Genomic DNA, 144,179 nt, shown 5'->3' on the forward strand with positions numbered 1-144,179 from the left:
CCTCATTTCTAAGGAGTCTATTATAGTTCCCAAGAAGGGAACCCTCGTTGACGGAGATAGAGAACTCTTTTCCACGTTCACTTTCCATCCGTGAGATCTGAGAAAGGCCAGGACAATGTCCGTGTGAGCCTTTACTTGAGGAAGGGACGACGCTCGAATCAGAATGTCGTCCAAGTAAGGTACTACAGCAATGCCCCTTGGTCTTAGCACCGCCAGAAGGGACCCTAGTACCTATGAGAAAATCCTAGGAGCAGTGGCTAATCCGAAAGAAAACGCCACGAACTGGAAATGCTTGTCCAGGAATGCAAACCTTAGGAACCGATGATGTTCCTTGTGGATAGGAATATGTAGATACGCATCCTTGAAATCCACCTTGGTCATGAATTGACCTTCCTAGATGGAAGGAAGAAGTGTTCGAATGGTTTCCATCTTGAACGATGGAACCTTGAGAAACTTGTTCAAGATCTTGAGATCTAAGATTGGTCTGAACGTTCCCTCTTTTTTGGGAACTATGAACAGATTGGAGTAGAACCCCATCCCTTGTTCTCCTAATGGAACAGGATGAATCACTCCCATTTTTAGCAGGTCTTCTACCCAATGTAAGAATGCCTGTCTTCTTATGTGGTCTGAAGACAACTGAGACCTGTGGAACCTCCCCCTTGGAGGAAGCCCCTTGAACTCCAGAGAATAACCTTGGGAGACTATTTCTAGCGCCCAAGGATCCAGAACATCTCTTGCCCCAGCCTGAGCGAAGAGAGAGAGTCTGCCCCCCACCAGATCCGGTCCCGGATCGGGGGCCCGCATTTCATGCTGTCTTGGTAGCAGTGGCAGGTTTCCTGGCCTGCTTTCCTTTGTTCCAGCCTTGCATAGGTCTCCAGGCTGGATTGGCTTGAGAAGTATTACCTTCCTGCTTAGAGGACGTAGCCCTTGGGGCTGATCCGTTTCTGCGAAAGGGACGAAACTTCGGTTTATTTTTGGTCTTGAAAAGACCTATCCTGAGGAAGGGCGTGGCCCTTGCCCCCAGTGATATCAGAGATAATCTCTTTCAAGTCAGGGCCAAAGAGTGTTTTTCCCCTTGAAAGGAATGTCAAGCAATTTGTTCTTGGAAGACGCATCCGCTGCCCAAGATTTTAACCAAAGCGCTCTGCGCCACAATAGCAAACCCAGAATTTTTTCGCCGCTAACCTAGCCAATTGCAAGGTGGCGTCTAGGGTGAAAGAATTAGCCAATTTAAGAGCACGAATTCTGTCCATAATCTCCTCATAAGAAGAAGAATTACTAATAATCGCCTTTCCTAGCTCATCAAACTAGAAACACGCGGCTGCAGTGACATGGACAATGCATGCAATTGGTTGTAGAAGGGAACCTTGCTGAACAAACATCTTTAGCAGACCTTCTAATTTTTTATCCATAGAATCTTGGAAAGCACAACTATCTTCTATGGGTATAGTGGCGCGCTTGTGTAGAGTAGAAACCGCCCCCTCGACCTTGGGGACTGTCTGCCATCAGTCCTTTCTGGGGTCGACTATAGGAAAACAATTTTATAAATATGGGGGGAGGTACTAAAGGTATACCGGGCCTGTCCCATTCTTTACTAACAATGTACGCCACCCGCTTGGATATAGGAAAAGCTTCGGGGGGCCCTGGAGCCTCTAAGAACTTTTCCATTTTACATAGTGGTTCTGGAATGACCAGATAATCACAATCATCCAAATTGGGTAACACCTCCTTAAGCAGAGCGCGGAGATGTTCCAACTTAAACTTAAAAGTAATCACATCAGGTTCAGCTTGTTGAGAAATGTTTCCTGAATCTGAAATTTCTCCCTCAGACAAAACCTCCCTGGCCCCCTCAGACTGGTGTAGGGGCCCTTCGGAAACCATATCATCAGCGTTCTCATGCTCTACAGAATTTTCTAAAACAGAGCAGTCGCGCTTTCGCTGATAAGTGGGCATATTGGCTAAAATGTTTTTGATAGAATTATCCATTACAGCCGTTAAATGTTGCATAGTAAGGAGTATTGGCGCACTAGATGTACTAGGGGCCTCCTGTATGGGCAAGACTGGTGTAGACGAAGGAGGGGATGATGCAGTACCATGCTTACTCCCCTCACTTGAGGAATCATCTTGGGCATCATTTTTACTAAATTTTTTTTTTATGACATAAAATACATATAGTTAAATGAGAAGGAACCTTGGTTTCCCCACAGTCAGAACACAATCTATCTGGTAGTTCAGACATGTTAAACAGGCATAAACTTGATAACAAAGCACAAAAAACGTTTTAAAATAAAACCGTTACTGTCACTTTAAATTTTAAACTAAACACACTTTATTACTGCAATTGCGAAAAAGTATGAAGGAATTGTTCAAAATTCACCAAAATTTCACCACAGTGTCTTAAAGCCTTAAAAGTATTGCACACCAAATTTGGAAGCTTTAACCCTTAAAATAACGGAACCGGAGCCGTTTTTATATTTAACCCCTTTACAGTCCCTGGAATCTGCTTTGCTGAGACCCAACCAAGCCCAAAGGGGAATACGATACCAAATGATGCCTTCAGAAAGACTTTTCTATGTAACAGAGCTCCACACACATGCAGCTGCATGCCATGCTGTCCTCAAAAACAAGTGCGCCATACCGGCGCGAAAATGAGGCTCTGACTATGATTAGGGAAAGCCCCTAAAGAATAAGGTGTCAAAAACAGTGCCTGCCGATATAATCATATCAAAATACCCAGAATAAATGATTCCTCAAGGCTAAATATGTGTTAATAATGAATCGATTTAGCCCAGAAAAAGTCTACAGTCTTAATAAGCCCTTGTGAAGCCCTTATTTACTATCTTAATAAACATGGCTTACCGGATCCCATAGGGAAAATGACAGCTTCCAGCATTACATCGTCTTGTTAGAATGTGTCATACCTCAAGCAGTAAGAGACTGCACACTGTTCCCCCAACTGAAGTTAATTGCTCTCAACAGTCCTGTGTGGAACAGCCATGGATTTTAGTTACGGTGCTAAAATCATTTTCCTCATACAAACAGAAATCTTCATCTCTTTTCTGTTTCTGAGTAAATAGTACATACCAGCACTATTTTAAAATAACAAACTCTTGATTGAATAATAAAAACTACAGTTAAACACTAAAAAACTCTAAGCCATCTCCGTGGAGATGTTGCCTGTACAACGGCAAAGAGAATGACTGGGGTAGGCGGAGCCTAGGAGGGATCATGTGACCAGCTTTGCTGGGCTCTTTGCCATTTCCTGTTGGGGAAGAGAATATCCCACAAGTAAGGATGACGCCGTGGACCGGACACACCTATGTTGGAGAAATGTGTGTGTATCTCTTTAATTGGAAAAGTTATAGCTTTTCCAAGTCAAGTTGTTTAAAAAAATCTGCCTAATAGGGAATAAAAGCTAAATAAATCTTGATCTAAGTGTTGATTGTAAATGCCATGACGATACTATTATGTTATATTTATGGACAATATGTAATAAATATACATAACATTATGACTGTTCCTATAAATATGCTGCAAGTAAATGTTTACGAATGTTTTTTCCTTATATTGTGCTACCGGTATACCCCGTGAGGAGGGGTATGGAGATAGAAAGAGGAGGAGCGAATCTGAGCTACTTTAAAAGGTCGGTCTCCCACACCAATCTAGCATCTGACGAAGCCCCAGTGCCAGCCCAGGAAGGGGGAGGGGCGAAATGCATAATGTTTGGTGACCTGTAAACCGGTAAATTGGATCCAGGCTTCAAAGGCTATTCTTCGGACCATCCCAACTTTCAAATTGCGGTATATGGTGAGCAGTGTTCCGTGCATTTATGGGAGCAATTTTCTGTTGCTGAAAACCTGGAATGGAACAGTTTTGACAACCAATTGGCAACTGTGAAGGTACTTTATAAAGGGATAAGTTTTTCGAGCACCGGATTTATAGCTACAAATCTGTGGAAAAAGTTGGCCTTTGATTCTTTGGCTTGTGGAGGGTGTTGATACACTAAGTGCTTCACTTCCCATCTTGGCAACTAAGTCCCAGTTCAAGGAACTTTGCAACACTATAAGCTACAATAGTGTCACATGCTCCAACAATAATCTGTTTGGCTTGTTATACTGTTGTGTACTAATTACTTAGAGTTTAGGTATAGAGCGTGTTTTATACACTTATGTGCTCTGGTACTTGCTAAACTCTGTGTTTTCTTCCTTGTAAAAGTTATATTCTTTTCCAGGACTGGATTTGTATTTACATATGTTTTGCAGCTTTTTTAATTTAAGTGTCTGATTTATCAAGGGGTTAAATGCAGCCTTGCCATTCTTTGTCATTACTATTATGACTCCTTGCACCTTTTTTAGGTTCTATTTTACAAATGTTCACTGGCTACCAGAGTGCACACACCTTCTGTCTGTTTTGTGATCTAGATTTATCTTTAAGAAAACCACAGCTGCGTAAGAGAACACAGAATCTTAATGCTTCAAAACTTAATTTAGGGGGGAGATTATAAGACTGGACAAACTACATTCAGTCCCATTATAACAGTCCCCTACAACAGATATGTCTATATTTTTCCAAGATCTAGGGTTTAACTCTCAGAGTGCTCGCAATAAACCTCTAATCCCATGTATTGGGGATGGGGAAGGAGCCACCCTCTAAGAAAGTTTAAATCTATGTCACAAGCAATCTCTAATTATTTTATTGGCAAGAAACAAAGAAGAAATAAAATGCTTCGAAACCCACACTAAATCCTCAAGTAAAACATTGTAGGGAAGTGAAGCTTGCTCTATTTCATGCCATCTAGACCTCTCACTGGAAGGATCCCACCCTGAATATGGTACAACATGCCTCATAGTAAAGTTTAATATTTGGCAAACCTAGCCCACCCCTATCAAGTAGTGTTATGTAATATAGTTCTGGAGAAGTGAGGGTGTTTACCAGCCCATATATAGTGGTACAGTAGGGGCAAGTAGTTGTCTAAAAAAGCTATTGGGAGTTTCAGTGGTAAACAGCGGAACAAGTAGGTAATTTTCTAAAGTAACATTATTTTAAAAGCAAAAAATCAATTTCACCAAAAATCTGGGGAGAGAGACAACATTTAAGCACTGTTAAAGGGACATTGTACACCAATATTCATATTACTCCATGTAATAGACACTACTATAAAGAAGAATATGCACAGATACTGATTCTAACGTACAGTATAAAACCTTTTAAAAACGTACTTAGAAGCTCCCAGTTTAGCACTGTTGTTGAGGTTAGGCTGAAAAAGCAAGAACAGTAGACAATCCCCCCTCAAGCGCATATGAAAAGAAAGATTACGCAATCTGTAACTTCATTCTACATCTGATTCTTTAGGGCTTGGTTAGGAGTCTGAAAAGCAGCACAATGTTACTACAAAATAAGCAAAACTATACATTGTTGCAAAAACACTAACAGATGGGCTATGTCAATGGATAATCTACAAAACATTTATGCAAAGAAAATTTAGTGTACAATGTTCATTTAACAATGTTCCATGGTTATTCTTAATTGTCCAAGAAAAATTATGTGATAGCCTCACAATAAGATGCTTGAGTCCACTACTACACCATTTAAATGGACATAGGGCCCATAGGTCTTGAATCTGTCTTTCAGAGAAATTTAGAAAGTAAACCTCAGTTTATTCAACATTTAATTTGTAGTATGATAAGGAACCAAAAAAACTAAATAGATCAAACAAGGCTGGAAGGGATTCTCAGGCTCCATAAGACACCTGTGAAAAGACTTAATTTCTCGTATTGTGTAAAGGAAGGCCCTTTATTAGAGTTTTTTCTGATAGCAACAGCCAATGGCTCAATAGAGAGAGCAAATAATAGAGGGAAAAGTTGGCACCCCTGACGGGTTCCATTGCTAATTGAAAAAAGGTTGAGAGCAAAACCCTACTCTTTTGACCCGGGCAGATGGGCACGAGTACAAGGCTCTAATGGCTCTACAGAAAACTTCTGGTAAGTTGAAGGCTCACAGGACAGTCATCATATAATGCCAACTCACCCTGTCAAATGCTTTCTCAGCATCATAAGATAGGGTAAGTATGGATAGGCCTAAATTAGCTTACTCTGAAAAGATATTTAAGAAATGTCTGGTACTGTCAGTGCTTTGTGTACGGACAACAAAACCAACCTGATCATTGTGGATCACAGTGGGTAGAAGCAGTCACAGTCTAAGGGCTAAAATCTTAGCAAACAACCTAACATCAGCGTTAATAAGCAAGATAGGGTGGTAGTTCTAATAAAACTGAGGGTCTTTACCTTCTTTTGGTATTGTTAGAATAGTGGCTTCTAGGTATTTCTTGGGGAAGTGAGTCTGTATCAAAGACTCTGAAGAATACTGCGATAACATATGGTTGAAAACCAATATTGTGTAGGAATTTATAGTAATTAATAAAAGCATTAAAGGGACATGAAACCCACATTTTTTTCTTTTGTGTTTTAGAAAGAAAATTTCAAAGATAGATGGCGCTAGTCTTGGTATTGTGCTATGGATATGTAGATATCTTCTAATTTTCTAGTGGCAAAAGGAAACAGACTTGTTGTGTGTGTACACACCAATGAATAAGGGTGCAATATACTCACTCCATAAGATGTATGATGTCTGCTCATCTAAAGATGACCTCACAGTTAGCTTGAAACCAAGGATGGACTCCAAAACTATCAATCCAGATTGCTAAAAGCAAGGAAGAGCTCCAATCAGGTGTGTGTAAGATTACTTAAAATTACAAATAGCAACTTACTCTATCAAATCTGGAATTCCGGCAATGTCACAGCAAAGAAGCAATTCATTACTCCCAAGGTGGTAAAAAAGTATTTTTAATTTTTTTTTTTATAATTTTTAATCAAAACAGATAATATGTCCAGATACATGTCTAGGTTAATAATAGTAATAATACAATTCTCAAACAAATAATAGAGCTAAGACATTGAGATACAAGTACTACCATTGCAAATACTATATCTAAACCGCAGCGGTGCCATGGAGAAACGTGTGAGAACTTTTATTATACAGAGTAGTATGTTCAGAGGGAATAGAGTAGCTCTTGAGACGGGCAATGACACTATGTCTGAGATTGTGGTCAGAGATTATACTGTAATTGGGATTAACCAGAAAGGAAAGTGGTGTACGACAAAAATGGATGTCTGGAACACATCAAAAGAAAACCTCATTTTTTGACTATTTGTTTTGGGGGGGAAAAGGGAATTCAGCGGGCAAGAGCCACTCGAAGATGAAAAGGGGGAGGGGAGGGGGGCGAAGCCAATTAGGGTGGCTGTCTGGCAGAGCTTTGTGCCTCTAGGCTTTGTAAGCAAGAAAAATAAGGGTAGCTCCCTGAGAAGGATATGCACAAGGGGAGAAATTTATATATATGGAGAGCAGAGGGCTGCTACATGAACCCCTCTCCTGGGGAGATGCCAGCTGTAGGCGATGCGGGTAAAAGGAGTAGGGATATGACTCGCAGGTAATAAATGCCAGCGGGAAAGGGAGGAGAGGGGTCAAATGGGAGTCATAGATGGAAATAACATGACAATTGGAAAGTAATACCAACTGTCTCTGTGAGACCTTGGATAGGATGATACTAACTAACTCATGTGACACATACTACCTATAACCATGATATAGTTGAGGTTTCTGAGATGAGTAAGGGAGATTGGTTATGAGAATATGGAGGGAAAAATGTATACTATTACCCCTGTTCTCAGGCTGTACTGCATATGAGGAGCTTGGGTTCTAAGGAGCCAATCTAGAACCAGGGGCGGGTAAGAGTCTCAACCAGTTATGGTATTTAGTCTCCTGGCATATATTAACAAGGTCTAGGTAACCAAAATTAAGTATATAGGACCAGACTCATAGATCATGCTCTGATGAGAATAATAATGCAATCTGCTAATAGCGCTAGAACTACCTAGATTACTAGTAACACAGCATCTCACATCACTATCATTGTAAATAATGTTTAAGTAGGACAGGCCAGTCAGTAATATAGTGGTCATAAGACATTCTGAGGAAATATTTGTTCATATCTGTATCTTTATATAGTAACACAGTTATATGGCCACAAGCCTATACTATGAGGAGTGTAAAAACGGCAAAGGGACAGAAACTAGGCACAGAAACAGGGATTCTCCTGTGTACCTAAAGTGTCTCTCAGTTCTATAAGAGGATTGGATTAAACTATTGTAAATATGTAACTTTGCAGTACACCTACACTTAGATGAGGGGCTTTGAAACTATGTGACTATTCACTAGGCTGAAAGGAGTTTAGCTGGAGACATCAGACTATAAAAACTAATGCTAAATAACTAGTGTTACAAGAGATATATTAGGCTGGCTAAGGAGATTAGGTCACTTACGTCAGATTCTAAATTAGCGAGAAGACTAATATGTTTGCTATGTAGCTGGGAGGGTACATATCATGCTAGGGCGAAGCAGGCTTTGAATACAAACCATGTTTATAAAACAACCCTTAATGGATAGAAGAATATTAAACAGTAAGAACACACAGGCATAAGCCTCATATAACACAATTGTTGCCTATACCTAAGACTATTAACATAAGAAATGCTACTGGACAACATAAGATGTGCAGCTTCAATTAATGAGTGGACAAGACTTAACGAGCGCTGAAAACTAACATAAAAGAGCACTCAAAAATAATTAACATGGGTACTCAGCAGGACAATACAATAAACAGTAAGTACTGCTGAATGCTGAAACGTAATAGGACCGTCAGGCTATGCACATATCTACAGCACTCAGAGGCATACGCTCGGTCTGTGGCATCAACTGTTAAATTTTCATATACTACCGAGACTCTGTTATATTAAGCGACAAGTCTCTGCTACTGCTGCGGAGAGTTAGTGATTAGCCTAAGGGCATCTATATACAAATTAGCCGATACCTGTCTTGCTATTAATCAGGGGTCTTGAGTATATTTCTGACGCGGAAGATTCTAGTCCCCCAACTATCAACCTTCTCTCTGAGACAGTTTTGAGGCTGTATTTTGTGTAAAGAGACATACATAGTACCAATAATATGGTCAGGACATGTTCACGCATTACAAACCTTCTGGATGCTCAGTAGCAGTTGTTAGCTAAGAACCTTGCAAATGTATATTTAAATTTCCTAAATGAGTAAGACCTAGAGTAGTATCACTATTTTCCTCCCTGTGTACTATGGACAAGAGCAGCACTTTATAGGGAGAGTACATATGTGAGAGAGGAGTCTGAGGAAACAGATGAGTACATCATGCAGGCACAACCCCGGTGGGGCTCATGCAATCTAACAAACAAAGTAATAATGCTTATATAATATCAAATATTCTTTAAGGAGAAGAAATAAAAAGAAATATATGCGAAAAAACATAAGAAATTTCCCTGTAATAAGCCACATGTGCCCTCTAGGATAAAGTTCTATCGTGTACCTTATAGCAGGCTCGTGAGAGCATATTGTCTGACATTTTAGTTAATTAATATACATTAATAGCAGGGAGTACAGGCTGTAGTGAGGTGATTAATAGGTATAATAGAAATAAAAATAATATCATGGCCAAGTATCGGCAAAAGATCTCACATAGACCTCTGTTGTCAGTAGTGAAGTACAGGAACATCATTCATATACTTTATGCAACAATCTAAAGTAACGATTAACCAATTTCTGCATTAAATGCAAGAGTGTCCACACTGATGAGTCTAAGGATCCATCTACTAATAAGTTTCATCGGCTCATATCCTCATAATAAACTATAATTCACTAACAAGATTAACCAATGCCGATTTTAACTATATACTGATTACATCAGGAACTTAAGGCAACAAGAACAACTATAGAAATAAAAGAGATTTGGCTGCGAGTCTTTAGCATGAGCTGGGCAAGCTTGTCTGAGCAGCTAGCTATAAAACAGTGGTGACAGTTCTTCAAAAAGAGGTTCTCAAAGCCTTTAACCTACTGTGATATGTGTGATAATTTTGTCTCACCAAACTTTAGAGAAAAATAAAATAAAGGAAATGTAGCTCTATTCTTGTAAACAGCAGGTATATATAACTTAATATACTAGCATGCACAAGGTGAGCATTTACTTTTAGTAATTGAAATGAAAAGTATGGATTATACCTCTATGAATAATAATAGTAATTCTTATGTGAGAAACTTATTAAGCTTCTAATATATAAACAATGATTCGTTTATACAAAAAGAAAAAATGAGAAAAATTCCTTTATATTCAGGATATGAAATGAGTTGATAAAGTTCAATTCTTAGTAAAGTAATGTTCAAGTAACTTTCCTTAAGTTTCACGCACTCACACAAACACTCTAAAATATATATACAATGTTCCAATACACACACAATATTGACCAGCAAGGAGGAGGTTAATTCAGTGAGATACAGCTCAGGCAAGTAATGATACTTAGCGTTATGTTTGTAAACCTTAAACTTTGTATATAATACGATACCAATACCAGCGTGGTGATAAGACCAGATTTCCCCAGAAATGATGGTGTAGCGTGGAGAGCGGTATTAACAGCAGAGAAAATACTAAACCGGAGAATATTAGAGAGCGGCGTCCGGTAGCAGCTTGTGTGAGTGCGGCTTCAGCTGAGAGTGAATGAGTTCCGGAAGCGTAGGAATATGATTTGAAGTAACGGTCCAAAAGGAATCAGGAAAGAAGTGCAGCAAACTTTGAGATACAAACAGCCTTCAAAAATATAAAATGCTTTAGACCTGAAAGGGAAAAATAAACTGCTTGAAATGAGCAGTAGCACAGGATGAGAGAATCCACTTCAATTTTCAGGCACTGAGTAATGGAGAAGCACTTCCTTAAATAGGAGGAAGTGCTGATAGTCAGAAAGTCTTAAAGGGATATCACATCCCCCCCTTCTCAGGGAATCACCCCCGGGGATTCCAGACCAGGTTTAAGGGGGTAACGATGATGGAATGACTTCACCAGACGAGGGGCATGAACTTCCGAATGAAGATGCCAGGAATCATCCTCTGGACCATAACCCTTCCATCTGATGAGATATTCCAATCTTTGACGTTGAATTCTAGAATCCAATATTGATTCAACTTCAAATTCCTCTGGAAGATCCACTGAGATAGGAGGTGGAAGATCAACTGTAGTGCGTGTCATTGAATCAAAAGGTTTTAGTAATGAAATATGGAAGGTGGGATGAAACTTGTAGTCCTTGGGTAACGTGAGCTTGACCACATTGGGATTTATTACCTGCTCCACAGGGTAAGGTCCCAGAAATTGGTTAGCCAATTTCTTGCTAGGGACCTGAAGTTTGAGGTTTTTAGTAGAGAGTAATACTAGGTCACCTATTTTATATTCAGGTCCAATTGAATGTTTCCGATCATAGTATTTCTTTTGGTATTCCTTAGCTTCGGCTAGATGTTTTTTCAATACTCTCAATCGATCTTGAAGCTTGGAAGAAAAATCTAAAGCTGAAGGGGAATTCACTGTTTTGTGGGACAAGGTTATAGTATTAGGATGGTACCCATAAGTTGCGAAGAAGGGGGATGTTTTGGTTGAGGAACAGAATGAATTATTATGAGTAAATTCAGCCATAGGAAGGTAAATTAACCAGTCATCTTGTAAATGTGAAATATAACAACGTAAAAAGTGTTCAATAGTCTGGTTGAGTCTTTCTGTCAACCCATTTGTCTGAGGATGAAAAGCAGTAGTGTAGCGATGATCAATTTTCAGTAATTTACACAAAGATCTCCAGAAGGAAGAGATGAATTGGGTACCCCTATCAGTAATAATATTAGAGGGTAAACCGTGTAGTCTTACAACCTGATCAAGAAATACTTTAGCTGTAGTCATGGCAGTAGGTAATCCCTTAAGTGGAATAAAATGAGCCAGTCTTGTTAAATGGTCGACTACTACCATGATAGTGTTATATTGTTGTGATGCAGGTAACTCCACTATAAAATCCATGGCAATAGTACTCCATGGTTTATCTGGAATGGGCAGAGGTCTAAGTAACCCTATGGGTTTTTTATGTTCAATTTTGTTTCTAGCACAATTCTCACACCTAGAGACATAATCATAAATGTATTTATTCATCCCTGGCCACCAAAACTTACGACGGGTAAGTTCAATGGTTTTCTGTATCCCTGGGTGACCAGATATGGTGTCATCATGAGTATGTGTGAGAATGGAAGATCTTATTTTCTCAGGTATGTATAACTTTTCTTCATGATAAAAAAGACCTGTAGTAGGATCTTTGGAACAATTTTGTAATGGTATTGAATCATGTTTTAGAGCGCTGTAAATCTCTTCTTCTAAGGGTGTTAAAGTACCTATTATCTTTTCTGGAGGAATAGTGAAGTTAGGCTGTTCATGTGGTAGTAACTCATGAATACGTGAAAGTGCATCTGCCTTTGTGTTTTGACTCCCAGGTTTATAAGTTATTAGAAAGTTAAAGCGATCTAAAAAGAGTGACCACCTAGCTTGTCTTGCTGTTAAAGTCTTATTCTTTTTTAAGTATTCTAAATTTTTATGATCAGTATAAATAAGGAATGGAATTACTGATCCTTCTAGTAGGTGTCTCCATTGTTCTAGAGAACACTTAATAGCAAGGAGTTCTTTGTCTCCAACACTATAGTTAGCTTCAGCACAAGTCAATGTTCTTGAATAGAACGCAATGGGATGAACTTCACCTGTCTCCTTATTTTGTTGGGAAAGAACAGCCCCTATGCCTGTATTAGATGCATCAACTTCCAACAGGAACTGTTGATCAAATTTAGGCAGTGTTAGTATTGGAGCTGTTGTGAACATTTCCTTAAGATTATCAAAAGTCTTCTGGGCTTGTTCAGACCACTTAAAGCGCTGTTTTATACTAGTTAATTGTGTTAATGGTTTTATCACTGAGGAGAAGTTTTTTATAAATTTACGGTAATAATTTGCGAAACCAATAAATCGTTGTAATGCTTTTACTGTAGTGGGTTTAGGCCAGTCTTTAATTGCGGCTACTTTTTCAGGATCCATTTCTATTTTGTTTGGGGTAATTATATAACCCCAAAATTTTATTTTTGAGACATGAAAAACACATTTTTCTAGCTTTGCATATAACTTATGCTCCTTGAGTCGAGTAAGAACCCACCTAACATGTTTTTCATGTTCTATGGGAGATTTCGAATAAATCAGAATATCACCTAGATATATGATGACACAGATATCCATTAGATCATGAAAAATCTCGTTGATAAAATGTTGGAAGGTTGCGGGAGCATTGCTTAACCCAAAAGGCATTACGTTATACTGGAAAAGACCATAGCGGGTTCTGAACGCGGTTTTCCATTCGTGCCCTTCCTTTATGCGAATAAGATTAAATTCCCTATGTGGTGGGAGGTTTTCTGCCTCTTTGAGGTCAAATACCTCTGCCAGGTCCTGATAAATTTGTGGTAGCTCATGTTCTATAGTAGAGATTACCTGATAGGGAAAACAAGTCTTTGTGCAATAATCAGAGTCAAATTTTACTTGTGGTGATGACCAGTCAATATGAGGATTATGTATTTGTAACCAGTTAAAACCTAAAATAATAATATGCATGTAGATAGGTATGAGGTCAAAAGTAATATATTCAGAATGTCCTTGGTCAGTTATGAGTAAAGGGATTGTTTGATGAGTAATGGGGCCCTGTTGTATAATAGAACCATCAATAAGTTTAACTGAAACAGGATGTGTCTTGACAACAGTTGGAATTTTATTGAGCTTAACATATGCTATGTCTATATAGTTTCCTGACGCCCCAGAATCAATCAAAGCGTTAGAGCGCACGTTTTTCTGATCCCACTGTAAAGAAAAGGTGAGAGTGAGATGGGGGTTTTGATAAATGTGGAAAATATTGTGTTGAAAACTACCCTTACCCTTTTTCTGTCTCAGTAGAGATGGACAATTTGTGACGGAGTGGTCTTTTTGTCCACAATAAAGACAGAGATTTTCTAATCTACGTCTAATTTTTTCCTCTGGGGTTAGAGGACCCCTTATAGTTCCAATTTCCATAGGAACCTGTTTTGAAACAGCTTTTTCCATGGTTGTAAAACAAGGATATGAACGTCTGGGCACAACTTCATAGGATGCTTTTTCAGCCTTTCTTTCACGTAACCTTCGGTCCAAGGTGGTGCTTAATTTCATCAACCCATTCAGTGTGTCAGGCATCTCTAATCGTGACAATTCATCTTTAAGGGATTCAGAGAGACCCAATCTGAATTGATTCTTTAAACTGATCTCGTTCCATTGAGAGTCATCTATCCATATTTGAAATTCAGTAATATACTCCTCAATGTTTCTTTTCCCCTGTTTCATAGATCTTAATTTATTTTCAGCTGTTATTTGAGTGTGGGAATCCTCATACAAGGCAGTCATAGCTAGAAAAAATTCTTCAAGTGAATCCAATATTGAATGTTCACTTTCGAAGAATCTATTGGCCCAGGAGCGTGGCTCCCCCTGTAGGAAGGAAATAGTGGTACAGACCTTTATCCTTTCACTATGATATGTTTTAGGTCTAAGTGAGAAAAGAAGTTTACATGCACTTTTAAAATCCCTGAATTCGCTGCGTTTGCCAGAAAATGGTTGTGGGTATTGTATGTGAGGTTCAGAAATTCCTACTTCTTTCCCTGACATACAATCTTTTATTAAGGTTTTGAGAGCTTTATTTTCAGTTTGTACCTCTGTTAATGCTCTAGCAAGATATTCTAATTTCTGATGAATATTAGAAAATTCATTTTTAATTTCATTAGGATCCATTTTCTTAAAAAAAAAAAAAACTTTCTTTTTATGGCCTGAAAATTCTGTGATATGTGTGATAATTTTGTCTCACCAAACTTTAGAGAAAAATAAAATAAAGGAAATGTAGCTCTATTCTTGTAAACAGCAGGTATATATAACTTAATATACTAGCATGCACAAGGTGAGCATTTACTTTTAGTAATTGAAATGAAAAGTATGGATTATACCTCTATGAATAATAATAGTAATTCTTATGTGAGAAACTTATTAAGCTTCTAATATATAAACAATGATTCGTTTATACAAAAAGAAAAAATGAGAAAAATTCCTTTATATTCAGGATATGAAATGAGTTGATAAAGTTCAATTCTTAGTAAAGTAATGTTCAAGTAACTTTCCTTAAGTTTCACGCACTCACACAAACACTCTAAAATATATATACAATGTTCCAATACACACACAATATTGACCAGCAAGGAGGAGGTTAATTCAGTGAGATACAGCTCAGGCAAGTAATGATACTTAGCGTTATGTTTGTAAACCTTAAACTTTGTATATAATACGATACCAATACCAGCGTGGTGATAAGACCAGATTTCCCCAGAAATGATGGTGTAGCGTGGAGAGCGGTATTAACAGCAGAGAAAATACTAAACCGGAGAATATTAGAGAGCGGCGTCCGGTAGCAGCTTGTGTGAGTGCGGCTTCAGCTGAGAGTGAATGAGTTCCGGAAGCGTAGGAATATGATTTGAAGTAACGGTCCAAAAGGAATCAGGAAAGAAGTGCAGCAAACTTTGAGATACAAACAGCCTTCAAAAATATAAAATGCTTTAGACCTGAAAGGGAAAAATAAACTGCTTGAAATGAGCAGTAGCACAGGATGAGAGAATCCACTTCAATTTTCAGGCACTGAGTAATGGAGAAGCACTTCCTTAAATAGGAGGAAGTGCTGATAGTCAGAAAGTCTTAAAGGGATATCACATCTACTCCGCTCCTGAGGCGGATAAAAGTCTTATGCTTACATCGTTCTGTGGGCCGGTATGGAGTGGATTTGGAGGATATCCCCATACTGTGACCTGTGCGTTTAGATTTTGTAGTAGCTACTGGAGTTCTCATGCAGTACCTGACTTCACCTAATGCCATGGGAGCAATAAGAGCGTGTGCTATTCCAGGCCTCCTCCCAACCATTCGTATCGGGTGGGTACTCTGTGTCACTTTCCCCTCCTGGAGTCCCGTGACATGTGGCTCCAGATACTCGGTGGCTGCCTCTCCGTGATCAGCACTCTCGAAAATGCAGTGCTCATCTGCGGCTGTGGAGTGTAGTATAGCGGATAGGAGCTGGGGTTCCGTATTCTGGGGTTCCCTCTCTGGCCTTATTATGGAGTTCCCGGTTGCAGCTGGAACTTCCCATCTATAGGTTGTGATGTGTTTAGGTTGCTCCACCGCCGTTAGAGTTGATTGGGCTTCAGATATGCTAGGGCATAATGTGGGCTCCTGCTTGAGAGGTAGTAGAGAGGAGGGATGAGTTAAAGGCAGCTCTAGGTTCAGTTGCGGCGCCATGCTATGGGTTAATGGCGCAACCTGTTCCCTTAGTAAGTCAGTCAGGTCCTTAAATCTGCGGGACATCAGGTTGTCAAAAGCCTCAAGCTGGGCCAATATAACAGCTTGGAACTCCTCCATGTCCCACCAGGTGCCCCTGCTGCTGATCTAATGTCTGGTAGAATGTGAAATACGAATAGGACACCTTGTGGGAGAAAAATGGCCGCTCCCCAGTATCTGCTGCAATACCTTTCACGGGTGTAGTAGATAGCGATCCTCTGTAATTGGGTTACTAGACACTTGTAGGATCTTCCTATAGCCTGTTCCTCAGTTTAGAAGTAAATTAGGCTGCACTGAGCGGTCAAATGTAAATAAATTTTCTGAATCGGTCCGGAGCTATGGTAAAGTGCGACCGCTCAGATGCAGAGCTGGCTCCGCCCCCCGTAAAAAAAAAAAATGTATGCAAACGTCTTTTTCAAGAGCAAATTTAAAACAAGTAAAAACAGTTGAAAAAATTTGTATGCTATGACACTGATTGCCGGCTTAAATACAGATGGTACAGGTTCCAATTTCCTGTGGAAAAACAGGAAATTGGATTCACATAAAATATTTAGAACAACTTAAAAAACACATAAAGAGATCATATCTTTGTTTGGCTATAGTAGCTTCATAGTATAAAAAATGAAATATAATAATTTTAACTATGTCGATTTTGATTTTCTAATTTAAATTGAATTTAATAGTGAATTGACAAACACAGATATTTAGACCAATCATGGACATTCAAATTACATGGTATTGTATTACAACCAATGAGAGAATCTAGGAGATTTGAGTTTCAAACGAGTAGTATTTTGTGTGTAGTTCCATTTCAGGTCCGCCGGAATCACATGATGTTCAGTGTCCTATGGTTGCAGAGTATTAGAAATGCCATATGTGCTATTGCCTCCTTACTTTCTTTAGGCCAATGGCGTTAGTTTCATGTAAATAGTACACCGTTAATCTACAAAGTAAATAACAAGTGAACAGTAAATGTCCTTAAACAAGGTTTATAAGTGAATTACATCTATATGAGAAAAAACAATAAAAATTATATAGTGTGTGTTTAGGAACCTGATTAATCTTTGTTTACTTTTGTCTACAATCAACTAACATAAATGTTAACAAAACATAATGGCCATAGCGACCCTTTTCATAACATTAAGTGCTGAAAACGTGATATTTGGACATCATTTGAATGCATTTATAAGATACGAAATGATGAAATAAAAGATAAAAAAGAGAATATTTAGATGTACCGTAACATTTAAAGAGACAGTGTCTCAAATATTTATATAGAAAAGTTTGAGTGTTACTCCCATTTTGAAATATTAAATTGTGATCTTATAATTGTAGGATATAAAGTGATAAAATATATATAACAAAGCAGTGGGGAAAAAAGCAATATTTTAATATACCTTGAACATTTAAAGAGACAGTGTCTCAAATATTAATAGAGAGAAAGTCCTATTTTAAAGTACTAATTTGGGATCTTATAGTTATAAAGAGCTAAAAAGCACTAATTTTGATTTTAATTTTAAGTAATTTTCAAACAAAAGCTGCTATTCTAATATCCTTATTCAAACCCCAGTGATTATAAGTTGGAGTAACATGGGACTCCCACTTATAATGGGAGTAACACTCAAACTTTTCTATATTAATATTTGAGACAGTCTCTTTAAATCTTACGGTACATCTAAATATTCTTTTTTTATCTTTTGTTATTTCATCATTTCATATCTTACAAATGTATTCAAATGATGTCCAAATATCACGTTTTCACGTTTTATGAAAAGGGTCTCTATGGCCATTATATTTTGTTAACATTTAAGTAAGTTGATTGAAGACAAAAGTTATGTAAACAAAGATTAATCAGGTTCCTAAACACACACTATATAATTTTTATTGTTTTTTCTCATATAGATGTAATTCACTTATAAACCTTGTTTAAGGACATTTACTGTTCACTTGTTATTTACTTTGTAGATTAACGGTGTACTATTTACATGAGACTGACTCCATTGGTCTAAAGAAAGTAAGGAGTCAATAGCAATAGCACATATGGCACGTCTAATACTCTGCAACAATAGGACACTGAACATCATGTGATTCCGGCAGACCTGAAATGGAACTACACACAAAATACTACTCGTTTGAGAACTCAAATCTCCTAGGCCTAGATTTAGAGTTCGGCGGTAGCCGTCAAAACCAGCGTTAGAGGCTCCTAACGCTGGTTTTGGCCGCCCGCTGGTATTTGGAGTCAGTGATTAAAGGGTCTAACGCTCACTTTACAGCCGCGACTTTTCCATACCGCAGATCCCCCTACGCCATTTGCGTAGCCTATCTTTTCAATGGGATCTTTCTAACGCTGGTATTTAGAGTCGTTTCTGCAGTGAGCGTTAGAGCTCTAACGACAAGATTCCAGCCGCCTGAAAATAGCAGGAGTTAAGAGCTTTCTGGCTAACGCCGGTTTATAAAGCTCTTAACTACTGTACCCTAAAGTACACTAACACCCATAAACTACCTATGTACCCCTAAACCGAGGTCCCCCCACATCGCCGCCACTCGATTAAAAATTTTAACCCCTAATCTTCCGACCGCCACCTACGTTATACTTATGTACCCCTAATCTGCTGCCCCTAACCCCGCCGACCCCTATATTATATTTATTAACCCCTAATCTGCCCCCCTCAACGTCGCCGACACCTGCCTACACTTATTAACCCCTAATCTGCCGAGCGGACCTGAGCGCTACTATAATAAAGTTATTAACCCCTAACCCGCCTCACTAACCCTATCATAAATAGTATTAACCCCTAATCTGCCCTCCCTAACATCGCCGACACCTAACTTCAATTATTAACCCCTAATCTTCCGATCGGAGCTCACCGCTATTCTAATAAATGTATTAACCCCTAAAGCTAAGTCTAACCCTAACACTAACACCCCCCTAACTTAAATATAATTTTAATCTAACGAAATAAATTAACTCTTATTAAATAAATTAATCCTATTTAAAGCTAAATACTTACCTGTAAAATAAATCCTAATATAGCTACAATATAAATTATAATTATATTATAGCTATTTTAGGATTAATATTTATTTTACAGGCAACTTGGTATTTATTTTAACTAGGTACAATAGCTATTAAATAGTTAAGAACTATTTAATAGTTACCTAGTTAAAATAATAACAAATTTACCTGTAAAATAAATCCTAACCTAAGATATAATTAAAACTAACACTACCCTATCAATAAAATAATTAAATAAACTACCTACAATTACCTACAATTAACCTAACACTACACTATCAATAAATTAAATAAACACAATTGCTACAAATAAATACAATTAAATAAACTAGCTAAAGTACAAAAAATAAAAAAGAACTAAGTTACAGAAAATAAAAAAATATTTACAAACATAAGAAAAATATTACAACAATTTTAAACTAATTACACCTACTCTAAGCCCCCTAATAAAATAACAAAGCCCCCCAAAATAATAAATTCCCTACCCTATTCTAAATTAAAAAAGTTACAAGCTCTTTTACCTTACCAGCCCTGAACAGGGCCCTTTGCGGGGCATGCCCCAAGAAGTTCAGCTCTTTTGCCTGTTAAAAAAAACATACAATACCCCCCCCCAACATTACAACCCACCACCCACATACCCCTAATCTAACCCAAACCCCCCTTAAATAAACCTAACACTAATCCCCTGAAGATCTTCCTACCTTGTCTTCACCATCCAGGTATCACCGATCCGTCCTGGCTCCAAGATCTTCATCCAACCCAAGCGGGGGTTGGCGATCCATAATCCGGTGCTGAAGAGGTCCAGAAGAGGGTCCAAAGTCTTCCTCCTATCCGGCAAGAAGAGGACATCCGGACCGGCAAACATCTTCTCCAAGCCGCATCTTCTATCTTCTTCCATCCGGTGCGGAGCGGGTCCATCTTGAAGCAGGCGACGCGGATCCATCCTCTTCTTTCGATGTCTCCCGACTAATGACGGTTCCTTTAAGGGACGTCATCCAAGATGGCGTCCCTCGAATTCCGATTGGCTGATAGGATTCTATCAGCCAATCGGAATTAAGGTAGGAATTTTCTGATTGGCTGATGGAATCAGCCAATCAGAATCTAGTTCAATCCGATTGGCCGATCCAATCAGCCAATCAGATTGAGCTCGCATTCTATTGGCTGATCGGAACAGCCAATAGAATGCGAGCTCAATCTGATTGGCTGATTGGATCAGCCAATCGGATTGAACTTGATTCTGATTGGCTGATTCCATCAGCCAATCAGAAAATTCCTACCTTAATTCCGATTGGCTGATAGAATCCTATCAGCCAATCGGAATTCGAGGGACGCCATCTTGGATGACGTCCCTTAAAGGAACCGTCATTCGTCGGGAGACATCGGAAGAAGAGGATGGATCCACGTCGCCTGCTTCAAGATGGACCCGCTCCGCACCGGATGGAAGAAGATCGAAGATGCGGCTTGGAGAAGATGTTTGCCGGTCCGGATGTCCTCTTCTTGCCGGATAGGAGGAAGACTTTGGACCCTCTTCTGGACTTCTTCAGTGGATGTCTAGCCCCCGCTTGGGTTGGATGAAGATATCGGAGCCAGGACGGATCGGTGAACCTGGTATGGTGAAGACAAGGTAGGAAGATCTTCAGGGGCTTAGTGTTAGGTTTATTTAAGGGTGGTTTGGGTTAGATTAGGGGTATGTGGGTGGTGGGTTGTAATGTTGGGGGGGGGGGTATTGTATGTTTTCTTTTACAGGCAAAAGAGCTGAACTTCTTGGGGCATGCCCCGCAAAGGGCCCTGTTCAGGGCTGGTAAGGTAAAAGAGCTTGTAACTTTTTTAATTTAGAATAGGGTAGGGAATTATTTATTTTGGGGGGCTTTGTTATTTTATTAGGGGGCTTAGAGTAGGTGTAATTAGTTTAAAATTGTTGTAATATTTTTCTTATGTTTGTAAATATTTTTTTATTTTCTGTAACTTAGTTCTTTTTTATTTTTTGTACTTTAGCTAGTTTATTTAATTGTATTTATTTGTAGCAATTGTATTTAATTTATTTATTGATAGTGTAGTGTTAGGTTAATTGTAGGTAATTGTAGGTAGTTTATTTAATTATTTTATTGATAGGGTAGTGTTAGGTTTAATTATATCTTAGGTTAGGATTTATTTTACAGGTAATTTTGTATTTATTTTAACTAGGTAACTATTAAATAGGTATTAACTATTTAATAGCTATTGTACCTGGTTAAAATAAATACCAAGTTGCCTGTAAAATAAATATTAATCCTAAAATAGCTAAAATATAATTATAATTTATATTGTAGCTATATTAGGGTTTATTTTACAGGTAAGTTTTTAGCTTTAAATAGGATTAATTTATTTAATAAGAGTTAATTTATTTTGTTATATGTAAATTATATTTAAGTTAGGGGGGTGTTAGTGTTAGGGTTAGACTTAGCTTTAGGGGTTAATACATTTATTAGAATAGCGGTGAGCTCCGATCGGAAGATTAGGGGTTAATAATTGAAGGTAGGTGTCGGCGATGTTAGGGAGGGCAGATTAGGGGTTAATACTATTTATGATAGGGTTAGTGAGACGGATTAGGGGTTAATAACTTTATTATAGTAGCGCTCAGGTCCGCTCGGCAGATTAGGGGTTAATAAGTGTAGGCAGGTGTCGGCGACGTTGTGGGGGGCAGATTAGGGGTTAATAAATATAACATAGGGGTCGGCGATGTTAGGGCAGCAGATTAGGGGTACATAGGGATAACGTAGGTTGCGGCGGTTTACGGAGCGGCAGATTAGGGGTTAAAAGTGTAATGCAGGGGTCAGCGATAGCGGGGGCAGCAGATTAGGGGTTAATAAGTGTAAGGTTAGGGGTGTTTAGACTCGGGGTACATGTTAGGGTGTTAGGTGCAGACGTAGGAAGTGTTTCCCCATAGGAAACAATGGGGCTGCGTTAGGAGCTGAACGCTGCTTTTTTGCAGGTGTTAGGTTTTTTTTCAGCTCAAACAGCCCCATTGTTTCCTATGGGGGAATCGTGCACGAGCACGTTTTTGAGGCTGGCCGCGTCCGTAAGCAACTCTGGTATCGAGAGTTGCATTTGCGGTAAAAATGCCCTACGCTCCTTTTTTGGAGCCTAACGCAGCATTTGTTTTAACTCTCGATACCAGAGTTAAATTTATGGTGCGGCCAGAAAAAAGCCCGCGGAGCGTTAACAGCCCTTTTACCGCCGAACTCTAAATCTAGGCCCTAGATTCTCTCATTGGTTGTAATACAATACCATGTAATCTGAATGTCCGTGATTGATCTAAATATCTGTGTTTGGCAATTCACTATTAAATTAAATTTAAATTACAAAATCAAAATCGACATAGTTAAAATTATTATATTTCATTTTTTATACTATGAAACTACTATAGCCAAACAAAGATATGATCTCTTTATGTGTTTTTTAAGTTTTTCTTAATATTTTATGTGAATCCAATTTCCTGTTTTCCCACGGGAAATTGGAACCTGTACCATCTGTATTTAAACCGGCAATCAGTGTCATAGCATACAAATTTTTTCAACTGTTTTTACTTTGTTTTAAATTTGCTCTTGAAAAAAGACGTTTGCATACGTTGAAACGCGTTGAGCTATTAAAAATACTTTTTTACCACCTTGGGAGTAATGAATTGCTTCTTTGCTGTAATTCCAGATTTGATGGAGTAAGTTGCTATTTGTAATTTTAAGTAATCTTACACACACACCTGATTGGAGCTCTTCCTTGCTTTTAGCAATCTGGATTGATATTATTGGATGTGTGGAAAGGTGATAACTAAGCGCCAACTATATAATGCAACAGACCTCCAGCTCTAATAAATTGGCACCTAGTTGCCAAGGGTGGATTCAATTTTAAGATTGGATATCAGAGCGCCAAACAACGTAGGCAGGGTCTATGGGCAGATAGTCAAATACCAAAAGTTAACAATAGGTTGAAATAATATGATTTAATACATAAGATAAAAAAGTTGGTACATTTAAAATTATACAACAATTAGTCATGGATCCATGTTACACTTTAAAATATATATTGAAACACTAGGAACAATTTAAAAATGCTTGTAGAACAATTAATAGCAACAAAAAAAAATAATCTAACAAATAATGTCTATCGCATAAACTTAAATTCTAATATGTGAATGCTAGGAGCGCTTATGCACACTCTATTTATAAAAACAATGGGTTACAATGCACAGGTGGATAGATTCCAGGTTGCTTGAAACCAGTGGGTGTGAAATGTAAGTGGCTCCGAATTGGGGTTTTGCCTATGTGTTTATCCAAAATTGTGTAAATCCTAACATGTGGACAAAAAATGTTACAGGAATGTCTAGAACCTGAATTCAAAATATAAGACCTGAGGTTGTGCCTATGTGTTTATCCAAAAAGGGTGTAAATCCTAACAAGTGAAAAAATGTGAGAAAAATATTGCAGGGGTGTGTGAACCTTATTTTCAAAATAAACAATGAATTCAAAATAAAACGATATACAAGTGAATTTTGGACAAATCAACTAATGCAAACATAAAGCAATAATAGAACCAAAAAAAAAAAAAAAAACAACAGCACAACTTTAACGTGTGTTCAAATGTGTTTCTGCTTGCAAACTGTGATGTGAACAAATATCTATTATAAACACTGAATAGTGGCAAAACTTTGTGATTGGATTGAAATTGAACACAGGCTCTAAATTGATACCCTAAAATACAAATCTAAAGGGCTCAAAGTTGCTGAGCTAGATATAAGGGACTTGCTCAAAGAGCCCTGAGATGTTAATTAAAAGAGACCATCAGGCCCATTTATCAAGCTCCGTACAGAGCTTGAAGGGCCGTGTTTCTGGCGAGTCTTCAGACTCACCAGAAACACAACTTATGAAGCAGCGGTCTAAAGACCGCTGCTCCATAACCCTGTCCGCCTGCTCTGAGCAGGCGGACAGGAATCGCCGGAAATCAACCCGATCGAATACGATCGGGTTGATTGACAGCTCCCTGCTGGCGGCCGATTGGCCGCGAGTCAGCAGGGGGCGGCGTTGCACCAGCAGCTCTTGTGAGCTGCTGGTGCAATGTTAAATGCGGAGAGCGTATTGCTCTCCGCATTTAGCGAGGTCTTGCGGACCTGATCCGCAGTGTCGGATCAGGTCCGCAAGCCCTTTGATAAATGGGCCCCCATATAACAACATTGGGTTAAAAAAACAGATGATATAACATAAAATGCTTAAAAGTCCAAATAAATATTCAAATTGGATAATAAGAATCTTGCTATAGTCTATCTCAATATGGATCCCAACTGCTGATTATGTAGAAATCTTCTTGGGCGGTAGTTAACAAATAATTCCAACTTGCAATGTTGTCCCTTACCTGCCAAAAAAGGAAAGGCAAACAATAGTGCAGATGGCTTCTTAATGTGATCACAATTAAAATACTCCTTACCAGTCAACCGGTTTCGGTCTCCACTGACCTTTCTCAAGACTCTTGTCAGTGGAGACCGAAACCGGTTGACTGGTAAGGAGTATTTTAATTGTGATCACATTAAGAAGCCATCTGCACTATTGTTTGCCTTTCCTGCAGGTAAGGGACAACATTGCAAGTTGGAATTATTTGTTAACTACCGCCCAAGAAGATTTCTACATAATCAGCAGTTGGGATCCATATTGAGATAGACTATAGCAAGATTCTTATTATCCAATTTGAATATTTATTTTGACTTTTAAGCATTTTATGTTATATCATCTGTTTTTTAACCCAATGTTGTTATATGGTCTCTTTTAATTAACATCTCAGGGCTCTTTGAGCAAGTCCCTTATATCTAGCTCAGCAACTTTGAGCCCTTTAGATTTGTATTTTAGGGTATCAATTTAGAGCCTGTGTTCAATTTCAATCCAATCACAAAGTTTTGCCACTATTCAGTGTTTATAATAGATATTTGTTCACATCACAGTTTGCAAGCAGAAACACATTTGAACACACGTTAAAGTTGTGCTGTTGTTTTTTTTTGTTTCTATTTATGCTTTATGTTTGCATTAGTTGATTTGTCCAAAATTCACTTGTATATCATTTTATTTTGAATTCATTGTTTATTTTGAAAATAAGGTTCACACACCCCTGCAATATTTTTCTCACATTTTTTCACTTGTTAGGATTTACACCCTTTTTGGATAAACACATAGGCACAACCTCAGGTCTTATATTTTGAATTCAGGTTCTAGACATTCCTGTAACATTTTTTGTCCACATGTTAGGATTTACACAATTTTGGATAAACACATAGGCAAAACCCCAATTCGGAGCCACTTACATTTCACACCCACTGGTTTCAAGCAACCTGGAATCTATCCACCTGTGCATTGTAACCCATTGTTTTTATAAATAGAGTGTGCATAAGCGCTCCTAGCATACCACCACATATTAGAATTTAAGTTTATGCGATAGACATTATTTGTTAGATTTTTTTTGTTGTTGCTATTAATTGTTCTACAAGCATTTTTAAATTGTTCCTAGTGTTTCAATATATATTTTATTTTGAAATATTTTTTATTAAAGGTTTCCACAACAATACAAATAGTAAGTCAGCAATAATTGAATCAATAGACAGATCATATCTTAGCATGAGAAGCTGACCGACATTACACAACAACTTTATATGATGGTTACCTCTTAATTTTCAAGTTTAAGTAGTCATAGACAAACTAATAAAGATAGGAGGAGGACAAGAGAGTCCACAGATAAAAAGAGAAAAAAAGAAAAAGAAAGAAAAGAGAGAGAGAGGGGAGAGTTCTGAGGGGTACTCGCCAGGCCATTTCAATCTTATAACCACTTCTTAGTTCTCCTGGTTTCTAACGCTTCGTCTATTCTGCATTCTAACTGTATCTTCCCATACAATCCATTCCTCCCAGATCCTCAAAAATTTGTTTCTATTATCTAGCAGTGAGGACGCGATGTTTGCCATTTGATAGTAAAATCTAATTTTATTAAGAATAACATTATAATGAGGAATATGGGTTTTCCAATACTTTGCTATAATTGTTCTGGTAGCTGTGCATATGATACCCACCAGTTTTAAGGAGTGTTTTGATAACCCTAGAATGGGGAAGTGTAGTAGGGCCTGTGCCATAGTCAGTGTAATTTGTTTGTTAAATATTTTACTTAACAGCTTAGAAGTAGATTTCCATACTAACGCGCTCTTTGGGCATTCCCACCAAATGTGGACATAGGTGCCCTCTACTTGACAACCTCGGTAGCATAGATTCGTAGTATTAGAAATTGTGGTTGTATCATGATATTTAATTCTACTTGGGTGCAAATACCATCTGTATAATACCTTTATATAATTTTCTTTCAAGTTTGCACTAATGGAACAAGCTAAGCCATTTCTGATTATCTGAGCCCATTCCTTAATATCCATACATTGGCTAGTTTCTGTCTCCCATTTTTTAATAAAATTCAATTTAACTAGTGGTTTCCTTGAGCATAAGAGTCTATATAAATCTGAAATTGCACCTTTAACTCTCGTTTCGTGACTACATATTTTTTCAAATAGTGTGGTGGGGTGTAAGTTTCCAGGTCTATATACTGCTTCTACTCTAGACTTAAGCTGAAGGTAATGAAACCAAGATTGTGGTGTGGAGGAAATGAGATCGGTATATTGTGTAAATGAGAGAACTTCTGCACCTCGTAGCGCATCCGCTATCCTGTATAGGCCTTTATTGGCCCAAATATCAAGTGTTTGACTTCTGTATTTATTTGGGTATGCTGCTAAGGATGTCAAGAGTGAGTTTTCAGAGACCAGATGAAATTTTGTTTGGTTGCTATCCCATATACCTAAGGTGTGTGACAGCGATACATATTTCATCCAGAAGCTAGGTCTATCTTTTTTGTGTGTCCAGAACATCTGACTAATTGGATAAAGATTCAGCATTTCACTTTCCAATTGGACCCATGCTAAATTGGTTTTAGGGTTAAGTAGTTGTGTTGTTTGCGCCAGTCTGGCTGAGTTATAATAAGCCTGGAAGTCAGGTACTCCTAACCCTCCTTCCTCTTTATGTCTCATGAGAGTATGTCTATTTATTCAGGCTTTTTTATTAGACCATATAAAATTCAACACTTGTTTCTGAAATTCTGTAATGTCTCTTAAGTGGACATTAATGGGGAGTGATCTAAACAAGTATAAGAGCCTTGGGAGGATTACTATTTTGCTGACCACTATTTTGTCATAGCATGAGATCTTATAAGAGCTCCAGGTTTTCATTTCTTTTAGTAGGGACTTATAGAGGGGAGTGTAATTAAGTTTATACAGGTCTCTTAGGTTATATGGGATGAAGACTCCAAGATATTTGATAGCTTGAGTGGCCCACTTGAAATTAAAATTTATTTCCAACAGCTTTTTCGTATGTTTTGGGAGATGAACCTCAATTGCCTCGCATTTGTCATTATTTATCTTATAACCCGATAAGGTGCCAAATTGTGTTAGATCGTATAGGATCGGCAGTGACAATAGGGGTTTGCTAATTGTTAGGGTTATGTCGTCAGCAAATAAGGACAACTTATGGACAGATCCTCCCACCCTTATACCGGCATTTTCTTCGTTATTTCTAATACTAGCAGCCAGGGGTTCTACACACAAATAGCAGGGGCGATAACTAGTTTATTATTAAGAGTTAAATTGAAATCCCCACCCAAAATGATTTTGTATTTTTTCCAGGAGGTCAGTAGTTTACTAATTTTAGCTAAAAAACCTTCAATATATATTTTAAAGTGTAACATGGATCCATGACTAATTGTTGTATAATTTTAAATGTACCAACTTTTTTATCTTATGTATTAAATCATATTATTTCAACCTATTGTTACCTTTGGTATTTGACTATCTGCCCATAGACCCTGCCTACGTTGTTTGGCGCTCTGATATCCAATCTTAAAATTGATATTATTGGAGTCCATCCTTGATTTCAAGCTAACTGTGAGGCCATCTTTAGATGAGCAGACATCATACATCTTATGGAGTGAGTATATTGCACCCTTACAGGGAGTGCAGAATTATTAGGCAAGTTGTATTTTTGAGGATTAATTTTATTATTGAACAACAACCATGTTCTCAATGAACCCAAAAAACTCATTAATATCAAAGCTGAATAGTTTTGGGAGTAGTTTTTAGTTTGTTTTTAGTTATAGCTATTTTAGGGGGATATCTGTGTGTGCAGGTGACTATTACTGTGCATAATTATTAGGCAACTTAACAAAAAACAAATATATACCCATTTCAATTATTTATTTTTACCAGTGAAACCAATATAACATCTCAACATTCACAAATATACATTTCTGACATTCAAAAACAAAAAAACAAATCAGTGACCAATATAGCCACCTTTCTTTGCAAGGACACTCAAAAGCCTGCCATCCATGGATTCTGTCAGTGTTTTGATCTGTTCACCATCAACATTGCGTGCAGCAGCAACCACAGCCTCCCAGACACTGTTCAGAGAGGTGTACTGTTTTCCCTCCTTGTAAATCTCACATTTGATGATGGACCACAGGTTCTCAATGGGGTTCAGATCAGGTGAACAAGGAGGCCATGTCATTAGATTTTCTTCTTTTATACCCTTTCTTGCCAGCCACGCTGTGGAGTACTTGGACGCGTGTGATGGAGCATTGTCCTGCATGAAAATCATGTTTTTCTTGAAGGATGCAGACTTCTTCTTGTACCACTGCTTGAAGAAGGTGTCTTCCAGAAACTGGCAGTAGGACTGGGAGTTGAGCTTGACTCCATCCTCAACCCGAAAAGGCCCCACAAGCTCATCTTTGATGATACCAGCCCAAACCAGTACTCCACCTCCACCTTGCTGGCGTCTGAGTCGGACTGGAGCTCTCTGCCCTTTACCAATCCAGCCACGGGCCCATCCATCTGGCCCATCAAGACTCACTCTCATTTCATCAGTCCATAAAACCTTAGAAAAATCAGTCTTGAGATATTTCTTGGCCCAGTCTTGACGTTTCAGCTTGTGTGTCTTGTTCAGTGGTGGTCGTCTTTCAGCCTTTCTTACCTTGGCCATGTCTCTGAGTATTGCACACCTTGTGCTTTTGGGCACTCCAGTGATGTTGCAGCTCTGAAATATGGCCAAACTGGTGGCAAGTGGCATCTTGGCAGCTGCACGCTTGACTTTTCTCAGTTCATGGGCAGTTATTTTGCGCCTTGGTTTTTCCACACGCTTCTTGCGACCCTGTTGACTATTTTAAATGAAACGCTTGATTGTTCGATGATCACGCTTCAGAAGCTTTGCAATTTTAAGAGTGCTGCGTCCCTCTGCAAGATATCTCACTATTTTTGACTTTTCTGAGCCTGTCAAGTCCTTCTTTTGACCCATTTTGCCAAAGGAAAGGAAGTTGCCTAATAATTATGCACACCTGATATAGGGTGTTGATGTCATTAGACCACACCCCTTCTCATTACAGAGATGCACATCACCTAATATGCTTAATTGGTAGTAGGCTTTCGAGCCTATACAGCTTGGAGTAAGACAACATGCATAAAGAGGATTATATGGTCAAAATACTCATTTGCCTAATAATTCTGCACTCCCTGTATTCTTTGGTGTGTACATACACAACAAGTCTGTTTCCTTTTGCCACCAGAAAATTAGAAGATATCTACATATCCATAGCACAATACCAAGACCAGCGCCATCTATCTTTGAAATTTTGTATCTATAACAGTCCCTGGGGAGAGACTGAAAGAAGGCAGAGGTTTTAAACTAAGGAGAGTATCAGTTCTTAGTTCATTTCTGTATCAGATTATTGTTTTCTACCAACTTACAATTTCTGTATACTTTGTATTTGTTCTCCGTGTTTTAGAAAGAGCATGCAATTTTAAACAACTTTCCAATTTACTTTGATTATCTAATTTGCTTCATTCTCTTAATATCTTTTGTTGAAAAGCATATCTAGATAGGCTCAGTAGCTGCGGATTGGTGGCTGCACATAGATGCCACGTGTGATTAGCTCACCCATGTGCATTGCTATGTCTTAAACAAAGAATAACATAATTTATGTAAGAACTTACCTGATAAATTCATTTCTTTCATATTAGCAAGAGTACATGAGCTAGTGACGTATGGGATATACATTCCTACCAGGAGGGGCAAAGTTTCCCAAACCTTAAAATGCCTATAAATACACCCCTCACCACACCCACAATTCAGTTTAACGAATAGCCAAGAAGTGGGGTGATAAGAAAAAAGTGCGAAAGCATATAAAATAAGGAATTGGAATAATTGTGCTTTATACAAAAAAATCAAAACCACCACAAAAAAGGGCGGGCCTCATGGACTCTTACTAATATGAAAGAAATGAATTTATCAGGTAAGTTCTTACATAAATTATGTTTTCTTTCATGTAATTAGCAAGAGTCCATGAGCTAGTGACGTATGGGATAATGATTACCCAAGATGTGGATCTTTCCACACAAGAGTCACTAGAGAGGGAGGGATAAAATAAAGACAGCCAATTCCTGCTGAAAATAATCCACACCCAGAATAAAATTTAATGAAAAAACATAAGCAGAAGATTCAAACTGAAACCACTGCCTGAAGTACGTTTCTACCAAAAACTGCTTCAGAAGAAGAAAACACATCAAAATGGTAGAATTTAGTAAAAGTATGCAAAGAGGACCAAGTTGCTGTTTTGCAAATCTGATCAACCGAAGCTTCATTCTTAAACGCCCAGGAAGTAGAAACTGACCTAGTAGAATGAGCTGTAATCCTTTGAGGCGGATTGTTACCCGACTCAACATAGGCATGATGAAATAAAGATTTCAACCAAGATGCCAAAGAAATGGCAGAAGCTTTCTGGTCTTTTCTAGAACCGGAAAAGATGACAAATAGACTAGAAGTCTTTCGGAAAGACTTAGTAGCTTCAACATAATATTACAAAGCTCTAACAGCATCCAAAGAATGCAATGATTTCTCCTTAGAATTCATAGGATTAGGACATAATGAAGGAACCACAATTTCTCTACTAATGTTGTTAGAATTCACAACCTTAGGTAAAAAATTCAAAAGAAGTTCGCAGCACCGCCTTATCCTGATGCAAAATCAGAAAAGGAGACTCACAAAAAATAGTAGATAATTCAGAGACTCTTCTGGCAGAAGAGATGGCCAAAAGAAATAAAACTTTCCAAGAAAGTTATATAACGACCAAAGAATGCATGGGTTCAAAAGGAGGAGCTTGAAGAGCCCCCAGAACCAAATTCAAACTCCAAGGAGGAGAAATTGACTTAATGACAAGTTTTATACGAACCAAAGGTTGTACAAAACAATGAATATCAGGAAGATTAGCAATCCTTCTGTGAAAAAGAACAGAAAGAGCAGAGATTTGTCTTACAAGAAACTTGCGGACAAACCTTTATGTAAACCATCCTGAAGAAATATAAGTCTTCCAGACTCTATAATATATCTCTCTAGATACAGATTTACGAACCTGTCACATAGTATCAATCACAGAGTCAGAGAAACCTCTTTGACCAACAATCAAGCGTTCAAACTCCACACCTTAAAACTAAGGTTTTGAGATCCTGATGGAAAAAAGAACCTTGAGACAGAAAGACTGGTCTTAACGGAAGAGTCCACAGCCGGCAAGAGGCCATCCGGACAAGATCCGCATACCAAAACCTGTGAGGCCATGCTGGAGCTACCAGCAGGACAAACGAGCATTCCTTAGAACATTGGAGAATACCCTTGGAAGAAGAACTAGAGGCGGAAAGATATAGGCAGGATGACACTTGTAAGGAAGAGATAATGCATCCACTGCCTCCGCCCGAGGATCCCGGGATCCGGACAGATACCAGGGAAGTTTCTTGTTTAGATGAGAAGCCATCAGATCTATTTCTGGAAGTTCCCACATTTGAACAATCTGAGGAAATACCTCTGGGTGAAGACCATTCGCCCAGGTGCAACGTTTGGCGACTGAGATAATCCGCTTTCCAATTGTCCATACCTGGGATATGAACCGCAGAGATTAGACAGGAGCTGGATTCCGCCCAAACCAAAATTCGAGATACTTCTTTCATACCCAGAAGACTGTGAGTCCCTCCTTGATGATTGATGTATGCCACAGTTGTGACATTGTTTATCTGAAAACAAATGAACAACTCTCTCTTCAGAAGAGGCCAAAACTGAAGAGCTCTGAAAATTGCACGGAGTTCCAAAATATTGATCGGAAATCTCACCTCCTGAGATTCCCAAACCCCTTGTGCCGTCAGATACCCCCACACAGCTCCCCAACCTGTAAGACTTGTATCTGTTGAGATTATAGTCCAGGTCGGAAGAACAAGAAGCCCCCTGAACTAAACGATGGTGATCTGTCCACCAAGTCAGAGAGTGTCGTATAATCGGTTTAAAGATATTAATTGAGATATCTTTGAGTAATCCCTGCACCATTGGTTCAGCATACAGAGCTGAAGAGGTCGCATGTGAAAATGAGCAAAGGAGATCGCATCTGATGCGGCAGTCCTAAGACCTAAAATTTCCATGCATAAGGCTACCAAAGGGAATGATTGTGACTGAAGGTTTTGACAAGCTGATATCAATGTTAAACTTCTCTTGTCTGACAAGGACAGAGTCATAGACACTGAATCTATCTAGAAACCTAAAAAGGTTACCCTTGTCTGAGGAATCAATGAACTGATTGGTAAATTGATCCTCCAACCATGAACTTGAAGAAACAACACAAGTCGATTCGTATGAGATTCCTTGAAAATGAGAAGACTGAGCAAGTACCCAGATATCGTCCAATAAGGAAATACCAAAACCCTGTTCTCTGATTACAGAAAGAAGGGCACCGAGAACCAAAAAAATTCTTGGAACTGAGGCTAGGCCAAACGGTAGAGCCACAAAACTGGTAATGCTTGTCTAAAAAGAGAATCTCAGACACTAAAAGTGATCTGGATGAATCGGAATATGCAGATACACATCCTGTAAATCTATTGTAGACAAATAATGCCCTTGCTAAACAGAAGGCAGGATAGTCCTACAGTAACCATCTTGAATGTTGGTATCTTTACATAACGATTCAATATTGATAGATCCGGAACTGGTCTGAAGGAATTGACCTTCTTTGGTACAATGAAGAGATAAAATAAAACCCCAGCCCCTGTTCCAGAACTGGAACTGGCATAATTACTCCAGCCAACTCTAGATGTGAAACACATTTCAGAAATGCTGAGCCTTTGCTGTGTTAACTGGGACACGGGAAAGAAAAAAATCTCTTAGCAGGAGGCCTTAACTGAAGCCAATTCTGTACCTTTCTGAAACAATGTTCTGAAACCAGAGATTGAGAACGGAATTGATCCAAATAACTTTGAAGAAAACGTAATCTGCCCCATACCAGCTGAGCTGGAATAAGGTCCGCACCTTCATGGGTACTTAGGAGCTGGCTATAGGTTTTCTATAAGGCTTGGATATACTCCAAACTGGAAATAGTTTCCAAACTGATACCTTTCCTGAGGATGAAGGATCAGGCTTTTGTTCCTTATCATGAGGAAAGGAACGAAAATGATTATTAGACCTAAATTTACCTTAGATTTTTTATCCTTTGGTAAAAAAGTTCCCTTCCTTCCAGAAACAGTTGAGATAATAATTTATTACCCTGGAAAGAAAGGGAAAGCAAAGTTGACTTAGAAGACATATCAGCATTCCAAGTTTAATCCATAAAGCTTTTCTAGCTAAAATAGCTAGAGACATATACCTGACATCAACTCTAATGATATCAAAAGATGGTATCACCAATAAAATTATTAGCATGTTATAGAATAATAATAATGCTATAAAATTATGATCGGTTACTTGTTGCGCTAAAGCTTCTAACCAAAAAGTTGAGGCTGCAGCAACATCCGCTAGAAATATAGCAGGTCTAAGAAGATTACCTGAACATAAGTAAGCTTTTCTTAGAAAGGATTCAATTTTCCTATCTAAAGGATCCTTAAATGAAGTACTATTTGCCGTAGGAATAGTAGCACATTTAGCAGGAGTAGAGACAGCCCCATAACCTTAGGGATTTTGTCCCAAAAAACTCTAATCTGTCAGATGGCACAGGATATAATTGCTTAAACGTTTAGAAGGAGTAAAAGAATTACCCAAATTATTCCATTCCCTGGAAATTACTTCAGAAATAGCATCAGGGAGATTAAACACTTCTGGAATAACTACAGGAGATTTAAAAACCTTATTCAAACGTTTAGATTTAGTATCAAGAGGACCAGAATCCTCTATTTCTAATGCAATTAATACTTCTTTAAATAAAGAACGAATAAATTCCATCTTGAACAAATACAAAGATTTAGCAGCACCAACCTCTGAGACAGAAACCTCTGAACCAGAAGAACCATTATCAGTATCAGAATGATGATGTTCATTTAAAAATTCATCTGAAAAAAGAGAAGTTTTAAAAGACTTTTATGTAAACTAGAAGGAGAAATAACAGACATAGCCTTCTTAATGGATTTAAAAAATAAAATCTCTTATGTTTATCAGGAACACTCTGAAAATTAGATGTTGACGGAACAGCAACAGGTAATGTAACAGTACTAAAGGAAATTTTATCTGCATTAATAAGTTTGTCATGACATGCAATACAAACAACAGCTGGAGAAACAGATACCAAAAAATATAGCAGATACACTTAGCTTGGTAGCTCCAGCACTAGACAGCGATTTTCCTGTAGTATCTTCTGACTCAGATGCAACGTGAGACATCTTGCAATATGTAAGAGAAAAAACAACATATAAAGCAAAATTGATCAAATTCCTTAAATGACAGTTTCAGGAATGGGAAAAAATGCCAAAGAACAAGCTTCTAGCAACCAGAAGCAAAGAAAAAATAAGACTTAAATAATGTGGAGACAAAAGCGACGCCCTTATTTTTTAGCGCCAAATAAGACGCCCACATTATTTGGCGCCTAAATGCTTTTGGCGCCAAAAATGACGCCACATCCGGAACGCCGACATTTTTGGCGCAAAATAACGTCAAAAAATGACGCAACTTCCGGCGACACGTATGACGCCGGAAACGGAAAAGAATTTTTTGCGCCAAAAAAGTCAGCGCCAAGAATGACGCAATAAAATGAAGCATTTTCAGCCCCCGCGAGCCTAACAGCCCACAGGGAAAAAAGAATCAAATTTTGAAGGTAAGAAAAAATGATTAATTCAAATGCATTATCCCAAATATGAAACTGACTGTCTGAAAAATAAGGAAAGTTGAACATTCTGAGTCAAGGCAAATAAATGTTTGAATACATATATTTAGAACTTTATAAACAAAGTGCCCAACCATAGCTTAGAGTGTCACAGAAAATAAGATTTACTTACCCCAGGACACTCATCTACATGTTTGTAGAAAGCCAAACCAGTACTGAAACGAGAATCAGCAGAGGTAATGGTATATATAAGAGTATATCGTCGATCTGAAAAGGGAGGTAAGAGATGAATCTCTACGACCGATAACAGAGAACCTATGAAATAGACCCCGTAGAAGGAGATCACTGCATTCAAATAGGCAATACTCTCCTCACATCCCTCTGACATTCACTGCACGCTGAGAGGAAAACCGGGCTCCAACTTGCTGCGGAGCGCATATCAACGTAGAATCTAGCACAAACTTACTTCACCACCTCCATCGGAGGCAAAGTTTGTAAAACTGAATTGTGGGTGTGGTGAGGGGTGTATTTATAGGCATTTTAAGGTTTGGGAAACTTTGCCCCTCCTGATAGGAATGTATATCCCATACGTCACTAGCTCATGGACTCTTGCTAATTACATGAAAGAAATAGCAAATTAAATAATAGAAGTAAATTGGAATGCTGTTTAAAATTGTATTCTCTATCTGAAAAATAAAAGAAAATTTTGGGGTTTAATGTCCCTTTAACTATGTTGATAGGTGAGCATACAAATTTGTCTGCAACTTTTTTGGATTCGATTTTGCTTAGTTCTAGTCTCAATTTAGTAGTCAGAAATCTAACTGCTCTATTACCCTTGTAATAGAAAAGCTGCTTCAATCTCACCAGATTATCTTTTACTCTCTGGGTATCCTTGTCAGTAATTTCAGCCCTCAACTGAACTACACAGGTTGCAATTTCTGCTTTAACCCCTTAATGACCGAGGACGTGCAGGGTACGTCCTCTAAAAAAAGACAGTTAACGCCTGAGGACATACCCTGCACGTCCTCGGTCTGGAAAGCAGCTGGAAGTGATCCTGCTCGCTTTCAGCCACTTTCCGGTTATTGCAGTGATGCCTCGATATGGAGGCATCCTGCAATAACCCTGCATGGCCATCCGATGCAGAGAGAGCCACTCTGTGGCCCTCTCTGCACCGGACATTGATGGTCAGTATCGTTGGTGGGTGGGAGCCGGCGGGTGGGCGGCCATCAATGGGCCGTGTGATGGGGAGGGGGGGCGGCGGGCGGGAACCGCTACACTACAGAAAAAAAAAAGATAATATAAGTGGGAGAAAGTCAGAAAGGGGCTATTTAAAAATAATCTAAGGGATCTTGGAGGGGTGGGGGGTTGGTCTTGGGGGGTGGAGCTACACTACAGAAAAGGGAATTTTTTTTTCAAAAAACACAATTTTTTTTTGAACTGGGTACTGGCAGACAGCTGCCAGTACCCAAGATGGCGCCCATTAAAAGGTAGAGGGGGAGGTTTAGAGAGCTGTTTGGTGGGGGATCAGTGAGGCTGGGGGCTAAGGGGGATCCTACACAGCAGCATATGTAAATATGCTTAAAAAAACAAATATACCTTTTATTTTAGTACTGGCAGACTTTCTACCAGTACTTAAGATGGCGGGGACAATTGTGGGGTGGGGGAGGGCAGAGAGCTGATTGGGAGGGATCAGGGGTTCTGATGTTTCAGGTGGGAGGCTGATCTCTACACTAAAGCTAAAATTAACCCTGCAAGCTCCCTAATTAACCCCTGCACTGCTGGGCATAATACATGTGTGGTGCGCAGCGGCATTTAGCAGCCTTCTAATTACCAAAAAGCAACGCCAAAGCCATATATGTCTGCTATTTCTGAACAAAGGGGATCCCAGAGAAGAATTTGCAACCATTTCTGCCATAATTGCACAAGCAGTTTGTAAATGTTTTCAGTGAGAAACCTAAAACTGTGAAAATTTTACGTTTTTTTTTTTTATTTCATCGCATTTGGCGGTGAAATAGTGGCATGAAATATACCTAGATCAATACTTTGGGTTGTTTACTATACTACACTAAAGCTAAAATTACCCCAAAAAGCTCCTTACATGCTCCCTAATTAACCCCTTCACTGCTGGGCATAATACACGTGGTGCGCAGTGGCATTTAGCGGCCTTTTAATTACCAAAAAGCAATGCCAAAGCCATATATGTCTGATATTTCTGAACAAAGCGGATCCTAGAGAAGAATTTACAACCATTTATGCCATAATTGCACAAGCTGTTTGTAAATAATTTCATTGAGATACTGAAAGTTTGTGGAAAAAATTTGTGAAAAAGTGAACGATTTTTTGTATTTGATCGCATTTGGCGGTGAAATGGTGGCATGAAATATACCAAAATGGGCCTAGATCAATACTTTGGGATATCTTCTAAAAAAAATAATATATATATATATAATTCAGATATATTTATATGAGTAAATATATGATACACACAGCAGAGCTACACGAGATGCTATGTTGAAAGTAGGGGATTGCAACACTCAGAAAAACTTCTCTTAAAGGGACACTGTACCCAAAAATTTTCTTTTGTGATTCAGATTGAGCATTAAATTTTAAGCAACTTTCTAATGTACTCCTATTATCACATTTTCTTCATTCTCTTGGTATCTTTATTTGAAATGCAAGAATGTAAGTTTAGATGCCGGCCCATTTTTGGTGAACAACCTGGGTTGTCCTTGCTGATTGGTGGATAAATTCATCCACCAATAAAAAAGTGCTGTCCAGAGTACTGAAACCAAAAAAAGCTTAGATGCCTTCTTTTTCAAATAATGATAGCAAGAGAACGAAGAAAAAATGATAATAGGAGTAAATTAGAAAGTTGCTTAAAATTGCATGCTCTTTCTGAATTACAAAAGAAAAATTTTGGCTACAGTGTCCCTTTAATCTAGTACGTAGAGGAAAAGCTGAAACATTGTATCCAAACAGAGGCTCACACACAGATGGTCCAATTAATAAGTAACTAATTTATTTATGCAGGTAATCCTGAACCTAAATATGCCACTGCAGTGGAAGACCTAAAATAATCACATGACTCATGATAATAGGGTACAATATAACAACATTCTCAATGTTGCATAAATAACCAAAATATGAAAGAAACATGGGAAATTAAAGTGAAACAAAACGTCCCAAAGTAACAAAAGTTCCACAGATCTTATCTGTAATGATGTAGATATTTTCTTTCATGCAATTGCAACATACGAGCTCATGTATAAACTGTACCGTTATTAGTGAAACAGCTGACAGGTTCGAGGTGAGAGCGTCCTCCTATGTCAGCTAACGTAAACCATGAGTACTTGATAGTAATAACAGGCTTATTCCAAAGACGGCAATGAAGGAAAAGGGAAAACACATACAACCTCTTCCAGGTGAGGATAGATGTCAGGCAGCAAAGACCGGGTATCTTTAGGCACAAACATGAAGCGTAGAGTAAAGTGAGCCGGGACTTTGCATCCGGCTTTCATCTCACCCAATTTTCTCGTCTGGTTCCTTAACACCGCAACTGTGCAAGTTGAACTTAGAGATTCACTCCTGGGTAGACCAACTTTCATTCGCCTCTGCCACACTTCCTTCCGGAAACTTGAGTGTTATCAATCAACACCATACCAGGTACTTCTTACTGCTGCTTGGTTTTCAAATGACTGTGGGTTGTATGTGTTTTCCCTTTTCCTTCATTGCCGTCTTTGGAATAAGCCTGTTATTACTATCAAGTACTCATGGTTTACGTTAGCTGACATAGGAGGACGCTCTCACCTCTAACCTGTCAGCTGTTTCACTAATAACTGTACCGTTTATACATGAGCTCGTATGTTGCAATTGCATGAAAGAAAATATCTACATCATTACAGATAAGATCTGTGGAACTTTTGTTACTTTGGGACGTTTTGTTTCACTTTAATTTCCCATGTTTCTTTCATATTTTGGTTATTGATTTATGCAACATTGAGAATGTTGTTATATTGTACCCTATTATCATGAGTCATGTGATTATTTTAGGTCTTCCACTGCAGTGGCATATTTAGGTTCAGGATTACCTGCATAAATAAATTAGTTACTTATTAATTGGACCATCTGTGTGTGAGCCTCTGTTTGGATACAATGTTTCAGCTTTTCCTCTACGTACTAGATTAAGAGAAGTTTTTCTGAGTGCTGCAATCCCCTACTTTCAACATAGCATCTCGTATAGCTCTGCTGTGTGTATCATATATTTACTCATATAAATATATCTGAATTATTATAAATATTTTGGGGGTCTGCACCAGGACCTGGTCTAGCTAGCGCTATCCAGGTTTTTTCTATTGTTTCAGGCAGTTTACCTGTAAGTGATAATCAAGGCGCCTGACTACTATATTTCTCTCCCTAATTTTTGATTAACTCATATATATATATATATATATATATACATATATAGGTAGCCCTCAGTTTACGCCGGGGTTAGGTTCCAGAAGGAATGGTTGTAAATCGAAACCGTTGTAAATTGAAACCCAGTTTATAATGTAAGTCAATGGGAAGTAAGGGAGATAGGTTCCAGGCCCCTCTCAAAATAGTCATAAGTAACACTTAATACAATATTTTTAAAGCTTTGAAATGAAGACTTTACATGCTAGACAGCATTATAAACCTAATAAAATAATCACACAACACAAAATATATAATTAAACTAAGTTAAATGAACAAAAACATTTGCTAAACAGCATTATAAACCTAATAAAATAATCAGACAACACAGACTTCACTTGCATTTTTCTGCAAACAGTTCTTTCTGTGCATTCCAATCTGGAATGAGTTATAGACAGGAAGATCTTGTTCCTTTGAAATCTGCTCGATAGCTCAGGTCTGGTTAAACTGATTAATTTCAGCTTGCTTGGTTTTGCTCAACACAAGCGGACAGCTCCACCTACTGGCTATTTTAATAAATACACTGCTTCTCAATGCTTTTTAATAGCAGTCACATGACTGGAAAAAAAGGTTGTTATTCTGAAACGGTGTAAATTGAACCGTTGTAAAACTAGGGCCACTTGTGTGTGTGTATATATATATATATATATATATATATATATATATACACACACACATGTCAAGGGATATTCAGGGATTCCTAAAAGATATCAGTGTCCCAATGTAACTAGCGCTAATTTTGAAAAAAAGTGGTTTGGAAATAGCAAAGTGCTACTTGTATTTATGGCCCTATAACTTGCAAAAAACAAGTAAACATTGGGTATTTCTAAACTCAGGACAAAATTTAAAAACTATTTAGCATGGGTGTTTTTTGGTGGTTGTAGATGTGTAACAGATTTTGGGGGTCAAAGTTAGAAAATTAGTTTTTTTCCCCATTTTCTCCTCATATTTTATAAACATTTTTTATAGTAAATTATAAGATGATGAAAATAATGCTATCTTTATAAAGTCCATTTAATGGCGAGAAAAACGGTATGTAATATGTGTGGGTAAATGGGTAAGATATGGGTAAAGTAAATAAGCACCTCCTAGGTTTAGCTTTCAACTAAGAATACCAAAAGAACAAAGCAAAATTGGTAATAAAAGAAAAATGGAAAGTTGTTTAAAATTACATGCCCTATTTAAATCATAAAAGTTTATTTTTGACTTGACTGTCCCTTTAAGGTTAGTCTCATTTTCCTTCTCAATGGTTCTAAGTTCCTCCAAATAATTGAGCTAGGGTGGCCCCTCCCTCTCGTTTGAGCTGCGCAGCTCTCTTAAATAGCGTCCCCCAATATAAGCCTTCATTGAGGCCCATAAGATCTTATTGCCTACTTGGCATGTATAATTAAGTAAGAAATATTTCTGGATATCTTGAGAGGTTTTTAGTGTCCATGGGTTTGCGATAAAATAATCTTGTAGTCGCCAGGATGGAGACCTCTTGGCTTGGGCAGATAAATTAAGGCCAAAAGCAACTATTGTCATGGTTCTGACCAGGGACAAACATTTATAGTGGCTGCAACTGCTCTATCTAGAGTCAATGAGTCACAGAAAATGTTATCAATGTGGGAAGAATTATGAGCTGCAGACTAGAAAGAATAATCTCGGTTATTGGGGTGAAGGCACCGCCAGATATCAAATAGGCTAAATTGTATTATAGCGTTCTGAAAAAATTTAGACATCTTAATAGAGATGGAGTGAGGCACCCAATTTCTAGATAGTTGTTTGTCAATAGTGGAATCCCAAGTAATATTAAGATCACCTCCTACCAACAACGGGCTGATTTTCATTCAGAGCATACACATTCACTAAGGTGCAAAGAACATTATTCAGGTTACAAACAATAATGAGGTACCTACCTTCAGGATCTCTTTCAACTAAGTGGTCATAGGAGACTTTTCGTCTGATAAGTATGGCCACTCTGGCTTGAGAAGGTTTTTGTAAGTCCCAGTAGGTCTTTTTCAAGAGTTGGGAGGATCTATGAGGCAGTGGTTGCCACTCTGGAGTATTGACTCGTAAAACAGGTGATGTAGTAGAAGATTCACTTTGCCAATCAGTATCTCTAGGTAACAAGTTCAATTGCTAGAGAAGTATTTTTGCTTGTTGAGGAGTAGAGGCAGTATGTTGGCCACCCTTGGTGATGAACAATTTAATGGGCCCTATCAATCAGAGTCAGCATCAGTTGCATCTTCCAATATCTCTTTGAAAAGCACCTTCAAAAATGAATACAGATCTTGTGGGAGAACTGTTTCACCAATACCTCTAATTCTAAGGTTATTCTTTCTAGACCTTTCCTCTAAGTCAGCAAGTTTTGCTTCCAGTGATGCAATATGAGCTGCTAGGTTTTCAGAATACGAAACTAAGCTGGAATGATATACTATTAAATCTTCTTGATTTCTCTCTAAAGCGTTGGTTCTTTCTCCTATGGACACTATGTCTCTTTAAAGCTTTGCACATGACTTATCAAATTTATTTGAAAGGGACTCATGATTGCCTGTCAATAGGGTAAATTGTAGCTATTAACTGTGAGGAAGATTCTTTAGAAGCTGCAATATTTATCCCAGAAGAGGGGAACACAGCTCCTAGTAAACCATCAGCTGAAGTATTAGAATCAGACACATCTGGATGCATTGTTGGAGTGAAATGTAAATGATCCATAACTGTTTTCTTCTGGAAATTAGGAATCTGCTGTTTGTTTTTTCTATGTGCCATTATGATAAATCACTACAAGGAGAAGTTGGACACAAAAACTAACGTAGCAGGAACAAGTCTGGAACAATGACTAAGACCCAGGCGTCACTAATAACTGAAGACATTGCACTGTGAATATAAATGTAGAGGCAACCAGGGGAAGGTGGCTGCAAACCTAAGCAGGCATGGGAGGTGCACAAATTGCTTAAGCATTTTCATAAATGCCTTGGAATGCACTGTAGGTCTTCTAAACCCCCCTCAAGGGACATACCGATAAAGGGCAACAGAAAATAGGGGACAATTGGCAGAGCTCACTAGGACACAGTATATAGGGAGGGGGGCAGTAGAGAGTCAGACAGTCCTGCAGCAATCTGTGAGTAGAGGAATAAATCTCTGTCAGCAATAAATAAAATAATTACCCACAGGCAGAAAGTGTGGATATTGTAGCTAAAATGTCAAATATCAATTAAGGGTTGGAGGGGTAGGATATCTCTGAAATTAATGCCAGCTTACTGCAGATAGATAAGTGGTCATACAATAGGGTTCTGTAGCTGTGAGAAGTGAAAGCTAGTTGGATCAGTGAAGTCCCTTGGAAGGAAACTATGACAAAATGGTGTTGAAGTGAGGCATGTCCGTCCGTACACCACGGTAGCTGACTCCTCCCCAATAAATATAACATTTTCTTCTATGTGAAGAACAATGGAATATAAAATACTCATAACTACCTTCGGGCTAGCATAGTTGGTCTAACCCGGGGTTGGGTTTAACGGGCTAGCAACGTATTAGGTTTTTTTCAGTTTGTGCGCTCTATTGAAGTCTACAGGGAGAAGTTAATGTGGTTACAATATCCGAAATCCTAAAGTTACAGCGCATCGGTTTTTGTGAACATTTTACTTTCAACTTGTAATATGCACAAAAGTGTGCTTCTGGCAGTGTTTGAGCGTGAGCAAAAGTGCTAAATAGAGTGCCACTTGTAATCTGGCCCTTATTAAGATGACCACAGTAGCAACAGTTGTCACCTGGCTATTTTAAATGTAATTTACTAAAATCCTAACAAAAAGATACTTGCATTACAATATCATGCTAAAAAAATTACATCTGCATGTCAGCAAATTTTTGATAATTTGGCCATGAATCAGTGATACATTTTACTAGAAACATTTGTGTTAAAACACATGTATGGCAAGGATTACCTATACAAAATGAAATGCACTCTTGTTCTTCAATTTTGGCTAGAATTAACATTTAAGAGTTCCTGTTTGTTTTGGGTATCATGTCCCTTTAATGAGAACCAAGATGTCCCAATAAACATCTATTTTAAACTTCAAATTATAAAAAAAAAAACAACACAAAAAACCCCCACACATTTAATTATGGAGCGCTGCTTTGGAAGAGGAGCGGTTTAGAGAGGTTTACTAACATAAGAGTGAGGTGCAGAGATGCTCGACCATATTACCAAGGTACTTCCTATGGTAACTATGTTCATATGAAAATATGTTGATTGGGACATCTTGGTTCTCATTAAAAGGACAGTCAACACCAGAATGTGTGTTTAAAAAGATAATGCCTTTATTACCCATTCCCCAGTTTTGCATAACCAACACAGTTATAATAATACACTTTTTACCTCTGTAATTACCTTGTATCTAAGCTTCTGCTGACTGCCCCCTTATTTGTTCTTTTGACAGACTTTCATTTTATCTAATCAGTGCTCACTCCACGTGAGCTCAATGTTATCTATAAGAAACACATGAACTAATGCCCTCTAGTGGTCAAAATGCATTCAAATTAGAGGCAGTCTTCAAGGTCTAAGAAATTAGCATATGAACCTCCTAGCTTTAGCTTTCAACTAAGAATACCAAGAGAACAAAGCAAAATTGGTGATAAAAGTAAAGTGGGAAATTTTTAAAATGATATGCTATATTTAAATCACAAAAGGTTGTTTGTTTTTTTTACTTAACTGTCCCATGATACCCAAAGTATTTTTTTATGAGTCACAGAACTTGAAATTTTAAACAACTTTCAAATTAATTTATAAAATTTTCTTCTTTCTTTTGGCATCCTTAGTTGAAAACCATATCTAGGTAGAGTCTGGGCCAGCAATGTACTACTGGGAGCTAGTGCCGATTGGTGGCTGCACATAAATGCCTCTTTATTGTTCCAAATTATGTGCTCAACTAGCTCCCATTAGTGCATTGCTGTTCCTTCAACAAAGGATACCAAGAAAATTAACAAATTTGATAACTGAAATAAATTGGAAAGATGCTTAAAAGCACATGCTCTATCTGAATCATGAAAAATAGTAAAAAATAATTTTGCCTTGTCTCCTTTACAATTTAAACGTCAATAAATAAGAGCTGAGAACAGTAAGTTATTAATTATGTGTCCACAAGACGAGTTACACATGAATCACTGGAAACAACTAGAACTTTACTTGTAGAATACATTTGGCATTTAACAAATTTAAATATAATTATGATTAATTCTACCCTCGCTCTGCAGATAGCAATTGCAGTCACACTCTATCCCACATTCCATAGCAAGCAATAGCTTAGTATAAACTTTTGACGCCATTACCCACACTGTTACATCCCACGTACACATAGACTATTAGAGTTAGCTACTTCCTTAATTCCCGCCCTTCCACTGCTCCGGATGTGACGTCTATGTACTTCTGCGCTAGTGCGCTTCCGCTTTCCCTTTTCAGAGATGGCGGTACCGGCTTCGAACCCCAACAATCCTATCGTGTTCTTCGATATCAATATCGGGGGACAGGTAATATGCAATAAATACCACCGCTCGGGTTTACTAGCTGCCATATGTAATTTTTTGTTATTGTCAATAATGTTTAAAGCACATAGGGCTTTTAATGTGGGTGCCAGTGCACAGAGAGATGATGCACATGGCAGTTCACTGATCAGTGCATGTGAGCTTACTTCATACTGAAAGTAATTACCATGTTCAAACTATGTCATATTTTGCTCAAAATAATTCAATTTTGTATGTAAATGCTGCTACTCTAGAGCCCAAACCTCTTTCTAGTCACATTAATTTTAATGAGAAATTATTTACACATGGTGCCGTGTCATAAATATTACTCTTTGACTACTGTAACACCCTGCTGGTTGGTTTACGTTGCAGTATTGTAACCTATCTCCACTTTGTCCTGTACTAAATGCTGCTGCCAGGCTTATATACCTCGCCATCTGTCCTACTGTCCCTCCTCTGCTGCTTCTCTATGCCAGTACATACATTGGCTTTCATTATCCATCTGGATCAAATTCAGAATTCTAATTAAGCCTCACTTGCATAACCTCCCTATATACTTCATAAGCTGACTCCTCCAGTTTCTGACCTACCATTCTTTGTCCCATAATTACCAACACCCACTCCTGTCTTCACAGTGTGCTCCCCAGGACCTATCTAGCTTCTTCATAACTGCTCCCTGTCTGTCACCCAGCAGTAAGCCCACCAGCTGGCCCAGATGCTTTCAGGGATGAGCCTATGTTCCACTCCACTGATAGTGCACTGTGATGTAACTGGGCATTGCTGCTTGTGACCTCCTTTGTAACAGGTATAGGTCTGAAATAAAGTGCCACAACTCCGGATACAACACCAAAGTGACCAGTGCACAGATCCAGTTACTTAAAGGGACAGTAAAGTCAAACATAAACTTTCATGATTTAAATAGAGCATACAATTTTAAACAGCTTTTCAGATTACTTTTATTTTCAAATTTGTTTAGTTCACTTGGCGTCTTTTGTTGAAGAGTAGGAATAGGAACAGCAATGCAATCATTGGTTGAGCCAATGACTCTCTTTCTCCCCACCAATCACCAGCTAGCTCCCAGCAGTGCATTCCTGCTCCTAATTCTATAGTCTTCAACATCATGAATTATGAAAGTTAAACGTTTTGACGTAACTGTACCTTTAATAATAAAACTGTTGACTTTATTATAAACAATGAAAACATCAAGGTGGTGATATACTCGGGTTCCATGAGCTACATAGTCTATTGAATAGTCTCTTAAAACTGAATGCTCTGTTATAAAATGTATTTAATTGTGTTGGTATCCTTTTCATACAAATGCTTAGGAGCACCAATACACGACTAGGAGCTATCTGGTGTTTATCTAGGTCCCAGTAGTGCATTGCTGATCTGGACCTCTTTTTAACTGTTTTGCTTATTAGATCATTTTCTTTTTGCACTTTTGTGCCCCTTTAAATTGATTTTGAATTTAACAGGAAGTACATGTTTGTGCACAACCATGACTTAATTTACAATCACTCAGTGGCTAAAAATTAGGCATGTGCAGTCGGCCTTTTTCTTAGCCTCCGAATGCGGAAGAAGGTGGCCACTCGCAGAATTCGTCTCTTTTTAGGGACGGATTTCTTCTGGTGAAGGTGCAATACACTAAGATAATGGATTTGCACAGACTTTAGTGTGTTGCACTTTTACAAGAAAATTCCAAAAAGAGCTGAATGCTCTAGCATTTAGCAGCTAACAAAACTGCCAGAGGCACGTGGCTACTGAAAAACTCCAAAAACAGTAACCCAGCCCACAAACAATGTCATTTCTTTAATAGTACATTTACATTTGATTTTCCAACATCTACAGTTCATTTGCTGCATTTTTTTGATTCACATATGTGTCCCCATTTAAGTTCTACAGCATTAGTCAATACAGCAGCATTATTACTTCCATTCACTTGGATAAAAGGATATGAAACCCACATTTTTTCTTTCGTGAGTCAGATAGAGCATGCGATTTTAAACAACTTTCTAATTTGCTTCTATTATCAATTTTTCTTTGTCCTCTAAGGTATCTTTTGTTGAAAAGCAGGGACGTATGCTTAGGAGCCGGCACATTTCTGGAGCACTATACGGCAGCAGTTTTGCAAGAATGTTATCCATTTGCAAGAACACTAAATGGCAGCACTATTTTTCTGCCATTTAGTGCTCTAGGTGCCTACCTAGGTATCTCTTCGACACATAATACCATGGGAACAAAGCAAATTACATAATATAAGTAAATTGGAAACTCTTTAAAAATGTTATGTTCTGAATCACAAAAGAAAATTTTGCGGTTTCATATCCCTTTAAAGGGACACTGAACCCAATTTTTTTTCTTTCATGATTCAGATAGAGTATGCAAATTTAAGCAACTTTTTAATTTACTCCTATTATCAATTTTTCTTAGTTCTTTTTTTCTTTATTTGAAAAAGAAGGCATCTAAGCTATTTGGTTCAGAACCATGGAAAGCACTTGTTTATTGTGTGGGTGAATATATCCACCAATCAGCAAGAATAACACAGTGTGTTCACCAAAAATGGGCCGGCATCTAAACTTACATTCTTGTATTTCAAATAAAGATACGAAGAGAATGAAGAAAATTTGATAATAGGAGTAAATTAGAAAGTTGCTTAAAATTGCATGCTCTATCTGAATCGCAAAAGAAAAAAATTGGGTTCAGTGTCCCTTTAAGTAGCATCACATTTATTGAAGGTACAAATCCCCCAAACCTCGAATTCTAAAATCCTGAAGAATTCTGAAATCCTCTTGTTTTCATTAAAGGGACAGTTAACACCAGAATTTTTGTTGCTTTAAAAGATAGATAATCCCTTAATTACCAATTCCCCAGTTTTGCATAACCAACAGTTATAATTATACACGTTTTACCTCTGTAATTAGCTTGTATCTAAGCCTCAGCAGACTGCCCCCTTATTTCAGTTCTTTTGACAGACTTGCATTTTAGCCAATAAGAGCTGTCTCCATGGTAAATTCACGTGCATGAGCTCAATGTTATCTATATGAAACACATGAACTAATGCCCTCTAGTGTTGAAAAACTATCAAAATGCATTTAGATTAGAGGCAGCCTTCAAGGTCTAAGAAATTAGCATATGAACCTCCTAGGTTTAGCTTTAAACTAAGAATACCAAGAGAACAAAGCAAAATTGGTGATAAAAGTAAGTTGAAAAGTTGTTTAAAATTACATGCCCTATTTAAATCATAAAAGTTTATTTTTTGACTTGACTGTCCCTTTAATATATATATTATTTTTTTTAAATACATTTATAAAAATTTCTCCTTGCGAGTAAGTCACAATCTGCCTGCATCTTTAGTTTGGTTTTGTGTTTTCAAAAATGCAAATAATAGTCTATATTTATTAAAAACAACTATTACCTTACCTTTTAGATTACATTGTTATACTGTCTTTCTGATAGTACTATGTATACAAAAGTATTAACCATTTTATAAAACTAGCTTTAGGTTGCATTTAAGAGCTGTATTATGACATTCAAATATTCTGAAATCCAAACCCTTTCTGGTCCCAAGCAGTTTGGATAAAGGGTTTTCTACCTGTATTTATTTTCTGTAATCCTGCTTGTCTGCTCTTCTTGGAGTAATGGGTTTGTCTTGATGTGTGATCTTTTAAGTCTACCCGTTCTCTTGGATTTCAGAAAAGAACATTGCTTGAAAACAAAATTAAAGGGATAGGAAAGTCAAAATTAAACGTTCATGATTCCGATAGAGCAGGTCATTTTAAAACACTTTTAAATTCACTTCTATCTTCAAATGTGCTTTGTTCTCTTGGTATCCCTTGTTGAAAAAGAATACGCACATAGCCTCCACTAAGGCGAGCTAGCTGCTGATTGGTGTATCCATAGCTGCTGATTGGTGTCTGCACACATTTGTCTCTTGTGATTGGCTGACTAGATGTGTTCCACTAGCTGCCAGTAGTGCAATGCTGTTCCTTCAGCAAAGGATAACAGGAGAATAAAGCAAATTTGATAATGGAAGTAAATTGGAAAGTTGTTTTAAACTGTTCTATCTAAATCATGAAAGAAAAGGGGGTTTCCTGTCCCTTTAATATGTACATGTATATATCCTGTGCTATGCTTTGAGCACTGTTTTCAGTTTTTGACCGCACATTTTCTGACATATTGTTTGCTTTCAACAATTTCATAGGAGGTTGGTCGGATGAAAATAGAATTGTTTGCAGATGTTGTCCCAAAAACGGCTGAAAACGTCAGGTAATTCAAGCATCCCTGGTGTTTAAAATCAAGAAGTCTTGCTTTTGCAGTGAAAGCTCACGGCTTGGGTGTACATTGATTATTCTTTTTTTCTCCAAAGACAAATTGACCTGAAATAGGAAAACAAAAATGAGATTGTTAAATCAGACACCTTACACATTTTAAAGTGACGTAAAACTAAAAAAAATTCTTTCATGATTCAGATAGAGCATACAATTTTAAGTAACTTTTTTAATTTACGTCCTTTATCAATTTGTTTTTGTTTTCTTGTTGTCCTATGTTGAAAATGGGTCTAAGTTCAGGAGTGTTCACGTGTCCGTAGTACTATATGGCAGCAGTTTTTTTAGCAAGAGCACTAAAGGGCAGCACTATTTCCTGTCATGTAGTGCTCAAGAGCTGTGCACGCTTCCTATGTAAATAGCAGTTCAACAAAGAATAACTAGAAAACTAAGCAAGTTTGATAATAGAAGTAAATTGGAAACCCTTTTAAATTTGTATTCTCTATCTGAATCTTGAAACAAACATTTTAGGTTTCATGTCCCTTTAATGCCCTTACACAGACTGTCAACTCATTTCTTTGGTGTTTAGTCGCTATTATTTAGAGGAAAATTGATCCAACTGCATTTTCAGCTTTTGAGGCTTTGTGGGGAAGGCTCACATTAACCAGCCAGCAACCATAAATTTAAGAAGCAAAAACTGATTTTTTTTTGCCACCTCGGAAGTGGCAAGATCAATCGTCCTGACGCTTATTCGGAATGATTTCATGCAGTTGGTTGTGAAACAGCAGGGGGCAGCATTGCCCGAGAGCTCTTTGTTAAATTTTGCTACACAATGCTGCGTAGCAAGTGGCGATTGCAGGCCGGTTCTCTACTTGAGGCCGCCTGCAATCTTGATAAAGTTTCCTTTTAATATATTAATATTTTATAAAGCTTTATGTCAAGTACTCGGTGTTGCCACTCAACCTTATCAGTAATTTTAAAATGATGACCTGTGTAGGTAGTGTAGATTATATATAGAATACAGGTTTAGGTAAACTGGTATTTCTAGTGTTTATGAAGAAACACATGGTGATCTTTTATTAATAAACATAGCTTTAGGTTTTCTTAATATATGTTAGTTACATAGTTAAAGGGACAGTAAAGTCATAATTAGACGTTTGTGATTTAGACATTGCAAGCAATTTTAAGCAACTTTCCAATTTACTTCTATTATTTAATTTGCTTCCTTCTCTTGTTATCCTTTTGCTGAAAGGTTTATTTATGGTAAGCTCAGGAGCAGCAAAGGATCTAGGTTCTAGCTGCTGATTGGTGGCTGCATATATATACCAATTGTAGTTAGCTCACCCATGTGTTCATTTAGAAACCAGTAGTGCAGTGCTGCTCCCTTAAAGGGACAGTCTACACAAGAATTGTTATTGTTTTAAAAGAATATATAATAATTTTATTACCCATTCCCAATTTTACACAACCAACACAGTTATATTAATCCTTTTTTTTTTTACCTCTGTGATTACCTTGTATCTAAGCATCTTCTGACAGCCCCCTGATCACATTACTTTTTATTTATTATCTATTGACTTGCAGTTTGTACTGTGTTGTGCTAACTCTTAAATGACTCCTTGGGCGTGAACACAATGTTATCTATATGGCCCACATAAACTAGCAATCTCCTGTTGTGAAAATAAAATAAAAAAGCATGTGATAAAAGGTGGCCTTCAAGGGCTTAGAAATTGGCATATGAGCCTACCTAGGTTTAGCTTTCAACCAAGAATACCAAGAGAACAAAGCACATTTGATGTTAAAAGTAAATTGGAAAGTTGTTTAAAATTACATGCCCTATCTGAATAATGAAAGTTTACTTTTGACTAGACTGTCCCTTTAACAAATGATACCAAGAGAATGAAGCAAATTTATTAATAGAAGGAAACTTGAAAGTACGTTCTACCTAAATCATGAATGAACATTTTGGGGTTTTATGTCCCTTTAAGTTAATTAGGATTGCTGGTGTTTTTTTCCCAGCAATGACAGTAACTTCATGTGTACCAGTTTCAACAGTACGACTTCCTTGTCTGAACAGCTTATTGCCCGGCAGCTGGCAATTACATTTCAATGCTTTGCTCCCTGTGATACTAGGGAGTGCTGTGGCCAGTGCCGGTGTCATGTTGATAACTGCGACCCAACGGAATGTGCGACCATGATGTCGCCACATTCCTAAACGCACAAGTGACTGGTTGACCACCAATCGCCTGCTACAGACGCCTCCTTCCAAGACTGCTGCTTTATTGGGACTTGCTCGCACTGTCAATAAGCGACCTACGGATTGTTTTACAAACATCTGTATGAGATATTGTGGAATACGCTTATTGAAACAATGACGCTGCAGTCCTATTCAATTTGATTAGAAATGTATGGTACCTAGATTAAATAGATACATTATGTATTATTTCATAGCATCTTGAAGCGAATGCTGAAATTAAGGTAATTATTATTAATAGGACTGCAGCGTCATTGTTTCGATAAACATAGTCCACAATATATCATACATATCTTTGTAAAACAATCTGTAGCTCGCTTAGTGAGAGTGAGAGTCAGTCCCAATAAACCAGCAGCCTGGGAAGGAGGTGTCTCTAGCAGGTGATTGGTAGTCAACTAGTCATGTGTGAGCTCAGGAACGTGGTGACGTCACGATCGCACATTCCGTCGGGTCGCAGATTTTGACACTACACCGGCTCAAGATATTGTGCTGCTTAGGTGCAAGAATGCAATGACGACCCCCCAAGTAGCTACATTACTGATTAGCAAATCAACCCACTAGCCTGTTTGCTCACCTTACTAAGCCTGCCTACCTGCATGCAACCAATGCTTATGCACAATAAGTGTGAAGGAATTTAGGGAAGAGATGCACTTGTCCCACCATGAATTTTGCCCCTGATTGTCTTTGTGCATGATGAGGTTGTGCTGCTTGGAGCCTGTGACTTCCCCCACAGAAAGAGAGGACAGGGCTAGTCTGGATTTGACAGTGACTGAATCAGTCACTGAAGTGCTTCCCCTTGTCAAGTGCTGCCTGGGTCCATTGGACCCACTTGGTACCATGGTTAATTCGGCTGTGACTTATTGCCTTCATCTCTGATAGCCAAGGGGTTAAAGTAGGGTTGCCACCCAGCTGGTATTTTACCGACAAGGCTGGTATTTTTAAGGTTCAGGGCAATTCACAGAGATTACATATTAACTTAAAGGAACTGTTGTGTTGAAACTTGCATGTGAGCTGGAAACACATTATAAAAAAATAATCATTTAAAATATGTCTCAGCAACTTTAGTTTCTGATCTATGCTGTATAATCATTTATTCAAAAATATGCTAAAGAACATGGCTGGTATTAAAGTTATTGTCATATAAACCGTACATTTGCAACAATTTAAGGGTTCTGAATTCCACAAAATGTAATCCCACTCTCCTTTGTGGCAAGGAAAAAACAAAAATATTCTTTTATTTATATATATACATTTTGAGTTTGTGTTTTTTGTTGTTGGTTTTTTTAAAATAGGGGCTAAACCTCCAAATTGTTATAAGCCAAAACATTCAATATATAATATAAGGGCACAGACTCATGTTGGGACATAGACAGTTATGAATCCATTATATAATACACTTTATTTTAACATTTGAAAATTAAATAATTTATTTGTTTTACTAATTGAACTGTTCATTGTGTCTTCTTTTTTCAGGCAATTCTGCACAGGTGAATTCAGGTTTGTATTTCTAAAGATATTAAAAGCATACAAACACCTGCATTTTTCCCTATATTTTTATATTTAAAAAAAAGTGATATCTGATTATGCCTTTTAACAACTTACTAATGTTTTAATATGTATATAATAAAGCAACTGCTCTTAAATCAGATACCCCATATAGTTTGTTTTTCTTTTATGACTTTTATAATATTGTTTTAGTCGCACTTTGTAATATTTTCTATCTATACTCATTAGTTCAAAGTTGTTTTATTTTTATATCCTATAATTGGAGCTTTTCAGGTGCCATAGACATGGGTGTGGTCATGTCAATTTCGTGAGCCAAGGTTTATCTGGAGCAATTATAAATCTTAATTCTGCTGTACCAGAAAAGGACACTCCCCGGGGGAATTTAAAATCCAATCATATTATTTATGAATTGTGACCTTTTTCCATTGGTTTTGTAAACAAATACTTGTTTACGGGGATATGCAAATGTTTTTTTAGACAATTGATCTACCTAGTGCACATTATCATGTTAATTGGAAACACCTTCTAGTGTTAGGATAGGATTACAAAATGTTATCAAGCTTTGGAACCTGCCAAACCAGTGAGCAGCCAGCCAAACACCATTTATGATACAGGAAGGGTGTGTGTGTATGTGTATGTGTAGAGATATATGGAGAACAACCAAACACAGGCCAAAGGTAAAAGCCTTTGTATGTATGAAAATTGTAAGGATGGTAGGAACATGTTTAACCCTGTGGCTGCCAGAAATAAGTATAGGATATTGTGTTGCATTTGATCACTTTCTAATAGACAAAGGGTGAAAGACCAGTGTTTGGGAATATTTTACTGCATGGTAGTGTCCATTACCCAGATACTGAGGGCCAGAGTGAAGGTGCAGTATTGCAGTTTTTAATTTCCCAGAGATGCATAGAATTATCAGTGTTCACCACAAAAAAAGTTGCCATTCTGGTGGCATCATGAAGGAGCCGGGTGGTCAGCCTATGATACTTTGCAAGATTATAACAAATTCTGTTATTTATAAATGTTACTTAAAGGGACATTGTGCACTCGCTTTTTTTTTGCATCATGTAACAATGTATAGTTTTGCTTAGTTTTTAAGAACATTGTGCTGATTTTCAGACTCCTAACCAAGCCCCACAGTGTCAGATGTATACACGTGTTTACATACTTCTACTGATGTCAATTGTCTTTTCATATGCAACGAAGGGGGGAGGTGGGAAGTGTCTGCTCTTTTTGTTTACCCAGCCCATCTCAGTGGGTGTTCCAGACTACCTAATCAACTATGCTAAACTGGGAGCTTCTAAGTAAGTTTTTAAAAGGTTTTATACTGGATTTTTATATCCGTATCTATGCATATTCTTCTTTATTTTAGTGTCTATTACATGCAGTTACTGTATATGAAAATTAGTGTATACTTTACCTTTTAGCTATCCAAAGAACAAATGAATTGCTTAATTTAACATTAATTGGTTTAATTTTAATCTGTGCAACAAACATTAAAAAAAATACTTGTTAATGTTAGATTAATATTGGTTTAACGTGTAGCTGATTGGTCAGTAAAAAATATAACTGGGTGTGGTGTTCATTAAATAGGTTCTGGATAAACACTGATTATACAAAGCTTTGTCCTTACATGTCTTCCAGTTGAGTTTTTCTATCAATAACAATTGTATATGAACCACTTTCTTAGTTGTGACAAAAATAGTGGTATTGAGTCCATTGAAAAGAATATGTATGTACAGCACTCTTGGTTCTAAAGTATATCATATTTTTTAATAAATTATGTTCAGCTTGATTATAGAGTGTTATTTGTGTGACTTAAAACATAACATTTTTTAACACTTACTTAAAAATGAAAATGACAACATTAAAACGACCTCTCTTGCATCATATTATAATATAAGTTTCCTTTTATATACCCAGATAAATTCCCCAGAAATGGTGAATCTGGAATAAAGAGGATGATGGTGTATTATCATTAGTATTGCCTTCTTAATAGACTCCTACTGTAGGCTTCCACAGGGATTTGTTATTCTATTTTATATCAAGTAGGAGTGTCCAAATAATCTTATTATATATTATGATAAGCTTGCTCCTAAATGTGGTAGTACTATACCCCTTATTGAGTTAGATCAATTCAGCCTATGGGCTAAATAATACTATGGCTCAGGGCTGATTACCATTGATAGAATGGAAAACCCCTTTAAATATTTATGCCTGGTTTGTATTGCATAGCATAAAAGGAATCTGGCTTCAAAAATTGGGAAAATTAAAGTGATTTTACTGAATTAAAGGCCATTATTAAATAATACTCTTAAAAACAGGGGCACTTTAATTCATTAAAGTTCACAATGATGCTTATTTTTTTAAATACAGGTGGCCCTCGTTTTACAATGGTTCAATTTACACCGTTTCAGAATAACAACCTTTTTTCCAGTCATGTGACTGCTATTGAAAAGCATTGAGAAGCAGTGCATTTATTAAAATAGCCAGTAGGTGGAGATGTCCGCTTGTGTTGCAGCAAAGCCAAGCAAGCTGAAATTAATCAATTTAACCAAACCTGAGCTATCGAGCAGATTTCAAAGGAACAAGATCTTCCTGTCTATAAATTAGTCCAGATTGGAATGCATAGAAAGAACTGTTTGCAGAAAAATGCAAGTGAAGTCTGTGTTGTGTGATTATTTTATTAGGTTTATAATGCTGTTTAGCAAATGTTTTTGTTCATTTAACTTCGTTTAATTGTATATTCTGTGTTGTGTGATTATTTTATTAGGTTTATAATGCTGTTTAGCATTTAAAGTCTTCATTTCAAAACTTTAAAAATAATGTATTAGGTGTTACTTATGACAATTTTGAGAGAGGTCTGGAACCTATCTCCCTCACTTCCCATTGACTTACATTATAAACAAGGTTTTAATTTACAACGGTTTCGATTTACAACCATTCCTTCTGGAACCTAACCCCGGCGTAAACTGAGGGCTACCTGTACTTATCTTTGCATTAAGGTAATCATAACGCTGATCCTCCTCCTCACATCTGCTGCTTCATTAGCATATTGATGACAAAACCGACTTCCTCCAATCGTTGCGTTGCCCCACAAAGTGGACGCCAAAGGGGGCACACAACGATTGGAAGAAGCCGGATTTGTCATTGATCTGCAAAAGAAAGCAGCAGATGCGGGCGGAGGATCTGCTTTATGTTTACCATAAGGCAAAGGTAATTATTTAAAGTTTACAAAAAATGTTTATTTTTTTTTAAAGTATTAAAGTGCCCCTGTTTTTAAGAGTAGTTTTTAATACTGGCCTTTAATTCAGTAAAGTTTACAATCACTTTAATTTCTCTGAACCACAAGTTAAAGGGACAGTCAAGTCCAAAAAAAATCTTTAATGATTTAAATAGGGCATGTAATTTTAAACAACTTCCCAATTTACTTTTATCACCGATTTTGCTTTGTTCTCTTGGTATTCTTAGTTGAAAGCTAAACCATATGCTAATTTCTTAGACCTTGAAGACCGCCTCTAATCTGAATGCATTTTGACCACTAGAGGGCATTAGTTCATGTGTTTTGTATAGATAATATTGAGCTCATGCCCCTGAAGTAGGAGTGAGCACTGATTGGCTAAAATGCAAGTCTGTCAAAAGAACTGAAACAAGGGGGCAGTCAGCAGAAGCTTAGATACAAGGTAATTACAGAGGTAAAAAGTGTATTTCTATAACAGTGTTGGGTATGCAAAACTGGGAAATGGGTAATAAAGGGATTATCTTTCTTTTTAAACAACAATTCTGGTGTTGACTGTCCCTTTAACAGTGATTGTATTATACACTTGCAAATGTTGAATACCTCTTGTGTAACTTTTGGCTGACAGTCTAGTGATACAAATGTTACACACTGCCTACAAATTATAACTGCAACTGTTACTAATACTCATTTGGCTTTGTGCCCAGAAATGAACTGATACAAATATAGCAAACTGCTTCAAAGCTCGGGAGCCTTGCTCAAATAAAATTATGTAGATCTATTATTAACAAAAAGTATTCATGCAGCTGCTTAAAGTGAATGTAAAGTTTCATCAAGTAGTGCCCGTTTTATAAAAAATACTATTAAAAACAGGGGCACTTTCATTGATGAAACTTTACATTGCACCATATTTGTAGAAATACTTACCGCTTGGTCTTGAAAGCCAGATCACTGATGATGTCGCTTCCCCCGCCTGTCGCAAGCCTCTTCCTACGTCAGAAATGACGATTCCGGCCTTCCTCCAATCACGGCGTTGTTTTAAGCAATGCTTCCCCTGGGGGAAGCCGTGATTGGAGGATGCCGGAATCGTCATTGCTTACGTAGGAAGAGGCTTGCGGCGGGCTTGCGAAGCGCTGGAGCGGCTTTCAAGAAGAGGTAAGCATTTCCTCAAATATGTTGCAATGTAAAGTTTCATCAATGAAAGTGCCCCTGTTTTTAATAGTATTTTTAAAAACCGGGCACTACTTGATGAAACTTTTCATTCACTTTAAAGTGATTATTAACCTTTAATCAATTACTGCCCAGTATATAAAATCAATCTTTAAAACAGGGGCACTTTAGTTAATTTACATTTTGAAAGATGCTTCATTTTTAAAATATTTGCTGCTGAGTTATGGTAAACATCACGCCAGATGGGGCACGCAATGATTGGAGGAGGCCGGATTTGTCATCAATCTTCTAAATACAGTATGAGATGTGGGCGGAGGAACAGCGCAATGTTTACCATCACTTTCAAAATGTTAATGAATTAAAGTGCCCCTGTTTTTTAAAGATGCATTTTATATACTGGGCAGTAATTGATTAAAGTTTACAATCACTTTAATTATGCAAAGTTAATTGAAATTATATTGTATCACCTGCTGATAAGTAATAGTATTTGGCTTTGTTCTCATAAATATTTAGCTTTTAAATGTAAAGCTTCATTATGATCCAATTACTTAGGCATAAATATTCCCTCACCGTCTGGTATAAACTGTATGTTTTTAGAGGCTGTCTTAGTAATACGTAAATATCTGATGCCTGAGAGAAATTTAAAATTAAGAGCCCCCATCAGCTCCCCTTAAGTCCCTAAACATGTATTGCCACGTCATGGCTTTCTCAACTTTCATAGTTGTGATTGTGTAAGGTTTGGGTGGTAGACAGATCAGATTCCTATTAAAGGGACAGTTTACTCAAAGACTTTCTCCCCTGTAATTTATTTCCAATGATCCACTTTACCTGCTGGAGTGTATTAAATTGTTTACAAGTATTTTCTTTACCCTTATATTTGCATTTGAAATAGCTGATTTAGCCTGCAGTTTCCTCACCTATTCAGAAAGTTTCTGGCCTTAGGTCCAAGCTATAGATAAACTGAGTAAACGCAGCCAGCAGAAGAAATTACACTCCCATTGGGGTATAGAAGAGATAAGGTAATAAAATGTTAATTTTCCATTCTCTCCAAGTATTGGTCTTTGGTTTACGGACAGATATAAGATAAAGAAGCATGTATATGTTCACAATGTAATAAAGTAATGAGATCTGATTATACCTACAAACTCAACCCATTTTATTAGGTTGTGGCTTTAAAACACAAAATCGGCTAATTCATAGTCACAAATAAGCCTTAAAAAGCAAATTCTCATACATGGTATACTCTGCAGTTGGTTGTTATTAAAGGGACAGTTCGCACACAAAAATTCTCCTATTTAAATTGTTCCCAATGATCTATTTTACCTGCTGGAGTATATTAAATAGTTTACAAGTAGTTCCTTTACCCCTATTTTGGCCTTTGAAATAGCTGATTTAGGTTAACATATACGGAAAGTTTTGATACTGGAGTCTCAGCTATTGAATAGCCTAAGTAAACACAGCCAGCAGAAGAAATGACACTCCCAGTGGGGTGCAGGATAGTTAAAGGGATATGAAACCCAACATTTTTCTTTCATGATTCCGATAGAGAATACAATTTTTAAAGACTTTCCAATTGACTTCTATTATTTAATTTGCTTCCTTCGCTTCTCTTCTCAAGCTCAGGAGCAGCAAAGAACCGGGGTTCTACCATATACTGTATATACTGATTGTCATTGGCTTACCCATGTGTTCAGTTAGAAATTAGTAGTGGATTGCTGATCATTCAACAAATGATACCAAGAGAATGAAACAAATTGGATAATAAAAGTTAATTAGAAAGTTGTTTAAAATTGTATTCTCTATCTGAATCACAAAATATTTTTTTTTGCTTTCATGTCCCTTTAAGTAATAACATGATAATTTTCCATTGTTCTCTCTATGTATTGAGCTTTAGTTTTCCAGACAAATATAAGATAAGGAAGCAAGAGTGTGTACACAAAGTGATAACATAATGAGATCTGATATTACCTGAAGCTCAACCCATTGTAATAGGCTGTGGTTTCAAAGCACACAACCAGCTACTTCATATACACAAATAAACCGAACAATGCAATTTCTCATAAATTTTATACTCTGTAGCTGGTATAACAATTCATTGAAAATACGTTAATATGAAAACAATTTTACAGTGTACTGTCCCTTTAAGTAATCCATTGTTGCATTTCTTATCCTATTTTGTCTGGTGAAGCCTGTTAGGGACATATATGTAGCAAGAATAGGCTTTTGAAGGAAAAATCCTTTCTTAATTCCAAGTGTTTCTATCCTGCACTTAAAAGCTCTTTTTTGGAAGGGAAATTTGCAGAACACACAGATGCATAGACCCTGGACAGTTGTGTACAGTCATTTGAAATTTAAAAAATAACTTTCTAAGGAAATCTCATGTTTTTGAGGATAGTGTTCATAACTGGTTAAAAAGGACAATTAGTCCAGATTATTTTAATTTTATTACTTGACAATTATATTCTTTTTATTTCTTTGTCACATACATACCATATATTTTGATATCGCCATATGAAATGTAAGATTTTGTGTACTGACATTTTTCACAATAAGTAAATTATATTCTTATATAGATTATTTTATAGAATGTGTGTGATTTACTCTACATTTTGTAGTAATTGTATCTGAAAGGAGACATTGGTGTGTTTTGAATTGCAGGAAGGACGGTGTTCCTATTGGCTACAAAGGAAGCACATTCCATAGGTGAGTACAGTTCACTAATGGAAATTAGACTTTATTTTGTATTTTTTCCAAAAACTATAATTTATGTGACAGAAAAAATGATCATAAAGCAATAAAAAATAAAATGTTTGAAATATTAATCCAGCTTTTCAGAAGATTTTTTTAATTAGAAATACTCATTATAAATTCATCCACCCACTCAAGGAAGATTTATTATTATTATTAATAAAAAAAAACGGTTGGATTAATTTCATAACTAGGGTCAGCTGTTTGGGGTTTTTAGTGGTTAATGGTGTTGTAATATATTTATTAATAACCTCATAGAGCAGTAGAAATTACGTTACCATTTAAATTACTGGAAGAGCGTGCACAATAAATAAAGTTGTTTCACTGTGCACAATTACACATTTTATGTAGATTTACATTTTGAGTTTTATATCCCTTTGTGGAATGTAGTTGCTGAAGAGTCACATTAGTGATTAGATGTTGATTTGTTCATACAGGGAGATTGCATCACTCTTAAAAGCATAAACCTGTAGTAGTGGAAATCAGCACTTTTGATGCTGTACAGAGTTCTCCCATACCATTTGCTATATATATATATATATATATATATATATATATATATATATATATATATATATATATATATATATATATATATATATATATATATATATATATATATATATATATATTGTGTGTGTATGTATATATCTTTGTGGGAGTTATAATGGTGTGAATACGTTGGTAAAAATATCCAGTGTGTTGTGTTTTATCTAATAATATTATACTGGTACAAATCCCTAAATCTGGAATTCCAAAACTTTTTTATTAGGTTTTTAAAAAAAAAAGAAAATTATCAAAAATTACTGTTTTTCCCCGCATGTAAGTTACAGTCTTCTCTGACTGTGTCTTTGGTTTTTGTGTTCTGAAATGCTATTAGTAGTCTATATTTATTTAAAACAACAATTATCTTTCTGATTACAGTACTTTACTATCTTTCTGAGGGAACTGTGCATACAAAAGTATTATAAATGAAATGAAACTACATTTAGGTTGCATGTATAAGCTGTATAATGTAAATATTGCCTAAATGCCATACAATATTGTTGTTTACACTTGGTCCCATCCCCTCTCCAAACTGTACCATTTTATAGATGCAAATATTCTAAAAGCCAAACTAGTTTGTAGTTTGAATAAAGGGTTTTCTACCTGTAGTACATTTCATGACTGGGTGAAAAGGTGACTCTTGTTTCTGATCTCATGTTAAAAACCATAAAGTTTAACTATTTGTAATGTTATGGTTTTTAACTGCCAGCGATCCAGTGGTGCTTAAAAGGACACTGAACCCATTTTTTTTCTTTTGTGATTCAGATAGTAAATGCAATTTTAAGCAACTTTCTAATTTACTCCTATTATCAAATTTTCTTAATTCTCTTGGTATCTTTATTTGAAAAGCAAGACTAAGTTTAGATGCCGACCCATTTTTTTGTGAACAACCTGGGTTGTTCTTGCTGATTGGTGGATTCATTTAACCGACCAATAAACAAGTGCTGTCCAGTGTCTGAACCAAAAATAGCTTAGATGCCTTCTTTTTCAAATAAAGATAGCAAGAGAACGAAGAAAATTTGATAATAGGAGTAAATTAAAAAAGTTGCTTGAAAATTGCATGCTCTATCTGAATCACAAAAGGAAAAAAATTGGGTTCAGTGTCCCTTTAAAGTGATGGTAAAGTTATCCTGTTTACGGCGGAGTCTTGCCGTGCCAGTACATGGCCGCACATTGACAGAGATCCGAGCTGAGCAACCAACCCTGCCTAGTTAAAAAAAATCTAATTTAGCCAGATAAATGGCACCAGATACACCAGAAGTGCCCTTGAACAGAACGGAGTACATCGCAACTCTGTGAGAGGCAAACAGAAGTTAATTCTGTTGTGGGAGCAGAGAGTTGAAAGACAGAGATCCGCCATCTTTACTTAGTAACTGCGCAGTTCCCTATAAATCGCCACAGACCAAGTCTAAGCACAAAATGCGAGTAAAGTTACAAGAACCTAGCAATGTGAAAAGACCATCGCATACATCAAGAAACTACAAACAGCACAACATAAAGGCCCTATAACTACATGTGTATGGTATTAAAATAACTTCTGCATACTTTACATGGAAGCGTAAAGTGCAACCTTTATTGTAATTTGTGAAGAGAGGTGACCACCTTTAAGTGATTGATATATGCACAATATTTAACAGTCGTATTTGTGGTAAGGCTTATGATACAGAGGATATATGCATGGGAAAATGGCGATACCGTTAATAGAGGAAAATCATTGATAAAAATTTAGTAGATCTCTACTATTTGTGATCCGGTGTACTGAAATAATAATATTATACGTGGGCTTATATTAAAGCACAGTGCAACTCTTGGCAGGGCCCTACCCATTTGATCCCTATAATTGTTTTGTTGTACTCCCCCTTTGTTTATAGCGCTGCGGAATCTGTTGGCGCTCTACAAATAACCGATAATAAGCACAAGGCAGGTCAAATTGAATGCTTTTACCACTACAGATATTTCCAGACATCTGCCTGATATATTATTTAACATATTATGGCTTTTCAGAAATCCACAAAGTCGGATAAGGCATCCAAGCAACAGGCTACTCAACCAGCCTCTGTCAGTTCATTTTTTCACATCGCTGAGTCCCAGTCACAAGAACCTAACAATATGATAAACACAAATCATAGTACAACAGAACCTGCAAGCATACCCATATCTTCTCCAGACCATATGGCACAAATAAAAGCGGACATTGCTAACTTGCCCTCAAAGGCAGACTTTGACTCCCTAAAGACACTCATTAAAACAGAATTAACGTCATTGAGAAGGGGCATAACAGAAATGGGTAATAGATTGGAGGATATAGAGGAAAATCAGGATGCGTTGAATTCTGTAAATGATTCGATCATCACACAGGCAAATGTACATGAATCACAAATCTCAACTCTCCAAGATAGATGACTTGGACAATAGAAATAGACGCAATAACCAAAGAATAAGGGGCAGGAGATAGGAAAGTCAAAATTAAACTTGCATGATTCAGATAGAGCATGTCATTTTAAGACGCTTTTAAAATCACTTCTATTTTCAAATGTGCTTCGTTCTCTTAGTATCCCTTGTTAAAAAGGAATACTCACATATCATACACTAGTGGGAGCTGCTGCTAATTGGTGCCTGCACACATTTGTCTCTTGTGATTGGCTAACTAGATGTGTTCAGTAGTGCAATGCTGTTCCTTCAGCAATGGATAACAAGAGAATGAAGCAAATTTGATAATAGAAGTAAATTGGAAAGCTGTTTAAAATTGTATGTTCTATCCAAATCATAAATTAAAGTTGTGGGGTTTACTATCCCTTTAAGAAAAAAAAAAAGGAGATATAATTTTTCTCCAAGAGATACATTTTGTTAAAGGTAGGGAACCTAGGACATTTAAATTCAAATTTGGAGAGGCATTTTATGCTTCCAACACAAGCAAGACAAATGGGGTAGGAATTGTGTTTAGCAGAAATGCCCCTTTTAAAGTAATTAAAGGGACACTGAACCCAAAATTTTTCTTTCGTGATTCAGATAAAGCATGCAATTTTAAGCAACTTTCTAATTTACTCCTGTTATCAATTTTTCGTCTTTCACTTGCTATCTTTATTTGAAAAAGAAGGCATCTAAGCTTCTTTTTTGGTTCAGGACTCTGGACAGCACTTTTTTATTGGTGGATAAATTTATCCACCAATCAGCAAGAATAACCCAGGTTATAATATTCACCAAAAATGGGCTGGCATCTAAACTTACATTCTTGCATTTCAAATAAAGATACCAAGAGAATGAAGAAAATTTGATAATAGGAGTAAATTAGAAAGTTGCTTAAAATTGCATGCTCTATCTGAATCACGAAAGAAAAAATTTGGGTTCAGTGTCCCTTTAAACAAATTAAAAATAAACAGGGAAGGTATCTCTCATTAGTCGGTCTGCTGTATAATAAATGTATAACATTGGTCAATGTATATGCACCTAACACAACGCAAAATGTTTTCTTTAAACACATATCCAATTTAATTCTGGATGTAGCTAAAGGTCCCCTGATTATAGGCAGGGATTTCAATTGCACTTTAAATCCACAGATAGATCATTCTAATGGGACATAATCTGTTCCACACAAAATGATACTTAAGATTATAAAGTGCTTGAGAGATCTAGCCCTGCACGACGTATGGAGGGTCTTCCATATGGAGTTAAAAAACTACACTTTCTATTTATATCCCCAACTCTAGGTACTCCAGGATTGACTATATTATGGCAGATGTCACCTGCTTAGCTCTCATCGAGAAATCTGAAATACAAACCACATCTTGGACAGATCATTCAATGGTCAGTTGCTTTATACACTGGGATTCTAAATCCCAACCTTATTTTAATTGGAGATTAGACAAAACCCTTTTAAATGATCCCATATATGAAAAAGGTTATCAGAGACCTTACAAAATTATTTCGAGTTTAACTCTAATTCTGAAGTGGATATTAGAATGGTATGGGAAGCCCACAAGTCAGTGATGAGAGACGAGCTAATTAGTGTAAAAGCTCATCAACTTAAGCAACAAAGGATCTATTATGAATCTGTGCTACAACAGATAGATCCCCTAGACTCTGAACACAAAAAAGACCCCTCAAATTCCACAATATTAACAATTTTTCAAGATTTTAAACTGAAGCTGAATGATATTATAGATAAAAATTGCAAACTAAATGCTTTTAAATTAAGACAGAAACATTATGAAGGAAACATTTAATGCAGCAGGCTATTAGCTAGAAAACTTAAACGCAACCGAACCAGGTCCTATATCCTACACATACAAAATACAGAACACAAAACATTATTCACAACAGAAAAAATAGCGGAAGAATTCCGCCAATATTATGCGAAACTATATAATTTGGACGAAACTCCAATAGAGAATATAACTAACTAAATTCTTAGATGAGATCACACTCCCAACACTTAATGATAGTGATAGAGAATGTTTAAATGAACCATTTAATCTAGAAGAAGTCCAAAAAGTCATTAAAGAACTACCTACAGACAAATCGCCTGGTCCCGATGGTTATACATCAGAATATTATAAAAAAATATTGCGATACGCTTGCCCCACTTCTTCAAATTCTGTTTAACTCCATCACTGAATCTAAGCCATTTCTGCCGGAGTCTTTAAAAGCACACATTGTGGTGTTACCAAAGCCAGGCAAATCAACAGTTAAAGTGGAAAACTACAGACCTATTTCACTGTTAAACAGTGATATAAAAATGTATGCCAAACTTTTGACCACTAGACAATCTTTTCTTATTAAAAATTATAAACGAAGACCAAGTGGGGTTCATAGTCAGTAGGGAAGCGAGGGATAATACAACAAGAGTGATTCACCTAATAGAATTTGTCAATACACATAATATCTCAGCAGTTATAATTTCCACGGTCGCGAAAAAAGCGTTTAAACCACGTCTGATTTCTGCGCACAGTATTGGAAATATTTGGTATGGGAAAAGAGTTTATTGCCAATATATTTACACTGTATCAATCCCCTTCAGCACAAATAAGAGTTAATGGATCCCTCTCCCACTCATTTTCCATCTCTAATGGTACGAGGCAGGGATGCCCTTTGTCCCCTTTATTATTTGCCTGTGCGATAGAGGCCTTAGCAAGTAGGATACGTATTGACCCACTTATTACAGGTATCCATATAGAAAAATCAGAATACAAAATAATTTTATATGCAGAAATTTCATTCTGCAGCTTACTTCTTAATAAACCAAGCCAAATCAGCAATTCTTAATATCACTACACCTCAAAATGATTTACATCTCCTTAAACAAACAAACCCATTTAAATAGCAAGATAAGGCACTAAGCTATTTAGGGATAAATCTAACCCCAAAAACGCAAGACCTGTTTCAAGCCAATTATAGTTACCTCCAACGACAAATAACTGACCTCTCATCATGAAGATCCTTAAACACCTTGTAGTTAGGTAAAATCCATATTTTTAAAATCAACATATTACCTCACCTTCTTTATATGTTGCAAACGCTCCCTATACCCTTACCATCTAACTATATACAATCCTTGCAGAACAAAATATTTGAGTTTATATGGGATAAAAAACACGCTAGGATAAATAAAGCTATTATGTGCACCCCAATTTCTTCTGGGGGTCTGGGTGTTCCAGACCTTCTAAAATATAGACAAGCTATTTTTATGCAAAGAATAATGGATTGGTTCACTAACCTTGAAACTAAAGCTTGGGTTGGAATAGAACATGAAATTACTGGTACTACTCAATTGGGGTCTTGGTGTTGGATCCCGACTCGCAGGACAGTAAGAGATACTACCGACAATTTACTTATACATTAAAAATTCCAAGTGTGGGATATCATAACATATCCTCCAGATACTCGCCTCTAACACCACTTATTGACAACAGAGAATTTACTCCAGGTATGTCTCAGTTAAAACAACAAATAAAACGCACACATAGAACCCTTATGATTTACCATCTCGGATGTGAAGAACGCCTGTACACAGTCACAAATCTTATAGATAAAGGTTATGGTTTTTTCTCTAATTGGATCTTATATCACCAATGTATATCATACATATTGAAACACTCTGATAGAAGAAATCTTCTCAGACCCCTCACAAACTTTGAGAAAATGTTTATATCTCCAAAAAATATGAAAAATTGCCTCTCTCTGAATTATGTAATGCTCCAACAACCAACCCCAGGATATCTCCTGTATTACATTGACAGATGGAAAAGTGAATCAAAAGTTGATATAACTTATATAGATGCTCAAAAAATATTCTATAATATTGCAAAATCTTTCATCTCTGCTAATCTAATAGAGCTCAATATAAAAAATATTACAGCGGTTGTACGTAACACCAGTAAGACTTCACAAACTTTACAGCAATAAAAATGATAGTTGTTGGAGATGTCCAAGGTACAATGTCACATATATGGTGGTCCTCTCCAAAGATCATCCCTATATGGGAGCAGGTGGTCATGGAATCATCAGAAGTATTAGAAATCCCATTACCATTGGATCCCTGCTTATGGTTATTCCACAAGACACCTACAAAATTCACAACAGCACAAAAGAAGATGTTTAATATATTAGCCAATAGCATAAAGTCCTTGTTGGCATTGAGGTGGAAAACGCCTGAAATTCGAAGTGAGGCCCAGTGGTTACATAAATGTCATGAAAACTTAAAACTAGAAGAATACTACTTCTTAAAGCATAGATGCCAACCACTTTATAACCAGGTAAAAATATTATAGGATGGAAATGGATATATTTCAAGGAAATACACAAAAGAGTGAACATATCTTATGGCATAAAGAGTCGTTATTGAAGTCAATTTACTTTTTGATTATTTATCCAAATTAGTGACCAACTAACATATTCATATAGAATTATTGTATTTGTTAATTTAAGCTCATAAAGGTAAACTATACCCTGCCAACAGAATAAAGAGTTTTCTATTTTTTTTTTTAGACATAGAGATAATTATTAATGAGACTGTTCTCAATTAGTAACTATGGATTACAATCAGACTATACAGCTTCTATTATCTGAAAAATGGACTTCAAGAACAAAAGACAAGAAAAGTTGCTTTAAATTTACAAATATTTTATTTGTATAACAAAAAAACTGTTCTGTTGTTCATGTATGACATATTATACTCGTATTCAGTTTTTATATATATATATATATATGTGTATATATATATATATATATATATATATATATATATATATATATACAGATATCTAAAAAGACAAGCGCACAAAAACACCTCTCATAGTGCAAATCAGTTTAATTAAAACAAAACAAATACATATAAATAAACCTTCCCCTAGGGTATTCCTTACTCACAAAACGAGACCTCAATCATATGAGGTAAGGAAGGGCAGATGGATATAAAAGTGTCCCCACTTGCTCCACAATAGATAGCACCAAAAGTTCCTGTACACGATGCTGCTCCGGTTTATTCCAAAGAAATCCGTCAGCCAATCTTGCAAATCTTTAGTTCCTGGCTGGTGTATACAGATCCAACACTGCTGCAGTAATATGGCAACGCTAAGAGGGTCTGTAATTCCACGGTACACAAACTCAGTGTGTAGGTCGCAATTGATGTAAGGTGGGCGTGGCCTTATGCGTTTCACGCCCACCTCTTAGCGTTGTCATAGTACTGTAGCAGTGTTGGATCTGTATACACCAGCCAGGAACTAAAGATTTGCAAAATTGGCTGACAGATTTCTTTGGACTAAACCGGAGCAGCATCGTGTACAGGAACTTTTGGTGCTATCGATTGTGGAGCAAGTGGGGACACTTTTATATCCATCTGCCCTTCCTTACCTCATATGATTGAGGTCTCGTTTTGTGAGTAGGGAATACCCTAGGGGAAGGTTTATTTATATGTATTTGTTTTGTTTTAATTAAACTGATTTGCACTATGAGAGGTGTTTTTGTGCACTTGTCTTTTTAGATACCTGCAGCTGTACCTTATCACTCAACCTGAACCTTGAGTTTACTTTTGACGAACAGCACTAAACACCTCTTCCTGATACTACTACATCTTACCAGCAGAAGGATAAGACTTTCTTTTTATATATGTTTACATATACTTATTGTTACTAAGAAAAACTTTTTCATTGCCATATATTGTATATACACTTTTTGTTGTTAAAATTGATCTAACTGATTTATTTTATTAACTTGAGCATTTTTTAATTTTATTGTGAGTGTGCGCACCCTTTCTGTATTAGTGGAAAAATTTAGGTGTACCCACTTTTATAGTTTTGTTTAACATATATATATGTGTCAATGAAAAACTGGTCAATAAAATATAAAAAAAAAAAAAAAGTTATCTTGTTTACAAAGTATATATTATTAATGCTTGATATGACAAGTTAAACCGGTAGTTTTTTTTAAAATTATTATTCATTATTAGATTTTATATAAATTAATGTATAATTTGACTTATCTCCGACTGTTCCTCTGCCCCTTCATATTTTCTTGTACAATGGGTCTGTGATTCAGAGAGTAGTCCCACCCGCTCTCTACGTAGTGAGGAATATGCGTTCATGATTCGGATTAGGCAACACATGCGCTATAACACTATCTTATCCGAGGCGCATATATATTTCATATACCATAACCTTACTTTGTTACTTTTTATACTTATCCATGCACACTTGTGGTGCATATTCTTTAAAGTGCAAAACGAAACTGGTGTAATACATTAGAGTATATTATTATTGACCTGTTGCTTACATATAACTGTGTTAAACCCCTGAGATTAAACACATAGTTAAAGTCATCTCCAGAGCAGTAATGCACAAATGGGAGCTAGCTGAACACATCTGGTGAGCCAATGACAAGAAACGAATGTGTAGCCACCAATCAACTATCTTCCAGTAGTACATTGTTGCTGCTAAGGATTAGTATATATGCTTTTAAACCAAGGATACAAAGAGAACAAAATAAATTTAATAATAGATGTAAATTTAATTGAATAGGGTTACACTATACCCACTTCTTTTACTACACCATTCATGATTTTGTTTTTTCTGTTTCAGGGTGATAAAGGATTTCATGATACAAGGAGGAGACTTTGTTAATGTAAGTTTCTGTATGCGTAGTGTTTCTTTTTTCCATACAGTATATACATCATAAGCAACATGCCTAACTCATACATGAGGAATTAGCGTTTTCATTAGGCGCACCAGTCACATGACCGATGATCACTGGCCGGGTTCTGCAATACTCACTTCTCTGCTTTAGTTAGAGTCAGTAATGCAAACATTATGTGCTGTAGCCATTCAGAGCACGTCAGTTTTACATTATCAATCACTGTGGAAGACGCTTACAAGGCTTGGCCTCACCTCTAGACAAGCAGCCAGGAAATAGGTAACTCACTATGAAGCTTTAAAAGGATATCTCATTCTCTCTTTTTATTACTGTTCTCGGGAGCAGGCTGCTAGACATAGCTTCGCCTGCTTGCACAATAAAGATCGCTTGCCATTCTCTCTGCTCCATCCTTTGTAAATGACCCTATGGATTGGTTGCTAGATTTTTTTGTCTCAGTTGTTTTTTGCATTTTTTTAAAAGCATTTAAAGGGGCATGAAACACAAATGTTTTCTTTCATTATTCAGACAGAGCGTAACAATATTAAACATTCCAGTCTACTTCTTAAATTTGTTTAAATCTCTTGTTTGTTTGTTTTTTGAAGTAACATTAATGCAATACTTGGGAGCTAGCAGAACATATCAGGTGAGCCAATGACAAGAGGCATATATGTGCAGCCACCAATCGCCAGATAGCTCCCAGTAGTGCATTGCTGCTCCTGAGCCTACCTAGGCATGCTTTTCAAGGAAGGATGCCAAGAGAACAAAGTACATTAGATAGAACATGTGGTTTTAAACAGCTTAACAATTTACTGCTATCGGAATAATGAAAGTTTAATTTTGACTTTACTGTCCCTTTAAATATTCCTCCACTCGCATAATAAGGTGGTTATGCTAGGCCATTGCTGAAGTAGAAGAAAAATCAGCACAGCCAAAGAAATACTGATCTTAGTATTGTAACAAGTTGTTGTGTAAACTTGAGAAAATGTAAGCAGTAAGGAACCGTATTATAGACTAACCCAGCACAATTTAACCACATATATGAGGGGCAGTAGACTTGGGGGTTTGAACCTCTAGCATTTGGTTGTTTCCAGCGTATGGTGTCAGCTGGTATTGATGGCGTTTTCATCTTCCTTTTATCTACATTCTATTCCTTGGATTTCTTGCAACATAAAAGTGAAACCAAAGTCTATCTCAGAGTCTGTACAGCCTGTTACCATCCACACTTAGAGAGATATCAGTTATGTGAAACCTACTTCATAGTTAGGTGCACCTTGTTCTATAGTAGAAAATATAAAGCAGGCTCTATGGTCTTTTATTATATGCGTGAGCCGTGCTTGTTGTGTTACTGCTAATGTTATGTTATAGGACATAAAACCCACATTTTGTCTTTCATGATTCAGATAGAGAATACTGTTAAAGTTTCCAACTATTCCCAAATTCACTGCATTCTCATGGTATTATTTTGTTGAAAATATACCTAGGTGAGCAGCAGGAACACCTCTGAAGATCTATATGGCAGCAGTTGTGCAATAATTCTCCAGATACGTGCACACTCCTGAGCCTACTTACCTGCTTTTTATTATTATACACTTTATTAGTATACACTCTATTAGAATCATGAAATAAAAAAATAGGGTTTAATTTCCTGTAGCTCCAACCAAGTTTCCTAGTTTTCTATTGTCAGAAAAAGGTTGTTGAGTTTACTGATGGCAATATAGTCATATTTTTATGTGAAGTGGGTAAAGTTGAAGTAGTATACCTAAATTGTATCTAGTTCCTGAAGTTTCGCAAATGAATTAAAGCATATGTTTATCCATTTAGATACAGGAGTAGACAAATATTGTGCACCAGGTTGCTGTGGCCACACTAGTTTTTTATTCATACACTGCAATTTCTGGGGCTACTGGAAATCTCCAGCCATGGGCGACCAGAAATTGCAGCCTGGCACCCAGTAAATGGCTACTAAGGTCGGCATTTGTTGCTAACTCCTTTCAGCAACTATCTTGGTGGACAGAGGCCCTTCTTGTTGCCAAAATGATACTGTAGTATTCTGCACACTGTCTCCTTCTCTCTCGGTCTGGCATCTGGCTGTATTCATGAAATGCATTTTTTGCGTTTTAACGTCCCTTTAAGAATGCGACTGGAACGGAAGAGTTTCCATGTTGGTGTAGTTCAGCAAATACTGGTCACACTCAATGTGAAAATAAAACTTGCACTATAAAAAAAATAGCATTTTAAACTGGCTGGTTTTTATACCTAGGCCACTGGGTTGTACTTGTCCCCGGGCCAACATTTGCCGATTCTCCCCTGGATTTACTATATGATATGTTTTAAAATCAGCCTGGGTGTTACTTTGTATTATTTAATATAATTCTTCAGCTCCTCTGTTATCTACTTAAAAAAAAAAAAAAAAAAAAAAAAAAGATTAAACAATGAATATATGTGTCTTATGTAGTCTTGTACAATAATTTCAGTAACCTAGTGTTTTCCTCACAGGGAGATGGTACAGGAGTTGCAAGCATATACAGAGGTCCATTTGCAGATGAGAACTTTAAACTAAAACATTCTGCTCCAGGTCTTTTATCTATGGTAAGTACATGGTTACTGTTTTATGGGCTGAATAATATTTTTCTTTGTGGCATAATGAAGAGAATAATAATATAGTTATCATACGTAGGATCCTTTATTTAAATATATCTATTCAGGCAAGATTCTCTATATAGGTCTGTCATTGCAACAAGGTCCTTCAGTGGATCTCTAAAAGTGAATCTTACCTCCACAGATTTTTCTATCACTAAGAACCTGATAAAGATTCTCCTGCTTGGGGAGAAATTGTAGTGTAGACTTTACAGGGGCTGAACTCACTGAATGTTCAAAGAGTGGAACCCTCCAACATTGCGAGCTCTCTAACAAGATTCTAGACAGGCTAATGTTTCTATACTAGTCTAAAGAGTGTCCTCTGCATTTCAGTATGTGATGGAGAAACAAGCCTAGTGCAATATAGCACTGTATCTTACGAGAGTTTTGTTAAATTTACGCTTTGTGTTTTATATTACTTTACACTTCATATTGGGTCCCTTCAGTATTTATTGCATTTAAGCTTTGCACTTTCTGTTTTCTATTTTAATACATTTAGATTTAGATCTAGCAGTGATTTTACAAATTTTTATTATGTTTTGAAATTTTCTTTGTTAATGTAACAAATTAGGATCATAATTTTGTATTTCTGTGTATTTTTTTTTTTTTACAAATTACATGGCACTTTGTATTTTATTGTAAAATAAAATAGAGAAAGTGAGAAGGACAGGGGAGTTATAAAGGTATGACTGAAGCTATCTCCCAATTCATGTTAAATGCTATAAGCATTTTAAACAAGCTGGTCTCCCTGAATTATCTTATACATACAGAAAGAGAAGCAATCTGCCAGGAACAAACAAAAAAGTAGTATATACTAAATCAATGGCAAAAACAAGTTTAAATTGTAGGGAAAACATTTCAGTTTAATTTGTCTTTGCTGCAAACTAAGACTTTAGATCAGTCCCAGGTGTTCTGTTAACTTATCTTTACACTGTGAAATTCTGTATAATTTTTTTATGGACGGCATTTCTCTGGGACTTCCAGGTTACACCCTTTTTTTTTTTTTTTTTTTTTTTTTTTTTTTTTTTTTTTTTTTTTAAGAAGTCAGTGAGTTCAGCCCCTGTAAAGTCTGCACTATAATTTCTCTCCAAACTAGAGAATCTTTGCATCAGGCTGACAGAAAATAATGAAGCTCCTTGGGAAACTGAAGCTGTCAGTTTTATTTTAAATAGTGCAAAATCAAGTGCAATATAATTTGACACACATAAATATATAATGTATGAGTCTTATTTGATAAAGTTACACAGAAATGGTGAAAGCATAATTAATTAATTAATCACTATCCTAAATACACTAAATTGATTACTTTTAAAGGGACATTGTACTGTATTCTCCCTCTTTATTGTGATCTCAATCCATTTTACCTGCCGAAATATACTTCATTGTTTACAAATAGCTCTTTTTCCTTTTTTTTTCAAATGTAATTGCTGATTTTGCATGTTAGTGAAAATTTAAATGCTGCAGTATTCATTATAGAAAAGCTATGTAAGCAAGAAGCAGAAGACAACATCAAACTCCTAGCGGCAGTGTGGGGCAGATAGAGAGCCCAGTGTATTTGAAAGGGTTTTCCTGCAGCTGCTTTGAACACAGTGATCTCTTATCAGTTACTTGACTGAGTACTTTAACCTAAATTTCTTTTCACTTTTTGTCATTTGACTGCACATAACAAAATAGAAGTGGGTTGTAATTCCACATGAAGCCATAGAAACTTCCTAGTAGTAGCCCCCCAAAACTCAATTTTTGCCTTTCTTTTAAAGGTTGAAATGTAAGGTTTTTTTTTTACCAGCTCTGGAATTATCTGAAATAAAGCCAAAATGTCCAATGACAAGAATTAAATCACAGGCCAGGGTACTATAGGGCTCTTATGCTTAAGACTAAATTATAGTTCTGGGCATTTTTATCTGCACACTTTAGGCTGCCAAAACTTTTCACCCTGTATGGATTTTGAGTTGCAATTACCCATAATAATATACTGTTATTTATTGTGCAGGCTAACAGTGGTCCTGGAACAAATGGTTGTCAGTTCTTTATTACATGCTCTAAATGCGATTGGTTAGATGGGAAACATGTGGTTTTTGGTGAGTATTTGTAAGAACAGGAGTTACTTTTGTGGATCACAACTGCAGATTTAATTTGCTAAATGTATAGCTTTAAATAGTTAATTTGTATCACTATTGCTCAGATTGTTACTATGTAGAAGTAAGTATCAAGAGTTATTAGTGAAAGTTAGTCTTTTAGTTATATTCATAATCTCGCCTATAAATATATATCATTCTTACTGCTGGAAGATCCAATCTTTTGGTTAAGTATAAGATGCACTAGATGATTGTACTGTCTGTAAAAAGCAAGTTGTATCTCAATGGTGTCAGACAGCTCTGAATACAGGGTAACTGTGGAATGACAGGAGTATAGCGATCTCCTGGAGGGGGAGCTAATTTCCGCATACTACGGTGTGAACACTGGGTAGTTCTGTGGTCTCCTGTGACAGTGCTGGAGAGAAGTGGTGGTAGTATACCGATCGACTGGAGGGGGTGCCTAGTTTCGCTTTCTACGGTATGTACACTGGAATCCGTTGTCTGTTGTGACATCACTGCTGGAGAGGAATTGCGGTAGTATACCGATCTCCTGGAGGTGGAGCCACAAAATGGTACGGCTAGTAGGCTTGCGGTTCTCGGTAGAGCAGGTTGAGGGACAGTAGGAAGGGCTTATGCTGTGTCAGGATCCTGACAGTATTTAACTTGATCACAGTAGAATCTATCTTTATTCTAAGACCAGGTTACACACACTGTCGGGATGTTCCGTCGTAATAGATAAGAGCTGCAGACACCCTCTCATACTTGGCAATGCTCCCATTTCAGAAGGTTTAGAAAATGCAGAGGCAGAGCGATGATTCAGGGAGCGTCCCACGTGTGCAGTTTCTTTCTAACACAACTGCTAGCTCGGGAAATATAGCTGATTGGAAATAGTCTCTCTCTCTGCTATTTTGTTATATTAAACATTTCTTTAAAGTTATGCACATTACACAAGAATAAACCACCAAGCTTTCAGCTCCTTCATTATGTAAGTTTCCTGTGAAATTATTTTTTGTCAGCGACAGCTATTAAACACTTAACAGTAAAAAAATATTAACGACGTATGGTCGTAAAAGAAGCCATGATATGATAACCAATCTTTTTTTTGCCCTTATTGCCAGTCCACTAGTTATTGTTTCAAATATTGAATAATTAAAAAATTAGCCGAATGTTCCTGTGACTGAAATTCCGCTGTTGTCTTATTCTAAACCCTTAAAATAATGCAAATAATAGATTATCCGTGATAGACTTAAAAATAACACTATTGCATTTTTCTCCAACATAGGTGTGTCCGGTCCACGGCGTCATCCTTACTTGTGGGATATTCTCTTCCCCAACAGGAAATGGCAAAGAGCCCAGCAAAGCTGGTCACATGATCCCTCCCTCCGCCTTCCCCAGTCATTCTCTTTGCCGTTGCACAGGCAACATCTCCACGGAGATGGCTAAGAGTTTTTTGGTGTTTAAATGTAGTTTTTATTCTTCAATCAAGAGTTTGTTATTTTAAAATAGTGCTGGTATGTACTATTTACTCTGAAACAGAAAAGAGATGAAGATTTCTGTTTGTAAGAGGAAAATGATTTTAGCAACCGTTACTAAAATCGATGGCTGTTTCCACACAGGACTGTTGAGATGAATTAACTTCAGTTGGGGGAAACAGTGAGCAGACTTTTGCTGCTTGAGGTATGACACATTTCTAACAAGACTTGGTAATGCTGGAAGCTGTCATTTTCCCTATGGGATCCGGTAAGCCATTTTCTTAGTTTTAAATATAAGAATAAAGGGCTTCACAAGGGCTTTAAAGACTGGTAGACATTTTTCTGGGCTAAAACGATTACTTTATAAGCATATTTAATGGTTTATAACTTTGGAGAGTTATTTTAATCTTGGGAATTCTGTTAAAAAAACGGCAGGCACTGTATTGGACACCTTTTTCACTGGGGGCCTTTTCTAGTCATAGGCAGAGCCTCATTTTCGCGCCACTAATGCGCAGTTGTTTTTGAGAAGCAAGGCATGCAGATGCATGTGTGAGGAGCTCAGATCCACTGAAAAAGCTTATTGAAGGCGTCATTTGGTATCGTATTCCCCTCTGGGCTTGGTTGGGTCTCAGCAAAGCAGATACCAGGGACTGTATAGGGGTTAAATGTAAAAACGGCTCCGGTTCCGTTATTTTAAGAGTTAAAGCTTTCAAATTTGGTGTGCAATACTTTTAAGGCTTTAAGACACTGTGGTGAAATTTTGGTGAATTTTGAACAATTCCTTCATACTTTTGCACATATTCAGTAATAAAGTGTGTTCAGTTTAAAATTTAAAGTGACAGTAACGGTTTTATTTTAAAACGTTTTTTGTGCTTTGTTATCAAGTTTATGCCTATTAACATGTCTGAACCATCAGATAGACGATGTTCTGTATGTTCGGAAGCCAAGGTTCCTCTCCATTTAAATATATGTGATGAATGTGACAAACAAAGTAGGGACAATGATGCCACTGATAATAATGTTGCCCAAAATGATTCCTTAAGTGAGGGGAGTAAGCATGGTACTGCATCATCTCCTTCTATGTCTACACCAGTCTTGCCCACTCAGGAGGTCCCTAGTTCATCTAGTGCGCCAATCCTCCTTACTATGCAACAATTAACGGCTGTAATGGATAATTCTATTAAAAACATTTTAGCCAAAATGCCCACTTATCAGCGAAAGCGCGACTGCTCTGTTTTAGATACTGAAGAGCATGAGGACGCTGATGATAATGGTTCTGACATGCCCTTACACCAGTCTGAAGGGGCCAGGGAGGTTTTGTCTGAGGGAGAAATTTCAGATTCAGGAAAAATTTCTCAACAAGCTGAACCTGACGTTATTACATTCAAATTTAAATTGGAACATCTCCGCGCTCTGCTTAAGGAGGTGTTATCTACTCTGGATGATTGTGACAATTTGGTCATTCCAGAGAAATTATGTAAGATGGACAAGTTCCTAGAGGTCCCGGTGCCCCCCGAAGCTTTTCCTATACCCAAGCGGGTGGCGGACATTGTAAATAAAGAATGGGAAAGGCCCGGCATACCTTTTGTCCCTCCCCCTATATTTAAGAAATTATTTCCTATGGTCGACCCCAGGAAGGACTTATGGCAGACAGTCCCCAAGGTCGAGGGGGCGGTTTCTACTCTAAACAAACGCACCACTATCCCTATACAAGATAGTTGTGCTTTCAAAGATCCTATGGATAAAAAATTAGAGGGTTTGCTTAAAAAGATGTTTGTTCAGCAAGGTTACCTTCTACAACCAATTTCATGCATTGTTCCTGTCACTACAGCAGCGTGTTTCTGGTTCGAAGAACTAGAAAAGTCGCTCAATAAAGCATCTTCTTATGAGGAGGTTATGGACAGAGTTCAAGCACTTAAATTGGCTAACTCTTTTACCTTAGACGCCACTTTGCAATTAGCTAGATTAGCGGCGAAAAATTCAGGTTTTGCTATTGTGGCGCGCAGAGCGCTTTGGCTAAAGTCTTGGTCAGCGGATGTGTCCTCCAAGAACAAATTGCTTAACATCCCTTTCAAGGGGAAAACTCTGTTTGGCCCTGACTTGAAAGAGATTATTTCAGACATCACTGGGGGAAAGGGCCACGCCCTTCCTCAGGATAGGTCTTTTAAGGCTAAAAATAAAACAAATTTTCGTCCCTTTCGCAGAAACGGACCAGCCTCAAATTCTACATCCTCTAAGCAAGAGGGTAATTCTTCTCAAACCAAGCCAGCCTGGAGACCGATGCAAGGCTGGAACAAAGGTAAGCAGGCCAAGAAGCCTGCTACCGCTACTAAGACAGCATGAGATGTTGGCCCCCGATCCGGGACCGGATCTGGTGGGGGGCAGACTCTCTCTCTTCGCTCAGGCTTGGGCAAGAGATGTTCAGGATCCTTGGGCGCTAGAAATAGTTTCTCAAGGTTATCTCCTGGAATTCAAGGAACTACCCCCAAGGGGAAGGTTCCACAGGTCTCAATTGTCTTCAGACAAAATAAAAAGACAGGCATTCTTACATTGTGTAGAAGACCTGTTAAAAATGGGAGTGATTCATCCTGTTCCTTTAGGAGAACAAGGGATGGGGTTTTACTCCAATCTGTTCATAGTTCCCAAAAAAGAGGGAACATTCAGGCCAATTTTGGATCTCAAGATCCTAAACAAATTTCTCAGGGTTCCATCGTTCAAAATGGAAACCATTCGGACAATTCTTCCTACCATCCAGGAAGGTCAATTCATGACCACGGTGGATTTAAAGGATGCGTATCTACATATTCCTATCCACAAGGAACATCATCGGTTCCTAAGGTTCGCCTTTCTGGACAAGCATTACCAGTTTGTGGCACTTCCATTCGGATTAGCCACTGCTCCAAGAATTTTCACAAAGGTACTAGGGTCCCTTCTAGCGGTGCTAAGGCCAAGGGGCATTGCAGTAGTACCTTACTTGGACGACATTCTGATTCAAGCGTCGTCTCTGCCACAAGCAAAGGCTCATACGGACATTGTCCTAGCCTTTCTCAGATCTCACGGGTGGAAAGTGAACGTAGAAAAAAGTTCTCTATTCCCGTCAACAAGAGTTCCCTTCTTGGGAACAATAATAGACTCCTTAGAAATGAAGATTTTTCTGACAGAGGCCAGAAAATCAAAACTTCTAAGCTCTTGTCAAGTACTTCATTCTGTTCTTCTTCCTTCCATAGCGCAGTGCATGGAAGTAATAGGTTTGATGGTTGCGGCAATGGACATAGTTCCTTTTGCGCGAATTCATCTAAGACCATTACAACTGTGCATGCTCAGACAGTGGAATGGGGATTATTCAGACTTGTCCCCGACGATCCAAGTAGATCAGAGGACCAGAGATTCACTCCGTTGGTGGCTGACCCTGGACAACCTGTCTCAAGGGATGAGCTTCCGCAGACCAGAGTGGGTCATTGTAACGACCGACGCCAGTCTGGTGGGCTGGGGCGCAGTCTGGAAACCCCTGAAAGCTCAGGGTCTATGGTCTTGGGACCGATAAACATTCTGGAACTGAGAGCGATATTCAATGCTCTCAAGGCTTGGCCTCAACTAGCGAAGGCCAAATTCATAAGGTTTCAATCAGACAACATGACGACTGTTGCATATATCAACCATCAGGGGGGAACAAGGAGTTCCCTGGCGATGGAAGAAGTGACCAAAGTAATTCAATGGGCGGAGATTCACTCCTGCCACTTGTCTGCAATCCACATCCCAGGAGTGGAAAATTGGGAAGCGGATTTTCTGAGTCGTCAGACATTTCATCCGGGGGAGTGGGAACTCCATCCGGAAATCTTTGCCCACATAACTCAATTATGGGGCATTCCAGACATGGATCTGATGGCGTCTCGTCAGAACTTCAAGGTTCCTTGCTACGGGTCCAGATCCAGGGATCCCAAGGCGACTCTAGTAGATGCACTAGTAGCGCCCTGGACCTTCAACCTAGCTTATGTATTCCCACCGTTTCCTCTCATTCCCAGGCTGGTAGCCAGGATCAATCAGGAGAGGGCTTCGGTGATCTTGATAGCTCCTGCGTGGCCACGCAGAACTTGGTATGTAGACCTGGTGAATATGTCATCGGCTCCACCATGGAAGCTACCTTTGAGACGGGACCTTCTTGTTCAAGGTCCGTTCGAACATCCGAATCTGGCCTCACTCCAACTGACTGCTTGGAGATTGAACGCTTGATTTTATCAAAGCGTGGGTTCTCAGATTCTGTCATTGATACTCTTATTCAGGCTAGAAAGCCTGTAACTAGAAAAATTTACCATAAAGTATGGAAAAAATATATCTGTTGGTGCGAATCGAAAGGATTCCCATGGAACAAGATAAAAATTCCTAAGATTCTATCCTTTCTACAAGAGGGTTTGGAGAAAGGATTATCTGCAAGTTCTTTGAAGGGACAGATTTCTGCTTTATCTGTTTTACTTCACAAAAAGCTGGCGGCTGTGCCAGATGTTCAAGCTTTTGTTCAGGCTCTGGTTAGAATCAAGCCTGTTTATAAACTTTTGACTCCTCCTTGGAGTCTCAATTTAGTTCTTTCAGTTCTTCAAGGGGTTCCGTTTGAACCCTTACATTCCGTAGATATTAAGTTATTATCTTGGAAAGTTTTGTTTTTGGTTGCAATTTCTTCTGCTAGAAGAGTTTCAGAGTTATCTGCTCTGCAGTGTTCTCCTCCTTATCTGGTGTTCCATGCAGATAAGGTGGAATTGCGTACTAAACCTGGTTTTCTTCCGAAAGTTGTTTCTAACAAAAATATTAACCAGGAGATAGTTGTGCCTTCTTTGTGTCCGAATCCAGTTTCAAAGAAGGAACGTTTGTTGCACAATTTGGATGTAGTTCGTGCTCTAAAATTCTATTTAGAGGCTACAAAGGATTTCAGACAAACATCTTCCTTGTTTGTTGTTTATTCTGATAAAAGGAGAGGTCAAAAAGCAACTTCTACCTCTCTCTCTTTTTGGCTTAAAAGCATCATCCGATTGGCTTATGAGACTGCCGGACGGCAGCCTCCTGAAAGAATCACAGCTCATTCCACTAGGGCTGTGGCTTCCACATGGGCCTTCAAGAACGAGGCTTCTGTTGATCAGATATGTAAGGCAGCGACTTGGTCTTCACTGCACACTTTTACCAAATTTTACAAATTTGATACTTTTGCTTCTTCTGAGGCTATTTTTGGGAGAAAGGTTTTGCAAGCCGTGGTGCCTTCCATCTAGGTGACCTGATTTGCTCCCTCCCATCATCCGTGTCCTAAAGCTTTGGTATTGGTTCCCACAAGTAAGGATGACGCCGTGGACCGGACACACCTATGTTGGAGAAAACAGAATTTATGCTTACCTGATAAATTACTTTCTCCAACGGTGTGTCCGGTCCACGGCCCGCCCTGGTTTTTTAATCAGGTCTGATGAATTATTTTCTCTAACTACAGTCACCACGGTATCATATGATTTCTCCTATGCATATTCCTCCTTTACGTCGGTCGAATGACTGGGGAAGGCGGAGCCTAGGAGGGATCATGTGACCAGCTTTGCTGGGCTCTTTGCCATTTCCTGTTGGGGAAGAGAATATCCCACAAGTAAGGATGACGCCGTGGACCGGACACACCGTTGGAGAAAGTAATTTATCAGGTAAGCATAAATTCTGTTTTTATAAAGAACTCCAGCTTCTGTGTATGTGATTGAGATACATTTTCATATTAGGTTTTTATACTGAACGACTGCTTTTTTTTCCCCTCAGGTAAAGTGATTGATGGGCTTCTAGTGATGAGAAAAATTGAGGTAAATACATTTGTTATGGGGGTTTTCAATTGATTTTTTTTAACAAAATTTTAAGATGGGGTATCTCATTAATACCTTTTAAACGTTTATCTGTTATTATTTAGAGAACTATTGATTCCTACTCTAATGTAGGTAGATATGTAAAATTCCAAAAACGATATTACTACATATAATAATTTTACTTTTGGATGCTTAAAGGGATAGTCTAGTCAGAATTAAACTTTCATGATTCAGGTAGAGCAGCAATTTTAAGCAACTTTCTAGTTTACTCCTATTATCATTTTTTCTTAGTTCTCTTGTTATCTTTATTTGAATGTAAGCTTAGTTGTAGGCCCATTTTTGGTCCAGCACTTGGATACCGCTTGCTGATTGGTGTCTAAATGTAGCCACCCAATCAGCAGGTGCTACCTAGGTTCTAAACCAAAAATGTGCCAGCTCCTGAGCTTATATTCCAGCTTTTTAAAATAAAGATACCAAGAGAATGAAGAAAAATTGATAATAGGAGTAAATTAGGTGGCAAGATGGACTTCCGTTTGGGAGGGGCTTTGCGGAGGAGCACTAATAAAGTGTCTAGTCACGGGTGTAAAGTTGCACAGAGGAAGGGGAAATTGCGAAGCTACAACTCATGGCTTGTGAGTGGAAGGTTTCTCCTGTGGTGTCGTAAGGCCGGCTAAACACAAGTATATGTTATGGGCTTTAAGGAAAAAGTTATGGTGTGTGTTAACATCCAAGAAGCCTAAATTGTGTTTACTTTTCCTGTACAATGCCTGCTTTGAGTTTGCGGCTCTAACTGCACCCTGTTTCTTATGGTGATCGGCAGAGAGGTGGTGAAAAAGGGACTGTGGCGTGTTAGACCCATTGTTGATAGAAGGCCACCTATAAAATTGTTTTGCTTAACAAAGGCAATATGATAGATGGATCCTGTTAATTGAGAGTCCAATTTATTACCTGCGGGGAGTAGTAGCCTATAAGTTTATACCTGTCTAATAAGCCCCTGATATTGAGTCCCTAAGCTTGACAGGAAAACTGAGCAAGTGACTTTTCTTTATATGCCGGCCCTACTCTTTTAGCTTGTTCCTCCTTAATACTGCTGACTTGCAGCCCTCCTGAGGACCATTGCTTACAAATAATAAGCTTATCAAGGAGAAAGGGTAGCTCATTGCTGGTTGCTGCTTTAAAGTCAACTTTGAACTGGTTCATACTGAAATGGGTCACTAGCCCCTCACACTAAGAGTGAAATCGAGCATAATTTATCACTGGTGCATAGGATTTGCATTGAATTTAATATACTGAGAGATTACACCCTGCTTGGAGTTTATACATGTATACACTGTAGTGCGTCAGGCTGTATACACCTCTTGTTAGCTCTATACATAATAAAAGCCTACTGACTGTTTTGGGACAATGTCTTCAAACTAACAGTGTTCTTCTAATTATAGCTGGGTCTGTTGTGCTTGGAATCACCTAAAAAAGCATATTAAAGAGACATAATACTCATATGCTAAATCACTTGAAACTGATGGAGTATAACTGTATAAAGATGACAGGAAAATATCACCTGAGCATCTCTATGTAAAAAAGGAAGATGTTTTACCTCACAATTTCCTCAGCTCACCAGAGAAAGTCTTGTGTAAAAAGTTATCTTTCAGTTACTGCCCAGCTGCAGGTAAAAAAAAAACCAGTGCTGAGGTCATGAACTCTTTTTTACTGTGATCTCACGAGATTCAACTTAACTCTCATGAGGTTTCATAGTAAACTTCCTTAAACTGAATAGGGAAATAACATGAGTGTGCACGAGGCTCACTTCCTTGGCTGTCCTGGGACAGGCATACTGATTTGCTGCTTAAAGTCCTTTGCAATGGGGTTTGAATACTTAGCACATATTGAGATATTTTTTACATCTCTATGTAAAAAATATCTTTCTTTTTTACATAGAGATGTTCAGGTGATCATTTCTAGTCAGCTTTTTACAGCTATGCTGCATCACTTTCAAGTGTTTCAACATTTGGGTATCATGGCCCTTTAAGTTTGTTGGTTGCTATGGACACTGCTGCATAGTACTCACACATTTCTTGAGATTTGCATGGTCACTTATTCTTTTGCACTAGACTGCATTCTGCTTAGATTCTATACATATGTCTACTGTGGAGTGCTAGCTTGTTTATACCTCTTGCCAGTACTATTCGCAGTAAGAGGCCACTAACTATCCTGGGACAATTTCTTCAAATTAACAGTGTTCTTTGAAGTATATGTGGGCTTGTTGTTTTGTTTATATCATTCCTCGCTGTTGCTGACACTGCTGTATATTACCTACACATATTTCTGAGAATTATTTGCTCACTTTTCTGCACTTATATAGTAGGAGTTAATTAGAAAGTTGCTTAAAATTGCATGTTCTGAATCATGAAAGTTTAATTTTGACTAGACTATCCTTTTAAGTGTAAAACTAGAAAATGTATTATCATAATTAAGAAAGTAGTATGCTTATTATTGTTCATTACTGAGTAAATTAGTCGTCTGGCCTTTCCAAAACCACAGTAATGCACACCTTGAATAGAAGTAATATTGACATTTTAGATCGCTGAGTCTTGTTCTAGAATATTATGGTCTTGTAGGTTTCACCAAGAGGAAAGGGTTTGTCATACATATAGGACAACTATATTCCCTCCCTCGCTGTATCACCATTACCCAAGAGGCTTAAATATTCTAATTATTCATTTCAATTATGCTAAATCTGATTTTTACATTAGGAGCATTTTCTCCTCATACAAGGAATAACAATTGTCCTGTGTTATATGGAGAAAGATCCATATGAGTAAAGGAGAATTCCAGGAGTCTTCACAGGAGGTGCGCTTGTGACCACATGAAGAGAAGGAGAACTATCAGTAGTAGGCTGCTCTCTTAATCGGAAGATAAATCAAAGAAAACCTAAAAAGGAAAAACAGAGGCGCCACATCGAGCAGTATCGTCTAGCAGAAACAACAGAAAAGGAGACACGAAGCCTCTAATATTAGCCTCTCACCAGATATGGCGGCACGACCGGAGTGCCATACAGGGCAGCACGGGACCTTCTCAGTCGCCCGTAAGACACAAAGACGGCGTCGGGGTACGTTCCAGAGGAGGCAGGTGCCCGGACTAGCCAATCAGGAGAGCCAGAACAAATCGGAAGTGGTCAGATCCGAAGAAGTAAAACAGGAGCACGGATAGTGTAAAAACCGAGCCTGATGAAACAGCCGGTTTTTATGCGGAGGAACGCGTCGCTAGTGTCCTTTGTGTACAAATAAAAGATTGTACTTTTACAGTATCCATGCTCCTGTTTTACTTCTACGAATCTTCGGATCTGACCACTTCCGATTTGTTCTGGCTCTCCTGATTAGCTAGTCCGGGCACCTGACTCCTCTGGAACGTACCCTGACGCCGTCTTTGTGTCTTACGGGCGACTGAGAAGGTCCCGTGCTGCCCTGTACGGCACTCCGGTCGTGCCGCCATATCTGGTGAGAGGCTAATATTAGAGGCTTTGTGTGTCCTTTTCTGTTTCTGCTAGACGATACTGCTCGATGTGGCGCCTCTGTTTTTCCTTTTTAGGTTTCCTGAGAAAGATCCATGTAGCATGTCGCTGGTTTCCATACAGATCGTATGAAAATACTGCTTAAAACAGTCCTTATTTTAAACTCGATAAGAAAATCAAATGCCTTAAAACTGTATAATGTTTAAATTGATATGAAACCCAAACTTTTTCTTTTGTGATTCAGACAGCGCAAACAAAAAAGTTTCCAATTTGCTTCTATTATCAAACTTGCTTCTTTCCTATGGTATCCTTTGTTGAAGAGATGCCTAGGTAGGTCTCTGGAAAAATACATGGCAGGACATAGTTCTGCCAACTAGTGCTCTTGCAAATGGATAATATTCTTGCAAAACTTCTGTCATATAGTGCTCCAAATACAGCCACTCTTCTGAGCTTACGTTCCTGCTTTTCAACAAAAAATACCAAGAGAATGAAGAAAATATAGTTGTAAATTGGAAAGTTGCTCTATCTAAATCATAAAAGAACAAAGTTGGATTTCATGTCCCTTTTAATGAAAGTAAAAGTATAGAAAGATGTGTCAATGTTCCTTCTTATTTTTCTAACCTCATTTAATGAAGAAGGCCTCAGTCTGGAGAAAAGAAACAAAGTCCGCCTCCATAGAATAAAAGAAAGTCCTTTATTTAATCCATGTTAAAAACAGGTACAGCAGATTAAAAGAGAGAGCGTAATATCGCTTACACGTTTCAGCAGAAAAAAAGCCGTAATCCATAGCCTGTACTAAACACCTTGCTCTAGGTATTTAAACACACTCCTTCTACCTGATAGGTTAAAAAACTAAAGTACTAGTTACGCCCTCAAATTACTTAAAGGGACAGTCAACCTAAAGAATGTTCCTACTTATTTAGATAATGTTTGCAACGATTAGTACAGCAAACATTATGCCAATGTGGATCGATATATAGTGTGTAAGTAAAAATACTTACTAGTTCATCTTCGGCCATTTTGAGATGGCCACCTGAGCCCTCCTACCCCCAACATCATCCTGATCTGGTACACATTGTCCACAAACTGAAACAGTGTTGATATTGCACGGTCCCGCGATTTGTGCATGCGCAGTGCGCCATTTATGCTCAAGGGGGCTTTTTCAGTTAGGAACTGTAGTCTTCTAAATCAGGCGCTAATGGAGAGAGATGTATTATCTTTTAACTGATTCTAGGAGTAAAAAGTAGAAAGAAGCTTTCTCTGTGTCATACCACCTATTAAGTAATCAGCCGCTGCCAGTGAGTATGACTGCATCTATCACAGTAGTGCTCATATCTGCATCTGCGGCCGGTCACTGGAGAAAAAGTCCGATGTAAAGTGATGGCACATACAATAAAAGTAACTCTAAAACACCAGCGGGTAATAATTTATTAACCCTGCAAATGCCACTTTCCTAATGGCAGAGAGCTGGCACAGTTTGTAAATTAACTGCTTCACTGCCATAGAGAGCTACATTGCTTTGACAAGCTAATGGGTTAATAAATTATTACCCGCTGGTGTTTTAGAGTTACTTTTATTGTATGTGCCATCACTTTACATTATATACATCGGACTTTGTCTCCAGTGACCGGCCGCAGATGCAGATAGGAGCACTACTGTGATAGATGCAGTCATACTCACTGGCAACGGCTGATTACTTAATAATAGGTGGTATGACTCAGAGAAAGCTTCTTTCAACTTTGTACTCCTAGAATAATTTAAAAGATAATACATGTCTCTCCATTAGCGCCTGATTTAGAAGACTACAGTTCCTAACTGAAAAAGCCCCCTTGAGCATAAACGGCGCACTGCGCATGCACAAATCGCGGGACCGTGCAATATCGACTTGTTTCAGTTTGTGGACAATGTGTACAAGATCAGGATGATGTCAGGATAGGAGGGCTCAGGCGGCCATCTCAAAACGGCCGAAGATTAACTAGTAAGTATTTTTACTTACACACTATATATCGATCCACATTGGCATAATGTTTGCTGTACTAATCGTTGCAAATATTATCTAAACAAATAGGATTTATTTTTTAGGTTGACTGTCCCTTTAACCCATTCGAATATCAGCTTAGCAAAACTCTAGAGCCTTCATTTATGCTAAATAGATTGTTATAGATGATTCAGAAAGACATTTTATATACATAGTAGATACATTTGATACAGCAAAAAAACAGCAAATACGGATGTGATATATAAAAAAATTCATATTGCAATATACAGTGTACAAAATTCACATTAGAATAAACTTTACGGCTATTCTTATTAACTCAGTGTTGGTATAATAACGCAGTGGCGTCACTAGGGGGGGCCGCACCCGGGTGGGACTGGGGAAGTTGTAGACACACAATTTTTTTGCCCCTTGAGCCAGTGATGCAATTTCAACCCGGGCCGCACCCGGGTGACACCCTTTCAGGGGGTGACACCAAAAAAATTTTTTTTTTATTTTATTGAAATTCAAAGAAATACAATGTTGAGATGCATAGATTTTTTTTTTATTAGAGGGGCTGGCATTTGTGAACATTGGTGGGACTGGGGAAGTTGTAGACACACAATTTTTTTGCCTCTTGAGCCAGTGATGCAATTTCAACAAATAGTTTTCCCGGCTGCTTTTGCTTGTTTGTACTTTGCTTCTCCCCTGCCCAATTTCGCTATGAATGTTGTGGGCATGCCGTTGGGCTTGCAAAGTTGCGCTGCTAGCCTAAATCTGCCTGCCTATCTGTTCTCACTGCTCAGTGACATGTGGAGCAGTGGAGTCACTCACTGCTGTGCTGTCTCTCTAAACGGGAACTGGCAAATCATGAGGGGATGCATGGCACCTGACCGCATGACTGTTTGACACTGTCTTTAAAGTGAAGGAGCCACGTATGATGCCCACCAGACCATTACGATTACGGTACACTAAGTGCACACTGAACATGTAGGAGGGCGGGCGGGGGTCTGGGGGTGGGCAGAGTGCAGAGGTGATTGGCCATAAGAAGCGGTAGGCACGCGGCCCGGGGCTGTGCACTGACAGGCTTGGAACAGAGTCAGAGAGCAGAATTTTCATAGTTTGCGCCTAAACCTTTTCTTTAGTGATTTATTTTTAGAGTGCTCTGTTTATCTTTCATTTGATGCTCTGCTGAGCCAGAGAGCAGCTCTAGGCATGCGCTTTATAATTAATGCAGTGCAGTTTACATATTTTGTAAGTGTGTGTCTGAGTTTTTGTGTGTGTGTGTCTGAGTTTTTGTGTGTGTGTGTCTGTGTTTTTGTGTCTGTGTTTTTGTGTCTGTGTTTTTGTGTCTGTGTTTTTGTGTCTGTGTTTTTGTGTGTGTGTCTGAGTGTGTTTCCGAGTGTTTGTGTGTGCATCTGAGTATGTTTTTAAGTGTGTCTGAGTGTTTGTATGTGTGTTTGTCTGTGTTTTTGTGTGTGTCTGCTTTCTGTGGGGGGGGGTGACACCATAACTTACCGCACCGGGTGACACCAACTCTAGTGACGCCACTGTAATAACTGTCTTAACTTTGAAACTATTTGTCATAGATAAACCACTGATAGGTTAGGTAAGTCTAGGAAGTAATAAGAACATAGAATATTTATATGATATCAATATCAAGATATTATGGACTGGATAAAAATAACACACACATTAAAATCTGCAAGTGTATTATGTCAAATTCATATCGTTCCATATATACAATCCTGAAAAACGCTATTGCTATCCAAATTCAAAATAATCTGTCTATGACAAAAAAGTTTATACGTCCACTCTTCTGAGTTTACGTTCCTGCTTTTCAACAAAAAATACCAAGAGAACGAAGAAAATTTGATCATAGTTGTAAATTGTAAAGTTGCTCTATCTAAATCGTAAAAGAACAAAGTTGGATTTCATTCCCTTTTTAATAAAAGTAAAAGTATAGAAAGATGTGTCAATGTTCTTTCTTATTTTTCTAATCTCATTTAATGAGGAATGGCCTAAGTCTGGCCAAAAATTCTTCTTTTACAGCAGTTTGGAAATTATACAACTGTGTGGCATGCACTATTAGTTTAGGGGCCATAATACCCAAATGTTTAAACACTTGAAAGTGATGCAGCATATCTGTAAAAAGCTGACTAGAAAATATCACCTGAACATCTCTATGTAAAATAGAAAGATATTTTACCTCAAAAGTTTCTCAGTAGCCACATCCCATTGTAAAGGATTTCTAAGCAGCATATTAGTATGTCTGTCCCGGGACAGCGGAAGGGGCGAGCTTACGTGCACTCTCATCTTATTTCCCTATTCAGTTTAAAGGAAGTTTGAAATCTCATGAGATCACAGTAAAAGAGTTCATGACCTCAGCACTGCTGATGCCGATTGGCTGCTGTTCATTTCTTCATTTATTTATTTTTTTAACCTGCAGCTGAGTATAACTTTTTACACAGAATTTACTCTGCTGAGCTGAGGAGATTGTGAGGTAAAATATCTTCCTTTTTTACATAGAGATGCTCAGGTGATATTTTCCTGTCAGCGTTTTACAGTTATACTGCATCAGTTTCAAGTGATTTAGCATATGAGTATTATGTCCCTTTTAAGTCATCACGATTCTTGCATAATCTGTCATGCTATATGTGCCAGGATAATATTACGTCTGATACTACTTAAAAAAAAAAAAAAATTCAGCAATAGCCTGCTTTTTATATACAAACCCAAAGAACACTTTGTAAACTTTTTAATTGTTCTAATCTAAATTGTATGAATAATTTGCTGTCCTGGGATTTATTATTAATCCCTTCAGGAGAGAAAAACTTGACCATAAGTACCGGAGTTTTTTTTAATCATGTTTCTGGGGCCTGATTTCCCAGTTCGGCCCTGATTAGGGTATATTTCATTCCACCATTTGACTGCCAAATGCCAGAAAAAAAACTTAACTTTTTCACAAACTTTACATTTCAAACTAAAATTATTTACACACAACTACTGCAGTCATTAGACAAATGGTTGTAAAGTTTTCCTAGGATCCCCTTTGCTCAGAAATGGCATACATGCATTGTTTTGCCATTGCTGTTTGGTAATTAGAAGGCCGCTAATTGCAGCTGCGTACCAACTTCTGAAATTCCCATCAGTGAAGGGGTTAATTAGTTAGCTGGTTAACCTCCCTGATCCCTGCCAAATAGCATTCCACCAACAGTCTTAGGTACTTGGAAAACAATCTTTCGGACTTTTTTTTTATTATTCATTTTATTTATATTCTGCAGTGTAGGATCCACACTTACCCTCCCACCTCCCTGATCCCTCCCAAACAGCTCTCTAACCCTAACCCCTGCCAATTGTCTCTGCCATCTTAGGTACTGGCAGCTGTTTGCCAGTACAGTCAATATACATTTTTTTAAAAAATGTTTATCTATTAATAAAAATATTTTTCTTTGTATTGTAAAGATTCCCCCCTCCAAGCAATTATGCTTTAGGGCTCCTCTCTCACAATCCATTTTGCTGTAGACTTATGATTATAAAGATACTTTTTATAACTGTTTTTTAGCTTGTTTGTTAACTGAACTTGCTGAGCTCTAGCTTTCTTTTTAATTCTAGTAACAAATACCAATCTCTCCGCTGATTACAACCTTGAAAGCCTCCCAAAAGGTCTCCATCTTTTCAACCGAAGCCTCATTAAACTTTACTTGTTCTAACCATTTTTCTTCTAAGAATTTGTGAAATTTCAGATTATTACAAAAAAAAAAAAATTCTATGGAGAAAGGGGCAGGATTGAAAATAGTAAATGGATTATAACAGGATTGCAAATTAAATTCATAGCCTCGTATCAGACCAAAACATATGTTATCTTCTAATGACCTTCAGATATGTCCCTATGCATTATTATCTTACATTTTGTCTGCTACAAACCCCCAAATCTTGTGTCATATACTGTATCCCACAAAAGTGAGTACAACCCTCACATTTTTGTAAATATTTTATTATATATTTTCATGTGACAACACTGAAGAAATGACACTTTGCTACAATGTAAAGTAGTGAGTGTACAGCCTGTGTAACAGTGTAAATTTGCTTTCCCCTCAAAATAACTCAACACACAGCCATTAATGTCTAAAACATTGGCAACAAACGTGAGTACATCCCTAAGAGGAAATGTCGAAATTGGGCCCAATTAGCCATTTTCCCTCCCCGGTATCATGTGACTCGTTAGTGTTACAAGGTCTCAGGTGTGAATGGGGAGCAGGTGTGTTAAATTTGGTGTTATTGCTTTAACACTCTCTCATACTGGTCACTGGAAGTTCAACATGGCACCTCATAGCAAAGAACTCTCTAAGGATCTGAAAAAAAAAGAGTTGTTGCTTTACATAAAGATGGCCTAGGCTATAAGAAGATTGCAAAGACCCTGAAACTGAGCTGCAGCATGGTGGGCAAGACCACACAGCGGTTTCACAGGAGAGGTTCCACTCAGAACAGGCCTCTTCATGGTCGACCAAAGAAGTTCAGTGCACGTGCTCAGCGTCATATCCAGAGGTTGTCTTTGGGAAATAGACATATGAGTGCTGCCAGTGCTCAGACCATATGCCGCACACTGCATCAAATTGGTCTGCATGGCTGTCGTCCCAGAAGAAAGCCTCTTCTAAAGATGATGCACAAGAAAGCCTGCAAACAGTTTGCTGAAGACAAGCAGACTAAGGACATGAATTACTGGAACCATGTCCTGTGGTCCGAGGAGACCAAGATAAACTTATTTGGTTCAGATGGTGTCAAGCGTGTGTGGCGGCAACCAGGTGAGGAGTACAAAGACAAGTGAGTCTTGCCTACAGTCAAGCATGGTGGTGGGAGTGTCATGGTCTGGGCCTGCATGAGTGCTGCTAGCACTGGGGAGCTACAGTTCATTGAGGTAGCCATGAATACCAACATGTACTGTGACATACTGAAGCAGAGCATGATCCCCTCCCTTCGGAGTGTGGGCCGTAGGGCAGTATTCCAACATGATAACGACCCCAATCACACCTCCAAGACGACCACTGCCTTGCTAAAGAAGCTGAGGGTAAAGGTGATGGACTAGCCAAGCATGTCTCCAGACCTAAACCTTATTGAGCATCTGTGGGGCATCCTCAAACTGAAGGTGGGGGAGCGCAAGGTCTCTAACATCCACCAGCTCTGTGATGTCATCATGGAGGAGTGGAAGAGGACTCCAGTGGCAACCTGTGAAGCTCTGGGGAATTCCATGCCCTAGAGGGTAAGGCAGTGCTGGAAAATAATGGTGGCCACACAAAATATTGACACTTTGGGCCCCAATTTGGACATTTCCACTTAGGGCTGTACTCACTTTTGTTGCCAACGGTTTATACATTAATGGCTGTGTGAGTTATTTTGAGGGGACAGCAAATTTACACTGTTATACAGGCTGTACACAAACTACTTTACATTGTAGCAAAGTGTCATTTCTTCAGTGTTGTCACATGAAAAGATATAATAAAATATTTACATAAACATGAGGGGTGTACTCACTTTTGTGGGATACTGTATTCTAACTGTTTGTAACCTAGCAGGATCTGTTTTTTCTTCTGTTAAGTGTGATCAGTCCACGGGTCATCATTACTTCTGGGATATTACTCCTCCCCAACAGGAAGTGCAAGAGGATTCACCCAGCAGAGCTGCATATAGCTCCTCCCCTCTACGTCACTCCCAGTCATTCTCTTGCACCCAACGACTAGATAGGATGTGTGAGAGGACTATGGTGATTATACTTAGTTTTATATCTTCAATCAAAAGTTTGTTATTTTAAAATAGCACCGGAGTGTGTTATTATCTCTCTGGCAGAGTTTGAAGAAGAATCTACCAGAGTTTTTGTTATGATTTTAGCCGGAGTAGTTAAGATCATATTGCTGTTTCTCGGCCATCTGAGGAGAGGTAAACTTCAGATCAGGGGACAGCGGGCAGATGAATCTGCATAGAGGTATGTAGCAGTTTTTATTTTCTGACAATGGAATTGATGAGAAAATCCTGCCATACCGATATAATGTCATGTATGTATACTTTTCACTTCAGTATTCTGGGGAATGGTACTTCACTAGAATTACACTGTAAGAAATACATAAAGCTGTTTAATAACTAGAGATTATGTTTAACGTTTTTGCTGGAATGTAAAATCGTTTTCATTTGCTGAGGTACTGAGTGAATAAATGTTTGGGCACTATTTTTCCACTTGGCAGTTGCTTAATCTGTTTTCTGACAGTTTCTGTTCTCCCTCACTGCTGTGTGTGAGGGGGAGGGGCCGTTTTTTGGCGCTTTTACTATGCATCAAATATTTCAGTCAGCAACTCATTGTATTCCCTGCATGATCCGGTTCATCTCTACAGAGCTCAGGGGTCTTCAAAACTTATTTTGAGGGAGGTAATTTCTCTCAGCAGAGCTGTGAGAATTATAGTTTGACTGAGATAAAAAACGTTTATTCTGTAATTTGTTTCCTGCTTTCAGAATTTGTTATCTTTGCTAATGGGATTAAACCTTTGCTAAAGTTGTGTTGTTTACAAGGATTGAGGCTATAACTGTTTCAATTTATTAATTTTCAACTGTCATAGATCTTCTGTGCTTCTTAAAGGCACAGTACGTTTTAATATTATTCTAATTGAATTGTATTTCCAAGTTGCAAGTTTATTTGCTAGTGTGTTAAACATGTCTGATTCAGAGGATGATACCTGTGTCATTTGTTGCAATGCCAAAGTGGAGCCCAATAGAAATTTATGTACTAACTGTATTGATGCTACTTTAAATAAAAATCAATCTGTACAAATTGAACAAATTTCACCAAACAATGAGGGGAGAGTTATGCCGACTAACTCGCCTCACGTGTCAGTACCTACATCTCCCGCTCAGAGGGAGGTGCGTGATATTGTAGCGCCGAGTACATCTGGGCGGCCATTACAAATCACATTACAGGATATGGCTACTGTTATGACTGAGGTTTTGGCTAAATTACCAGAACTAAGAGGTAAGCGTGATCACTCTGGGGTGAGAACAGAGTGCGCTGATAATATTAGGGCCATGTCAGACACTGCGTCACAGGTGGCAGAACATGAGGACGGAGAACTTCATTCTGTGGGTGACGGTTCTGATCCAATCAGACTGGATTCAGATATTTCAAATTTTAAATTTAAACTGGAAAACCTCCGTGTATTACTAGGGGAGGTGTTAGCGGCTCTGAATGATTGTAACACAGTTGCAATACCAGAGAAAATGTGTAGGTTGGATAAATATTTTGCGGTACCGACGAGTACTGAGGTTTTTCCTATACCTAAGAGACTTACTGAAATTGTTACTAAGGAGTGGGATAGACCCGGTGTGCCGTTCTCACCCCCTCCGATATTTAGAAAAATGTTTCCAATAGACGCCACCACAAGGGACTTATGGCAAACGGTCCCTAAGGTGGAGGGAGCAGTTTCTACCTTAGCTAAGCGTACCACTATCCCGGTGGAGGATAGCTGTGCTTTTTCAGATCCAATGGATAAAAAGTTAGAGGGTTACCTTAAGAAAATGTTTGTTCAACAAGGTTTTATATTGCAACCCCTTGCATGCATTGCGCCGATCACGGCTGCAGCGGCATTCTGGATTGAGTCTCTGGAAGAGAACATTGGTTCAGCTACTCTGGACGACATTACGGACAGGCTTAGAGTCCTTAAACTAGCTAATTCATTCATTTCGGAGGCCGTAGTACATCTTACTAAACTTACTGCGAAGCATTCAGGATTCGCCATTCAGGCACGCAGGGCGCTGTGGCTAAAATCCTGGTCAGCTGATGTTACTTCTAAGTCTAAATTGCTTAATATACCTTTCAAAGGGCAGACCTTATTCGGGCCCGGGTTGAAAGAGATTATCGCTGACATTACAGGAGGTAAAGGCCATGCCCTGCCTCAGGACAAAGCCAAAGCCAAGACTAGACAGTCTAATTTTCGTTCCTTTCGTAATTTCAAAGCAGGAGCAGCATCAACTTCCTCTGCACCAAAACAGGAAGGAGCTGTTGCTCGCTACAGACAAGGCTGGAAACCTAACCAGTCCTGGAACAAGGGCAAGCAGACTAGGAAACCTGCTGCTGCCCCTAAAACAGCATGAATTGAGGGCCCCCGATCCGGGATCAGATCTAGTGGGGGGCAGACTTTCTCTCTTCGCCCAGGCTTGGGCAAGAGATGTTCAGGATCCCTGGGCGCTAGAGATAATATCTCAGGGATACCTTCTGGACTTCAAATACTCTCCTCCAAGAGAGAGATTTCATCTGTCAAGATTGTCAACAATCCAGACAAAGAAAGAGGCGTTTCTACGCTGCGTACAAGAGCTCTTGTTAATGGGAGTAATCCATCCAGTTCCACGATCAGAACAGGGACAGGGGTTTTACTCAAATCTGTTTGTGGTTCCCAAAAAAGAGGGAACTTTCAGACCAATCCTGGACTTAAAGATCCTAAACAAATTCCTAAGAGTTCCATCGTTCAAGATGGAGACTATTCGGACAATTTTACCTATGATCCAAGAAGGTCAGTACATGACCACTGTAGATTTAAAAGATGCTTACCTTCACATACCGATTCACAAAGATCATTATTGGTACCTAAGGTTTGCCTTCCTAGACAGGCATTACCAGTTTGTGGCTCTTCCATTCGGATTGGCTACAGCTCCAAGAATCTTCACAAAGGTTCTGGGTGCTCTTCTGGCGGTACTAAGACCGCGGGGAATCTCGGTAGCTCCATACCTAGACGACATTCTGATACAAGCTTCAAGCTTTCAAACTGCCAAGTCTCATACAGAGTTAGTGCTGGCATTTCTAAGGTCACATGGATGGAAGGTGAACGAAAAGAAAAGTTCACTCGTTCCACTCACAAGAGTTCCCTTCCTGGGGACTCTTATAGATTCTGTAGAAATGAAGATTTACCTGACAGAGGACAGGCTAACAAGACTTCAAAGTGCTTGCCGCACCCTTCATTCCATTCAACACCCGTCAGTGGCTCAATGCATGGAGGTAATCGGCTTAATGGTAGCGGCAATGGACATAGTACCCTTTGCACGCTTACACCTCAGACCACTGCAACTGTGCATGCTAAGTCAGTGGAATGGGGATTACTCAGACTTATCCCCTTCTCTGAATCTGGATCAAGAGACCAGAAATTCTCTTCTATGGTGGCTTTCTCGGCCACATCTGTCCAGGGGGATGCCATTCAGCAGACCAGACTGGACAATTGTAACAACAGACGCCAGCCTTCTAGGTTGGGGTGCCGTCTGGAATTCTCTGAAGGCTCAGGGACAATGGAGTCAGGAGGAGAGTCTCCTGCCAATAAACATTCTGGAATTGAGAGCAGTTCTCAATGCCCTCCTGGCTTGGCCCCAGTTGACAACTCGGGGGTTCATCAGGTTTCAGTCGGACAACATCACGACTGTAGCTTACATCAACCATCAGGGAGGGACAAGAAGCTCCCTAGCTATGATGGAAGTATCAAAGATAATTCGCTGGGCAGAGTCTCACTCTTGCCACCTGTCAGCAATCCACATCCCGGGAGTGGAGAACTGGGAGGCGGATTTCTTAAGTCGTCAGACTTTTCATCCGGGGGAGTGGGAACTTCATCCGGAGGTCTTTGCCCAAATACTTCGACGTTGGGGCAAACCAGAGATAGATCTCATGGCGTCTCGACAGAACGCCAAGCTTCCTCGTTACGGGTCCAGATCCAGGGATCCAGGAGCAGTCCTGATAGATGCTCTGACAGCACCTTGGGACTTCAGGATGGCTTACGTGTTTCCACCCTTCCCGTTGCTTCCTCGATTGATTGCCAGAATCAAACAAGAGAGAGCATCAGTGATTCTAATAGCACCTGCGTGGCCACGCAGGACTTGGTATGCAGACCTGGTGGACATGTCATCCTGTCCACCTTGGTCTCTACCTCTGAATCAGGACCTTCTGATACAGGGTCCCTTCAAACATCAAAATCTAACTTCTCTGAAGCTGACTGCTTGGAAATTGAACGTTTGATTTTATCAAGACGTGGGTTTTCTGAGTCAGTTATTGATACCTTAATACAGGCTAGGAAACCTGTTACCAGAAAGATTTACCATAAGATATGGCGTAAATACCTATATTGGTGTGAATCCAAAGGTTACTCTTGGAGTAAGGTTAGGATTCCTAGGATATTGTCTTTTCTACAAGAAGGTTTAGAAAAGGGTTTATCTGCTAGTTCTTTAAAGGGACAGATCTCAGCTCTGTCCATTCTGTTACACAAACGTCTGTCAGAAGTTCCTGACGTCCAGGCTTTTTGTCAGGCTTTGGCCAGGATTAAGCCTGTGTTTAAAACTGTTGCTCCACCATGGAGTTTAAACCTTGTTCTTAATGTTTTACAGGGCGTTCCGTTTGAACCCCTTCATTCCATTGATATAAAGTTGTTATCTTGGAAAGTTCTATTTTTAATGGCTATTTCCTCGGCTCGAAGAGTCTCTGAATTATCAGCCTTACATTGTGATTCTCCTTATTTGATTTTTCATTCGGATAAGGTAGTCCTGCGTACTAAACCTGGGTTCTTACCTAAGGTAGTTACTAACAGGAATATCAATCAAGAGATTGTTGTTCCTTCTTTATGCCCAAATCCTTCTTCAAAGAAGGAACGTCTACTGCACAACCTGGATGTAGTCCGTGCTCTAAAATTTTACTTACAGGCAACTAAGGAATTTCGACAAACGTCTTCTCTGTTTGTCATTTACTCTGGGCAGAGGAGAGGTCAAAAAGCTTCCGCTACCTCTCTTTCTTTTTGGCTTCGTAGCATAATTCGTTTAGCTTATGAGACTGCTGGACAGCAGCCTCCTGAACGAATTACAGCTCATTCTACTAGAGCTGTGGCTTCCACTTGGGCCTTCAAGAATGAGGCCTCTGTTGAACAGATTTGCAAGGCTGCAACTTGGTCTTCGCTTCATACTTTTTCCAAATTTTACAAATTTGACACTTTTGCTTCATCGGAGGCTATTTTTGGGAGAAAGGTTCTTCAGGCAGTGGTTCCTTCTGTATATAGAGCCTGCCTAGCCCTCCCGTCATCCGTGTACTTTTGCTTTGGTATTGGTATCCCAGAAGTAATGATGACCCGTGGACTGATCACACTTAACAGAAGAAAACATAATTTATGCTTACCTGATAAATTCCTTTCTTCTGTAGTGTGATCAGTCCACGGCCCGCCCTGTTTTTAAGGCAGGTAAATATTTTTTAATTTATACTCCAGTCACCACTTCACCCTTGGCTTTTCCTTTCTCGTTGGTCCTTGGTCGAATGACTGGGAGTGACGTAGAGGGGAGGAGCTATATGCAGCTCTGCTGGGTGAATCCTCTTGCACTTCCTGTTGGGGAGGAGTAATATCCCAGAAGTAATGATGACCCGTGGACTGATCACACTACAGAAGAAAGGAATTTATCAGGTAAGCATAAATTATGTTTTTTTCCTGCTAAAATCTTGTGTAATAGCTACAGGAGAAGTCTGCAGCAAACTGTTACATCAAGATAGTTAATTAAATCTGTAAATCACAAATTGAAGGAAATGCTTTATTTCTTTCATGTAATTAACAAGAGTCCATGAGCTAGTGACGTATGGGATATACATTCCTACCAGGAGGGGCAAAGTTTCCCAAACCTTAAAATGCCTATAAATACACCCCTCACCACACCCACAAATCAGTTTTACAAACTTTGCCTCCAAGGGAGGTGGTGAAGTAAGTTTGTGCTAGATTCTACGTTGATATGCGCTCCGCAGCAAGTTGGAGCCCGGTTTTCCTCTCAGCGTGCAGTGAATGTCAGAGGGATGTGAAGAGAGTATTGCCTATTGAATGCAGTGATCTCCTTCTACGGGGTCTATTTCATAAGGTTCTCTGTTATCGGTCGTAGAGATTCATCTCTTACCTCCCTTTTCAGATCGACGATATACTCTTATATTTACCATTTCCTCTACTGATTCTCGTTTCAGTACTGGTTTGGCTTTCTACAAACATGTAGATGAGTGTCCTGGGGTAAGTAAGTCTTATTTTCTGTGACACTCTAAGCTATGGTTGGGCACTTTATTTATAAAGTTCTAAATATATGTATTCAAACATTTATTTGCCTTGACTCAGAATGTTCAACTTTCCTTATTTCCAGACAGTCAGTTTCATATTTGGGATTATGCATTGAATTATCATATTTTTTCTTACCTCAAAAATTTGACTTTTTTCCCTGTGGGCTGTTAGGCTCGCGGGGGCTGAAAATGCTTCATTTTATTGCGTCATTCTTGGCGCGGACTTTTTTGGCGCAAAAATTATTTTCCGTTTCCGGCGTCATACGTGTCGCCGGAAGTTGCGTCATTTTTTGACGTTATTTTGCGTCAAAGATGTCGGCGTTCCGGATGTGGCGTCATTTTTGGCGCCAAAAGCATTTAGGCGCCAAATAATGTGGGCGTCTTTTTTGGCGCTAAAAAATATGGGCGTCATTTTTGTCTCCACATTATTTAAGTCTCATTATTTATTGCTTCTGGTTGCTAGAAGCTTGTTCACTGGCATTTTTTTCCCATTCCTGAAACTGTCATTTAAGGAATTTGATCAATTTTGCTTTATATGTTGTTTTTTTCTTTTACATATTGCAAGATGTTCCACGTTGCAACTGAGTCAGAAGATACTACAGGAAAATCACTGCACAGTGCTGGAGCTACCAAGCTAAGTCTGCTATAAACTTTTGGTATCTGTTTTCTCCAGCTGTTATTTGTATTGCATGTCATGTCAAACTTATTAATGCAGATAAAATTTCCTTTAGTACTGTTACATTACCTGTTGCTGTCCGTCAACATCTAATTTTCAGAGTGTTCCTGATAACATAAGAGATTTTATTTTTTAAATCCATTAAGAAGGCTATGTCTGTTATTTCTCCTTCTAGTATACATAAAAGTCTTTTAAAACTTCTCTTTTTTTCAGATGAATTTTTAAATGAACATCATCATTCTGATACTGATAATGGTTCTTCTGGTTCAGAGGTTTCTGTCTCAGAGGTTGATGCTGATAAATCTTTGTATTTGTTCAAGATGGAATTTATTCATTCTTTACTTAAAGAAGTGTTATTTGCATTAGAAATAGAGGATTCTGGTCCTCTTGATACTAAATGTAAACGTTTAAATAAGGTTTTTAAATCTCCTGTAGTTATTCCAGAAGTGTTTTATCTCCCTGATGCTATTTCTGAAGTAATTTCCAGGGAATGGAATAATTTGGGTAATTTATTTACTCCTTCTAGACGTTTAAGCAAATTATATCCTGTGCCATCTGACAGATTAGAGTTTTTTGGGACAAAAATCCCTAAGGTTATGGGGCTGTCTCTACTCCTGCTATTGTACTACTATTCCTATGGCAGATAGTACTTCATTTAAGGATCCTTTAGATAGGAAAATTGAATCTTTTCTAAGAAAAGCTTACTTATGTTCAGGTAATCTTCTTAGACCTGCTATATTTTTAGCGGATGTTGCTGCAGCTTCAACTTTTTGGTTAGAAGCTTTAGCGCAACAAGTAACAGATCATAATTTTATAGCATTATTATTATTCTATAACATGCTAATAATTTTATTGGTGATACCATCTTTTGATATCATTAGAGTTGATGTCAGGTATATGTCTCTAGCTATTTTAGCTAGAAAAGCATTATGGATTAAACTTGGAATGCTGACATGTCTTCTAAGTCAACTTTGCTTTCCCTTTCTTTCCAGGGTAAATAATCATTTTGTTCCTTTCCTCACAACAAGGAACAAAAGCCTGATCCTTCATCCTCAGGAGCGGTATCAGTTTGGAAACTATTTCCAGTTTGGAATATATCCAAGCCTTATAGAAACCTATAGCCAGCTCCTAAGTATCTATGAAGGTGCGGCCCTTATTCCAGCTCAGCTGGTATGGGGCAGATTACGTTTTCTTCAAAGAAATTTGGATCAATTCCGTTCTTAATCTCTGGTTTCAGAAACATTGTTTCAGAAAGGTACAGAATTGGCTTCAAGTTAAGGCCTCCTGCTAAGAGATTCTTTTCTTTCCCGTGTCCCAGTTGACACAGCAAGGCTCAGCATTTCTGAAATGTGTTTCAGATCTAGAGTTGGCTGGAGTATTTATGCCAGTTCCAGTTCTGGAACAGGGGCTGGGGTTTTATTTTATCTCTTCATTGTACCAAAGAAGGTCAATTCCTTCAGACCAGTTCTGGATCTATCATTATTGAATCGTTATGTTAGGATACCAACATTCAAGATGGTTACTGTAGGACTATCCTGCCTTTTGTTTAGCAAGGGCATTATATGTCTACAATAGATTTACAGGATGTGTATCTGCATATTCCGATTCATCCAGATCACTTTTAGTGTCTGAGATTCTCTTTTTAGACAAGCATTACCAGTTTTGTGGCTCTACTGTTTGGCCTAGCCTCAGTTCCAAGAATTTTTTTCAAAGGTTCTCGGTGCCCTTCTTTCTGTAATCAGAGAATAGGGTTTTGGTATTTCCTTATTTGGACGATATCTTGGTACTTGCTCAGTCTTCTCATTTTCGAAGAATCTCATACGAATCGACTTGTGTTGTTTCTTCAAGTTCATGGTTGGAGGATCAATTTACCAATCAGTTCATTGATTCCTCAGACAAGGGTAACCTTTTTGAGTTTCTAGATAAATTCAGTGTCTATGACTCTGTCCTTGTCAGACAAGAGAAGTTTAACATTGTTATCAGCTTGTCAAAACCTTCAGTCACAATCATTCCCTTTGGTAGCCTTATGCATGGAAATGTTGGGTCTTAGGACTGCCGCATCAGATGCGATCTCCTTTGCTCGTTTTCACATGCGACCTCTTCAGCTCTGTATGCTGAACCAATGGTGCAGGGATTACTCAAAGATATCTCAATTAATATCTTTAAACCGATTTTACGACACTCTCTGACATGGTGGACAGATCACCATCGTTTAGTTCAGGGGGCTTCTTTATTCTTCCGACCTGGACTATACTCTCAACAGATACAAGTCTTACAGGTTGGGGAGCTGTGTGGGGGTATCTGACGGCACAAGGGGTTTGGGAATCTCAGGAGGTGAGATTTCCGATCAATATTTTGGAACTCCGTGCAATTTTCAGAGCTCTTCAGTCTTGGCCTCTTCTGAAGAGAGAGTTGTTCATTGTTTTCAGATAAGACAATGTCACAACTGTGGCATACATCAATCATCAAGGAGGGACTCACAGTCCTCTGGCTATGAAAGAAGTATCTCGAATTTTGGTTTGGGCGGAATCCAGCTCCTGTCTAATCTCTGCGGTTTATATCCCAGGTATGGACAATTGGAAAGCGGATTATCTCAGTCGCCAAACGTTGCATCCGGGCGAATGGTCTCTTCACCCAGAGGTATTTCTTCAGATTGTTCAAATGTGGGAACTTCCAGAAATAGATCTGATGGCTTCTCATCTAAACAAGAAACTTCCCAGGTATCTGTCCAGATCCCGGGATCCTCAGGCGGAGGCAGTGGATGCATTTTCACTTCCTTGGAAGTATCATCCTGTCTATATCTTTCCGCCTCTAGTTCTTCTTCCAAGAGTAATCTCCAAGATTCTGAAGGAATGCTCGTTTGTTCTGCTGGTAGCTCCGGCATGGCCTCACAGGTTTTGGTATGCGGATCCTGTCCGGATGGCCTCTTGCCAACCGTGGACTCTTCCGTTAAGACCAGACCTTTTGTCTCAAGGTCCTTTTTTCCATCAGGATCTGAAATCCTTAAATTTAAAGGTATGGAGATTGAACGCTTGATTCTTGGTTAAGGAGGTTTCTCTGACTCTGTGATTAATACTATGTTACAGGCTCGTAAATCTGTATCCAGAGAGATATATTATAGAGTCTGGAAGACTTATATTTCTTGGTGTCTTTCTCATCATTTTTCTTGGCATTTTTTTAGAATACCGAGAATATTACAATTTCTTCAGGATGGTTTAGATAAGGGTTTGTCCGCAAGTTCCTTGAAAGGTCAAATCTCTGCTCTTTCTGTTCTTTTTCACAGAAAGATTGCTATTCTTCCTGATATTCATTGTTTTGTACAAGCTTTGGTTCGTATAAAGCCTGTCATTAAGTCAATTTCTCCTCCTTGGAGTTTGAATTTGGTTCTGGGGGCTCTTCAAGCTCCTCCATTTGAACCTATGCATTCATTGGATATTAAATTACTTTCTTGGAAAGTTTTGTTCCTTTTGTCCATCTCTTCTGCCAGAAGAGTTTCTGAATTATCTGCTCTTTCTTGTGAGTCTCCTTTTCTGATTCTTCATCAGGATAAGGCGGTGTTGCGAACTTCTTTTGAATTTTTACCTAAAGTTGTGAATTCCAACAACATTAGTAGAGAAATTGTGGTTCCTTCATTATGTCCTAATCCTAAGAATTCTAAGGAGAAATCGTTGCATTCTTTGGATGTTGTTAGAGCTTTGAAATATTATGTTGAAGCTACGAAATCTTTCTGTAAGACTTCTAGTCTATTTGTTACCTTTTCCGGTTCTAGGAAAGGCCAGAAAGCTTCTGCCATTTCTTTGGCATCTTGGTTGAAATCTTTAATTCATCTTGCCTATGTTGAGTCGGGTAAAATTCCGCCTCAGAGAATTACAGCTCATTCTACTAGGTCAGTATCTACTTCCTGGGCGTTTAGGAATGAAGCTTCGGTTGACCAGATCTGCAAAGCAGCAACTTGGTCCTCTTTGCATACTTTTACTAAATTCTACCATTTTGATGTATTTTCTTCTTCTGAAGCAGTTTTTGGTAGAAAAGTTCTTCAGGCAGCGGTTTCAGTTTGAATCTTCTGCTTATGTTTTTTGTTAAACTTTATTTTGGGTGTGGATTATTTTCAGCAGGAATTGGCTGTCTTTATTTTATCCCTCCCTCTCTAGTGACTCTTGTGTGGAAAGATCCACATCTTGGGTAGTCATTATCCCATACGTCACTAGCTCATGGACTCTTGTTAATTACATGAAAGAAAACATAATTTATGTAAGAACTTACCTGATAAATTCATTTCTTTCATATTAACAAGAGTCCATGAGGCCCACCCTTTTTTTGTGGTGGTTATGATTTTTTTGTATAAAGCACAATTATTCCAATTCCTTATTTTATATGCTTCGCACTTTTTTTCTTATCACCCCACTTCTTGGCTATTCGTTAAACTGATTTGTGGGTGTGGTGAGGGGTGTATTTATAGGCATTTTAAGGTTTGGGAAACTTTGCCCCTCCTGGTAGGAATGTATATCCCATACGTCACTAGCTCATGGACTCTTGTTAATATGAAAGAAATGAATTTATCAGGTAAGTTCTTACATAAATTATGTTTTTGTTTAATATTTATGTATTATATTTATTTGACCCGTACAGTGTCCCTTTTTTAATGTTGACTTCATGTAAATTTATTTTATTTTTTTCAGAATGTGCCAACAGGTCCCAACAATAAGCCCAAATTACCAGTTGTAATCGCTCAATGTGGAGAAATGTAAATGAAGGTGAGTTTATATTAACAATGAAACTTTTTTTCTTACTGCAGTATTGCTGGAATATAACTATGTTTTAAACCTGAAAAGGAATTATATAGTTAGAATCAGCTAATACACTGCCAATCCTGAGATGAACATAGCCATTTCTTGGTGCTACATGCATATCAGCACAGGACTGACAGTGCATTGTTGCTGTGGAGTTGGTTACTACCCATTCTCCAGCTTTGCACAACCAACATTGTTATATTAATATACTTTATAACATTTAAACCTCTAAATTTCTGCCTTTTTCTAAGCCACTAAAGACAGCCTCTTATCACATGCTTTTTTATTTTTACCTTTTCACAACAAGAGGCTGATAGTTTGTGTGGGCCAAATTGAATGTGTTCACGCCCAGGGAGTTATTTAAAGGGCCATTATACACTAGATTTTTCTTTGCATAAATGTTTTGTAGATGATCCATTTATACAGCCTATACATTTATTTATTTTTAAATGTATAGTTTTGCTAACATTGCGCTGATTTTCAGACTCCCTACTAAGCTCCAAAGTTTTAGGAGAATACTGATGTATACCTACTCCATCTTGCTTCTGTTCGTGTAAAGAGTCTTTTCATATGCAGAGGAAGGGGGGGGGGGAGTCTGCTATATTTGCTATAGAACCGCTTTCAGTGGGTGTTCCAGTTAATCTTTTTAACAGAGCTAAACTGGGAGCTTCTAAGTAAGTTTTTAAACTGTTTTATACTGGATTTTTAGATCAGTATATGTGCATATAATTCTTTATAATAGTGTCTATTACATGCAGTTAAATGAAAAGTGGTGTATACTCTCCCTTTAATAGTCAGCACAGCACTAATTGGCTAAAATGCAAGTCAATAAACAATAAATAAAAAGTAATGTGATCAGGGGACTGACAGAAGAGGCTTAGATACAAGGTAATCACAGAGGTAAAAAGTATTTCTCCAACATAGGTGTGTCCGGTCCACGGCGTCATCCTTACTTGTGGGATATTCTCTTCCCCAACAGGAAATGGCAAAGAGCCCAGCAAAGCTGGTCACATGATCCCTCCTAGGCTCCGCCTACCCCAGTCATTCTCTTTGCCGTTGTACAGGCAACATCTCCACGGAGATGGCTTAGAGTTTTTTAGTGTTTAACTGTAGTTTTTCATTATTCAATCAAGAGTTTGTTATTTTCAAATAGTGCTGGTACGTACTATTTACTCAGAAACAGAAAAGAGATGAAGAATTCTGTTTGTATGAGGAAAATGATTTTAGCAACCGTAACTAAAATCCATGGCTGTTCCACACAGGACTGTTGAGAGCAATTAACTTCAGTTGGGGGAACAGTTTGCAGTCCCTTGCTGCTTGAGGTATGACACATTCTAACAAGACGATGTAATGCTGGAAGCTGTCATTTTCCCTATGGGATCCGGTAAGCCATGTTTATTACGATTGTAAATAAGGGCTTCACAAGGGCTTATTTAAACTGTAGACTTTTTTTGGGCTAAATCGATTGATATTAACACTTATTTAGCCTTGAGGAATCATTTATTCTGGGTATTTTGATTTAATAATATCGGCAGGCACTGTTTTAGACACCTTATTCTTTAGGGGCTTTCCCAAAGCATAGGCAGAGTCTCATTTTCGCGCCGGTGTTGCGCACTTGTTTTTGAGAGGCATGGCATGCAGTCGCATGTGAGAGGAGCTCTGATACTTATAAAAGACTTCTGAAGGCGTCATTTGGTATCGTATTCCCCTTTGGGTTTGGTTGGGTCTCAGCAAAGCAGATACCAGGGACTGTAAAGGGGTTTAAAGCTTAAAACGGCTCCGGTTCCGTTATTTTAAGGGTTAAAGCTTCCAAAATTGGTGTGCAATATTTTCAAGGCTTTAAGACGCTGTGGTGAAATTTTGGTGAATTTTGAACAATTCCTTCATGTTTTTTCGCAATTGCAGTAATAAAGTGTGTTCAGTTTAAAATTTAAAGTGACAGTAACGGTTTTATTTTAAAACGTTTTTTGTACTTTCTGATCAAGTTTATGCCTGTTTAACATGTCTGAACTACCAGATAGACTGTGTTCTGAATGTGGGGAAGCCAGAATTCCTATTCATTTAAATAAATGTGATTTATGTGATAATGACAATGATGCCCAAGATGATTCCTCAAGTGAGGGGAGTAAGCATGGTACTGCATCATTCCCTCCTTCGTCTACACGAGTCTTGCCCACTCAGGAGGCCCCTAGTACATCTAGCGCGCCAATACTCCTTACTATGCAACAATTAACGGCTGTAATGGATAATTCTGTCAAAAACATTTTAGCCAAAATGAACCCTTGTCAGCGTAAGCGTGGCTGCTCTGTTTTAGTTACTGAAGAGCATGACGACGCTGATATTAATATCTCTGAAGGGCCCCTAACCCAATCTGAGGGGGCCAGGGAGGTTTTGTCTGAGGGAGAAATTACTGATTTAGGGAACATTTCTCAGCAGGCTGAATCTGATGTGATTACATTTAAATTTAAATTGGAACATCTCCGCATTTTGCTTAAGGAGGTATTATCCACTCTGGATGATTGTGAAAATTTAGTCATCCCAGAGAAACTATGTAAAATGGACAAGTTCCTAGAGGTGCCGGGGCTCCCAGAAGCTTTTCCTATACCCAAGCGGGTGGCGGACATTGTTAATAAAGAATGGGAAAGGCCCGGTATTCCTTTCGTCCCTCCCCCCATATTTAAAAAATTGTTTCCTATGGTCGACCCCAGAAAGGACTTATGGCAGTCAGTCCCCAAGGTCGAGGGAGCGGTTTCTACTTTACACAAACGCACCACTATTCCCATAGAGGATAGTTGTGCTTTCAAAGATCCTATGGATAAAAAATTAGAAGGTTTGCTTAAAAAGATGTTTGTTCAGCAGGGTTACCTTCTACAACCCATTTCATGCATTGTCCCTGTCACTACTGCCGCATATTTCTGGTTTGATGAACTGCTTAAGGTGCTCGATAGTGACTCTCCTCCTTATGAGGAGATTATGGACAGAATCAATGCTCTCAAATTGGCTAATTCTTTCACTCTAGACGCCTCTTTGCAATTGGCTAAGTTAGCGGCTAAGAACTCTGGGTTTGCTATTGTGGCGCGCAGAGCGCTTTGGTTGAAATCTTGGTCGGCTGATGCGTCTTCCAAGAACAAGCTACTAAACATTCCTTTCAAGGGGAAAACGCTGTTTGGTCCTGACTTGAAAGAGATTATCTCTGATATCACTGGGGGTAAGGGCCACGCCCTTCCTCAGGATCGGCCTTTCAAGGCAAAAAATAGACCTAATTTTCGTCCCTTTCGTAAAAACGGACCAGCCCAAGGTGCTACGTCCTCTAAGCAAGAGGGTAATACTTCTCAGGCCAAGCCAGCTTGGAGACCAATGCAAGGCTGGAACAAGGGAAAGCAGGCCAAGAAACCTGCCACTGCTACCAAGACAGCATGAAATATTGGCCCCCGATCCGGGACCGGATCTGGTGGGGGGCAGACTCTCTCTCTTCGCTCAGGCTTGGGCAAGAGATGTTCTGGATCCTTGGGCGCTAGAAATAGTCTCCCAGGGTTATCTTCTGGAATTCAGGGGACTTCCCCCAAGGGGGAGGTTCCACAGGTCGCAGTTGTTTTCAGACCACATAAAAAGACAGGCGTTCTTACATTGTGTAGAAGACCTGTTAAAAATGGGAGTGATTCATCCTGTTCCATTAAGAGAACAAGGGATGGGGTTCTACTCCAATCTGTTCATAGTTCCCAAAAAAGAGGGAACGTTCAGACCAATCCTAGATCTCAAGATCTTAAACAAATTTCTCAAGGTCCCATCGTTCAAGATGGAAACCATTCGAACTATCCTTCCTTCCATCCAGGAAGGTCAATTCATGACCACGGTGGATTTAAAGGATGCGTATCTACATATTCCTATCCACAAGGAACATCATCGGTTCCTAAGGTTTGCATTCCTGGACAAACATTACCAGTTCGTGGCGCTTCCTTTCGGATTAGCCACTGCTCCAAGGATTTTCACAAAGGTACTAGGGTCCCTTCTAGCGGTGCTAAGACCAAGGGGCATTGCAGTAGTACCTTACCTGGACGACATTCTGATTCAAGCGTCGTCCCTTCCTCAAGCAAAGGCTCACACGGACATTGTCCTGGCCTTTCTCAGATCTCACGGCTGGAAAGTGAACGTGGAAAAGAGTTCTCTATCCCCGTCAACAAGGGTTCCCTTCTTGGGAACAATTATAGACTCCTTAGAAATGAGGATCTTTCTAACAGAGGCCAGAAAAACAAAGCTTCTGGACTCTTGTCGGATACTTCATTCCGTTCCTCTTCCTTCCATAGCTCAGTGCATGGAAGTGATCGGGTTGATGGTGGCGGCGATGGACATAGTTCCTTTTGCGCGCATTCATCTAAGACCATTACAACTGTGCATGCTCAGTCAGTGGAATGGGGACTATACAGACTTGTCTCCGAAGATACAAGTAAATCAGAGGACCAGAGACTCACTCCGTTGGTGGCTGTCCCTGGACAATCTGTCTCAAGGGATGATGTTCCACAGACCAGAGTGGGTCATTGTCACGACCGACGCCAGTCTGATAGGCTGGGGCGCGGTCTGGGGATCCCTGAAAGCTCAGGGTCTTTGGTCTCGGGAAGAATCTCTTCTACCGATAAATATTCTGGAACTGAGAGCGATATTCAATGCTCTCCAGGCCTGGCCCCAGCTTGCAAGGACCAGGTTGATACGGTTTCAATCAGACAACATGACGACTGTTGCGTACATCAACCATCAGGGGGGAACAAGGAGTTCCCTAGCGATGGAAGAAGTAACCAAAATTATTCTTTGGGCGGAGTCTCACTCCTGCCACCTGTCTGCTATCCACATCCCAGGAGTGGAAAATTGGGAAGCGGATTTTCTGAGTCGGCAGACATTGCATCCGGGGGAGTGGGAACTCCATCCGGAAATCTTTGCCCAAGTCACTCACCTGTGGGGCATTCCAGACATGGATCTGATGGCCTCTCGTCAGAACTTCAAAGTTCCTTGCTACGGGGCCAGATCCAGGGATCCCAAGGCGGCTCTAGTGGATGCACTAGTAGCACCTTGGACCTTCAAACTAGCTTATGTGTTCCCGCCATTTCCTCTCATCCCCAGGCTGATAGCCAGGATCAAGCAGGAGAGGGCGTCGGTGATCTTGATAGCTCCTGCGTGGCCACGCAGGACTTGGTATGCAGATCTGGTGAATATGTCATCGGCTCCACCTTGGAAGCTACCTTTGAGACGAGACCTTCTTGTTCAGGGTCCGTTCGAACATCCGAATCTGGTTTCACTCCAGCTGACTGCTTGGAGATTGAACGCTTGATTTTATCGAAGCGAGGATTCTCAGATTCTGTTATCGATACTCTTGTTCAGGCCAGAAAGCCTGTGACTAGAAAGATTTACCACAAAATTTGGAAAAAATATATCTGTTGGTGTGAATCTAAAGGATTCCCTTGGGACAAGGTTAAGATTCCTAGGATTCTATCCTTCCTTCAAGAAGGATTGGAAAAAGGATTATCTGCAAGTTCCCTGAAGGGACAGATTTCTGCCTTGTCGGTATTACTTCACAAAAAGCTGGCAGCTGTGCCAGATGTTCAAGCCTTTGTTCAGGCTCTGGTTAGAATCAAGCCTGTTTACAAACCTTTGACTCCTCCTTGGAGTCTCAATTTAGTTCTTTCAGTTCTTCAGGGGGTTCCGTTTGAACCCTTACATTCCGTTGATATTAAGTTATTATCTTGGAAAGTTTTGTTTTTAGTTGCGATTTCTTCTGCTAGAAGAGTCTCAGAATTATCTGCTCTGCAGTGTTCTCCTCCTTATCTCGGGTTCCATGCAGATAAGGTGGTTTTACGTACTAAACCTGGTTTTCTTCCAAAAGTTGTTTCTAACAAAAACATTAACCAGGAGATTATCGTACCTTCTCTGTGTCCAAAACCAGTTTCAAAGAAGGAACGTTTGTTGCACAATTTGGATGTTGTTCGCGCTCTAAAATTCTATTTAGATGCTACAAAGGATTTTAGACAAACATCTTCCTTGTTTGTTGTTTATTCAGGTAAAAGGAGAGGTCAAAAAGCAACTTCTACCTCTCTCTCTTTTTGGATTAAAAGCATCATCAGATTGGCTTACGAGACTGCCGGACGGCAGCCTCCCGAAAGAATCACAGCTCATTCCACTAGGGCTGTGGCTTCCACATGGGCCTTCAAGAACGAGGCTTCTGTTGATCAGATATGTAGGGCAGCGACTTGGTCTTCACTGCACACTTTTACCAAATTTTACAAGTTTGATACTTTTGCTTCTTCTGAGGCTATTTTTGGGAGAAAGGTTTTGCAAGCCGTGGTGCCTTCCATTTAGGTGACCTGATTTGCTCCCTCCCTTCATCCGTGTCCTAAAGCTTTGGTATTGGTTCCCACAAGTAAGGATGACGCCGTGGACCGGACACACCTATGTTGGAGAAAACAGAATTTATGTTTACCTGATAAATTTCTTTCTCCAACGGTGTGTCCGGTCCACGGCCCGCCCTGGTTTTTTTAATCAGGTCTGATATTTTATTTTCTTTAACTACAGTCACCACGGTACCATATGGTTTCTCCTATGCAAATATTCCTCCTTAACGTCGGTCGAATGACTGGGGTAGGCGGAGCCTAGGAGGGATCATGTGACCAGCTTTGCTGGGCTCTTTGCCATTTCCTGTTGGGGAAGAGAATATCCCACAAGTAAGGATGACGCCGTGGACCGGACACACCGTTGGAGAAAGAAATTTATCAGGTAAACATAAATTCTGTTATTAATATAACTGTGTTGGTTATGCAAAACTGGGGAATGGGTAATAAAGGGATTATCTATGTTTCTCTTGCAAGGTGTATCCAGTCCACGGCTTCATCCTTTACTTGTGGGATATTCTCATTCCCTACAGGAAGTGGCAAAGAGAGCACACAGCAGAGCTGTCCATATAGCTCCCCCTCTAGCTCCACCCCCCAGTCATTCTCTTTGCTGGCTCTAAGCACTAGGGTATCTCTACGGGAGGGTAAAGTGAATGTGGTGTTAGATTTGTAGTTTTATATCTTCAATCAAGAGTTTGTTATTTTTAAAGTACAAAAGATAGTTCCAATGCCGGTTAGGGATAAAAAGTTCCAACTTTATTTTCATGCACATAAAAACACCAAAAGGCAGAGTACAGTCCAGCTGAAGCACAGCACAAACTGACCAAGACTCAGATTAAAATGATACACATCAAAAGGGAGGAAAGCTGCGCTCCTCATGCAGCCCTAACTGGTTCATGTGACTGTGATGTCATCCCCACTCTCCTGTGTGCCGAATACCGGAAGTGCTGCTCATATGCGGTGAGGGCAAGATAGAGCGCACTGCTTGTGTGTGTGTTTGTTATTTTTAAATGGTACCGGTTTGTACTATTTACTCTCTCGCAGAAAAGTGATGAAGAATTCTGCTGAGAGGAAAATGATTTTAGCATGTTGTAACTAAAATCCACTGCTGTTCCCACACAGGACTGAGGAGTACCAGAAAACTTCAGTTGGGGGGAACAGTTTGCAGGCTTGACTGCAATGAGGTATGTTCAGTCATTTATTTCTAGACAAGACTGAGATAATGCTAGAAGACTGACAAGATCCCCATGTGGGGAGGGTAAGCTATGTTCTGAGACTTAGTATAGAATTGAATGCTTACATGACAGGGCTAAATAGGCTGATTGACACTAATGCAGGGCAATCGATTATTTATTTAAGAAATACTCGTTGGAGACACTTTTTTAAGCACTTTGGAGTTTTTTACTGGGGTTAGTATCCACATGGCATAAATTTAGTCACTTAGAAGTGATTTTTGTAGGCCTCACAACTCCGGAGTGGGAGGGGCCTAATTTCGCGCCTCAGATGCGCAGTTAGAATTGAAAGACTGTTTCATGCTGCTTCACATGGAGGGTCCAGCTGCTGGTTGAGGGCCTAGAAGAAGCTTTATTCCCCCAAAACTGATCCCTAAGGGCAGGTAGGGCCACAACAGTAAGCTGTGGCAAGGTGCTGTAGTTAATTAACCGGTTGTTGGCTTTAGGCTGCTCCGGTTTGGGCATTAAGAGGTTAATCGTTCTGAAACTTGCTGTGCAATCATATTAAAGCCTTAGGTACATACTGTGAAAAAATGATGTACCCTCACAACACTCCGAAGTGGGGGTGAGGGATTTGATGTCTGAGGGAGAAATTTCCGACTCAGGAAAGGTTTCTCATCAGGCAGAGTCAGATTCATTAGCATTTAAATTTAAACTGGAACACCTCCGCGTATTGCTCAGGGAGGTATTAGCCACTTTGGATGATTGTGATCCTATGGTGGTCCCAGAGAAATTGTGTAAAATGGACAAGTACCTAGAGGTCCCTGTATACACTGATGCGTTTCCGATCCCTAAAAGGGTTGCAGATATTGTTACTAGGGAGTGGGATAGACCAGGTGTCCCTTTTGTTCCCCCCCCCCCCCTATTTTTAAGAAAATGTTCCCCATAACTGACCCCAGGCGGGACTCGTGGCAGACGGTCCCTAAGGTAGAGGGGGCTGTTTCTTCACTTGCTAAGCGCACAACCATACCAATTGAAGACAGTTGTGCTTTTAAAGATCCTATGGATAAAAAAATTAGAAGGTTTACTTAAGAAAATTTTTGTTCAACAAGGTTTCCTTCTCCAACCTATTGCCTGCATTATTCCTGTAACTACTGCAGCGGCTTTCTGGTTTGAGGCGCTGGAGGAGTCGCTCCAGACGGAGACCTCATATGACGAAATTATGGATAGAATTAAGGCTCTAAAGCTGGCTAATTCTTTTATCACAGATGCCACCTTGCAATTAGCTAAGTTAGCGGCAAAAAATTCAGGTTTCGCCATTATGGCGCGCAGAGCGCTTTGGCTCAAGTCATGGTCGGCCGATGTGTCGTCAAAATCCAAATGATTAAATATCCCTTTCAAGGGAAAGACCCTTTTCAGGCCAGAATTGAAAGAGATTTCAGAAATCACCGGGGGAAAGGGCCATGCTCTCCCTCAGGACAAGCCCTTTAAGGCTAGAAACAAAGCTAATTTTCGTTCCTTTCGTAACTTCAGGAGCGGTCCGGCTTCAGCCTCTACAGCTGCAAAGCAAGAGGGTAACGCTTCACAGCCCAAGGCAACCTGGAAGCCTTACCAGGGCTGGAACAAGGGTAAACAGGCCAAAAAGCCTGCAGCTGCTACCAAGACAGCATGAAGGGGTAGCCCCCGATCCGGGACCGGATCTAGTAGGGGGCAGACTCTCTCTCTTCGCTCAGACCTGGGCAAGAGATGTTCACGATCCCTGGGCATTAGAGATAGTTACCCAGGGATATCTTCTAGAATTCAAGGACTACCCTCCAAGGGGAAGGTTCCACATTTCTCGTCTGTCTACAGACCAGACAAAGAAAGAGGCGTTCTTACGCTGTGTAGAAGATCTACATACCATGGGAGTGATATACCCAGTTCCAATTGCAGAACAAGGTCTGGGTTTTTACTCAAACCTGTTTGTGGTTCCCAAAAAAGAAGGAACTTTCAGACCAATCCTGGATCTAAAAATTCTAAACAGATTCCTCAGAGTCCCATCATTCAAGATGGAGACCATTCGGACAATCTTACCTATGATCCAGGAAGGTCAATATATGACTACCGTGGATCTAAAGGATGCGTACCTGCATATCCCTATCCACAAAGATCATCATCAGTTCCTCAGGTTCGCTTTCCTAGCATTACCAGTTCGTGGCTCTTCCATTCGGTTTAGCCACTGCTCCCAGAATTTTTACAAAGGTGCTAGGGTCCCTTCTGGTGGTTCTAAGACCGCGGGGCATAGCAGTGGCGCCTTATTTGGACAACATCTTAATTCAGGCGCCGTCCTTTCACAGAGCCAAGGCTCACACGGAGATTGTATTGGCCTTTCTGAGGTCTCGCGGGTGGAAGGTGAACGTCAAAAAGTGTTCTCTGTCCCCACTCACAAGGGTTCCCTTCCTAGGAACACTAATAGATTCAGTGGAAATTAAAATATTTCTGACGGAGGTCAGAAAGTTGAAACTTTTAACTACTTGCCGAGTTCTTCATTCCATTCCTCGGCCATCTGTAGCTCAGTGCATGGAGGCAATCGGATTAATGGTAGCAGCAATGGACATAGTCCCTTTTGCTTGGATACACCTCAGACCACTGCAACTATGCATGCTCAAACAGTGGAATGGGGATTATGCAGATTTGTCTCCTCAAATTCAGTTGGACCAGGAGACCAGAGATTCTCTTCTCTGGTGGTTGTCTAAGGACCACCTGTCTCAGGGAATATGTTTCCGCAGGCCAGAGTGGGTCATTGTAACGACCGACGCCAGTCTGTTAGGCTGGGGTGCGGTCTGGGACTCCCTGAAAGCTCAGGGCTTATGGTCTCGGGAAGAAACGCTTCTCCCGATAAACATTCTGGAACTGAGGGCGATATTCAACGCTCTTCAGGCATGGCCTCAACTAGCTGCGGCCAAATTAATCATATTTCAGTCGGACAACATCACGACTGTAGCTTACATCAATCATCGGGGGGGAACAAAGAGTTCCCTAGCGATGACGGAAGTAACCAAAATAATCAGGTGGGCGGAGGATCACTCCTGCCATCTCTCAGCAATTCACATCCCAGAAGTAGACAACTGGGAGGCGGATTTTCTAAGTCGTCAGACTTTTCACCCGGGGGAGTGGGAACTCCACCCGGAAGTATTTGCCCAGCTGACTCAGCTATGGGGCACTCCAGAATTGGATCTGATGGCGTCCCGTCAGAACGCCAAACTTCCTCTCTACGGGTCCAGGTCCCGGGACCCCAAGGCGGTATTGATAGATGCTCTAGCAGCGCCTTGGTCCTTCAATCTGGCTTATGTTTTTCCACCGTTTCCTCTCCTCCCGCGTCTGGTCACCAGAATCAAGCAGGAGAAGGCTTCGGTGATTCTGATAGCGCCTGCGTGGCCACGCAGGACTTGGTATGCAGACCTAGTGGACATGTCATCTGTCCCACCATGGACACTGCCAATGAGGCAGGATCTTCTAATACAGGGTCCGTTCAAGCATCCAAATCTAGTTTCTCTATGTCTGACTGCTTGGAGATTGAACGCTTAATTATATCAAAGCGTGGGTTCTCAGAGTGTTATAGATACTCTGATTCAGGCTAGAAAGCCTGTCACCAGGAAAATCTACCATAAGATATGGCGGAAATATCTTTGTTGGTGTGAATCCAAGGGTTACTCATGGAGTAAGATTAGGATTCCCAGGATATTGTCCTTTCTCCAAGAAGGATTGGAGAAAGGTTTGTCAGCTAGTTCCTTAAAAGGACAAATATCCGATCTGTCTATCCTTTTACACAAGCGTCTGGCAGAGGTACCAGACGTTCAAGCATTTGCTCAGGCTTTAGTCAGAATTAAGCCTGTCTATAAACCTGTGGCTCCGCCATGGAGTCTAAATCTAGTTCTTTCAGTTCTTCAAGGGGTTCCGTTTGAACCTTTTACATTCCATAGATATTAAGTTGTTATCTTGGAAAGTTTTGTTTTTAGTAGCTATCTCTTCTGCTCGAAGAGTTTCAGAATTATCTGCCTTACAGTGTGAGTCACCTTACCTGGTGTTCCACGCAGATAAGGTAGTTTTGCGTACCAAGCCTGGTTTTCTTCCTAAAGTTGTTTCTAACAAGAATATTAACCAGGAAATAGTTGTTCCTTCTCTGTGTCCTAATCCTTCTTCGAAGAAGGAACGTCTGTTACACAATCTTGATGTAGTTCGTGCTTTAAAGTTCTATTTACAAGCAACTAAGGATTTCAGACAAACATCTTCCTTGTTTGTTATCTATTCTGGTAAGAGGAGAGGTCAGAAAGCGACTGCTACCTCTCTTTCCTTTTGGCTGAAAAGCATCATCCGTTTGGCCTATGAGACTGCTGGCCAGCAGCCTCCTGAAAGAATTACTGCTCATTCTACCAGAGCAGTGGCTTCCACATGGGCTTTCAAAAATGAGGCTTCTGTTGAACAGATTTGTAAGGCAGCGACTTGGTCTTCACTGCATACTTTTGCCAAATTTTACAAATTCGATACTTTTGCTTCTTTGGAGGCTATTTTTGGGAGAAAGGTTTTGCAAGCAGTGGTGCCTTCTGTTTAAGGTACCTGTCTTGTTCCCTCCCTTCATCCGTGTCCTAAAGCTTTGGTATTGGTATCCCACAAGTAAAGGATGAAGCCGTGGACTGGATACACCTTGCAAGAGAAAACAGAATTTATGCTTACCTGATAAATTACTTTCTCTTGCGGTGTATCCAGTCCACGGCCCGCCCTGGCATTTAAGTCAGGTAAAAATTTTTTTGTTTAAACTACAGTCACCACTGCACCCTATGGTTTCTCCTTTTTCTTCCTAACCTTTGGTCGAATGACTGGGGGGTGGAGCTAGAGGGGGAGCTATATGGACAGCTCTGCTGTGTGCTCTTTGCCACTTCCTGTAGGGAATGAGAATATCCCACAAGTAAAGGATGAAGCCGTGGACTGGATACACCGCAAGAGAAAGTAATTTATCAGGTAAGCATAAATTCTGTTTTAAAAAAAATAACAATTCTAGTGTACACTGTCCCTTTTAAACACAATGGTTGACCTCAGTGCTTTAGAAAGGTTTAAAGTCAGTGTGTATTTTCTGGATAAATAATTTGATTAGCTTTTCTAAAGGATTGTGATTGACCAATGGTTATTTGCAAGCAACATTGCAATGTGAAAAAGCGCTAATATATTACAGCATTTACATAGCAATTAAAAGGACATGAAACCTATATGTTTTCTTTCATGATTCAGGTAGAGTTTACCATTTGAAATTAATTTTTAATTTTCTTCTATTATCAATTTTGCTTCACCCTCATGGTATTCTTTGTTGAATGAGCAGCAATGCACTACTGGGATCCAGCTGAAAAGGTGAGCCTTTGACAAGCGGTGTATAGGGGCAGTCACCAATCAGCATTGCTGCTGAGCTTACCTAGGTAAGCTTTTCAACAAAGGATACCAAAAGAATGAAGCAAAATTGATAATAAAAGTAAACAGGAAATTTAGAGACCCCTTGAGTGGCCTCCTTTATTTGATTGTACTTTCTGTCACCATAGTAATCCTATAATCAGGTCCAAAAGTGACTTCATGAGTAATTTTAGAGTGAGTGGCAAATTTATTTTGTTTTAAAGTGAATGTAAATTTTGATGCTAAAGTGCCCGGTTTTTAAAAACTCGATTAAAAACAGGGCACCACTTTAATTCATCAAAATTTACATTTCACTCCTGTTGAGGAAAAAAACTTTTAATCTTCACAGCAGCTCCAGCTTCCTCCACCTGTCGCAAAGCCTCTTCCTGGGTCTAAAATGAGGAATCCGGCTTCCTCTATTCACGGCATTGAATCAGACACTGATTAACCCGGGGGATGCCGTGATTGGAGGATGACTAATCCATCATTTCTGACATCAGAAATGGCTTGCGACAACTGGAGAAAGCTCGAGCAGCTGTCAAGATTAAAAGATACGTTTTTTTTTTCACAAGTGAAATGTAAATTTTGATGAATTAGAGAGGCCCTATTTTTAATCGAATTTTTAAAAACCGGGCACTTTAGCATCAAAATTTCCATTCACTTTAATTAATACATACCGCATATGTTTCCTTTTGAAGACATTTCATTGCAAATTATATTTTTGAAATGTGTTATTCCTTGTTAATAAAAATGTAGATTATCAGATGAAACTTTGTACTCTAATTTTCTTGTTACTTTTGCTATTTGTACGCCTTGCAATAAACCTCAATAATAAAAAAAAAAGTAGATTGGAGAGTTGTTTAAAACTTTATGCTCCATGTGAGCCACGAAAGAAACATTTTGGATTTCATATCCCTTTAATGCCCTTTTACTACCACAGCATTTATTTATATATGATTGTCTACCTTGGTAGTTACTTTTACTTTGTTGATTTTATTATATTTAGATTTTTTTTCTAATCAAGACAAAGTAGATGGAAGTGTCCTTGTGCTTATACAGATGTTTTTTGCTTTATTTAAAGTGATGGTATTTATTCACATTAAAGGGACACTGAACCCAATTTTTTTATTTTGTGATTCAGATAGAGCATGCAATTTTAAGCAACTTTCTAATTTACTTCTATTATCAAATTTTCTTCATTCTCTTGATATATTTATTTGAAAAGCAAGAATTTATGTTTAGATGCCGGCCCAATTTTGGTGAACAACCTGGGTTGTTCTTGCTGATTGGTGGATAAATTCGCCCACCAATAAACAAGTGCTGTCCAGGGTCTGAACCAAAAATTGTCTGGCTCCTTAGCTTAGATGCCTTCTTTTTCAAATAAAGATAGCAAGAGAACAAAGAAAAATTGATAATCGGAGTAAATTAGAAAGTTGCTTAAAATTGCATGCTCTATCTGAATCACGAAAGAAAACATTTGGGTTCAGTGTCCCTTTAAATACATTTAGGTCATTATTGTTTGTGATCTATTACAAGACCACCCCTCCAAATGCATTATTTTTGTCAAATACATACAATTCAATCCCTTGTGATGCCCCCCCTCGCCTCTCTGTAAACGCATTTTTTGAAACTTGACTATGTATTTCTATAGTAAAGTGCTCTCACGCTGCTGCTACCTTTTAAAGGCATAGGAAACCCCAAAAATGTATTTTGAGATTTAGACAGAGCATACAATTTTTAAAATGTTTGCAATTTACTAATGTTATCAAATTTGTTTAATTCCCATGCTATTCTTTGTTGAAGAAATAACTAGGTAGGTTTCTGTAACACTACATTGCAGGAAATAGTGCTCTGGCATATGGATAACATTCTTGCACAACTGCTGGCATAGCATACTGAGCGTATGTCTGCTTTTCAACAAAAGATACCAAAAGAACAAAGAAAATATTATAATAGAAGTAAATTGGAAAGTTGTTTAAAATTACATGCTCTATCTGAATCATGAAAGAAAAATGTGAGGTTTCGTATCCCTTTTAAATATCGTAACTGTTGCTGTCCGATACATGAAAGTAGCAACTATATGAGAGAGCCTTGCTACAGAAATACATAGTGAGGGCGGTAAATTTCCTATTGGCTGTACTGCCCATCTGTCAAGCCTGTGAAAACATGCTTTTACAGAGAGGCAGTTGCGGGGGGTTTAAAACGCTGGATTTAATTGTATGTTTATAATAAAAAAATGTGTGTGGTGACGTAGTTTTGTAATTGATTACCGACTTTACGATCACTTTAACCCCTTCCTGCGCTTCAGACATTCAATTCTGGGCTTTAACGCCCTTAGGACAGCATAGGACATCCTAGTCTGTTAGCTGTACTGAAGCCAAAGGCGTTTCCTGAATGGGATCGCATCACAGGCACTCCCCCCAGACCCAATCCCATCATTGAAATCCCGTGATCGCATGAGCGATTGCGTGATTTCGCTTTTTAACTTACTTGTTTACATCAGAACTTTGTTCCGATGTAGACAAATAAGTCTGGGCAGGAAGGGACAACAAGTATTTACTGTTTTGTTTGTTTATTTCATTACTGTAATAATTTGTGTTTATATTTTTCAGGGGTCTTCATTAAGGTATTGATTGGCAAACCTCTCTGATAATTGATTTACATAACTGGATTCAATGCTGCCCAGTTTTACCAAATAGCGTTTTGTACAATAAATATCCATACACGTTCCAGATGCTGCTGGTGCAAGTATTTAGTTGTATATCTGGGTACAGACTTCTCTGCAGTATAATGTACAATTTGCTCAGCTGACGCTATCCTCAACTACAAAGTTAATTTTTTGGTCCAGCACAGCTGTAAAGATTAAAAAAAAAAAACACACACACGTTCCCAAGCAGCATTTAGGCTTTTGTATTACTATGTTGTTACTTTTTTATTTTAAATAAATATAACTTTAAATTAAAGTTTTGTTTTGTTTCTTAAATAACATTCATTCAATTATTTTATTGCAGATTTAATAGAACAGGGTTCAATATTTAAAAAAAAAAAAAAAATATTCAGTACTTACAAATGTATACATCAACAAAACATTTTAACAGCCAACTACTGTAAATATACTATAAAGCAATCAAGAGTTATAAGAAAATTCCTTCATGTAATAAGAGAGTTACCAATTTGCTAATTATCTTTTTAAAATATTGTAGAAAGACAATCTATGTACGTTTAGTACATACACTGTATTCTAGCTAAGTAACTTTTTTTATTTTCTATTTGTTTTTAAAATGAATGATGTGCTAAATCAGCCTTCAAAAACCCAATCACATAAGAGGATAAGATTGTTAGAAGAATCCCTTTAACTGCCTAGGTCATTTGGCATCAGCGAGGATTAAGAATTGTACAAAAGAAGGGCTATAGTTTAGTAGTGTTTGATCCATGTAATAAAATATAGCATCATTTACACTTATCTAGCTTAGCTTTCTATCATTGAGGGGCTTTGGTAAACTACTGTCGTGTTGAAAGGTGCTACAGTTAACAAGATGGCAAAAATGCACAAATAACCACATATATCATTCTGTAGGATGATTACCTGTTTTAAAAGTAAGTGAGAAACTTTGAAAAATGTGTCTTAATCTCTTCAATGTACTATAACAAAAATATAAGCAGTCATTTTCAATGTTTAAAGGGACAGTCTATACCAACATTTTTATTGTTTAAAACGATAGATAATCCCTTTACTACCCATTCCCCAGGTACGCACAACCAAAATTGTTATGGTAATATACTTTATAACATTTAAACCTCTAAATTTCTGCCTGTTTTTAAACCACTACAGACAGCCTCTTATCACATGCTTTTTTATTAGCTTTTCAAGACACTGCTAATTCATGTGTGCCATATAGAAAGCATTGTGCTCACTCCCGTGGAGTTGTGCAGGGCACAGCACTGATAAGAAGTCATGTGATAAGGGGGCTACCTGCAGAGGCATATATATAATGTAAACACAGAGGTAAAAAGTATACTAATATAACCATGTTAGTTATGCAAAACTAGGGCATAAGTAATAACGGGATTATCTATCTTTTTAAACGGTAGACTGTACCTTTAAATACAAAACTAAATAAAATGTGCAACCTTAAAAAAGTGTATAAAACACTGTGCTCAGAATAATAACATCCTTAATCCCATCACTACCGGGAATTTCTGAGAAAAACTTGCGCAAAATACTAGAAAATGTTTAGCATTTTTGCTATCACTCCGTTTAAACAGAAATAGAGCCTTTTTTTTTTAATTACTTATGGAGGGAAAATATATACAGTATATATATATATATAAAAATCATTAACTTTGGGTTTCTCACTGAAATTATTTACACACAACTACTGCCCTTATAAGACAAATTATTGTAAAAGCTTCTCTAGGATCCCCCACTGGTCACCACCATCTTAGGTACTGGTAGACAGTCTGTTTGCCGTTTATGGCTTTCATGCTCCAACCTCAGTGATATCTCCCCCAAACAGCTCTTTAACTCCCCCACAAACACACACACACTGCTCCCCACCATGTTTCTTACTGGCAGCCAGTCTGCGAGTAACAGATTATTCTTCTGTAGTGTAGGGACCCCTCACCCTCCAAGATCACTTTTTTTTGTAGTTTAGATCACCCCTCCTGCTGATATTGTTCCGTAGTGTAGTGACCCATTTGTTTCCTCTCCCTTCAAAACCTTTTTTTCTGTAGTGTAGGAGCCCCCTGCCCCTCTATGCCCCTTCTCCGCTGGGCCACCCACTCAGCTCTAATAGAAGAACGTTACAGAGAGTGATACAGACAGTATCACTCTCTGTAATGATCGGCAAACTGTCTTCATTTGGTCAGAAACAAGACCAGTGCTTAGCTGCCAGCGGGAACTGCAACATGCACCTTTGTGCTGGACGTAGGTACTACATCAACACAGTACGCTGGGCAAAGTACTGTGTGATATACCACTTGCGTCCATATAGTGCAAGGGATTAATAAGGTGTTCCCCTTTTTATAAATGGATATAGGTTTAAAAAAGATATACTATTTTGGGAAGACTTTCCACAAGATTTTAGAGTGTGTCTTTGGTAATTTGTGCTCATTCAGCATTTGTGAGGTCAGGGACTGATGTTGGACGAGAAGATCTGGCTCAAAGTCCAATTAATCCGAAAGGTGTTCAGTGGGGTTGAGGTCAGGGCTCTGTGCAGGCAACTCAAGTTCCTCCACACCAAACTCGTCAAACCATGGCCAAGATTACATATATGGCGCATGCTTCAGGGGAATCGATGCAACCTGCGCCCCCGTAATTTCACCTCGCACATCGGGGGATTACATATAGGGTGCCGGCAGTTCATTAGTGATTTGTTCATTAAGTGATTTGAATAGTCAACAGAATTTCACTAGCTCTCATCCTATTGGCTGATTTGAACAGCCAATAGGATTTCAGTAGCGCTCATCCTATTGGCTGATTTGAATTTGAAGAATCAAATCAGCCAATAGGAATTTAAGGGATGCCATATTTAATCGCGTACCTTGAATTCAGTATTCAGTGTACGGCGGAGATCGTACCAAGAGGATCCTCCATGCTCCATGGCTCCGCGGTCGCCGGTCTTCAGTTCCAGGGTCGCCAGTCTTCAGTTCCAGGGTTGCCAGTCTTCAGTTCCAGGGTTGCCAGTCTTCAGTTCCAGGGTCGCCAGTCTTCAGTTCCAGGGTCGCCAGTCTTCAGTTCCAGGGTCGCCAGTCTTCAGTTCCAGGGTCGCCAGTCTTCAGTTCCAGGGTCGCCAGTCTTCAGTTCCAGGGTCGCCAGTCTTCAGTTCCAGGGTCGCCAGTCTTCAGTTCCAGGGTCGCCAGTCTTCAGTTCCAGGGTCGCCAGTCTTCAGTTCCAGGGTCACCGGTCTTCAGCTCCGCGCCGGTTTGTTCCTGCAAGAAAAAAGAAGAGGTCGCTGCTTGGAAGAAGACGTTACAGCCTGGAACAGGACCTTTTCCCCCGGACTTCAGGAACCATGAGTACCAACCTGGGGGTTAGACTTAGGTTTTTTTATTTATTTTTTTATTTTTTATTTAGAGTAGGGATGGGCAATTCTTAAACTAGCCAAATGCCCTTTTAAGGGCAGCAAAAGAGCTAATGCCCATACAAATGCCCTTTTCAGGGCAATGGGTAGATTAGGTTTATTAGTGTTAGGTTTTTTTAATTTTGGGGGGCTTGGTGGGTGGGGTGTTTTACTGTTAGGGGGACTTTATTTATTTTTAATCTAAGAGAGCTGTTTAACTTAGGGCAATGCCCTGCAAAAAGCCCTTTTAACGGCTATTGGTAGTTTAGCATTAGATTAAGGGGTGTTTTTATTTTGGGGGGGCTTTTTTATTTTCGTAGGGATTAGGTTTAATTTTTTTAATGTTTGATAATTTGTCTTATTTTTTGTAATGTTAGCTTCATTTATACTTAGTTTTCTTATTTAGGTTTTTTATGTTAGGTTTTTTATTTTAATAGTAACTTTAGTATTTTTAATTTAGGTAATTTGGGTTAATTTAGGGGGTGTTAGGTTAGGGGGCTTAGCAATTTAATTATTTGTGTTGTGGGGATGGCGGTTTAAGGGTTAATAGTTTTAATAGGGACTTTGCAATGTGGGTTAATGGTGGTTTAGGGGTTAATAGTTTTAATAGGGACTTTGCGATGTGGGTTAATGGTGGATTAGGGGTTAATACATTAGGTAGTTTGCGATGTTGGGGTTGGTGGATATAGGGGTTAATAATGTAATTATTACTTGCGGTGTAGGTTTGTTGGCGGATATAGGGGTTAATATACTTTAGTTATTGCGGTGGGGGATTGCGGTTGACAGGTAGATATTGCGCATGCGTTAGGTGTTAGTTTATATTTTCAGGCAGTTACAGGAGTTACGGTGCTCCCATACTCGGCGCAAGGCTTGCTGCGGGTGCCTTTGTGTGGCGAGGTGAAAATGGAGTCAAATTTCTCAGTTTTCGCCACGTAAGTCCTTGCGCTGAATATTGGATACCGATTTGCGACGCTGTCCCCATGTTAGCTTATGAGAGTCAAATTTTCGGGCGACAGGTGAAATATACGTGCCACATTTATATGCGGCGCTGTATATTAGATGCCAAAACCGCATAAAAACTGGTGGCGGCTTTTGCGGGTGACGCCGCATATGTAATGGAGCCAATGTCTTCATTGACCTTGTATTGTGCTTAAGGGCATAGTCAGGAACAGGAAAGGTCTTCCCCCAAACTGTTGCCACAAACTTGGAACAACCAATTGTCTAGGATGTCTTTGTATCCTGTAGCATTAAGGTGACCCTTCCCTGGAACTAAGGTACCTAGGCCAAACCCTGAAAAACCCCAGACTATTATCCCTCCTCCACCAAACTTTACAGTAGGCACTATACATTCTGGTAGGTAGCATTCTCCTGGCATTTGCCACACCCATATTCTTACATCAGACTGCCAGATAGTGAAGCACAACTCCTCACTCCAGAGAACACATTTTCACTGCTCCTGAGTACAGTTGCTGTATGCTTTACACCACCCCAGCCTATGTTTGGTAGTGAGCATGTTGATATGAGGCTTGTGTACAGCTATTCAGCCATGGAAATCTATTTCATGAAGCTCCAGACACACAGTTATTGTGCTGATGTTACTTCCAGAGGCAGGTTAGAACTCTGTACTGAGTGATGCAACAGGTGATAGACAATTTGCACACACTGTGCGTCAGCAGCTCAGTTATGTGAGTTTGTGGTCTACTACTTCTTGGCTGGGCTTTTGTTGCTCCTAGACGCTGCCACTTCAGTAATTCAGTAATAGCTCTTACAATTGACTGGGGCAGATCTAGAAAGGCACAGATTTCAAGAAAACTTGTCAACAGTGGTATCCTATGACATTTAAGGTCACTGAGCTCTTTAGTTAAACCCACTGTACTGACAATGTTTGTCTAGGAAAATGTTCTTCATAAATAGAAAGAGTCCACAGCTGCATTCATTACTTTTGGGAAATAAGAACCTGGCCACCAGGAGGAGGCATTGACACCCCAGCCAAATGCTTAAATAATCCTCTCACTTCCCTCATCCCCAGTCATTCTTTTGCCTTTCGTCCCAGGAGGTTGGCAGAGAAGTGTCAGAAGTTTTCGATAGGCTCTTATGGAGGGTAGTACTCTTCGGCATGGGACTGCTGCGCATCTGCACCTCCCGGGAGTGTGCTTACGATATTGTCTGTTTTTCATTAACCGGGGCTCGTCAGGCATGGGATCGCCTGGTCCAGTTCAGCCTTCCGGGGGAGCGACTGCCACTGAGGCCTCAGGGGGTCAACCTTCGGGGCCCGGTGTTTCCTTTTATCCCTACTAAGGCACGTCTTTGGCATTGCTGGAGGATCCCACTCTTAATGGGTCTGGGGATTGTCAGTCTTACTCTTCGACTGGCTTGCATACATAGACATAAGGGGATGAATTAATCCTTCTTATAGTCTGTTATTTGTGTATCCTTTTCCAGTTCTGAGCTTGGAAGTCTCAGAGCCCTGTTGGGCTGGTCCTGTGGGTCTGTCCGTTCTTCCTGGGCGATAACCTACGGGTTGCCTTATGATTTATTTTTATCCAGTGAGGATGATTTTTATTTGGTCTAAAGCTCATGTTGTGGTGTGATGTTCCTTCAGGAACTTCCTCTCTGGAATTTATACTCACGATTTTGTGGTCGCACTGTTTACAAAAGTCTATCGGACTGTTCTTTATCCCTTCATCATCGGGGGAGACTCTATGTGGCCTTGACAGTGCTGGGGCCCTTGGTTTCAGGCTGATCCTGACTGGGTACAAATCCTTCTGTCTTTGTGGCCTAGTTCAAACACGTGGCACCTTTTTATGTCAGTTTGGCCCGGTGAGGGCGCCTAGTGATCATAATCTGATTTGTGTGGTTGTCTTGTTTTATTTTACAAGCTTCAACTAGCATCCTCAACAACATGTAGAACAGCTGCCTGGCAAATGATGTGCTCGTGACGACTGTGGAAATCTGCCCAATTCCACTGTGACAATATGAAATACGAAAATGTCCACAGCACAACTTGCTTAAAAAGTGTCTTTATTGACAAATGAAAGAGCGACATTTCGTGACTACTGTCACTTAATCATGCTATCATATGATAGCATGATTAAGTGACAGTAGTCACGAAACGTTGCTCTTTCATTTGTCAATAAAGACACTTTTTAAGCAAGTTGTGCTGTGGACATTTTCGTATTTCAACTAGCATCCTGAGAGGACTTGAGGGTCTGTGGTTGCTTAGGGGCATGGGGGATTGGTTTAGTCCTCATTCGTCTTTCAATCTAGTAAGCCGGGGCTCCGTTGAGATCCACGGCAACATGCTCAGTCGTTTCCGAATTTTTGGAGGCTTGGAGGATTTAGGTCCTTCATACCACTGTTCTTACGGTTTTGCCTTTTATGGTCTCTTTGGAAGTATCCTTTTAGGACTTGTTCCTTTTAAAGGTTCTCTTCCTTTGGGTTGAGACTTTCTGGACTTTGTCCAGTTTTTCTGGCGGCTTTGGCCACTTAATTAGGAAGTGAAGGCCATGAGGCTCTGTCTTCCTTCGGGAGTTAGTCGTCTCCATATCAGAGGCGATAGGAGGTGTTGTCTCTTTTTCCAAGCTTTTTGCTTAGGGGATGTTTTTCTGTCTGGGTTCGAGATGCTTTGCATTCTTCTCCCTTGGGTGTGGTCCTCTGAAACGTTAATCTGAAAGGATTATGGAGACTAACGTTTCTTTCTACTCTTTCGGGTGACTCTGTTCTCGTTTTCATTTCCCTTAGTGCGACCCTTGTGGCATTTGGGCTCTAGAGAAATTTTGTGAATTTCGCAGCCTAATACCTTGCTGGGGGGGTGTTGACATCCGGCTAAGGGTGTTCTCTTCCCTTTGGGCTAGGAATTATGAGTGAGTCCTGTACCCGTTCTCTGGGTTTCCCAGTTCTCATCCCCTGTGAGGTCTGATTGCTTCAGACGAGATATCTTGTGTTTCCTGAGGTTGTCGTTCGTTCTCAGACGATTCTGGGTCCCGGGTCCGGAGTTCTTGTCTTGAATCCTTCTTGGAGGTCTGGAGACTTATGAGGACTGGTTCGGGACGACCCAGTTTTTTTCAGGGACCCTATGTTGCGACATAGGGGCTAGCTCATTGGGCTTGCAAGCAGGCAGGCCAGAGTTCACATCCACCTTCGGGTACTGGTTATAAACTTTAAGGCCTGACTTGTCCTTCGGAAGGGAGTGTGCTCCTCTATGGGGAGTTTTTTCTCTGTTGAGTCAACAGTGGAGTCTGTATGATTTTTCATTCGTTCCGTGTTTGATCATACTATGGCTTCATGTGGACATGTACACTGTTCTTATCTGTGCCCTTCCCTTTGGAGGGGATAGTTTATCTTCCTTATGAGTTTGGGTTTCCTCTCTCTGGAGGGTCTTTGTCCTGCCCTGTGTGTGCGAGGTTGGATCAGGTGGCTTATTTCTGTAAGGGGCAGCATCTGCTGTTCTGTGGGCTCTGTTCCACCTGTTGGAAATTGATATCTACGTAGAGACTGTCTAAGAGAGTTGTGACAGGTCTTCCTACAGATCTATTGCACTTTTCTCTGTTCCAGGTCCTAGGGGGTTCTTCTTGGGAGTGCCTTATTGTGGAGGAGCAGATTGGGTTGACACCCAAGCTCTGTTGGGGTGGGTGAGTCCCCCCTTTTTTCTTTCCATTCCCTGGGGTCTTTCTGTCCCCCTGTCTATCAGACATGTCTGTCGCTTGGACTGGTCTGGTGTTTGAGCAGGATCTGAGATCTGTTGCTCTGCTATTTCGTCCTCGGAGCATTCGAGGTACATTAAGCCTTTTTGAGGTTCTCCTTTCTCCACATTCAAGATTTGAGGGAAGAACTGGCGGCTCTTAGCCTGCGACGTTATCCTCTGGTTAGTGGATACTTAGCAATCTGAAGGATCCTATCTTCAGCTGATCTCTACTTCCCTGCAAGTATTTAAGTTTCAGAGTAATTATTTAGATGACTGCAGCATGCAGTATTTTTGCTTCAGGTGTTGTTCGTCAGACCTATCTGAGCTTGCTGCACGAGGTTTCGTTCTGAATATTTTGGTATTCTGAGATACCTTTTTGCGACTTGGGGACCTTCGTCTTCAGTTGCTTTCTAGAGTGCGGTTGCACTGTGTTAGGGAAAGATCCTCTCTCTGTTTCAGACTCCCGGCCTTATTCCGTGGTTTCTGTATTTCTGGGGTCTGGGCGTTGCCTCCCCTTGTTTCTATGAGACTGGTTGGGTCTCTGTTAGCCTGACCCGGTTTCTCTGGTTTTTGTTCTGTGTTTTTATTTAGGACTCGTTGTGTCCTTTTTAGGTTTTTTTTCTGGAGTTCCTTATGCTAGCTCAGCATACTAATGCACTGTGGCTACTCTGCACTATAGCGAAACCAAGGGTTGCAAGTTCGATCCCCGGCGAGGTCTACTCTGCCTTTCCTCCTTTCGAGGTTGATAAAATGAGCAGCGCCTTGAGTCCCTTAAGGGGGATTAGCTGCGCTTTACAAGCACAATAATATTTTCTCTGTGCCTTTTCTTCTTGTGGAAGAATACGGTAGTTTGTTCCCTTTCTTTAGTAAGGGTTGTGTTGTTTGTAGACCGACTGCTGGGGACTGTGTCTCTTGGAGGCTGTTGACTCAGTCGAGTCTAGTTCCTGCAGTCTCTAGCAAGGCTGTGGACTATCTGCGGTCAGGGTCTTTGGGCCTTTTCTTTTTCAAAGTAGTTCTTGGCTTCAGACGAAGCGGGATGTTGTTGGGTAGGGGTTTTCAGGCCTGGTGCCCCCAGAATGGGCCGCCTCTTGTACCCTCCCGTTTTTGCATTCAGTGTTCTCTATAGCTTGAGTATTGTTTTCCCAAAAGTAATGAATGCAGCTGTGGACTCTTTCCATTTATGAAGAAAAATTTAAATTATGCTTACCTGATCATTTTCTTTTCTTCAGATGGAAAGAGTCCACAGCTCCCCACCTGTATTTTTTCTGTGGGGCGTCTCTTATTTTTTATTCTTCTGGCATCTTTTCACCCTGGTATTTCTTCTACTGTTCCTTGTTCCTCTGCAGAATGACTGGGGGATGAGGAAAGTGGGAGGAGTATTAAGCTTTTGGCTGGGGTGTCTTTGCCTCCTCCTGGTGGCCAGGTTCTTATTTCCCAAAAGTAATGAATGCAGCTGTGGTCTCTTTCCATTTGAAGAAAAGAAAATTATCAGGTAAGCATAATTTAAGTTTTCATGGCTATGTGCTGGATTTTATGCTCCTGTCTGTGACATAAACCAAAAAAAAGAATTGCATGTGAAAATGTGGAATACATCAGTACATTAAAGAAAAAGAAAAGCAGAAAACCTAATCAGAACGATGTACTCAAGATGCCTCTGTAAGCCACAAGTAAAATTAAGTTTCCTATAAACAAAGTATACATAGAACAACAACATATAAACAAATAAAAAATATAGCTGCAAGCAGCAATAGAGGTGGCCACGCGCATCGCCTTTCGAATGGCATACAAGTTGCTAAGTCACAATATATTGCTGCACAGCAAATTTCACAGCTTTAACATAAGCGGTTGCAAATATATCACATTTTCAAAATTTTTGCGTAAACCAATATGGCTGCCATAGCTTGTTACCAATTCCTATAACATGAACAAATGTGACTCTATGTCACAATATAAGGTTATACAGCTAGTTTCACAGTTCTAACATAAGCAGTTGCAGAGAAAATAGATTTTCAAAATTTTCGCATAAAACAAAATGGCTGCCAGATCATATGATATACAGCCTTCATATTATGCACAATAATTTTCACCATAGATGTCAATAAACATGGCAAAAAAAAGCATTTTGTGAAACGGTTTTTGTTTTATTATTAGTTTAAAAATATGGTTAAGCGTTTTTGAACAATTCAAAATGGCTGCCAAACCACATGACCTATCAACTTCTCTTGAACAAATCTGAATGTTAGTCATAAGATAACTGTAAACAAAATTTAAGTCTGTGCCATAGGCGGTTTCGGAGAAGAAGGTTTTTGTAGTTTTTAAAAACAGTGCATACAAAACAAAATGGCCGCCAAGCTATGTGTGGTATGGCTTTCAAATTGCACATAGTAATTCTCACTATAGACCTCTACAATTTGCAGAAGTTTTATGAAAATTTGCAAATGTTTTATTTCACGAAAGCGACTGCACAGTGTGAATTTTGACTGCAATATTGTCTTTGAGGGTTATGACTATGTGTAATCATGTGTCTATTACACTGTAATATTGTTAAATACTGTAAAACTAATGCATAAAGTGCAAATTTACGCAATTAAATGTCGATAAAAAGGTTAATGTCTCACGGCAGCCATGTTGATTAAGGAAAAATCGCAGTTTGAACAAACTTGGTAGAGGACCTTGCAAGGAGTATATGTGCAAAATTGCACTTTATTGCACTAAGCGGTTTAAGAGAAAAAGTTGTTTAAAGATTTTTGCAAAATGCAAGATGGCTGCTACATCATGTGACCAAGGCACTTCTGTTGAGCAATGGCAAATCTAGGTCATAACAGCACTGAGCAAAGCAAGTTTCAAAGTTGTAACTTAAGCACTTCCAGAGCTGAAGATTTTTAAGCGTTTCTCGAAATTTGTCGCAAAAAACAATATGGCTGCCTAACCATATTACCTATGAGTTCAATGTTGCATGAGATGTAGCATTGCAATAGGCTGTACCAGCATACCTGATTTCAAGAGTTTAGCATAATTAATTTGTGTTTTGTGAGCAATTGACTCAAAAGAGGAAGTATTGAATTACAAATAATTACGATAAACTTAAAACAGATATTGCTGCCGCATCATGTGACTGATTCTCTCCTAATGAGCAATTGTGAATCTAGGTCACCATATAAGATTATACAGCAAATTTCACAGTTCTTACATCAGCGGTTGCAAAGGAAATAGACTTTAGGTATTTTCGCGTAAACCAAGATGGCTGCCCGATCGTAAGATATACAGCCTCCATATCAGAAAAAATAGTCTGGACTCAGTCTAACCCTCTAAGCCTCTCAAAATAAGACTGAAATCTCCCTACTCAGTCCAAATCAAAAGAAATAAATAATTGGGTGTATGAGCGGCGCTGTTAAACAGCTGAGGGAACAATATTGGCTACAATTTATGAAAGTATCAATACCATGTATCAAAGGAAAGAAGTGAGTAAGGTTATACCAATATAGCTCTATATGTACAATAAAACACAAGTAGCAAGGACTTGTATAAACAAGTATTTAATAGATGAATCACTATATTCATAAAATTGAATGACAAGTTGTGGCCACAACTGAAATAAAATAATTAAAAGCAAGTAAATTGTTTTGGGATCACGGTAGCGCTATATAATCACTCTAAAAAATAGTTTAAAATAATTAAAGTCATGAATAAGGTGCAATATGGTAAGCCTCTGTTAGAAACACAAAACAATTAAACCATAAACAATATATGTTGGCTACTATTAAGAGCAAATAGTTAATCCAGCAATGTCCGTATGTGAATAGACAGTCATTTAGGATAAGGATATCCTTATGTAGTGAAGATAATTTAAAGTTCCATTTTAAATGTGGTATAATGTGTAGAATAGTTCCCTGTTGGGTGCACCAAGTTGAACTCCGTGAGTAATAGTGAGTGAAAAACAGGACAGTTCTGAAAAGGAACTTGCAGGTAAGACTACTGCTCAATCAGTGTCGATGTTAACTTCCTGCTGTTCTGCCGTTCTGAATTAAATACAGGTGTCAGATAATTCTCTGTTATGTGCACAGTGATTGCTTCGTTAAAAAAAAGAAGTGAATAATTTTCTTAAATTTTCTTTGTTAGAGAAAGTGACTAATTTTCTTACTTAAGGACAGTTGTATAGATATAACTATTAAAAGAGTTCAGTGTGAGTCTTCAGCTGTTTGACAGGCTTACCTGGCTGTGCTCCCCGGCCAGCGTGGGTGTTAATGCGTGGTGGAAGTACTCACAGCTGCTTCACTGTCTACAACAGCACTCCATCCTTTCAAGTAGCCGCTTGGCTTATCCGTTGACAAAAGGGACAACGGTCTCCTTAAATCTTCCTGGATCCTCCTGGATCTCCCTGGGTTCTATCGATAGATGGGTGACAGGTAGAAATTTAGACAAACTCCACAGCTTCCTTTCTACGCGTTTCAGCACTATGAGTGCCTTTATCAAGATGTTTTCTCACAATCTCCTCAGCTCAGCAGAGTAAGTTCTGTGTAAAAAGTTATCTTCTATATACAGCCTCCATATTACGCACAATAGTGCTCACTATAAATGTCAATAATCATGGCAAAAATAAAGCATTTTTGTAAAACGGTTTTTGTTTTATTATTAATTTAAATATATCGTTAAGCAATTTTGAACAATTCAAAATGGCTGCCAAACCACATGACCAATTGACTTCTCTTGAACAAATCTGAACATTGGTCATAAGATAACTCTATATATATATATGTATAAAGTGCAAATTTACGCAATTAAATGTTGATAAACAGGTTAATGTCTCACGGCAGCCATGATGATTATGGAAAAATCGCAGTTTGAACAAACTTGGTAGAGGACCTTGCAAGGAGCAAGGATGTGCATCATTGCACTAAGCGGATTAAGAGAAGAAGATGTTTGAAGATTTTCGCAAAATGCAAGATGGCTGCCACATCATGTGACTGAGGCACTTGTCTTGAGCAACAGCAAATCTAAGGTCTTAGTAGCACTAAGCACAGCAAGTTTCAAAGTTGTAACATAAGCAGTTCCAGAGCTAAAGATTTTTAAGCGTTTGTCGAAATTTGTCGCAAAAAGCAATATGGCTGCCAGAGCATGTGACCTATGAGTTCAATTTTGCATGAGATGTTGCAGAGCAATATGATGTACCAGCATACCTGATTTCAAGAGCTTTGCACAAGCAGTTAAGCAGTTATGGGCAATTGAATAAAAAGCTTGGCGGAATAATAATAATAATAATAATAATAAATATAGCTGCAAGCAGCAATAGAGGTGGCCAGCACATCATTTTTGCAATGCCATATAAGTAGTTATGTCACAAAATAAAGCCATACAACAACTGTTTACAGTTCTAACATAAGCATTTGGAAAAAAAACACATTTTCGAAATGTTTGCGTTTTTTAAAATGGCTGCCACACCATATGACTTATACTTTCAACATGAACAAATGTAACACTAGGTGACAATATATGGTTAAACAGCAAATTTCACAGCTTTAACATAAGCGGTTGGAAAGAAAACAGTTTCAAAATGTTTGCGTATATGGCTGCCACAGCTTGTGACTAATTCCTTCTACATGAACAACTGTGACTCTAGGTCACAATATAAGACTGTACAGCAATTTTCACAGTTCTTACATAAGCGGTTGCAGAGAAAATAGACTTTCGAAATTTTCGCATAAACCAAGATGGCTGCCAGATAAGATATACAGCCTCTATATTATGCACAATAGTGCTCACTATAGATGTCAATAAACATGGCAAAAATAAAGCATTTTTGTAAAACGTTTTTTGTTTTATTATGAATTTAAATATATCGTTAAGCAATTTTGAACAATTCAAAATGGCTGCCAAACCACATGATGTATCAACTTCTCTTGAACAAATCTGAATGTTAGTCATAAGATAACTCTATAAACAAAATTTCAAGTCTGTCCCATAAGCGGTTTCGTAGAAGATTTTTATAGTTTTTAAAAATGGCGCATACGAAACAAAATGGCCGCCAAGCTATGCAATGTATGGCTTTCAAATTGTACATACTAATGCTCACTATAGACCTCTACAATTTGCAGAAGTTTCATGAAAATTTGCAAATGTTTTATTTCAGGAAGGCGACTGCACAATGCAAATTTTAACTGCAATATTGTCTTTAAGGGTTATGACTATGTGTAATCATGTGTCTATTACACTGTAATGTTAAATATTGTAAAACTAATGTATAAAGTGCAAAATTACGCAATTAAATGGCGATAAAAAGGTTAATGTCTCACAGCAGTCATGTTTCTTTTTTTTATTATTATTTTTTCATTTTAACAATCTTGGTAGAGGACCTTGCAAGGAGCATATGTGCAAAATTGCGCTTTATTGCACTAAGCGGTTTAAGAGAAGAAGATGTTTAAAGATGTTCGTAAAATGCAAGATGGTTGCTACATCATGTGACCAAGTCACTTCTGTTGAGCAATGGCAAATCTAGGTCATAGCAGCACTAAGCACAGCAAGTTTCAAAGTTGCAACATAAGCAGTTCCAGAGCTAAAGATTATTAAGCAGTTCTCGAAATTTGTCGCAAAAAACAATATGGCTGCGTAACCTTATGACCTATGAGTTCAATATTGCATGAGATGTAGCATTGCAATAGGCTGTACCAGCATACCTGATTTCAAGAGTTTAGCATAAGTAATTTGTGTTTTGTGAGCAATTGACTCAAAAGAGGAAGTTTTGAATTACAAATAATTACAATCAACATAAAACCGATATTGCTGCCGCATCATGTGACTGATTCTCTCCTAATGACCAATTATTAATCTAGGTCACAATATAAGACTGTACAGCAAATTTCACAGTTCTTACATAAGCGGTTGCAGAGAAAATAGACTTTCAAATTTTTTGCGTAAACCAAGATGGCTGCCCGATCGTAAGATATACAGCCTCCATATTACGCACAATAGTGCTCACTGTAGATGTCAATAAACATGGCAAAAATAAAGCATTTTTGTAAAACGGTTTTCGTTTTATTATTAATTTAAATATATCGTTAAGCAATTTTGAACAATTCAAAATGGCTGCCAAACCACATGACGTATCAACTTCTCTTGAACAAATCTGAATGTTAGTCATAAGATAACTCTATAAACAAAATTTCAAGTCTGTCCCATAAGCGGTTTCGGAGAAGAAGATTTTTATAGTTTTTAAAAATGGTGCATACGAAACAAAATGGCCGCCAAGCTATGCAATGTATGGCTTTCAAATTGCACATACTAATGCTCACTATAGACATCTACAATTTGCAGAAGTTTCATGAAAATTTGCAAATGTTTTATTTCACGAAGGCGATTGCGCAATGCGAATTTTAACTGCAATATTGTCTTTAAGGGTTATGACTGTGTAATCATGTGTCTATTACACTGTAATATTGTTAAATATTGTAAAACTAATGTATAAAGTGCAAAATTACGCAATTAAATGGCGATAAAAAGGTTAATGTCTCACAGCAGCCATGTTGATTATGGAAAAATCGCAGTTTGAACAAACTTGGTAGAGGACCTTGCAAGGTCATAGTAGCACTAAGCACAGCAAGTTTCAAAGTTGTAACATAAGCAGTTCCAGAGCTAAAGATTTTTAAGCGTTTGTCGAAATTTGGCGCAAAAAGCAATATGGCTGCCAGAGCATGTGACCTATGAGTTCAATTTTGCATGAGATGTAGCACAGCAATAGGCTGTACCAGCATACCTGAGTTTAAGAGCGTTGCAAAAACAGTTAAGCAGTTATGGGCAATTGAATACAAAGCTTGGCGGAATAAAAAGAATAATAATAATAATCCGAACAATAACAATAGGTTGTCCTGCAACTTTGTTGCTGGCCACCTAATAATCCTAACAATAACAATCGGTTGTCCTGCAACTTTGTTGCATGGCCACCTAAATATACTACCATCATCAGTCCTACTAGAAGTGTACCCAAAATGCATTCCCAAATTGCTACATCATTCTTTAAGAAATTGTATTATAAGTGCTAATGTTTTCCTCCCATAAACTTTATGAGTCGTATAGATGGGATTGGCACCTAACCATGTATGATTACCTCTCCAGTGATATAGGACATTATTCTCTAAAGCTTTCAGGTCTGGTGAGGTTCTGTAAGATGCCTCATCAGTATTATGATGTCCCTCAGGGATTGTTTTAAAGGCAAATTTTACCTTGGCAACTGTGTATCTCAATAAGGGGAGATCACTAATATGCTTTATGTTAAGAAGATACTTAAAGGGACACTGTACCCAAATTTTTTCTTTCGTGATTCAGATAGAGCATGAAATTTTAAGCAACTTTCTAATTTACTCCTATTATCAAATTTTCTTTATTCTCTTGGTATCTTTATTTGAAATGCAAGAATGTAAGTTTAGATGCCGGCCCATTTTTGGTGAACAACCTAGGTTGTCCTAGCTGATTGGTGGATAAATTCATCCACCAATCAATTCTGATTCTGAACAAAGAAAAACGTTTAGATGCCTTCTTTATCAAATAAAGATAGCAAGAGAACGAAGAAACATTGATAATAGGAGTAAATTAGAAAGTTTCTTAAAATTGCAAGCTCTATCTGAATCACGAAAGAAAAAATTTGGGTTCAGTGTCCCTTTAAGCTGGTGATTTCTCTCCATGCTGGTGAGTTTTTGAGAATCGTTCCCATAGTAGGGTTCACTTGCAAGATCCATTCAGAAAGGAAAAGGGCTGATATATGTTTCCATCTCCTGGGTATGAGCTGAGTTGCATTATTCATAAGAATATAAAGCAATTGGATTGTTAAATTTACAATTAATATTTACCAGTTTGTGAATTAGAAATATTAATGGGTCTAAGGGAAGTTTCAACATAAAGTTTTCTCCATTACAGCCTGTTTACTTTTCCAAAATGATGTAATATGCAGACATATTGTGCACTATATCATATGTAAGCTAGGGGAACCAGTTTTGCCACAACCTTTCCAACAATTGTTAGGTATCCCAGGGAAAAGTTGTATTGAATCTACTAGGTGTTAAAGGGACATTGTACACTAGATTTTCCTTTGCAGAAATGTTTTGAGATGATCCGTGTATAGTTTTGCTTATTTTTTAATAATATTGTGCTGATTTTCAGACTCCTAACCAAGCCAAAAAGCATCAAATGCAGACCCAGGTCTACAGATTCCTGCTGCTATTTGTGTAATCTGTCTTTTCATATGCAATGAAGGGGGTGGGGGAGTGACTGCTCTTTCTGCTTTCCCAGCTCCCTTCACTGGGTGTCCCAGCCTAACCTCATCAAAAGTGTTAAACTAAGAGTTTCTAAGTAAGTCTTTAAAAGGTTGTATATTGATTTTTTGGATCAGTATCTGTGCATAGTCTTCTTTAAAGTAGTGTCTATTACATGTAGTTGTATGAAAATTGATGTACACTGTCACTTCAAATACTATCTAGAGAGCAGTTTCATATTGTTTTTTATTAAATCTTGTAATGTTTTTTGCACCAGGCACTGGAAATAAGACTTCCAGTAATCTGTATAAGCGCTATAGTTATACTATAGTTATACTCTAATTAGACATGTGCATTAGAAGGTTTTCGGATACCTCTGAATGCAGAAGCGACAGCATTTCTTTCTGTTCCGCTATTTTCTGAGCCGAATGTATACTTGCGGAAAAAGCAAAACACTGTGCAAATCCAGATTTTAGTGTGTTGCTGTTTCACAAGTATAAATTTGGCTCTGAAAAATAACCAAACATAATAAAGGACTGCTCTATTCAGAGGTATCCGAAACCCCCAAATGCACATGTCTAATTTGAGTGATATTGTAACTGTGTTCCAAGAAAGGAGATTTAAATGACATAACAAGGTTGTATTTGGTGTGTGCAGACTTCAGTTGAAATAGGTAGTGAATGAACAACTTATTACAGAAGACTCATTGAATTCCTAGTTTATTGATATTTGTTAGAGATTTATTGTCTGATTCACAGCTATTTGGTTCTCATTCTGGTCTAATTTCTTTAGGTACATTAAAAAATGTGTTGATGTATATTCATTTTAAAATATTTTGGCTTCAGTGTATATTTTTTATATGTATTTTAGTTGTTTATTATAACATGTTCAGTGTACTGAAAATAAATGCTAGCACTACTTCCTATTTCTTAGTACAAAGGAGCTTCCACAAGAAGGGATGTAATCTATGATAACCCATTCTCCAGCATTAATTCTGAGGTAAAGTTTTAAATGTGTTTGCTTTTATCTTTGCCATAAGCATGTTAAGATTAGTTTTAATGATTTCCAAGACAGTTTATTCCTTTTTCCAATTTACATCCCATCAAATGTACCCAGTATTTTTATATGCACATTTTCTGAGGCACCAGTTACTACTGAGCATGTGCAGGAGTTCACTGTGTATACAAATGAGTCTGTTATTGACTGAGTTACATGATACAGGATGGCAAATTGAAGTAAATTTGTCAGAAAAAAATATGCACTGCTCATTTAAATTTCAGAACAAGTATTATTGCATTTTGTTTTATTATGCACTTGTTGATTATGCAATTTTTCTAAAGACTCTAAATAAATACCCTTTAGAAGCCTTTAAAACTGATTTTGTTAGCATAATTTGCATTGATTTGCAGTGTTGGAACATAACCTTTTCTAATATTTATTGAATAGAATTTAGTTCTTCTGCTGTGGCTAATTTAAGGGACATTAAAGGGCCACTAAATACAGTAAATAAAACAACGATAAAATAATCAGCAGAAGAATATTTTCTGGCAAATTTCAAAGTTAATAGAATTTTCCCTTTCCCTGTATCATGTGACAGCCATTAGCCAATTACAAAATGCATATACGTATATGCTGTGCACGTTTGCACATGCTCAGTAGGATCTGGAGCCTCAGAAAGTGGGCATATACAAAGAATGTGCAGTTTTGATAATGGAAGTATATTAAAAAGTTTTTTTTTTTAAATTGCACGCTTTATCTGGTTTGACTTTAAAGGGGTATGAAACCCAAATTTTTTCTTTCATGATTCAGATAATTTTAAGCAACTTTACTTCTTTATTTTTTATTTTTAAAGCAGGAATGTAAGCTTAGGAACCTGCCTATTTCTGGCTCAGCACCCTGGGTAGTGTTTGCTGATTGGTGGCTACATTAAAGTTGCTTAAAATTGCATGCTCTATCTGAATCATGAAAGAAAAAAAAAATTTATGCTTACCTGATAAATGTATTTCTTACTTGACATGGTAAGTCCACGGATCATCAATTACTGTTGGGAATATCACTCTTGGCCAGCAGGAGGAGGCAAAGAGCGTATCACTTCCCTTCCCACAACCCCCAGTCAATCGACCAAAGGAAAAGGAGAAAAAGGAAATAACACAAGGGGCAGAGGTGCCTGAGGTTTATATAAAGAAAACTTTATATAAAAAAAACTGTCTGAAAACATGGAGGGCCGTGGACTCACCGTTTTAAGAAATAAATAAGTATCAGGTAAGCATAAATTTTGTTTTCTTTCTTAAAGGGCCACTGTAAGTAAATATTTTCTATGCCTGTTACTAACTAACTACCCCAAATACGCTTTTTATCAATAGTATTTCATTAACATATCTCTACCGTATATCAGAAATCTTGTCTGCAAATTTAATTGTTTTCCAAACCCACTCCATGGGTATCCTTTGCTCTGTACCAATCCGTATACAATACCTAGGTTTCAAAATGGCGCTTCAAACACAAAGTTATTGGTTTAAGTATTTTGAACACTCAGTGCTGAAAATAGTGGGCAGGATAACGTGACATCATCGGCGAATAAAAGATATAACTTTTAGAACATTATGAATCTTTGTTTTGGAGAAAATATAGGTCAGTAGGTTTTAATTAATGTTTATTAACTTTAATATGTTAGTTGTTTAGCTTAAAAATTATAACAGAAAGTAATCCTTTAAGATACGTTGAGTTTATGGATCATCAATTACTGTTGGGAATCAATACTCAAGCTAGAGGACACAGATGATAAGGGAGGGCAAGACAGGTAACCTAAACAGAAGGCAGCGCTGCCTTCAGAAACTTTATCCCAAAGGAAGCCTCAGCCGAGGCAAAAGTATCAAATTTATAGAATTTAGAAAAAGTGTGCAAAGAAGACCAAGTTGCAGCCTTACAAATCTGTTCTACAGAGGCCTCATTCTTGAATGCCCAAAAAGAAGACACCGCACTAGTGGAGTGAGCTGTAATTCTCTCAGGAGGCTGCTGTCCAGCAGTCTTATAAGCCATGCGAATAACACTTTTCAACCAGTGAGAAAGAGAAGTGGCAGTAGCTTTCTGGCATTTACGTTTCCCAGAAAAGCAAACAATGCAGAAGACTGATGAAAGTCCTTCATAGCCTGCATATAAAATTAAAGAGCCCACACAACATCTAAGTTGTGCAACAAACTTTCTTTATGAGAAGAAGGATTAGGTCAGAGAGAAGGAACAACAATTTCCTGATAAAATATTTCTGTCCGAAACAACCTTAGGAAGAAAATCAAACTTAGTACGGAGAACTGCCTTATCTGCATGAAATATGAGATAAGAAGAATCACACTGCAATGCTGAGAGTTCAGAAACCCTCCGAGCAGAAGAAATAGCAATAAGAAACAAACCGAGCCTGTTGTAAAACTTTAAGAACAAGATTAAGGCTCCAAGGGGGAGCAATTGATTTAAATACAGTAAAATAGAAGATAGAGAGGGGCGCCTAATGTGTAGAATCACCAAATCAAAAAAGCCAAAGCCAAATTGGTACTCACATTTAAAATAAGCACCCCAATGTGCTAATGGATGCAGACTGACATAATATGGTGTGTCAGTACACCCACTCCAGGATATCCCCGCCAGGTGTGTCTGTAATGGAGAGTCAAGACAACAAAGGAAACCACATGTGCAGATCAACCAAATAGATGGAACAATGGAGATAATTATGCCAAAGGGGTACTCACAATGTCTAATAGAACACCTATGTGCTGGTAGATGCAGACTGATCATTTAGGTTTAAGGCGTATCAGCTCACCCACTCCAGGTGTTACCAATGATATGGTCCAAAAACAGGATAAATGCACAAACAGCCCAATATTGGGAAATGAGAGGTAAGGTAGACACCACTATACTTGTGCTATAATAAAAACATTTTTATTAATAGACTGAAAACAAAAATTGAAATTAAAAATTAAAATATTAAAAGAATATAATAACAAGTAGTGGTCAAGGGGATAATCCCCTCTAATGCAACACATTTCTCGGCACTGAAGGGCCATTTCCACAGGCATGTCCATGTGCAGCAGAATAGATAAAGCAGAAATCTGATTCTTGAGGGTACGGACAGATAACCCCTTCTCAAGGCCTTCCTGGAGAAAAGATTAGATCCTTGGGATCCTGAACTTACTCCAAGAAAATCCTTTATACTCACACCAATAAAGATATTTTGCCATTTATTATGGTAAATCTTTCTAGTGACAGGCTTACGAGCCTGAATCATGGCCTCAATAACCGATACGGAAAACCCATGCTTAGCTAAAATCAAGCATTCAATCTCCAAGCAGTCAGCTTCAGAGAAACGAGATTTGGATGAAGGGCCCCTGAAGCAGAAGGTCCTTTCTCAGCGGAAGTTTCCACGGAGGTAAAGATGACATCTCTACTAGATCCGCATACCAGATCCTGTGAGGCAACACAGGAGCTATTAGAATCACTGATGCTCTCTCCTGCTTGATCCGAGCTATGACTCACGGAAGGAGAGCAAACGGAGGAAAGAGATATGCCAACTTGAATTTCCAAGGAACTGCCAGAGTATCTATCAGAAAGGCTTGACGATCTCTCCACCTCGAACCGTACTTTGGGAGCTTGGTGTTCTGACGAGACGAGATCCAGTTAGCTTGGAGAACACCTCCGGATTGAGTTCCCACTCCCGGGATGGAAAGCCTGTCTGCTTAGAAAATCCGCTTCCCAATTGTCCACTCCTGGAATGTGGATGGCAGATAGACAGCAATTGTTAGTCTTCGCCAACTGGATGATCCATGCCACCTCCTTCATGGCTAAGGAGCTCCGAGTTCCTCCTTAGTGGCTGATATAGGCCACTGAGGTTATATTGTCCATGTTGAACCTGATAGACCGAGCTAGGGCCTGCTGAGGCCAAGCCATCAAGGCATTGAAAATCGCTTTCAACTCCAGAATGTTTATGGGGAGAGCAGATTCCTCCTGAGACCAAAGTCCCTGTGCCTTCAACAAGTCCCAGATTGAACAGGCTGGCATCCTTGGTCACAATTACCCGAAAGGGTCTCCGGAAACACGTCCCCTGGAACAGATGTTCTTGCTCCAGCCACCACGGTAGGGATTCCTTTGTTGATTGGTCCAAAACTATTCTCGGAGATAGATCTGCATAGTCCCCGTTCCATTGAGCGAGCATGCATAGCTGCAGAGGTCCCAAAATGGAACTGAGCAAATGGAACTATGTCCATGGAGGCCACCATCAACCCAATTACCTCCATGCATTGGGCCACTGATGGTCATGTTGCCTCTTGTAGGGACAGACAGGCAAACAGAATCTTGGCTCTTCTGACCTCTGTCAGGAAAATGTTCATAGTCTATAAGAGTCTATAAGAGTCTATAATGGTTCCTAGGAAGGTCACTCTTGTAGATGGAATAAGAGAACTTTTCTCCATATTGATTTTCCAACTGTGGGAACGAAGAAACACCAAAGAAATCTTTGTTTGGGATTCTGCTAGTTGTAAGGATGGCGCCTGAACCAGAATGATGTCCAGATAAGGCACCACTGCAAGACCCCAAGAACGAATTACTGCCAGCAGAGCTCCCAGGACCTTTTTCCCAGGATATTCTGGGAGCCGTGGCGAGACCAAAGGGCAGTGCCACAAATTGGAAATGTTTGTCGAGATAGGCAAACCTCAGATATTTGTGATGATTCCTGTGAATGGGAACGTGCAGGTACGCATCCTTCAAGTCTATGGTCGTCATGAATTGACCTTCTTGAATTAGAGGAAGAATGGAATGTATCGTCTCCA

The 144,179-nt window shown here is 38.7% G+C and overlaps 1 protein-coding gene across 1 annotated transcript; it reads left to right on the plus strand.

The window, feature by feature from the left end:
* The first annotated feature begins 45,431 nt into the window (after window positions 1-45,431).
* On the plus strand, window positions 45,432-121,344 carry PPIH (peptidylprolyl isomerase H). The gene is made up of 10 exons (XM_053690562.1): window positions 45,432-45,539; window positions 49,735-49,799; window positions 53,526-53,549; window positions 60,625-60,669; window positions 70,332-70,374; window positions 72,880-72,972; window positions 75,011-75,098; window positions 82,343-82,383; window positions 105,307-105,381; window positions 120,994-121,344. Exons 1-9 carry the CDS (start codon window positions 45,474-45,476, stop codon window positions 105,373-105,375), a joined length of 534 nt encoding a protein of 177 aa, XP_053546537.1. The 5' UTR covers window positions 45,432-45,473; the 3' UTR covers window positions 105,376-105,381; window positions 120,994-121,344.
* The last annotated feature ends 22,835 nt before the right edge of the window (window positions 121,345-144,179 follow it).

This window comes from Bombina bombina, chromosome 8, assembly GCF_027579735.1.
Source record: "Bombina bombina isolate aBomBom1 chromosome 8, aBomBom1.pri, whole genome shotgun sequence".
Lineage (NCBI taxonomy): Eukaryota > Metazoa > Chordata > Amphibia > Anura > Bombinatoridae > Bombina > Bombina bombina.

Coding starts and splice junctions, on each gene's coding strand:
- PPIH (XM_053690562.1), top strand. CDS start 45,474: ATGGCGGTACCGGCTTCGAACCCCAACAATCCTATCGTGTTCTTCGAT. Junction 60,670..70,331: donor AAAGGAAGCACATTCCATAG/GTGAGTACAGTT, acceptor TTTCTGTTTCAG/GGTGATAAAGGATTTCATGA. Junction 72,973..75,010: donor CTCCAGGTCTTTTATCTATG/GTAAGTACATGG, acceptor TTTATTGTGCAG/GCTAACAGTGGTCCTGGAAC.